A 121,896-nucleotide genomic window follows, 5' to 3' on the forward strand; every position below is an offset into this window, starting at 1 on the left:
GGGGCATCCACAGCCTCCTTAGGCAACCTGTTCCAGTGCGTCACCACCCTCTGAGTGAAAAACTTCTAATATCTAACCTAAACCTGCCCTGTGTCAGTTTAAGACCATTCCCCCTTGTCCTATCACTATCCACCTTCATAAACAGCCGTTCCCCCTCCTGTTTGTACGCTCCCTTCATGTACTGGAAGGCCTCAGTGAGGTCTCCCCAGACCCTTCTCTTCTCCAAGCTAACTTTCCTGATGTTCGCTCTTTCTCAGAAAAAAACTGCTGACTGCTGGTTTATGGTGAGGAGGGTGATCAGAATGAAGATGCAACAGAAGTGCTCAGACTGAACAGATTCACACCAGCTGGTCAGTCTGGAGATGGTCAAGTTTCATAGCCAATGAGGCATTTTGTCACTTAATGATAGTGGGATGATGTGTGCAGGGACAAAAGAAACAGAAAAAATGGGATGCATGGGAACAGCGTTTATGGCTTGGAAGATGGTAAAGGAATGGGGCAAAATGTGGAAGGAGCTGCTGAATGCCCAGAATGGATGACTATTCCTGAGGATCTATCACTTCACTCATCAGGCTGAAAACCTTATCATTACCCTAGTTTTCTAGCCTTCTCCCTTGATTGATTCTGATTCACCTGGGGAAGACGACAATGTGGAAAATTCAGCTGGTAAGTGCTGGAATTTCTGTGCTAAAAACAAATACAGATATTAGTTATGTGTAGTTATTTTTAGTGAGTTTGAGAACATAGGGCTGCTTCGGTGCTGCCAGTTCTTTCTTTTATGCTTATCCTTGTACTGTGCTCTACCAAATAGTTGGGAGGAAAAGGAACAAAGTACATTTCAAGGAAAGAGAAACTTCCTGCCACCAAAGATTGAGCTAGACAAGGCTTGTCCAGGCAGATATCTCCATCCACATCTGATGAGCAGACAGGCCGTCTCCTTTCCCAGCACGACCTCCTTTGCAGCTTCTCAGAGCACTCTCAGGAGTTATCCAATCCCCCTGTGCCGTGTGGCTGGAATTTTGCTGCCTTCACAGAGTTTAGAAACTTTAGACTTCAGACAATTTTATTGCTCACTTCTCAAGTCTTTTATATTGAGCTATCGTGTTTCAGACTTCAGCAGCCTGTGGCTAACCACATCATCTTATGATAGGCTGGAGTTTCTCTATAAATATTTTCTATTTTTACGCAGAAAACAACATACTGTTGCATAAATTTTGTGCTTGCTGCTGTGGCCTCTGAGTGCATGTTAGTGTACAAGAGATGAACAGGGCCTTTAGATCTATTTTTGTTCATTGAAGGGTAGTAGAACAACGGTGTCTTCCTGTTCTTGCTGACTGCCATATTTTTGCATTTGAGCTGGCATTGCTGTCATTGCATGGATTGCATGGAGCCATGCATAATTTCAGTATTTTAGGAAGTGTAGCCAGCATTAGCTGTTAAGGATTGAGATCATATTTAGTTTTCCATCTAATACTTCTTTCCAAAATGTCTGATTAGAACTGTCTGTACAGCTGTTACCAAACTCACGATACAACTAGCTGAAGTGAAAGGTGGCTGACTTTTTTCATCCCTAGCACTTCTAGGTGATCACACTGTTAATTTCCCTTTCTTCCTTGTAGTCACATTACCCCTTTTTTTTACCAACTACAAAATCGTAGATGTTTGTCAGATTCATGAAAACAGGAACTTTACAGATGAGAGCAAAAACCACATCAGGGCACTCATGAAATGACAGAACACTGGACCTGAGCTTGGCTGAGGTCGGTGGCAGCCCTTGATGCGCAGGAGCCAGGATAGCAGGGAGCCAGAAGGGCACAGGGTAAGATTTGATGTACTGCTGGAAGATTGTGTCGTAGAGCTATGCTGCTTGCAGGCCAGTTGGGAATTACTATTTTTTTGTTTGCTTGTTTGTTTGTTTGTTTGTCCTTAAGGAAATCAAAGCACTTAAGTTTTAAGGTTGTAATGCTTGTGTTTTGCAGTAGTAGAGCCCAAGTCTAATGAGGAGTGGCTGAGGGAACTGGGATTGTTTAGTCTGGGGAAGAGGAGGCTCAGGGAAGACCTTATTGCTCTCTCCAACTACCTGGAAAAGAGCTGTGGTGAGGGGTTGGTATCTTCTTCCGTGTAACTAATGATAGTGCTAGGGGGAATGACAAGCAAGCACACTGAAAAGTGAGATCCTAAACCATCAGACAAGATGTGCTGGCAACTCTTTTTCCCTCATGTTAAACTGTGTATCGTCTTCATTTAAGCATCTTTGGAATCAGGAAGACAAAATTTGAAAAGGTACCCGGTGCACCATGCAGATTCATGGAGTGTAAACAGACCCAACCTGCTTGCTTAGTCTCCTCACCCCTCCAAAATCCACACTGCCTCTCTGCTACACCACTGCCTGGCCCTGTGTTGTGCCACTACAGCCTCATGAATCTGTAGAAAGTTAATTCAGACTAGAAAAGCAAATTTTGAGATAGTTGCTAGCTGTCAGTTATTCAGATAGGACGGAGGAACAGAGTTAACTCCATCCACAGCACACATTGGTTTAAACTCACACCTATTGTTTCCCACGAGATGGTTTTTGTTTTGAGAAGTAAAGCAAACTACATTACATTCCAGCAGAACTAGATTGAATTAATGCGTTCTACCGTACAACTAGGGGGGACTACAAGTGTGAACGCAATTAACTGTGGCTCTGCCAGCAGATACTCATTAAGTTGCTGTAGCTGTCACTTCCAATTGTGTGTTCCCATCCTCAGGGATTTTACTTTATTTTTTTTAACAATTTGAAAGACATGGAGACAATAGAAGTAGGCATACCAAAGTCTCCTCTCAGCCATAATTTAATTTTCTAATCAGAAAGAAGCATTCAGGCTTCAGTCCCGTGGGCTTGTTTCAGAGGATGACCACTTGGGTTGCTCTGCACATGGGGACAGCTTTCTGCTGTTACCATCTTATTAATGCTCTTTCCTGACACTGCAGATTAACTGTTTGGAGGAAGAGGATCGCTCACCAAGGAGTGGGGCTCATGATTTTTAACTATTTTGTGTGTGACAGATCCATCCCTGTCACGTAATAAGGTCGTCGTGTTTAATTGAAGAAGGTGGTTAAATTTAAAAAGAATAATTGCTCCTGGCCTGTTTTTATTAGGAGTGAAAATCTGATCAAACCATTCCCAAAGCACTGAGAAATCTAAATGAAAATATTCTGGCTTAGCTTGTGACCTGATTTTTATTGGTTTTAGTGGAGTTTTGGTGGACTTCTGCTGATGCGTTACGCATTTTACAGCAAAGAGTTCTTTTACTTACCCTAAAAGCAAAGAAGAAACCATGGTGATGTTATTAATTTGAATGAAAAGCTTCCATTACTTGTCTTAAGTTTTATAAGAAATACTCATCTGCCAATAAAGTTAAGTTAAATAGCTGTCATCCATATGTAGGTTCAAAACAGGGGAGTCAGCTTCAGGATATAAAAAACCCACAGTGAAATAAATTTAAAACAGCTAATTTATTATTCCATTTGACTCTCTCCTTATGATGTTTAAAAAATAATTCAATCACAAGATTTAAGAGAAAGTGGAAATAATGATGATCTGTTTTTATTAAGGTACAAAACTCTTGGAGTATCTATGGCAAACAAAGGCAAACATTGCTGTCTGAGTCAGACGTGAAAGGAAATGTTAAATCCCCCGTTTTAATAACCAGAATATAAGCATCAGGGCCTTGTGTTTCACAAGCATTAGATTTTTGTAAGTGTCAATAAAAAAAATCAGTATTACAGTTATGGGAGTATTTTCTTTTTATATGGTTATTTTGAGCAAAACATTCAGAACTCAATTAATCTTTAAGATACCTTAATTGCTGTGGGTTATACTGTAAATTTAAATAAGCTTTCCATTCCACTTTTCTTGTATTTATTTCTCAAATGCGCATTTTCTTAAATGGGGCAGTATTTAATCACCACGGATGTGATCAAATCATAGCTGAGATAATTTTGTACATGTGCTGAAACTGGTTTAGTACTTGTGGTGCATGTCAGAGTAGAGGTGTTTGTTCTGGGTGTTTGGATCTGTGTTGCCTGTTCTAGGCAGGGAAGAGCAAATGGCATGCAACCTCTGCCCCAGGTCCCTGGAGAGGGGCAAATTTAAGGGCAGTCCAAGGTGGGTGCTGGCTTTTGGCCAGGGAGAAATGAGATTGGGTCTTTCCAAAGAAGACTCAGCAGCCGCTGTGTCTGCAGTTGCTGACTTCGTCTTTGCATGCAAATAGATGGACATATATGCCCAGATCATGCATCACCCACCCTCCCTCGTATCATACTTACGAGCGTGAGTTGGATGGGACCCATGAGGATCTTGAAGGCCAACTCCCAGCTCCACACAGGACCACCCAAATTCCAAACTCTGTGTCTCAGAGTGGTGTCCAAAAGCTCCATGAACGTTGTGCCCACAGCCTTGGGCAGCCTGTTCCATGCCCACCGCCCTCTGGTGCAGACTGTGTCCCTAACCCCCAGCTGCCCCTCCCCTGACAGCTCCTCAGGCCCTGTCGCTGTCACACAGAGCAGAGCTCAATCTCTTAGATCTTACTCTTGTAGATCAAGTAGCTTGAGATGTGATATGAGGAGATAGTTGTCACCTGTAAAGCAACTTGTCTCTTTCTAGCTGAACGTCTTCTTCAGGAGTTCCTGCCTTGGGATTCTGTTGAGCCAATCGTCTGGTTGGTGAAGTAGGAAGTTCTAATTTAATGCTTTGAAATCAGGAATTGCTTCAAAGCTAAGCATTAAAAGCCTGAAAATCATTAGGATTTGGATTTTTTTAAATACTAAATATTGGATTTGCCTTTTAATTCTTTATTCTGTAGATACTATTGCTTCATTACTTTGTCATACAGTGGGGAGTGGACTCTTCTCGCAGGTAACTAGTGATAGGACCTGAGGCAATTGCCTCAAGTTGCTCCAGGAGGAGTTTTGTTTGTGGATGTTAGGGACAATTTATTCTCTGAAAGAGCAGCAAAGCATTGGAACAGGAAGTGTTCGAGTCACCATCTCTGAAGGTGTTCAAGAAGTGTGTAGATGTGGCACTGGGGGCATAGGTTAGTGGGTGTGGTGGTGATGGGTTGGTGATTGGACTTGATGATCTTTGAGGTCTTCTCCAACCTTAATGATTCAATGATTCTCGTGTGATTTTTTAAAATAGGAGCCAGAAGTCTCATTCTTTTGATTCAATCATTGTTTATTTAAGAGGACTCTGTATCATAAGTATAAAATCAGAAGTTGTGGCAAGAGGGACTGTGAACAGGGTAAAAATAGCTCAGTAGCCATTCTGAGTGTGCTGAGTTTCTTGTAGAGGAAAACCAAAAAGGAAGTGGCTTTGTGAGGTGTACAAAGTCCACATCCTCTTCTGTAAGTCTTCAATGCTGTACAAGAATGCAACCTTTTGACAACTGCTTTCTAGCAAATTTTCAGTGATATACTGGGAGGCCCATCCTACGAGTGGGAGATATACATATGTTACTTTAACAAAGAATCACGGTTAGTTTCCTTGAGGAAAATAGCATTAAGAATTTACTTCAGCCTCTTTTTGCATTTCCTCTTGGGACTTTGTTGTGGTCTGGTATATTTGCGGTTAAATTATTGCATAATAATGGGGGAACAACTTAGAAAACACAAAAAATCCCCAAACTTAGATTTTTTTTATAACATTTGGGACCTTTCATACAGATCTAGTATCTGAACAGAGTTAAATGTTATCAGGCTTTTTTGGACATATTTTTTCCTAGGGGGTTTGTGATGCTAGTGGTGATCATTGCACATAAATGATGAATCTGCTGCAACTGCCCCTTAACAGTCTTCTCAAGGCAGTCAGTGTCTGCTAATTTTCCCTTTTCTCTGGTTCTCCTGTCATCTTCCAAGTCAACATTTTTCTCACACTCCTATGTCTTGTCCATTTTCTCAGCAATGGCAGAGAAATATGTAAGCCTTTGTATTTACTTAAGAGATTGATGCAACAGTTCAAAAAAGAGGGTTCTTCCTCAGTTGTTTTTGTCGTGGTGCCATACTTTTTGGTTTTAAGGTTTGATTCAAACTTCTTTTCCTCATAAGGCTTCATCTTGTCTTCCTTCTCTTTTTAGCGTAGTGTCCTCACAACTGGTCTTCTCTTAGGCTGTATTTTTGTAGTACTTAGCTCTGACAGAGAAACTAAATAACAGAATTCTTACTCTTCTTCCTTGCTTCTCACCATAAACATTTCTAGTGCTTTCTCATCCAGTCAGCACAGAGCCTCTGGGTTCCAACACAGCATTGCTCCTCCTTTTTTAGTCACTGCCTGTGGGTTATTGATATAGCTTGAGGAGAAAAAATACATAATTCTGTTTTTCTGTTGTGATTGCACTTACCAAAATAACATCCAAAAAACCCAACTGCTTCGATTGGAACTTCAACGTTTGCAATTTGTTTTTGCTTTATCAAATCATGGTGTCTCAGCCCTATAAACATTCATTGCTTGGCGTAGCTGTTGGTTTTCAGAATCACCTATGAAGGGTGTTGCCTCGATCCCTACAGAAGGACAGCACTGTAGATCTTGCTTAGAAATGTCATGATTGCTACCACGAAGACCTGCAACTAAGACTTGCTGGAATTTCCTTACAACTATTGAGAAGGCTGGAGAGTAGATTTTAAGAACTGGTAAGGTTCATGCTCTGCGATGAGGCAGTTTGAGTACATCAGGGTCAGTCCTGATGGGCATCTGCACAACTGGTTCTGAGTGGTCCCATGGAAGCCCAAAGTGTGTTGTTGCCTTCCTGTTAGTTTAAGTTTCAACTTGAATCTCATTTTGTGTATTTTAAACCTGTTACACCTCATCCAATACATTCAGCGGACTTTCATGCACTGCAACACAATCTCATTTTCCCCTTGGTCTTCTCCAGAATCTCTGATCAAATTCCATCTTCTTTGGAATTTTTCTTACTGAGGCATCTCTTTTCTGAAGCACAGGATCCAAAACTGGACTTGCTATGTGAGCTAAGGCGGAGCTGGACAGGAAGAACTCGCCTCCCAGGGAGGGTGGGAGGTTTATACCTACCAGTGTAGCCTCAAGCTTTTCTTCACAGCAAAACCATGCCCGAGTTGATTGGTGCTAAGCTTGTGATCTGTAATTAGCCTCTCCCACTCACCTCTTTCATGAAAAAGTTTTGCTCAGCTAATGATACCTCACCCCAATTTTGAGAAACTGATTGTTCCTATCTAAGGGCAGTACCTTGCACTTGTCTTCACAGAATTGCATCACAGATCTTGTGCTATTTTTTCCTACTCTTGTCAGGTTCTAATTTTGTCTTCCAACATACTTGCAGGCCCTTGTCAGCTTTGTAGCATTCTCAAATCTAATAAGCATCGTCTTTTCCATGTAATACACCAATAAATGACTAGTTGCTGGACAATGCCCTAATAAAATAAGTATTCATTATGTTTACTCTTATTACATAAGAAACTACATTTATTTTATTGAGTCCAGTGCATATTGGATGCAGCTCTGTGACCACAGAAATTATGGCAGAGCAGAGAACTGAGTTAGCTAGCATAAATAGCACACAAATACCCTCTTAACTTGAAATTGTAATTGGGACTGCCTCATCTGATTCTTTAGGTAGCATTTTCTTTTTTCCTGAGAAGTTCCTATCTGCAAACACACAGTGCCTTTAGATATGGCTGCACCATTGATCATTCCTCCACTGAAAAGATTATAGGTCAGGTAAAACTTGTGATGGCTCAATTCTTTTGAGGGCTGAGACATAATTCACCTCAACGGCCATATCTCATGCCAGGCAGCTGTTATCAAAATCTAATTGTTTAATCAAAAAGCCTAATGAATAATATATGTTGCCATATAATTTTATTGTGCTTACTCTTCCTAAAATGTGCATTGCTGTGACATCAAATGTGCTCCTTCATCAAAGCTACCAAATGCTTAAAAGTCAAACACCGGCTTTCCTGTAAGATTAAAAAAAAAAAAAAAAAAAAGTTTTAATTGGCTATTCTCATCCAGTTTCATCTGGGAAAGCATGAGGTAGATAACCTCAGAGAGCACATAAATATCCAGCGAGGAATTGCACAAAGCGGTGGTCCAGAAAGATGTTGTCATGCATGTAGCATGCACCAGATGGAAGCTATGCAGTAAATCAATACCAGATTGAACTGGGAAATCATACTGTGCATGGGCTACCTTGATGGGCATCTGCTGAAACACCATCTCAGTGGCTCGTGGCCTTCAGTGCTTAAGCCAGCTGTGAAGGTGGCTGGTGAACCCCCAATTCATCCACGTATTTGAAAGATGTGATCCATTATCTTTTCAGCTATGGTCTAATGTAGCAGGGAAATTGTTTCCCTGAAGTAATTTAAAAGTTGTTGGGAACAAAACCCAGAAAACAACTGTTTAGGTCTCCAAGATCCAGAAGAACAACTAGCTGCAGTTTAACGTGGGAGGAGGAGGAGCCAACATTAGCTCCAAATCAACCATGAGCAAATGACCTCCCTATCAGAGTATGATAGATCCAAAACATTGCTACTCATGCGCATCTCCACCGTGCTGAGGTATGGCTGCAGCTCATGGCAGGGCTGCTTGCTGGTTTGGGGTCTGTAGGGATGTATGTCATGAGGGGACATAGGTGCAACTCACTGCTCTGGGGTAGTTTAACAAGGAGAGGTGTGTGCACGTATGCTAGCTGTGGTTATGTGTCTCACTGCTGTGCCTGCTTTAGAAATAACTCACTCCTCACCTTACCACAGTTTTCTTTACACACAGGGAGATGGGAGCAGGAAGTTACCGGTCACTGCAGCCCTAAACATTTGTCTTAACGGTACAGATCAACCACCACGATTTGAGAGCGGCCTATTTGTGCCTGTTTGAGCAGGAAATATTATGTCTCACCTTCTAAATCAGCCTCTGTGCAGATGACAGTGATGATAGTCAAAACCTCCCCCCATCTATTTAGAAAGACGAGACAAAGCAGCACGTTTTGGTTAAATCAGACTATTTACAAATCTCTTTGCACTTTCTTTTATTTCCGTATTTCAGGTTGTGCCTGGGGAATGGACTGAGCTTGATATATAGTTATACAGTACCATTTGATTAGAAGATGAAACATCTATTTAAAAAAACATAAAGGAAATTAAGGAGCAGGAGCAATCTGAGCTGCAGTATATTCCATGGCCTTGAAAACCTTCAGCTGGAGTCTCAGCCGCTATAAATTGGCATGAACTCCAGTATCTTAAAGCTGCATTGGTCTGTGTGACCCGAGGAGGTGACCTCTGAGACTACTGTATAAATATAGAGCTTTCAACCTGCCAAGGTCAAAATAAATAATATTTTTGTCCAGTCCTGGCTACATGCGTCCGCGTCGCTCCTTGATTTAAGCAGCGCTTTACGAAGCAGCTGAGGTGAGGGCGCGGCCTACATGTTTCCGTCTCTGAGAAGACTAAATCCAGGTGCTGCACAAACCAGATCTTAGCAGAGCCATTTTCTTTCATCAGTTTTATGGTGAATTGGCTCAAGTGTGCAGGCTCTTGGAGCATGGAGCCACATCCAGCTGTGCCTTACAATTAAGCTAAAATACAAAAGAGAGACAGCTGTTTATCTCTGCAAGTATTTGTGAAGTAATACGTAGGATGCTCTGAAAGTGATGCCTCCTATTTCTTTCCATGGAAACTACAGCAGATACACAGTAACACTCTGATAGAACAAATTTTCAGCTACTTGAAAAAGCAACACTCTTTTTCAACACAGTCAGCACTATTAGCTAAGCACTCCACGCTTGTAAAAATCTGCAGAGGTGGATGTGACCCACTGTTGCTATCTGCACTGCTGAAATGCACTACCCACTGCCTCACTGTGCTGACATCCATTGGTTGGGCTCTGGAAACATTCAGCAAGCATCAATGAATGTCAATGGGTGCTCTTTTTTCTGCGTGGAGGAATTCAGTGACACTCCTTTGCTTCATACGCTCTTCCATGTCAGATGCCATTCTGTCAGACTGCCCCTCTGCTGCCATCTGTCACACAGCAACAACATGGAATGGGATATTGGTGGGAAGTCACATGGCAACCTCTACTGCCATACCACCACCATCCACCTCTGATGTCGTGGGCCAATAAAAAAAAAGGAGGCACTACTTTTGGAGCAGCTCCTGTAGTAGTAACAATAAAGGAAAGTAAAATAGAATGCTTTGTTTGTGCTATTTATAAAAGTAATGATTCAGTTGACTATGAAATGATGGTTGATTTTGGGCACTTTGAGTGACTAACATTTGATTCTGACCGAGTCATTTTCTGAGAGGAGAAGAAAGCAAGCTGTGCTCTGAGGAAAGAGCTCTGGATTTATATAGAGAGGTGCTGCTGAGTAGCACTGCTGGCATCCTTTATTTAAATAGGAATAATTGTATTGCACAGGAAACTTGGATTTGAAAGCAATTCCTGTGATAATTACTCCTACAGAGGAATTCACCACAACTTGAAGGCCGGTCTCATGTCGCAGAAGATCGTCTGCATTTGGGCTAAAATTGCTGCATAGGGAGAGGAAACAGGCAAATAAGAAAGAAGGTAGACTCCAAAAAGACAGGTCCTTTCAATAAAATGGTTCATTTCAGCAAGAAGGAGCAAAGTGTCTCTTGGAGTGATCATCTGATGCAGAAGGATGTGAGAGGCGAGTAAGCGAACAACAGTGCTGTGCTTGGATTTCTTTCTGTTCAAGTGTCCCTGCTGGGTTCTTGTTGCACAATGCCCCCTCGCTGTGCTACCACTTCGCCTTCCATTGGGTTTCCACAATACCTGATAGCTGTCATCAAAATCTGCCCCATGGGGTGCATTCACTGTGAAATACCTGCAAATTTATCTTACCCTGTAGTTGGAACACTTGTCAAAGTGGGCTTATTTACAGCGAGCCTGGAAAGAAGCCTTAGCCATCTTCTCCCTAGTCTCAAAACATTGCATGGAGCAGGCAGAACACTGTCTGCAAAAAGTCCTCTCCAGGAATGTCCTGGCCATTCTACCATCAACACAAAGTGAATCCCTAATTAAGCAGTGCTTTAAATACTCAGACCCTTGTGGCTTCCTGCTTTAGTTACGAGAATGAAGACTGTCTGGTCAGTCTAACTGGAAATAGCTCCCACACAAGCTTTTTTTTACAGCAAGGAGGTTGGACCAGATGATCTTTAAGTTCCTTTCCAACCCAAGCTATTTTGTGATTCTTATGATTCGTAAGCTTGCAGGAAATGTCTCTGTGTGGCATAAGATGCTTTAAGAACCCCACAACCTCAGACAGAAGTGAAGGAGCAGAAGTTGGCAGGCAGCATAGGGTTCCTGTGGTGCACATATGCTCAGAAGAGAAGCTGAGGTGAAAGTCAGAGCAAGGAGGGTTTGGCTGCTGGGGGTGGCTGGGGAGATGCACAGCACCGTGAGCCCCAGAACTGCCTGGCAGGGTCACCCAGGCACCTCTGCTGGCTCCAGCCTTCCATTCTCACTCCATTTACTCACACAGAAAGTCTGGGGCTGAATGCAAAAGGCCTAACTTTTGTGCAGTAAAAATATGCTTCTGTTATTACTCTAATTCATCTTCCACCTGACATTAGTGGGCCAGTACAGAGAAAAAGATGACTAGAAGAAAACTATTGCCATTGTTTAGGCAGTCCATAAAAACACTGTAGTACATCTAGAAAATAGAGCGGTTGCAAATGACAAAGTGGAGAGTTAGCTGACAATTTGATGTAACTAATTCAGTTGCATTTGCCTTATAGGCTCTCTGTATGTTGCAAATTATTTTTGGATTGTACTTCATACAGAGGAATATTTGAATTACCTTGCTGTAGAGGCTGTTCTGTGAGGGATAAGAGGAATTGATCTAGAAGACAAATGATCGCATCTGAGATGCGCATTTAAAGAGGACTGAAGCAAACTGGAAATTAAGCCTGACCTTTGAAAGCTGCAAAGGATGTGCAAGCCATCTAACTCCCAAGTAGACTAGAGAGAAAAACACCAACCAGAAGTTCCCATACATAGAACTAGATCAGACAGAGTAAAGTGGGTCCACCCAAACAATTTAGAATAAAACAATGTATTTGCATACGAGAATGGTCCTTTGTAATGGTTTTAAACTAAGACAGGGGAGGTTTAGGTTAGATATTAGGAGGAAGTTTTTCACACAGAGGGTGGTGATGCACTGGAACACCTTGCCCAAGGAGGCTGTGGATGCCCCATCCCTGGAGGCATTCAAGGCCAGACTGGATGAGGCTCTGGGCAGCCTGGTCTGGTGGTTGGTGACCCTGCACATAGCAGGGGGGTTGAAACTAAGTTATCATTGTGGTCCTTTTCAACCCAGGCCATTCTATGATTCTATGATTACAACTGCATTCACACTAAGTTATAAGGATGAAATCATACTTGCATTGATACAATCACAGTGATGGAATAAAGCCCATATGATAGTTATGCCTGATGCTACATGTCAGAGGGGTATGGTAATTCTAAATTCCTCCCTATAATCTGGTAAGGGATGCCAACATCTCAAAGTCACCAAATGTGAAATTTGTGTTGGCGATTTATATGACTTTCTCAAGAATGCTATGAGCTGCTCTTCGGCCTTACCTTCGTGAGCGTGTGGGCATTTAGGTGACATGAGAAGCATTCCTAGGCACCACCATAGGTGAATACAAGCTTACGTATGCAAAAATACTTGGTGATGCTGAGTACCTAAGGCCTCCACAGGCGCCTCCAGACTTGAGATATCCATCCAGCTCTGTGCTCCTTCAAAGCAGCTCCAGGCCAAGTGTCTGAGATGACAGAACAGCTACAGGTAAAAAGCAGAATCCTTCCTAGCAGCTTTCCAAGTGTGGGAAGCTTGCTGGCTCACAGTAGCACTGTCAGTCACTAACTTCAGCATCTCTGAATGCACTCCACTGGCATTCAGCGTGGTGGCCTTAAGCTGAAAACAAGGAAGTAAATGCATCTCCTCTGTCTAACACCCTGTGAAATGAGAGGCGCTTGCAGCAAACCTCACCGCCACCACCAGCACCTCCACCCTGAGCACAGCCGCGACACCAACAACGCGGCCAAGGAGGATGATCACCAAAACTTGTTTTCCTTTGGGGCAGTAACCAAATGCAGCTCTTTGAAGATGAGAGGAGCGGGGTGTCTTTCCTGCAGTGATTTTCCCACATCATAAAGCCACGTGCATTTTCCTCACTGGGAAAGAAGCTTTGATGGAAATGATGGGACTGCAGCACCGCACTGCTTGTATGAGCAGTTCGCACCATTATCCTACTTGTAAGGTTTTTCCCTTCTTGTAGCAGAAGGTATTTTCATAAAACAACGTGTAATTTATTTCCTGCAGTTTCTGAGGGTTCTCTAACCACTGAACTGGACGAATGAGAACTTAGCAGACATTTGTATAATTGATTCATTCACAGATAATCTAACTATATAATCTATACCTATCACAATTTGCTCAAATAGAATACATACCAGGAACAGTGACTGCTTTGATGCAGCAGCTGAGATGGTATTTCCCCCACCACCTCCCACAAAAGCAACAGAATCACTGTGGTCTCTCTGAAAAGCCTTCTGAACTGTCAATTATATGACATTAAAAAGGGAGGTTACTTGAAAAGTAGGGCTTGGTAAGGGCTTGGCTAGAGAAATGATTGCAGGCATAGGGAACATGGTATGATCAGATGCCAAGGAAGGTTTTCAGCAGTTCCAGACAAGGTGTATTTTTGGGTCTCATCAACTCACACAATGAATGCCTCCAGCAGAAGGTCCAGTACAGAGTCCACACTGCCTGACTGCCATGCCCACAAGTCCCCTCTCCTTCATCAGCCACAATTCAGAAGGTCTGGGTTGTTGCTAGACTTTCTACTGGAGAGAAACAGCTCTTTTTGAAACCAACCCCAGCTGCTGTTTTGGTAACTTGCTCAGCAGACACTCCCAGAGCACAGCACGGAGACGGCTGAACCAGTTTTGGCTTCCTCCACTGTGTACAAACATGCAAAGCTATCCCAGCAGGTACTGATCTCTCAGATGTCACATATCCTTTTGTTTCACATTATTAATTTCAGTGGGCCTGCAAAAAAACAGCCCTCAGATTGCTTCAGTCCTCTGAACTGCAAGACAAACAGAACCATGCTGCAAGTATGAATCATGCCTTACGGCCATGGATGTGCCACATGAGGCCTGAGGAGATGGAGCTGGCCGGGCTGATGTGAAGCAACGTGATGTCCCTGGGGCAAGGGATTGTTCCCCGGGGGACACAGCATTTGGCACTGAAGTGGTGAGACCAGACTGTGTGTGAGGGCACACGTGGCTGCTGAGCCACAGCCCACAGCCAGCTGCCCTGTGGGGAACACCAAAGGTTTCCAAAATCTCCTCTCTGGAAATACCTTCTTCTGGAAACCCCGAAATTATCTTCGCACACTGAGATGTACAGAAATCACTGGCTTGGTGGGCTCCCAAAAGCTCTCATCTCCCAGAAGAGCTTCTCCATTGCTATGCAGGAAACAAAGACATTTTTAGATGAGATAATGAACACGTCCTGACCCTGACAACTTGCCAGAAGGTCACTGCAGGCTGAGGTTTAACTCAAAAGGGCGTAAACAGAGAAAGTTTCACCTCCTCAATCTCTAGGTGAATTTGAATAGTTAGCTGCTCCTGCTTCACAGTGCCCTTGCAGCCCTCTAATTCTCCAGCCCTCTCTCTGCAAGGCAGCCCTGTGTCTCTCCTCCAACCCACATGCTCGTTCTCAGCAGGCTTCTGGCTCCATTTGCTTGTGGTGCATCCAAACTGACTGGTTGACCTGGTGGTTTTCCACATCACTTGTGACCTTGGACTCCTTTCAAACCAGTCCCATGCTGATGCAATGTGTACAACCTTATGACACAAATTCTTGATTCTGCATGTTCCTAAGGGAGCAGAAATTGTTACTTCCTTTAATCGTTTAAACAATGGATCGGAGGAGATGGCGTGAGGAAACCATAGAGCTGCAAACCAGTGTTTTTAATTCCTCCTCTGCCACTGAGCTCGTTGTGTGATCTCTGCGCTTGGGCAATGCTGTTCTCCCAGAGGAGCTATGAGATGATGGGGACAAGTTGATGGCATAAAGCTCTGTGAGATGTGGGCAAGGCAAGACTGGAGCATGACAAACCCTGCAGTGCTTACCTATCCGTGAGCTACCCCAGTGAGCACCTGCAGGTGGGAGGGGCACAAAATGACTTTTGGGGAGCTAAATCCATGTGGTCCAGTGTCATGGAATCATAGAATGGCCTGTGTTGAAAAGGACTACAATGATCATCTCGTTTCAACCCCCCTGCTATGTGCAGGGTCACCAACCACCAGACCAGGCTGCCCAGAGCCACATCCAGGCTGGCCTTGAATGCCTCCAGGGATGGGGCACCCACAACCTTCTTTGGCAGCCTGTTTCAGTGCGTTACCACCCTCTGGGTGAAAAACTTCCTCCATGGCACAGGAATATCACACTGCCCAAAGCTCTGCTCCGTGCAGGATGCAGGCAGCAGGCCGGGATGGTCCTTTGGCAGGCAGCAGGCGTGTGCTGTTTAGCAAGGCAAAGGCCATGTGTGTTCAGGAGCAGGGGATCACACGTAACAATTTGTTCCCTGAATATGTAATCAAGAAAAATGGTAAGCTTTTAAAAGACAACCTGTGCTTCCTTTGGTCCATATTTGCTGCCCCTGCCCCTTCTTCTCAGTCACCTCTCGATAAAAGAAGGGTCCGACTCGGCTGTCACTTTAAAATGCTTCTTTTTATTTCAGTGGTTGTACATTGGGTGAATGAGTTGAACGTCACAACAGAAATAGAATGGCTATTTAACAGACCACTAGTAGTTATACGCCGGAATCGAGCGAATGGAGGGGCTTCTCAAACTGTTACCGAGGTGTTGGTGTGAGCGCTGTCAGTTATACTGGATGAGAGAGGCAAACAAAAAGGTATTTTGGTGAGGAGCTGTATCGCTCGAAGGAAATTACGCTGAGACATCTCAAGTAGCTTGAAACTACGCCTCAGCCGCAGTATTCACTGCCTCTGTGTTGGCCCATCTCATGGTTCCTTTGGGGGGTTTTATTTGTGTGTTTTTTGTTGGTTTTTTTTTTTTTTAATTAAACAAAGCATTTAAAATTTAATCATCTTCGTTAGACTTTTTTTTTTTTTAAATATAAACAAAGTTTTGGCAAATAATATTTATACAGAAAAATAGTTTTAGATCTTCCCAAATTTTGAAATAGTCTATAAAATTACTTTATAAATAAATAAAATGCAGAATCTGTTGTACACGTATTTGCACATCTCTGTAATTGCCTCCTTACCGTTAGCATAGGTTTGTACTTTTACAGTTTTTAGGAATATTACAAAGTCGTCAAGTCGGAAAGTGGATCTCTTATTAAAAATACATTTTCTCTTTTTGTCTGTCAGTTTATCTGGATGAAAGACCTGATGTATCTGAAGCTTCGTCATCCATGGGCAAAAAATAGTCGTATTGGATTACTTGTAGAAAACATAGAATAACAGTTATTTCGAAACATAAAAAGTTCACACAAAATGATGTCTTGAAGAGTTATCTACATAAAATATTTAAACAACATGGATAATTTACCATTTAGTATTATACAATAAGCTACCCAAATGCCTAAATTAACTATTATAAAAAAATAAAAACAACTTTGACAGATATAGGCAAGTTGCAGTGTCAACTACCTAGTTATAATGACTGAGAAAGTCTACAAATATTAGTGTTTTAATAGTATATAATGGTGATACCTTAACTGCTAAAGTAACAAGTTAAGATACGTTATTTTCCCACAAATTAAAACTAACGCAACGTTACAAGCACTATGTTAATTTTACAGTCGAATTGTGATCCTTGTTTTTTTTTTTTTTTTTTTTTTTCTTTTTTCTGTCAGATGATCAAATCTCCAGCTTTATATATAAATAGATAGTAATTAGACATTGGACGAACAAGATTTAGCCCGGAAATCGTTTCCTAGACAAACAGTTCCACTCTTAGTGCCTTCAGTCGTTCCCAACGGGCAGTGCTGCCAAAGTTTAAAATAGTTTACAATCAATCTGAAGAGGTTAAGTTAAAATACTGCAATCACTAATAATGTCCACATAGAAAACTTATGCTGCAAACAATTATACATAATATCCACTTATAACAGCTGTCTTGTTTTTCAAACAATAATTTAAAAACTATGTCATTTCTGTGATACATGTGCAACATATAAAATGTGAAAATATGAAATATTTGGTACAATAGTGCTTGAAACAAATCTCAAATCAAACAAATGAAATTTTAATTATACATATATAATTACCGTGTAAATCAACAAAGTATTTAAAAAAGTAAACAACATTAAAATCTGCTTCATCCATATATATGTATGTATGTATATATAATATGTATATAATTGTATTAAAGATATCTTCATACTTTCGTGACATAAAATATGTTTTTAAAGAAAAACAATTAAAAGAACTATTTTTTCTCCATTCTAATCTGGTTACAATCGCATAACCCAATTAAAAAAAACGCAAATACAGTAATGATTTATTAAACTGAATCTCGTTCTACATTCTTAGTGTTCAGTTAATAACCTAGATTAAAGTCACTTACGAAGTCTCAGTGACTAAACTGAATTTTAATTAAATTAGAGTATTGTACACTTCTCTTCATCTACAGCTTTCTTTTTCTCCTTTCCTTTTGTCAGTTTGGTCTTTTCGTTTGATTTTACGTCGGCCGAGGTTACTCCCTAAGAGCTCGGATCTTTTGGGTAACCTGACCACGAGTCTGAGAGATATTTGCTTCTGCTAGGATTGACTGTTGGCATCAGGCTCACTTTCACCAAGTCTGATGTGACAAAATTTAGGCACTTCTGCAAAGTCTCTTTTAAAAACATTATAAATATACTCGTAAAATAATATTTTCAAGACTTTGTTCTTTTGGGGACTGAAAGGGGTATGAAGCTCATACTGTGCAAAATTTCTCGCCTTTTTTTTTTTTTTTTTTTTTTCTCCTATTCTGCTATGACTCAAATGCAACTTCTCCATACAAGTCAAACACCAACTATGTGCATCTAAAGAATTTGTGCTTTACTTTGGGTTTCTGGCTAAAAATTTCAGACTGGCAGGGTGACGTGCAGGACACCGGGCTTTGTTGCACTTCCTCCCTCTCGGAGTCAAATTGCTCGGGGAGCAAAACCAGGAGTTTTTTTAACCAAGAAGAAAACCCCCAATTATAGTTCGGGTTCAAACTAAACGTGCAACCGGGATATGTTTTTAGCCAATACAAATTAATTATTGCTGAGCTTGAAAGATTCATGAACTGCGAATCTCCCAAGGCTAACTCAATTGGACCATTTCCATTAGGTTTAGTTATGGAGAAAAGACAACGTTTGCAAGAATTAAACTATGTTTAGAAAATCTTCAAAACTAAATGTTACCCTTTATGTCTTGAAACATCACAGCTGGTATCAGGTAGTTAACTATTTTAGGTCGGAGTATAGTAAGCATACCATATTTAATATTCATATATGACATAGCAGCACTAGCTTTTTAGAGTTTGTGATTTGTCCGTAAGAACAAATTCTTTACTTAGCATGCAGTTTGTGGCAATTCTAGAGAGGAGGAGACAGGATAGTATGTACAGTAGCCGTGCTTGGCCATCCGCAGGGAGGCTTCGTGGCACTCCGTCCCGTTCCTGCTGATTACTTCAGGATTATCTGTGGAGAGAAAGGAAAGCGTGATCACGCCGCTAGGTGAGGCCGCCGAGTCCCCAAAATGGGCGGCATTGCTCTGACTACAGCCGGCCTCTATAGGACAGCCTCCCATGCTCTGAGTGCTGGGTGGGAGCCCGTGAGTCTCACAGACCTGCTCAGCGCATCCTCCGCTGAGTGAGGGCACGTGGAGAGGATGGTTTAAGTAACAAAACATGAGAGGGAATCGGGAAACCACGCTTGCCCGGCAAGATGCCCCAACTCTGGACCTTGGTAGGGGGCTGGAGAAGCCCCAGTGCCCACCTTCTTGTGACAGCCAAATGGGGAACAGCATAAGGAAGAGGCGGAGGCAGGGCTGCTCACCACTACCAAGCCAAAAAAAAAAAGGTGTACCGGGCTGGATGTTTGTGTCAAGCTAAAGTGTTGGTTTTTTTAAATGCATTTCTAGCAACTGCTAATTTCTAACACACTATCTGCAGGTCAGTGAGTTGAGAGCTCCTTCACGCTTCCTCATGCCAGCAGGTCCAGGGGGATGGTCCTAAAGGCACCCCTATGCATCCAGCCAGTCGCTAACCTGCCAGTTTGTCTCCAATGGCCTCAGCCTAAGAGTGAAGCAACCATTCTGCAGATGCAAGCTCTTGTGCCTCCAATACTGCGATGGTTTTGGGCAGGATGTGCCCAGTGAGCTTCCAAAATATGAAGGCAATCGACTCAATCAGCACGTAGTACTGGGAGATGATCTGCATTTCCACCCTCTTCCACATAAAGGGCTGTCGGTGAATGGGATATCAAAAGCACGGGGTCTGATCTTTTACTATGCTGTTGCTAATCTGTACTCCAGACCAAAGCACAAATCAAGGAACTGGAGTGCATCGCTTGCTCTTCCTGTTTGATTTGGCGCTCTGTGTATTTTTAAGCTGTGTTTGTAAGTAGTCTGCAAGACAGGCATGACAGCACTTTGACCTACTTGTGTAGTACGCAGACAGACCGCTGCTTAATGCAATATTTATTTTAAAAGGGAAAGAAAAAAGGTGTTTTGAAAATGACTTCAGCAACATACTACCTCTGACATACAGAAAAGAAACACGCTCAGCACTGTGTGGAAAGCACTTGCCCTAGGCACCCCGAGACCATGCAGAACATGCCTCGCAACCCCGCGCTGCCCTGTTCCCTGTGCACCAAGGAGGGCTTTAGGAACAGCATAGCATGCCACAAAGACTGCCAATGAGTACAGACCCTGTCTAACTTGCTGGCATGCTTGAAAGTAATCTCTTATCATCACTGATAACTTGGTGACTCCCACTCTAAAGGGCTGGACGTCTGAATACATCATAGTTACAACAAGGACATATATTTGTAAAGACTTCCACTCATTGTGAGTTTGTGGGCTTATCATCTATCTGCTGTTTCCTATTGAAATAACAGAGAAATACCTTTGCTGAAATAATAAAGCCTTGCCTGTGATAATCCTGGTCCATCTACAGCACTATGACTTGGCAGTTAGTACAAAGAACGAAGCCGTGCTGAAAATAAGACGTGGCCCAGATTATCAGCACTGGTATTTTTAGCGTGTTACGACCCAACATGTCAATGTAATTAATAAAGCAGCTTTAGCTATACTGGGTTAGCCATAGTCACGCAAATGTATTTAAGGGATCCTAAAGTCTGGTTTAATGGAACGTAACCTGAAATCTACACAGTTTAAAAATTAGGATTTCAGATACTGCAGCTGCCTATCTTCCCTGGCAACTTGTGAGGGGACAGAACTTGCATTTTGCTCTCACTTTTTTTCTCCCTGCATCACTATTACAGAAACACACAGAGAAAAGACAGAGAGATCACTGCCACTTCTAGATGTCTCGAGAGGCCAAACCAGACCGATGCTCCCAGCTCCTCCAAACTACAGGACAGCTGCGGGCAACGTGAAAGAGCCGGGTCCTCTTCCCTTCACCATTCAGGTGAGCAGCAGGGTCCAGGTGAGAATCTCCGCCATCCCATCCCCATCCTGCCATCTGTCCCCATTCTCTGCACTCAGGAAGCAGCAAAGACAATGTGGACGCTTCCCTTTTGTGTGCACATCCTGTTTACGTGGTGCTGGGTCCAGGGGAGCAGACAGCAGCTGGAGTTCTCCCCCCCATGTTTGACTCCACTGCATCTTCCTCCTCCCAGCTCATCCCCAGCACATCTTCCTTGCAAACCCAATGCTCATGCAGTCTGTAACTAGGGCATGTTGCACCTTGGCTATTCCTAGCATACGTAGGAGTCCTCTGAGGAAAAATCCTCAAGTCTCTCCTTCAGAAGCAGCTTCTCCAGTGCAGAGGCAAAGAACTGAGGAGCTACGTTTCTTTTTTAACTTAAGCCACAAAGTGTAAAATGCATCCCATAGTCTTTAATTATATCTTCACACCCTATTTCTCCCAAGATATCACAACTCCACCACAGCTTCGTACACGTGTAGCAGCTTCTGCAACTGTTTTTTTTCACTATGTCTGACAGAGGAACACAAAATGGTAAACTACTTTACATGGAAAATACGCAGTGAACCTCTCCCATGTAACCTACAAACAAAGCAATAAGCTCTGATGGAACATGGAAGCTATCTAAGTCTGCTGCTAATTGCTCCACTGCCTGCACACTGAACAAGGAGAAGTTGTACAGACAGTAGTGACCAAAGAACACCCCAGCAAACACTACAGTCTCCACTCCCCCATTACTTGTAAAGAGGTCTACCAACCAGAAATCCTGTTGGAAGGATTACATCTCCTTATGTACATGCACATGACTCATCCCACGTGCTCTGTTACTATTACATTCATTAAACTTCCCAACAACTGGATGTAATGTATTGACACCACAGAAAATGTGAGCATAACAAATGGAAACATACAACTACACAACAAGTGTGCATTTGCGTGTGTGTATGCACACACTCCCATGTGCAATGGTCAATGGCTCAAACATGGGAAAGCACTTTCTCATGCTCTATAAGGATAATAACACCTCCATATCTGCAGGACTGGGTACAGACATGCAGGGAAAGAAACTTTCTGCTACTGCAGAAACAGATCTAATACGAACACTATTTCTAGCAAAAGCACAATGGCCTGGCACTTGCAGACTGAGACACTAATGCACAGAAGATTTAATAACAGCAAATAGCATTGTTCTGAGCCACAGATGTCACTGCCTTCTTACTCAGTGCTTATATCAAGTGCTGGAGACTGCCACTCTCTAGACTAAAATCACTGACATTGTGCCAGTGTTAGTTACTGCACCTCATGAAACTGGTAATAAATGGAAGGGATCTGAATTTCTGCAGTCAAAAGTTTGATTGCCTTTTTTTTTTTTTTTTTTTTTTTTTGGTAAAAGCTGGCTTTTTCAGCTCTCAAATGCAGCAGACAACTGAGCGTTAGCCTGCAGTTCCCTCAGACTCAGCAGAAAAGTAAGTACTGTGAGTACTTACTGTCTCAAGACTTAAGAGTAAAACAGTCTATTTCTTTCCAATTAAGGTGTAAAATCCACATTTGCGAACCTTTTCTGACCTTGAGATTACTCCATGCACTGTTTTACTTAATGCCATTCATGTAATTACTTGAATTCCTTAGGATCATGACTGAGTACTACTGATTTCAGGCCTAGAACTCACGAAACTTGTGTGTGTGTGCTTTATTTTGCTCACCACTGGAACAGGTTGCCCAAGGAGGTTGTGGATGCCCCATCCCTGGAGGCATTCAGGGCTAGGCTGGATATGGCTCTGGGCATCCTGGTCTGGTGGTTGGTGACCCTGAGGTCCTTTTCAACCCAGGCCATTCTATGTGATTCTGGTTCCAGACTTACTATGCAATGATGAACACAGAAAATGTACCATGCTGCATGAATTCAGTGCACATGAACTCTTGTTCAACTCAGAGATCTGTCACAGTGGATATGCTGGAAAACATGACTTTGCGTCTGGCTCAGAGACGTTTCTCTTTAAGAAGTTCTCAAATTAATTCTCCAAATTATACTTCATGAGCGTTAATACTTTCTCAGGTGGGATTAAGATCATACTTGACCTCTGCACTGCAGAGCATTTATCCTTCCAAAAGCGAACTCACATGCAGTAAACATCCCAGCCTTTCAATTTCAGAGCAGTGTACTGATTGGAGTTCTCTGCAGACATCTCAGATGGTTTCAGACATGTGAGCCGCAGCCGGTCACCCTGTTTTACATCTTCCTATCCTACCTCAGGCAACTTATCTTACCATGAGACAAATTACAAACTCATGATGCTTTTTTCCCTCCACCCAATGTCAGAGTCTGTGGCAAGCAGTTCACACTGAGGTGCTTAACACGTAGCCATCTGCGACAGGGCCGATGATTTCTACCACAGTGACATTTTCCATTTTCATGTTTTTCACACCAGGAGCAGGATGGTCAGATGTAAGGAGGGTATACATTAGAACCCTCAGATATTTTCAGGCAGCCTGCTCATATCAGGCTGTCTCATAACTTCTCCCACTCTCTAAAAATAAAACCAACACCAAGTATTTCTTCCCTTTGACATGAAATCCAGGACTATTTATATTTCCCAGTGCCTTTGGGAAATGCCTTCATGTCTTTATTTTTCATTTTCTCTTAGAATGCTCTTCTATGACATGTGCCTTGTTCTTTGTCTTCACAGTGAATCAGTCTCTCTTTTCTCAATCAAAAATGGAAAAAGATGAGTTTCAGACAATGTCTGAAAATATTCAGACATTTACTGAGAGTGCTCACCATCATATCAGTTCTACTTGGTCAGAGGTAATTTGTACGTAGTCGTGCAGATTGATTTCTTTTACTTCTGATTTCTCCCTGGTCAATCAATGCCCCACTCCAGGACTCCCACTAATGCTGCTGCAAGACCTGGGACCTGACCCTGTCCTCAACCACCTGCATGAAAAGCAGCCTGCCTGCTCCAAACACTCTGCTGGAGGGCTGCTTGGGGACACTCTACATCTCCCTCACCTTAGCTACTGCCCTGTCCCCCACCAGCACTGCTGATTGCTTCATCACTCTTCATAAACACACCTAGCCCCACTTTGTGTCACTGGCTGCTTCCCTTTGCAGTTCCTGCTCTCATGATGGCCAGAAGCCCTGTTTTCCTTTCCAGCATGTTACTATTTAATGTCACCTCACTTTGTTTTTCTAACTGTGCACCTCTCTTTAATTCAGGACTGAACAGGACTTTAACTTATTGCTTCTCCATTTATCCAGTGCATTCCCAATGCATTTGTCTACTTTGTCCATCAATGAGGTGACCTCTGCTTTGCATATAAATGAGAGGTCTGCAGGCCACAGATGATCTCCTGAGTTGTCTTCCTGCATAGTCACTAACACAGGGTTCATCACGTTTCCTGAGGAGCTGAGGTCCTATTTGCTTGGGTTTTTGTTTTTTGGGTTTGTTTTTTTTGTTTTATTTTGATTTTTTGTAACCTCCCTCCCACAGTCCATCCCCTGACATGATAATTTTGGTGTCCTGTTCCATCTTTTTCTTCTTTAAATCTGAGTGCCCCCAGTCCCACTCTGCTTCATGGGCCATCGGCCCTTCTGGCCACTTGCCAAAGACTTCTGAGGCAAAACATCTGCCCCATTACTTTGATTATTTGCATTTTGGGGGTCTGCTAACAAGTCTATGTATTCTACCCACTGGGATGTTTACCAAAACTGCACATCATCACTGCCAGAATGAAACACATAGCCATATACCCATGCAAGCTAATTCAGTCCAGTTTCTTTGGGCAAGATATAGCAATGCTTTTTCAGTGTGATTCCAAAGGGTCAGATACAGGGACAACTCACAATTGATCAGTTGATCACAACTTCAGTTGTGCTGAAGTGTGCTGAGCCCATGATGAGGATGAGCCTGCATTCAAGATGAGCGTTCCACTACAAGACAAACACAGATTGATGCTCCACTGCCGCATCCAAAACTTCTCTTGAACACAGAAATGCACCACATTTACATTTTCCTCACCAAGGTTATTCATCAGACACCACACTTATAGTAGGACACAGCTCAGTTACTGAACTCTGCTAGTTTTATAGAACTCTCTACATTTATAACTTTTCTAAGGAAAACTTACTGATTCTCACTATGACCTACCTACCACTTCCTTGTTCTTATTCTTATCTGAATACTTTTGTACCTCCCTGCCCATGGCAGGGGTTTGGAACTAGATGAACCTTAGAGGTCCCTTCCAACTCAAACCATTCCATGGTTCTACGTCAACATATCTACATAAGGTTTGTGGCACTGCACATAATATTGTGCCAAAAGTGAAAGCTGTAAAAGTTAACAAACCTTTGCCTCAGGTTGAAAGACACGGCAGGTACAAAGAATTAATAAGTCAATCAATATTTCCACTGCAGTTTTATGGGCAGATTACTTCATACTCAGGGCATTTCTGGTGGGCAAAATGCTCATCCAGTAAATCATATACAAAGATAAAAAATATGATATTAGTTCATTTCAAGGGCAAATAGCTGAAGCATCTATAGATGTGCAGACACAATGATTTCAAAGAGCAGAATCCCAAGCAAATACATCTGGAGCTCTGCACAGTGCTGTCTTGTTAAAATTTTATGATGGAAAAAAACAGGCTGATATGAGCTGTGTGCACATGCTAAGAACAAGGAGACTAGCTCACTTTTTTTCCCCAAATGCCTACAGAATCACTGGACCTCAGGAAAATTTTCCTACATTTAAATAATAAATAGATGCCTCAAGAGACTTTTACTCAACTTGTCAAAGTATCATTTGTTGAATAATTGAAAGAAAGAGCATAAGGAAACGCTATCATATCAAACAACTCTGTTATATTAACTGTGATGCTATGAAAGTTAAAATAGTCTCTAATAGGGAAGGGAAATATGTCTAGATATTTGTTACATAAAAGAAATGTGTTTGCCTTTGCTACGAGCTCAGGTTATGTGATACTGCCATCTAGCAGGCAACCAGGGGAAGTCAGGTTTAGTTTGCAGTCCCTACAGGACTGGTGGGTGGGAGTTAAGAATTACTGGAAAAAAAAAAAACAACAATATCTGAGCTGAAGAGACCAAAAAAAAATGGTATCACAATAAAAAAGTCAGCATAAGGTTTAAAATAGACTTCCTTCAAATTCCCCAAGGTAGACTTCGGTGTTCTCTTCTTTGCTGCCTTACAATTTAAGAAAACGAAGTTTTGCCACATGTTTTGTAATGCCAATTGTTTCAAAGCAATTCAGAAGATCTTTTCATGACACTGCTTGACATTTGCTGTGGTCTTTGAGTCTGAAACCATAATTCTCAAAGTGATGGCTACTTACATGTGACTCAGTGTCTTCAGACTCTATTACTGGTTTGAGTTGAGGCTTCTGATTCTGAGGTATCTAGCAAGAAATAGGCAGCAAACAATTTCAATTTGCCTTTCACATCATGACAGACTGTTGCTATTCCAAATATCTTCCCTGGAGGGTACCCTTCACAATCAAGGATAGTTGATAAAATAAACCTCCCAGCATACTGAGAACTCCACCTTTTGCCTGCCACACAGAAAGGAAAGAAATGGAAGTTTTTAATCCTTCCCCCCAATTGTATTAGTGATGAGAAGTTGTTCCTACGCCTCTCCAGACTCTGCCAACCCAGCCAGGCTAATTGTTGGCCTTCGCCAGTATGATTTCAGCAGCTGCTCGGGGTATCATCCAGTTAAAATAGGAATGCTTGGAGCAGCACTTTGAGGCAACCACCATCAGACTTGATGACTTTTTGGGGGGACACAGTGACACAGTGCTCCATGTGCAAGAGGGAGCATGTGCAGAGGAAGAAATTCACTTGCCTGGGGCTCAGTAGGTGCCACAGGATGTTTCAGCCTAATGGCAATCTGCCTTTTGGGCAGCCCCACACCTTTCCTGGCCAAGAGAGGTGTTTTCATGCAGCATTTCCCTGCTCTCCTCACACCAGAGGGAGCTGCCAAACACGGGTTCTCACATCCCTACCAAGAATTTGGCACATTTGTATTTTATGCAATGTTAATGACTTGGTGAATTCCAAGGCAAGTATTTTGATTGTTCCCTTGTTTGTGGTACTGCAATGTAACACATCATTTTTATTTTCACTTCTTTGTATTTTTACAGATTTTCACAAAACTTAAGGCTAACAAATGATTTCATAATTAATAACTGCATAATTACCACCTCATTTAGTGTGAACACTGATACATAATTTAAAACAGCTGTGCTAGATAATCACAAGCCTTAGCATGAGAGAGACTGTTAATCTTATAATTCTTTTCAGACACAGCCTTTAAGTAGTTCATTTGTCTACTAGGTCCGCCTTCTAATTTCTCTTCCTTGGTTAAAGGTCATAACCAGCAAAATAAAGTTGTGTTAGCATCTCTAGCCAGTATTTTCTGTAATACTCCTTTGATATGGTCAGTCTTTGGCCCATCTGCATTTCTATAGAAAATAGAGGCATGTACTGTTCTGTACTGAAATGATATGAACAAGACTGTCTTCTTTAAAGCAATCTGGAATTTGTTAATCACTCTGTAGCAACCAACAATTAAGGAAGGACACACTGAGCTTGAAAACACATTTAAACACATCAGCGCTGGCGTTAAACTCCCATGGTGTGGTACAATCTCACCAGGAGGTCAGTGGAGCCTGGAGATTCCATAATGGGATTGGCTGCCACAGGCTCACCAGGCTTCATTACTGCTTGGGCTCAGGTCTCCTCCCTGCCATCCAGCTGCATATTCAGAAGCGTGCATGTTTGCCCTGCAGATCCTGTGCTGTATCTGCCAAGCCTGTCTTGGATAACCCAGCCATTCAAGATTATCTTGGGACAATCTGAAATGTCAGCCGACACACATTTAGGCAACTGAATTAACTATGCTGGCATCATTCAAAATTGTAATTCAGTGCCAGAATTCAGAGTAACACTGAATCTTTCAAGCGATGGCAGGACAGACTGTCCTCTTTGATGTCTTACAAATAGCTCTGAGTGAAGCTGAGTCAGGAACAACTGATCTGCTTGCTCAGGTACTATCTAGTGCACTGACCAGTCCACTATTTGAATATAAATAAAAATTACAAGTTTTGTTAAAGGTACCTGAAAAGGTTACACACAATGATACTCTATTAATGCTTTAAATGAATGTTGACATTTGCCTGCCCATTCGCATGCTCTAGAGGGAGCTGGTGCCAAGCCCTCCATTCATTCTCCCTGGTATTTCTCCCAGTTACTCCATGCTTCCTGGGACTTAGTTGGTTCCACCCTGCAAGACCATGTTCACAGCCCTGAAAACCTAATTTCATTAAGCCGAAAGGCAGGCTAAGCAGCTGCCACTTTCAGCACCATTCCAGTGGGCATGGCTGGAGCAGTTGTGAATGGGTCAAAGGGAAAAGGGGAAGGAGTTAGTTACAAAGGACTCCTCTCATCTCTTTAATTTATGTAATCGGGAAAAAGCAAGAGACTCCTAATCTTCCACATGTCCTAAATTGAGTCCCCCTGCATGTGTGCACTAAGGCATAGTTTTTAACCCCACACAGTCTTCCTTTGGGCCTCAACCCCATGCATGCTGAGCACAAAACACAGAGAGCTGCTGGCTGAGCATGAATGGTTATGAGTAGGTCAACACAGGCATGTTTCGCACCCTGTTATTACTTTCAGAGAAGAAATATATATAGAAGGTACATCTCACTGTCTTACAGCTAGAACATGCTAAATAATTTTCTGGACCCTACAGAATTATGAGGTTTTTTCAGCCATTAGCTGAGACTCCTTGGTTTTTGGGATGCTGATGTTCCGTCCCCCTAGTCCTTGTAGGACCCCAAAAGAAGTGGAACATCTTTCCCCCAGGCTTGAATATTAAGCCAAAAGATACTAAGCCAGACAATTAAGCATTGATATGACTTTCCTTTCATGGTTGGCATTGTGAGAAGAAGCGGTAGGAGCAGAAACAGGACAGACTCAAGGCTGCAAGTTAATTAAAAAAATGCAGTAGATACGCTTGAAAGAAGAAACTGGATTCCACAGAGAAGCAATCAGTCTGTGGTTTGGCACAGGTCAGAAAAGGAAAATATACCTAGATGGAAAAAAAGATATCCTTTTCTGAAATACACAGGAGAGTATAATTCCATACAAAAGGACATAAACAAAGGAGATGATGACCACGAGCTAAGTCTTAACAAGTGAACCCAAGTTAATGACCTACTGCTTTCGTGTTTCTTGGGCTAAAGAAATACCAAGGGCTAGGACCACAGAGTTACCATGGGGCCTTTTCCAGCACAGCTTGGTTTCCAACTCTAGGTGGTTATAAATAAGCAGCAAAGTTGGAGATTTACATCTTGTAAGGATAACTCCTTCTACTTTACCTACTTTTAAATGCAGTTCTTTTTTAAAGTAGCTTTTAAAGCTACCTAAAGAAAGAGGCAGGGCCCTCCAGGGCAAGTCATGCTGCCCCAGCACAGACTTACAGAAAAGCAGATGAACTGCATGCTGAGCCACCAAGTGGCTGAAGTTAAACAAGTGGAAACCTATCCCTGTGTTAAACCATCCTTTAATTTCAGCGTAGAATTATGTATACACACACAGAGACATGTAACCAAATAAGTACAAACAGAGACTTTTACAACTTTTACAACCGTAAATTCAAACTGCTCTAATCCTCCAATGCAAATAAAATCTGCACTGGGAACAGAAGGGCTCTGCCTGCTGTCCTCCTAGATGAGAAAATGCATTAAGACACACCTCTGTCTCCCCACTGGTTCTAGTTACTTGTGTGAAATGTTCCCTGTTAAAAAACCCCTGAATGATTCCCAGCCCTTTTCTTGGGTGCGTTCCCTGGGCACCTTTCACAGCACTGCGCGGAGAGGGTCCCAGCTGAGGCGCTCCCCAAAACAGTCCCATTTTGTCCTTTTCCATTCCCAAACCCCTCCGTCACCACTTTGGGATCCCAGAACTGCCCTGGGTACCACCAGGCTACGCTCTCTGGCAGACATTTTCTTCCGTGCTCACTACCAGGAACCTACCATCCCACAGGCCCTTCAGCCCATCCAACCAGCACCCGCCTGCTGCTACCACAACTGAAATGCCAAAAGGAAGGACAGTTAAATGCAGCACCTGCCTGGTACACCTCCCTCCCTGCACATACCTCGTGTTTCTTCATTAAAACAAGCCAGCCCTGAGGAAGGAGTGCACAAAACAACTCTCTTTTGATGAAAACACCTACAGAGGCACAAAGCACTGCAATACTGGCAAATGGACCTTTCAAAAACTGAAGAGAAAATGGACTAGGCCGTGTTTCTTTATAAAGCGGGGTGTATTTCAGAGGTAGTATTTTTTCCCTAGCAAATTCTGTTTTTCCGTGGGATACTTAAAACTGTTTTGTGACTCTGAAAAATGTAGAATATATGTCTGCTGGTACAGCATCACTAAGCAAAAGATTTTCATTGATTTCCTCACAATTCATTGGCAGGGGGAGAGGACTGTCTGACCTGCAGCCTGGCCAGCAGCAACACTGGGAGATGTGACCAGGTCCCAGCCCTTTCCTTGCTTCTGGGAAGCAAACCTGTTTCGTGCTTGCTTTGCAGTTTGACCTCTTCAGATCTGAGGGAAAACGGGGCATCCCAGTACTCTCGTGGAACTCACAGAGTAAGAAAAAAAACCAGGGCTGAGCCTCCAAAGACTGAATGGAGGAATCAATGCTGCTCACAGGGAGCCGTGATAGATATGGCTTCCCTACAGAGCAGTCCTAATGGAAGAGGGGGATACCCTAGTGGAATCAAAACTTCCATTAACATAACAAACCACAGCAGAAAGGTAGAAAGGCTCATCTTGCCTACTCTGTTCATGCCAATAATCCTGAGGAACTGCTGTAACAACGTGCTTCCTCAGGGAAACATTATTTCCAGGTTGAAGATGCTCTTTCAAACATAAAGCAGACACAGTCATAAACACCCCCAGGGCTGTTTTGATCACTCGCATTTACAGAAAACATGCCGTTTGGTTTCTCTCCATTTTATTTTCAGCTGCCTTCTCCCGCTTGTTATTTCGGACAGCTTCCATGCTTACACATTAATGACTTCCACACACCACATGGAGAAGGTTACATTAACCTGTGATGTCTTCCTTTTGAATTTAAGAGTTAATAACAGACTATCGTAAGCAGTCCAGTACTATTGTGATCGTAATTCCAGCTGGGTTAATTACACAATAATTAGGTACAAACATCGCAACACAAAACACAGCTACATCATTATTTGCAACAAATGCTAACTCTAAATAAGTGCAACCTGTCCCACAAACACTTGCTATAAACGACTTAAAAATAAAATTTGATGGGGTAAACACAGAAAAAAAAAAAAAATTCTCCGGGAGAATTTTTTTTGTTAAAAAATAAAAATAAATAAAATCTCAGCACTCATTTAGAGTTCGGGATCTTGTGAAAGAAAGCTTTAAAAGGAGCAAACCTGATTTGCTGTGGCTGTTGCGGCGAAGGGAACACTTGTTGCAGGAGTTGTTGCTGCAGAGACAGTGGCGGCCGTAGCGTTGTGCATCATGGGTACTTTCAGGAGGGGAACCATGGAAGCAATGAACAGGAGGGTGCAGCATTATGGTAAGAGAAGTGGTATTTTTGGCATGGTGAATATCAAGAGCGGCAAGCCATCGTCATGGGTTAAACCAGCAGATGGCATGCAATCACAGTGCAAAGCGAGAAAGCGTGGCGGAGAAATAAAAAACAAAAAGAGGGAAAATAGCTTATTACAAGTACAATTAAAGGAAGGTCGTCAACACGATCGGCGATTCCCAGAAAAAAGAGCAAGGACCACTGCAAATGCGGGTGTTATCTCTAAGAATAGGTCTCTATCAAAACAACCCGTTATCTGAGAACTGGTACACAATTTTTTTTTTCCCCTTCAGTATTGCTACAAAGCACTCCAAAATAAAAGTCTACTGAAAATAACCTACAGTCTTTTGAACTGGGGAAGGAAAATGGTAACTGTTTATCTTAAATTTTTAAACAGAATTAAAAACAAGTTATTATCGTGCGTCTTCATTTTGAAGTAAGCCAGATACTCGTCGTCTTCCTATATAATCCAATTTGTGTGTTTTTTTTTATACTAGCACTGCATGACTGCTAGACTTTATCAGAGTTAAACTGCCATCTGCTTCGAGGCAAAAATCAGAAGAAGGATGATAACCATTTTCCTGATTTAAATGCTACTTTGTTTGGTCTAAAAAAGCAAGATCAATTTTGTGAAAGCTGCTGCTTTTGCTCATTTTAAGAATGAATATTACTCAGCACTCTCGTGAGAGAATACTAACCTTACCTTTTGAAAGCTTATAACTGCTTATCTGAGCAGCCTCCCCTGCCACAAAAAGAAGTCACTGGGATGAAGCTACAGAATAGGAGAAATATCCCATCCTAGAGTCTTCTACACTGGACTTCAATTTGGCATGCCCAAAATGTTCATTCCAAGATGTAAACATATTTAAAGGAGGAGTGAGATTTATATCATGGGTTTCAACCAAGCTTTTGTGAATCAAAGTACACATTTCTGGGAAACGCTGATAAAACTTTCTAACACACAGCAAAAAGGAGAAATAGGCACACCACTATGAAACTTTAAAACACTGATGAAACTCGCTGGCTTTTCCAGTATTTTATGATTTTATAGTACTAGACAATATAAATATAAAGGGAAATAAAACTTTGAAAACTGAAAAGCAGACTGGAATTCATGATATTATGCTTTTGCAGTATAGTTGTTATAGCAGGTGACATCACATCTGAGCTGCAGCTTTTGTCTACAAATCTAAATACTGCGCAAAGTCAACCAGAAGGACAAGTGAGTCTTTAGTTCTAGTCATTGCCTAAATCTCACCTATGAGTTTTGAAACAAGTGAATACACATCATATACAGTATAAAAGAGATCAATAAAGAAATTTGGAACCTACCAATACTGGTAGCGGGTGTCATGCACAAAACTGACCCTGCGTGTCATGCAATGATAAGTGAAAAAAGTGGATAAAGGGAAGAAACAGGTTAGCTGTTTAGAGTTAACATTCAAAGTGAGATTCAAGCATAACCACAGATAAGTTAGTTAAATGAAAGTTTAAGGTCATTCATAGTTTTGCTTTAATGCTAAAGAAGTGATAAGGTTCATATTAAATTCCTGCACTAGTATATGACTTTTGGTGTGTTTCTGTGTACATAAATCTGCAGCAATAGGTTTTTGTTTACAGAAACATCTTAGATTAAACATCACATTGTTTTGCAATTTTAGAGCTCACTGCATGATTCGGACAGCTTAACGTTGAGCAGATGAACGTTCACCAAAAAAGCTAAAATGGAAGTATCCAAAACTAGTCTGCAGGGGCTTTGTCAAATTGATGCTTAATATTAACCTACGCACTTTTAATGCAAGGCATGAAGCAGGGAGGTGTTTCTGACCAACAGAAAGACTAGTGGCACAACCCCCAAGCTAAACATCTATAAGTGTGCAACCTCGGCAGCAAAAAGGCTGCTGGGTCTTGGTGCTGAATGGCTTTAGCCTTTCTGAGAAGACCAGGAAAAAAAAGCAACAAAACCAACAACAAACCAATGTGCTTTTGACACAGAGCATAAAGCAAGCTGGTGAAGGTGAGGAGGCAGGAAGACTGGTACCACACACACACGCACACATATTTGATACTAAGTCAAATATGCTTCCTATATTCCTGCTTACAGCTGTCCCAGCAGCAGTGTAACTATGAATGACCTTACGGAAGAACAACCCTGGAAAATACACACAGTTCCTAGGCTAGCGGCCATAAAAATGCTAACAAACAGCAATGAGAGGAGAGAAAAGATCTGTTGTTCTTGAGATCATTCACCAAACAAGAAGGAGAGGTGACGAAGCAATCAAACTGATGGAAAACACGTGAGGTGCAAAAATCTGGAAATGAGCCATGCTAAGTGAAGCCCCACACTTGTCATTATGGGAGCAAGTGGTTAAGAAAGCAGAGAGGTTATATAAAACAATTAAGTTTTATATATATTCCAGCAGCAAAACTTGTCTTAAAATTTAACTTTTATAGCACACGCACAAATACACACACACACACACACACACACACACAGGGAACACATTTGAAAATTATACCAGTTCAGAAAATATAACATCATCATTTTAAATCCCATAGATAATGTCATGCATTGCTCCTCAGGGCTGGGTGACGTGACAGGCCTCACACCTACTGGATCCAACCTTCTCTGGGACTTCCCAGGAAACGTGGGATTATCGGAGGAACCACCTTTAACAGAACTCATGTTACATCCACTCATATAGAGTGGGTTCTCCCTTTCTAGCCCTCTTCCATATCCCATTCAGCTCTGTAACATCCTCTTTAGGTGCTGATGGCATTCACAAGAGCAGGAGGTTCAGCACCTTGAGAAAGGCCTTCCACCATGGGCATTCACCTGTGTTATCCCCCTCTCTCTTCTTTTTTTTGTGCACTTGCTTTGGATTTGCCAACAATCTGGCTTTTAGGGCTGAGTTCCAAGAGCCACCCTCTCTACCATCTGAAATTTATAAGACAAAACTGCAACTATAACCACCAGTTGGAAAGAGGGATGGACAATAAATGGTACAAAGAATGAACTACTTCAAGAAACGTGATTACTCCAAAGTCTGGAAAATTCCAAGTGCTGTTTCACTGGAAAAGGTTTAAGCTGCTCTTATTTTTTAGAGTTAATTTAAAGTCTATGGCAGTAGCTTACAGCAGTGATAAGCCCCGAAAGGGACTGCTTAAGAGAAGGAATAATGCAAATCATAGTGCAAATTGTTAGAATTATGACACACAATAAATTCGTGGAGATTTCTGTACGTTGGTAAGCACAGGGTGGTCTTCCATTCACATCCATATATGCAATCTCACTATTTTTTTCAGACATTCCCATAAATGTCGGTGTGTTTTCTGCCAGATATTCTAGTGCAAGAATGCGCTAAAAATACAGCATTCTGTAACTTGCTATTATCAACATAGGGGCAGGCTCCAAGGTTGTTACTCAGGCCATATAGCAAAATCACATGAAGTCAATGCCATCTGTGTTTATTTTTATCTTTAAAGACATATGGGGATGCTGATAGATCGGGCAATTCTTGCATGTTGTGTCTCATCCCCCGCTATAACCAGCATTATTTCTACAAACAAAAATAACATAGCTGAAATGTCAAGTGTGTTTGCAAACAAGAAGTTTTAAAGGATTCTGGATGTTCACCCTTGATAATGTTCTGATACCAGAACATGCCACTTGTCAGTCACAGACCAAAACACTTCACTCCTTAGAGAAGAAGTTCACCAGCAGAAAGTTTGGAGTGAGGATGTCTGTTGTAATTTAAAGGATCCTGGTGTTACTGTCTGTGCAAATACCGTGTGCTCCTTCTTTCACTGTGTCAGAAAGGAGTCCCAACACCAGCAATGTGGCGCAGCTCGAGCTGCAGTAGCCCTCTGGATGACTGGATCTCCCAGGCTTCTGTGCAGACACACAGAGCACATCCCCTAACCTTTGGCTCACCTGGATGGCTCAGCCCCAGCTCTTAGCTGCAAATGCTAGGAAAAGCACTGGTTGTGTGCCAAAAGGAAAGACACAAAAACCAATCTGATGCCTCTAAGCCTCTTCAGCGTCAAGGTGGGGAGCGACTTGTTTTGGGGATGCTTCTGTGCAGGTATAAGCAGAAGGCTCATGTTGGTGCATTGTTGCAGAGCAGCAACAGAGAGGCCATGAAGGGACACCCCTGGCATCTCCAAAGCCGTACACCTTTCCCAAACTTTTCCTAGCGGTGTTTTGCTCTCTCATTCTCTAGGAAAGCTCCAGCGGGTGAAGTCAAAATACAGCCAATTCAATGTAGGAAAAAAGGGCAAACTGTGGGTGATAATGGAGGCTATGAAAATGACAAGCAGTCTAATGGCGTGTTGAAGTTTCAGCCTGACCCCTTGCACTTTGCAGAAGGAATTAAATCAGCATGGAAATATCTGTGCAGGCCTCATCTCAAGCAGGGCAGGGAGCGTAACCCTTTGGTAAGCACAACTGCTTGATGCAGAGGCTACTTAGAGCAAGGTGGGTTCGGTGTGGGTGTGACATACCTGTTGGGATGAACGCTGCATGTTGCTGCAACTGAGCATTGGCAAGAGCCTGTTGATAGTGCAAGACACTGGGATTGAAAACGGCACTGGCACCATTGCTTTTTTCAAGTGCTTGTCTCTTTGGTAAAGGGTGAAGAACACCGGGAGGAAAGGCCTGTGAATAAGAGAGTTAGTTAAAAGGGAGTAATTTTTAAGGTGTTGTCTGCAACATATACAAAAATACAAAAACTTATTATTTTTAAAGCGGCTAAAGATGCCTCGCCATGCATATTAACTCAAAGCACAGCAATGTAAAATGAGTGAAATTTTGTTATTGATAGCAAAAGCATGGTACTATTAACCTAAAACTGTAGCAGCACAACTACTGAAAAGAAAGGCCTTTAAAGCAACGAAAATGGCATTTCCTTTAAAGAGGTTTTCAGATATCATAGGGAGAAAAAACCACTTGTGTTTCATTGCCAAGTATGGGTTGTTTTTTTTTTTTTAATTGAAATACTGTTTCCTATTATTATACAGATTAATGGATTATGTTAAGCGTTTTCAATTACAAAAGCAGTTTTATCTCAATTCGACTTTTCATGAGAAGGTATTTAAAAATGAAACCGTGTTAGGAACCAAACTAAATTGTCTGCATTTATTACATATGAGAATGAGATGGATAAATACGGTACTGAGTTTCCAGTAAATTAAGAGTATGTGAAATCATTTCCGGTTGATGTTTAAAAAGAAAGCAATACAAATTTCATTAGTTGCTTCTCCGAAAAGCTACATGCAAAGCAAAAGGTGAAAGGTCAAAGTACCAGGTCTACAGTTGCTTCGAGAGGTCGCTTCATTGCTTTGGCAGTCGACTGAGTCTTTTAATAACAGGCAGCGAGCACATGATGGCAGTGGGCCAATGGGATTCAAGCGAATTAACATACAGGTAAACAGCAAGCAGAGGTGCATCATGGGAACGGCATTGCATTGTGGATAGGTGAGAAGGAAAAAAATATTCTGAATGCAATATACAACATACAAAACACTAGGCATGCACAACAACAAAAATGTCTTCTAAAGAAATGAATATTACATTTCGAATTAGTACTGAAGCAAAAATGCATCTACTATACCTTAGTTAAAAGCATATAAGAGAGTAAAATATAGATGTTTGAAATTCAGGAAAGTTGAGTAAAACAGCAGCTTGCAGACACTATTAAGCATTTTATCAACACTTCACAGAGATGCGGAAAGTTTTAAGGATACTCCTACAAGAATTTCTGATAAGTTAGCCAAACCAAATTCCCAAGTGCACAGTTAAATTTGGAATGCTGCATGTCCAAATAAAAAGCACTAGTGAAAGTTGTAATGCATCACAAACGTTCCCAGTATTCGTGCTTGCAAGGAGAGGGGCTTAGGCAACAGAAGTGCGTAATCCAACAGATTTGGGGTTCCAAATGAGAGAGGTTCTCCTTTCCCTTTAAGCACTGGAACAGGCTCCCCAGGGAGGTGGTTGAGACACCATCCCTGGATGTGTTTAAAAACGTTTGGATGTGGTGCTAAGAGACATGATTTAGTGGAGGGTTGTTAGAGTTAGGGTACTATGGTTGGGTTGTGGTTGGACTTGATGATCTTTAGGGTCTTTTCCAACCTGAGCAATTCCATGATTCTACGATTCTATTCCCAGTGCAGAATAAATAATACGCCTCATTAAACTAACTTATCATTAATTCCTTATAGTTTTCCCTATAGGTGGGTCATTTTTGTAATTTTTTTCCCTTGAGACTTACCACATTACATTGAGAGGAAAAAAACAACAGCCTTTTAGAATTTGAAACACGTTTTCTAAGTTTCACTACAACTTATAGTACCAGCTTTGGGAGCAGGGAGTAAAAATACTGCTCCTAGCAGTATTAAACACTGAAATATGACTTATAATACTGGTTTAGCATTATAAAAATTTTTTAAAGAAAATATGTAGGCATAGTACATAGACATAGATATTGTTGTATATTTTCACTGTAAGACTAAACCTGTGAATGATATGATGATATTCTTTAAAAAAATCACATATTTCTTTCCAATTTTGTACTGTAAATTATTCTTACAAATCTTTAGACAGCAAGGATGATTTACTCATAAATCAGAATTTTCCCCTTTTTTTCAAGGGATTTGCTGATATTTATTCAGGATATGCAGATTATGTCTCTCTTGGCATCAGTATGTGGAAATAGGGAACAAAAGTCTAAAAAAGAGGACAAGGCACAAAATGCCTACAAAGAGCTTATAGTCATGGTATTAGCTAACACCAACAGGCTATCTTGCAGGACAGCCTTTGCTGTCCTCGTTCCCAGCCCTGTTGCAGCTACGTTGCATGAGGCTTCCCAGCATCCTCCTCATCTATCCTGCAGCACGCTTCTGGACTATTTTCCCTGATGTACAGTATCTGCTCATCTGTCTGGGTCAAGACTCAGCTATAACAAGAAACACCTGGTGCATTGTGAGGATGTGGATAGCTTTCCTGCACTCACACAGAGAGCTGCAGAGCTGATGTGTGGTACTTTGGCTAAGCTAACAGAATCTCAGATCCTCTGCATCCACCACAAGTCTACATATAGGTTAAGTGTTACAACTGAATTCAGTATTATGTGGTGATGAAGCCCATAAATTCAAACCAACATCAATAAGAATAAAGCATTTTGGTTAATTACCTCTATAATCCAGTACCTGTATTATTCGTCCTCACTTGTTATCTCTGTATTGACTGCCTTTCTCCACCTCTCTCTATGGTCTTCTGACCCTTACCTCCCTACTTGGAAGTGTTTGCTGGCTTTCCTTTTGCCTTCCAGACAAAGTTTAACCTACAGGAACCAAATTGGTCTGTTTCTGAGAAGTTATGGAGTCTCCATTCTTGGAGAAATTCAAAAGCCAACCAGGCACAATCCTGAGCTGTCTGCTCAAACCGATCCAGCCAGATCAGGGAGGTAGACTAGACAATCTCAACTATCAATTCACATTTTAGTTTAGGCACCTGTACATTCTTCTGTGACTTTCTATGTTTTCTGATGCAGTACATGAATATCTGGAACTCCCTGAATACTATGACAGATGATTGTCTTCTAATGTACTTGGGACTTAAACTATACGTGGTTTGTAGCCTTTTTCAGTGTTTTTCCCCTTTCTTTTTACTTTAAAGGATGAGGTCAGTTAGGACATCTGAGTAAATGTTCCTGATCGTTAGTGTATGAAAATACAGGCAGGGCATTTTCTGGTCCCAGATGATGTTCTTCACTGACCTTCAATGGCCCTACAATGTCTATCTACAATGTCTACTACAATACAATATCTACTACAATAAAATCCACAACACTTGTCTAAAAAACCTTCTGGGCCAAAGCAATGCAGACATTTCCCTCAGGAAGGAAGACCCCTTACAATTCAACTTGGCAACAATCTCTAAGTGTAAGTGTTTGTATTTCTGCTTTACTTTTGATCTCTAGATCCAACTGCGCATTCTTGTTCACTCTTGGGTAGCTTGCAGGTGTGCATCTTTTCTACCACTATTTTGTTGTCGTCATTCTGATGATTTTTCATTCACTTTATCTTATTCTTTCAAATCTACATTAAATAAAAAATAGTTGGATTGAAAATAATCTCTTCTGTTTGACAGCCTAAGTATTAAATGAAAGTACTTTCCATATTTTTCTGTAAAACGTTACCTAGAATTATAGGTCCCAGACTTCTTCCCTTGTGACATTTGAATTTCAATTCTGTGTTCCCAAAGATTCTTCATCTTGTTTTGAGGCTAACATGGTTTATTTAAAATGACAGGATATATGCCCAATCATTACCGAAGTGCAAAAAAACGAATTAAAATTTTTCTTCTGTTAGAGGTTTATTTAGTTACATAACTTACCCTTTGTTCCTCGAAAAGTCTGCTCTTTGCTAATTTGCTAAATACAATAGCCTGGGGTAGTTATATACTGTACTGTATTGTGGTTCTGCTAGGCTCCTTACTCAAAGAATAACTATATTGTCTATAACTATTGTATGCACTGCCCACAAGTCCACAAACTGCATCTGCTTAATTATTCATCCAGTGCCAGCAATGAGGACAACGATTCTTTGATTTTCTGCCAGTAATTCTGTCTTCCAAGTCAAATCCTGCATGCTTGATTTCTTTAACTTTATCAATACCACTTATTTAAATTTAACAACTTTCCTGGTAGCAACCATAAGAGATAACCAGTATTAGTAAATGGATGGGCTGCCTTGTTCGAACAACTTTCAGATTTCTGAAAATAGAAATTCTGAGTACACTTACTCTGTTTTTTTTTGATTATTCCCATTTTAGTTTACTACTTTTAAACCCTGTTATGCTAAAAGAAAAAAATGGTAGCATAGAGATTCAGTGAACTTGCCCTGTCAGTAGGAGATGAAAGAAAGACTTATTAGCGTGAGACTCATCAGCTTTAGCCAAAGTTCAAGAAAATACAGTCAGCATTTCTTAGGCAGTGAGAAAAGCCATCTATCTCCAGAGAATAATTCTTCCTCCCCCTCAGACAGGCACCAATGTAGTGGATCAGATAAACAGTGTAGATGAACTTGCTAGGTTTTCTCCACTGCCCATAGAGTGAAACCAAGGTGCCTGGTTTGTCTCTATTTAACTGAAGGGCATCTAAAGCAGGGTGAACTGAATCTTAACATGTTTCTCTTATAATACTAAACTGAAGAAAACCCACCTCTTTGCTTTTCTTCCTTTTCTTCCATATTTCCACATGCCTAACTGTTGTCAGAGAGCTAAACCAGCATATCGACCCCTGTTTTCCAGGGGACACTGAACAGTTTTATTTCTGTTTGGAAATACTAGGGGCAAATTTAACACATAATCAAGGCAGAGAACAGAAGTGGTATAGAGTGTCATTTGCTTCACTGTCTTGGATAGAAATACAGCATTAAAATAAGAGAATAAAGAAAAAGAGTGCTTCCTCCCATCAAGCAATAGTAGTAATTTTAAAAATTCTTATTTTTTACCAAAAAAAAAGAAAAAAAAAAGCAAAAGGGAAAATAAATTATAAGCAAATAGCATTACATTGAAGCAAAATAGGCATCAAAGAGCTTCTGTCAAGAAAAGCAGCCATATATGCCAGCACTTACCATCACAGTCGCAGCTGCCGCAGCTGCCTGGGCTGCCACTGCAGCCTGGTTAGCTTGATGTTGCGCCGCTTTGATTTTGGCCTGCAAATGTGCAGGAGGGTGAAAATACTTGCATTTCTCCCTCATGCAACGACCTTTTATGTAATCCATACACACGGTTACGGTGTTGTCGTTTGTGTCAATCATTGTGCTGTCTGCCGGATGTGCAAAGCGGCAATCAGTCTCTCCACGTGCACAGTTTCCCCTCTGGAATTCCCTGCACACCTATGTGCAAAACAACACTGGTTGCAACACAAAAAGGCAGGGAAAGCCCATGCCTCCCAAGATGGATCTTCCCCCTCCCCCAATTAGCTCAGTGAATCCAACTTAATGAACTCGCTATCTTCTTCTGGGAGGGGGAAAATGCATCTGTTTTACCACTCCTTGGGTAGTTCTGTGGTATGGTGGCTAAATGGACATGAAACAGAAACATCCCAAAACGTCCCTCCCTTTTCATATCTAGAAAACAACTGGGAAGGATTCTTACTGAAGTAACTGCCCCTGCAAAACTAGTTGAGACTCACAATGCTCAATCCCTTTCAACTGAGATCTAAGTTCTTGCAACTCCATTGGTAGGGAAGGTGCTCTTCTTGTTGATGCTCAAGGAAGATACAGAGAACTGAATAGAGTCTTAAAGCAAAATGGAGAGCCTCCAAAAACAGTTTTTAAAAATGGACAGAATCAATAAGATGAATTTATTGAGGAGCAATGTGCTTTAGATATTGGGTTTTTGGGAAAGGCCGATCATTTCTGTAAGCAGCATTTGGCCTTCTTGTGTGCTTGCACCATAGATTCCACCAAGCAGTGAAATCACTCTGGGGCCATGTGGGGATCCACCAACTCCATGGAGGCTCTAAACATAACTGGGGGCTTTCCTGCCCAGTCTGCTCTGATGTGTGTGACATGCAACTCCTTTACTGGAGGCTGAAGGCCTGTAAAATTACTCTAATACTGATTAATTAAAATCAGGAGAGAATTAACACTGCAATAAAAATGAATGTGCTTGTTAGAAATTTCACCAAAGCATTCTTTTACCGAACTGTAAACCTGAGGGACATTTGAAGAGACAAGGAAAGATGAAACTTCATGCTGATTTCTACGTATTAAACTTGAGTAAACTACCTTCAAAATAAGTGTTTAATTACTATTGGCTGCAAGCATAGGAATTCTGTCTAATTATGATGCCTGTACTTTTAGCAACTATATTTTAAGCACAGTTTCTAAAATAATGGAGTTTTTCCTCCAGGAGCCTTCCTACAGTGTATCAGAGAACTGCATTTCTAGTCATGGTTGTTTCTACAATACCTCCAGTTTATCAGTCCTAAGGAGTTTCTGAGTAGCAGTAGAACCGGGGACTGAAACCGGTGGGCTTCCAGGAACAATGACGGGTGGCGTGGGCAGGATCTCAGTCGGGACTAAGCCAACTCCTGGTGTTACTGGCGTCAGGTAAGGAGCAAAGCTAATAGCCGTGTTCGTTCCTATTGTGGGACCCACTGGAAATGTGGGCTGCAAAATGAAAACACAGACCAAGATGAAAAAAATCTTAATCAAGTGCTTATTAGATGTCTTTTGCATGTTCTCCCTGATGCCAATTCGTTTTCTTAATCAAAAAATTTCAAGCAGTTGCCAAAATACAGAGCATATTCTCTTCTTTTAATCATGTGACACATTCCAGCTGCATACTAGGAACCACACACTTTGTAGCTCTGCTATTGCAAAAGAGGCTGCCAATGCAAAGGGAATCCTACTGCGAACCTGAATCTCTGTGGAGGTCCAGCTTATACTGCAGATTTATTTACACATCTAAAAGAAGAAATAACATAGACTTTATTGCTTTTTCTCAATACCTGCATTCTTTGGGAGAACAGGCTATTTTTCAAAGTACCAGATTTCATAGGTGAAGCATTATTAACTATATTAAAGCCATATTTCTAATAAGACTATAACTAATGAGCGCTTTGGCTCAACTTCCATCTGTTTGCATGCTATATTTTGCCACCTCCTGCAATTATATGTTGCTATAACTCACACATTTAAAAGCCTCACCTTTTAGAATGTTTGTGTGCCCAGCTGTCACCAGTGGCAAGCAGAATAAATATTATAATCTTCAATGGACATAATATTTAGAAAAGGATTACTCAGGCTTAGCTTGAGTTCATCTTACAAAAAAGGTCGATTGGAAGAAATGATATGGTTTTAAAAATCTGTTTCATACCTTCCTAGAAAAAGTCAGTGAAGTCATGACCAGAAGAAAGAGCACTTGTGCGATGCTAAAATCCAGCCCTACCACAGTAGAATAGTGGTTTTGTTATTACCAGCTCCAGTGGGGATGGAAGCAGAACATAGCCATGGTCTGACCACGGTCATAACTGGAACTGAAAAGTAATTTAGTTCTGCAGAGCTGATGTTTACTCCAGAGTGAAGCTATAATTATAAATAATTACGATTATAAATGAAAAATTCAGACAAAACAGGACAATTCTGAGATTTGCTCTGTCACAAATTAAGTTCTTGAATAAGACAGCAGCAAGAAACGAACCCTGCAATGACAGAACACCGTAGAAAACCTTACTGAGATTTAAAAATGGTTAATGAAAAAGGAAATTTTTTCCCATTGAGGTGACTTGCATGGCCTGTGCTGGAGAAGAGAAGCTAGCAAGAAACATTATGTGGAAAATAAATAAGAGAAGTCAAGAAGCTATGATTATTTTCAGTGGGGTTTTTGTTTGTTCCTCTCCCCCTTTTCTTTCTGTTCTTTTTTGTAGGTGTTTGGAACCAATTACTAAATTATACATAAGTTTGAGTTAGATGCTTAAGGCAGCACACTAGCCAGTTCCAACTGTACTTCCAACTGTATGGAAATGGCATCTAGGTAGGTTGCTCCAACTCTAATGCCTCCTATTTCTTTCCATGGCAACTACAGCAGATACAAAGATCATAATAACACTGTTTGATAGAGCAAATTCTCAGCCACAAAACACTCTTTTTCAACACAGTCACTACAACTAGCTGTGCATTTTCACCAGCAATGAACAAGAGCCTTCATGCCATACTTGTCAAAATCTGCACCAGTGGAGGTGACCCACTGTTGCCTCTGCTGAAATGCACCACCCACCACCTCACTGTGCTCACATCCACTGATTGATCTCTGGAAACATTCACCAAGTGCCAACAAGTAAGTCAGTGAGTGTCATTTTTTTCCACATGGAGGAATTCAGTGACACCCCTTTGCTTCACATGCACTTCCATGTCAGATGCCATTCTGTCAGACTGTCTCTCTGCTGCCATCTGTCACATGGCAACAAAATATAATGGGATATTGGTGTGAAGGTTTAAACTCTATTGCCATACCATCCCAACCACCATCTGCCTCAGACATCTTGGACCTACAGAATAAAACAGGAGGCATTACTTTTAAAGTTGCCCTCATATTTGACCTGCAGAGTTACAAGTGAATAATACTCTTTTTTTTTTTTTCAGACCAAAACTGCTCAATATCAAATACCACTGTCTATGAACTAAATTCTTTACAGCATTATAATGAAGATACATACAAAAAAACATTTCAACTATTTCGTGGACAACGTGTGTCATGTTTAATAGAAATACCATCTTTGTATCAGATACGATTTTAAGAATAAATCTTCATGTCAAATGACTTGTATGGAATTTTCTTCTACTTTTTATCCATTTGGTCAAGGCTGAGTCATCTTCATTTGGCAATTTACGTGAGACTGAAAAATAAAACTCCCCACTTTTATCACAGCCGTCAGTACAGAAGGCATTATGTCAATGAAAATATAAAGTTCAAGTGATGAAATGAGTGAGCAGAAAAAAACATGATTTTACCACTTCAATTTTCCATTATAATACCAAGAAGTGGAATCATTTTATTATTTCGTGAAAGAAAAAAAAAGAAATAGTGAAAACTTAAGCAGTATAAAATCAGGAAATAGCAAAACATATTCTGACAAAATACCCAAATATATCTTACGCTCATACTGAAAGCTGATAAACATGTACTGAGCCTCAGGGACTCCTGACCCCCAGTTTTTGCACACGTGTCCCACCTTACAGCAGATACATCAAGCATAAAATCACTTTTGGAAAATTAATCTGGAGTGAGCTATGTGGCCAAATACAGATTCTTCACCTGAGATGTTTATAGTTATCCCCTTTGACAGTCTATGGAAAGACAACAGCAATTAAAAGAAACTGAACCATACAATCTGAATACCAATATCTGAAACAAGTCAAGCAAATGGTAATTAAAAGTGCCTATTCCTTCTGATAAACTATAAATGGACCTAGGAAGCCCAGTGTGGAAGTTGATGCCAATGCTCCAGATGCCTCAAGTTAGAGGAATTAATCTCACTCCTGTGCTTTGCATAGGTGTTTCAACTGAGAAAACATCATTAGCTACCAAATGTCTCTTTCAGACTACTTGTCTAGTCATGCTTTGCAAGTCTGGTACAACAAGGAGCTGAACTGCAAAGGCAACCCAGAGCAATTGATCATTCTCACGTATATCCCAAAGACACTGCTCATGTCTGCAAGATTCTAGTTTTATGTCACCTTCTGGATTTCAAGTGTGTTAACGTAAGACAAAATGCTGAGTTTGCAAGTAGACACATCATCAACTCTCTGCCTGTGTTATTCTGAGACACTTCAGATTTCAGGAGAGAAAGAAATCACTACCCAGAATAACATCACTTCTTTTTCCACAGGACTAAATATTGTTTGAAGCCACTCAAACTCACAGACTGCTGAGAGGGGAACTTTGTAGTCCTACTCAAATAACTAACTAAGAAATTATTATACAGCTTTTTGCCTCCAGAAGTATCACGGGTAAAACCCTTGTGAATCTAGACAAAACTTAACAAGAACTGAATGAGGAAAAAAAAAAGAAAGAGGGAGAAAAAAATGCGAGTCTGGGATAAAAAAGAAATATCAAATCTCCAGCAACAGTCTTTCATCTTTTACAATGCAAATATAGAAGAAGGCATTTCTAGCACCTCAGTAGGGTTCCCTAAGTCAACACATGAGGTTTATTTTTATTAAGACTACTTTAGACACCTTTTGCAGGTCAATATAGTCTTCTATCTTAACATACTTACCGGCAACACCATCAGAGAAATATACTTACCACTGGCTGTAGCGGGGTTCCTGGAAACATGAACTGCATTTGCTGTGCAAGCATAGCTGCTGCAGTTTTTTGTTGGATTAAGTTGTTCCTGCCATTGATTTCCAGTTGAGTTTTTAAATGCGTTGGTGGGTGAAGGTACTTGCAATTCTCCCTTGTACAACGACCCTGGAAAAAGAAGTCACACTAATTGGTCTGTTGCTTTTGATGATAGCTTAACATCTTGGGGCAAAATATTACACCATAAGCTAAGCAAGAACTAATGAAATGCGGGGTGTTTCCTGGGAATGGTGTAGCGGGCTGGGAGGAGCTGACAGCCTTGAGTTCTGCTTCAGCCCACTACATCTGACTGACTGTTACAGCTATTAGCCATGAACCAAGGAGAAAGGCTTTGAAAACAGTTGATGGCACTTTCATTGTTAAGTACAAATCACTGTGATACAATTAACAGTTTGAGTATTATCCAGGCTGCCTGAATTGCCTCTCTTGGATCTTGGCTAGGGTATCACGTTATCATTAATATACCATGCTTTTATAAATTACATCACAAATAACAACATTAAATATTCCTTACGAGAAATGCAGCTTTTAAGCACATTACATATAAAAGAACCAACCATGTGACAACTTTCTGCTTGTGTTCTCCTGCACGTTCATGCTGAATTACGGTTCCCTGCTTTCATGCCTCCTGTTTTTATTACATCAAGTACAACTTTGAAATATTTCCAGCTAAGTATAAAGGAACAGAAGTTGGCACTTCTGGAGCCAGGGGCTTTAAATAGAAGATCGTACTGACCACAGACGTACAGCAGACAGCCACCTTTGAGATGGCTTGTGTTGGAGAAGATGGACATGGAACACACCTCTACTGACCACGTGTCAAAATGTAGGCGGAGCAGCAGAAGAAGCTGATACATTCTCCCCAGAAAAGGAAACGATGGGGTGCATCAGGGCGGGAGGACATGCTAAGATCAGGGGCTCCTTAATGGCACGGCTCATAAACAGTCATAAAGTTTTAAGAGCTGTGAGCAGACGACCCAAAGTATTAGTCAAACTGGATCTGACACACTCAACTTGTTGAAGACAAGTTTCCAAATGGAGATCGTTTTTTTTTAAAAAGTGCTCTTTAAACCTTCTGTTCTCTGCTATGAATGTTTTAGAATTCTTAGCCAAAAGGAATATCCTCCTATAGCCACAGGAACATTTAGATCCCTGCAAGAGAACATTACACAGTACACATGTACTCTGACACTGTGTATGCACACACACTTTCCTACCAAACCACCAATATGCTTTGGATGTCCCAGAACATCAGTATTAGGAGTTCAAGAAAGCTACGACTGCAGAATGCAGACAGCCAAGCCTCAGTGCCAAGGAACATCTCTTGGCACTGTTTTAACATGCTGGTGTAGGTGAGGCCATTTTTAGTATGGTGTGCTCCTTCTTCTGACTTCTGCTGGTCACTGATTGTTGCTTTCAATCAAACACACAAAAGGAAAGTTACTTCGTCCGCAGGCTGAAGCAGAAATGGAATAGTCACATTTTGCCTTGGACACAGAAAAAGGTGTTTCCATTCATGGAGAAATAAGGCCATCGCCTTTCTCATGTTAAACAGGAGCACGTTTAACGCGGGCAATGAGCATCTGCTTTTTTGTTGGCTGATGAGGATTTCCTGATTAAGGCATTTTTAAAGGAGACCTATTTAATTTTAATCTAATTTGTATGTAAATGGTTCATACAGCAAATCTGAAAATGAAAACAGCAAAACAAAATCAAGTAACTCTATCTGATGGAAATACCTACCTATGCAAATGAAAGTGATCCTCAATTAAGGAGCATAAGTAACTCTCAACTAGAGTGGCTTTTGAAGTACCTCAGTTCTGAAAAGAGCCTAGAGCCAGCCCTCTGCTATTGCTTCCAAAAGCACACAGCTAGCTTATGCTAGCACTTCCAGTTCAGCAAAGCAGCCCACAATGCACAAAGGACTAGTTATTGCAGAAACTTTCCAAAATAATCCAAACACATAAAAATGTGCTCTATTCTCTGAAGTTATCCGTGTTTGTGCCTCATTTACTAGTTAGTGTTTTTTTGTTGGTTTTCTTTGAGCTCCTGGTTAGCAATGAACTTACTATAAAAGTTATGTGGTCCTGTCAGGCTGCTATAGAAAGCACTGTAAACAGATCGAGCCTTGTTAAAGTGAAATGACCCAAAATAAACCACAACTGAATGAGCACTGAAAATAGTGTGCAGATGAATCCAGTCCTAGCAACCCAAACCAAATGAATTCTGAGACCACTTTCATTTGTTGGACCTTCAGTGGTTGGGGAAAAATGCCTATAAGCGACTTTTCATTTCTTTGCTGATAAATGGTCCGTGTCCCTATGAACTGCTGATGGCAATAGCAGAACTGGGCTGATTCCCAACAACTGATCAATTAAAGAATAAAAATTCAAACTTGTGGCATCATCTCAATCAGATGTGACCTTGGGTTTTTTATTTACTGAAAAGGCAAAACCGAAGTCCAACGGAAGTGATAGCAGCAAATCAACCGAACAGCAGAGAGTGCTATATTATTCAACATGTTGGGTCTACAATAAAGGCCCATTTGGATTCTTGAAGAAAAAATACTACAGTAGCAGGCTATCTCAAAACAAATACAGAGGCAAAATTGATTGCTTTGGCTTTGGGATGCATTGGTATCAAGCCTCTGGAGCAAGGCTTGATTCACCACAGCTCTTAAAATCACAGTAGCACAGGTGCTGCCCCAGACTTGCTGGTGCACAGCAGCACAACCTCTGTTCAAATAACAGGGAAGGCAGCAGGGAAAATAATTGCTTAATACAACTTCTAATTTACTCCCACATATGAGTCAGAGTCCTGACACAGGGTGCAGACAGACTGGCTTGAAACTTAATCCCGAGAAACTCCTTCCACCAATGAAATGAAGGTTATCAAAATGCACATCACAAGCTGTTCACTTTCCATGTGATTTCTTTACCAAAACTCACTCTCAATGAGCTGTCTCCTTATCTGTAATTGAGAGTAATGATGAATGGAGACGAGATGAAGTTCCCAGCACTCCTTGCCCTGGAAGCCTGGCACTCTGACCTCCCATTTCTCTTGCTTTGTTCTCTACAGCTGGTCTAGCCTAAAGCACTGGGCCATATTTCAGGCAGGTAATGGAAAATTTTAGCAGAAACACTGCTTTTTCTACAGCTGATTATCCAGATTGGGGACGTGCTGTGGCTTGCACCTGGGGCGTGCCACAGGTTTCATTCCAGTAGGAGGTGGGAGGCAGAAGGAATGCATGCAATGATCTGGGAACTCAAATGATGCCCAGTACCCAGGTGCTGCAACAAGGAGCCCTGTTTCCTTGTGGGCAATGCTCTTGTGGACTGCTGACTAGCCTGGCATCAAAACCACTCCCTCTGTAAGCTGTATCACACCACTGAATTATGGTATAAATGAATAATTTCCCTACTAAGAGCAATAGGCAGTTTGCCTAAAACCAGTGGCACAAGACAGTTCAAAGACTGGAATGTTGAGCTGCTGGAGTGGGTCTATAGGAGATCCATAAAGATGATCAGAGGGCTGGAGCACCTCCCCTACGAGGACACGCTGAGAGAGCTGGGGCTCTTCAGCCTGGAGGAGAAGGCTCAAAGGAGACTTTACAGCAGCCTGAAGGGGCCTACAGGAAAGCTGGGGACGGACTTTTTAAAATGTCGTGTAGAACAGTTCAAGGGGAAATGGTTTTAAACTGGAAGAGGGTAGGTTTAGACTAGATATTGGGAAGAAATTATTTACTGTGAGGGTGGTGAGACACTGGAACAGGTTGCCCAGAAAGGCTGTGAATGCGCCCTCCCTGGAAGCATAATAATGAGTTAGTTTTTACTTATTAAAATTGTCTTTAATTTTCATAAAAATAAGATGTTTGATTTTTTTATCAAACAAACAAATAACAATAAAATAATGTTTCTTTTATCTTTTTTAAATTGAGGATCAACTAATTCATCCACAAGAATTTTGCTCATCTATCAAAGGCTGCTTTTAAGGCAGGAGTCAGCAGTACGTATTCTTAGTATGCTTATTGTAAAGTTCCAGTGGTAATTGGACCACCTAGTCCAACCCCTCTGCAACAAGCAGGGACACCTACAGTTAGATTGGGTTGCTCAGAGCCCCATCCAGCCTAACCTTGAAGGTCTCCAGGAACGGGGCATCCACCACCTCTCCAGGCAATCTGTTCACATCTAAATGCAGTACTCCAGGTGAGGCCTCACCAGCACAGAGTAGAGGGGCAGGATCACCTCCTTTGCTCTGTTGACCGCACTTCTTTTGATGCAGCCCATGATATGGTTGACTTTCTGGGCTGCGAGAGCACATTGCTGGCTCATGTCCAGCTTGCCATTTCACCAGCACCGCCAAATCCTTTTTGGCAGGGCTGTGCTCCAATCCTATATCCCCCAGCACTAATAAAATAAAACCAAGACCTTGCATTTGGTTTTATTTTAACCTCATGAGATTCACCAGAGTTCACTGCCTGAATGATTTTGCATACAAATACAAAGTCAGTGAAGGCAATCTATTGTCAATACTGGTGGGAACGAACAAGTGAGCCTCCCTTACCTCACACCACAACGTAATGTCTGAGTGAGACATCACGTTACATCCAGAAAACAGGCCATCTGATGAAGAGCAGGAAGAAAGAAGCCTTCTTCTTTGCTAAAGTCTGTCCTTCATTTCTATCCCCTTTCCCTGAGGTAGGCCCAGTTCCCAGATTCCTCCTGTACCTCATATCCCTCCCTCTCTCTTTCTCCTTCCCAGAGCACTCTCCCACTTCTCCTAACTATAGACCAGCAAACAAGTCACATAATAAATATAACTTGCTTAAGCTGTGTGTGTCCTCAACAGCCAGCCAAAATGTGCATGTGGTTGGCAGACCACACTCAGGAGTGGCTCAGTTCAGGCTGCAGCCTTTTCCTTAACTGGGCAGTGATTTGGATCTTTCTCTTCTACTCAGCGCTGATTTTTGCATAAATAGTAAGAATTTTTTTTTTTATTATCAAGCCATATGTCTTTGAGATGTCTTCTTTCAGCAAAATTGTCTGAAATTGGCTAGAGTGTTTAAAGCTATTATGTTGCAAGGTTGGTACTGACAAAAGTATGGATAGTGTAGTTTCACAAAATCTTTTACCTTAACAAAACAAGTTATTACTAAAAGACGCAGATAAAATCATATGATCTCTCAGGATTAAATATGCAATATTAAGAAGAAAATGACATTTATGGCTTTTAAGACATGAATAGTTTTAGAAGATATTTGAGTAACTGGTTCTACAAAGGCAAAAAGATTTGCTGGTCTCCGGCCAGACACCCAGAGAGCCCAACATTCTGCAGTCAGATAAACACCTGAAAAACCCCACCAAACATCAACGACACACCTGATGCTACAATTACCTCTCCAACTGTAAATATATATATATACATATGAATATATATATATATATATATTTGTAATTCTGTGTCAGACAGCTTCAGCAAACTTTGCACATGCTTGTAAAGATCAGATCACATTCTAATAAACCATATGCATTTGCAACTGTGGGCATGCTAGTCATCCAGATATCACCTGCTACATATTGATATTAGATACCTGAAGATATTACATGCTGTTCAGAGCTTGGCTGAGTAAGAGCTATCAGCAGCTTCTGTCTGGGACAGTGGCAGCACACAGCAAGAATAGCCACAGAGACAGCAATGTCAGCAGTCGTGGAGGTACTGAAGCCATAAATACTCTGGAAGAGTTTCTGATGACAGTTTCTTCTCCTTTGGGATTCTTTCTCAGCAGCCCCTTTGCAAATTCTGGTTGGGAATGAGTGTGATCTCTCACAATTAATTTAACAATTTCACCATTGCATACATAAGGAAATTCTCAACTCCAACAAGCTTAGGCTCCATAGGACTGACAAACAGACACAATCAATAGAAAGGCAATAACTTTGAGACACTTAAGCTTGCGTTCCTCTCCTGTTCACTCCAAAACATCCAGTTCAAATGTTATTTTTCAAATGCAGAAATACCAAAAAGGAAAAGCATAAAAAAGCAAACAGTGGCTGGACATTCATTGAGGTATGCAGAGAAGGCTGATTCCCCTTGTTCTACGGGACTTGCATTTACTTATTCCTCCTATTTATTTTTGTACACGAGCTCTGAAATGCCAACAGCTAATTAAACACTCAAAATCGAGGCCAAATACTAGATTTCAGTTAGGACTGGCATATAGCATTCCAATGTTGGGATTCAATTCTCCTTTACAGGTCTATCTGCTTCCTAAGTTCTCTGAGAAAGTAAAAAAGAAGAGACCTCAATAAAGTGTTTCTTTTTTATCTGCTGTGGATACTTAGCATCTCACACCATCTGTAAAACTATACATGACTGCAGAGTTAAGCACATATGCAAGGACTTAAGGGATTTAGTTAAGCCTTGGGAGAGACTAGTCATTGATTTTTAAAAATATATCTTATTACTTTATTTCTTCCTTAATGTATATAAAGAGGCTTCAAAGGGTTTTTGAATTTTGCATAATTTCATATAAGGAGTATGTTGACTTGCAAACATGCATGCATATGAAAACAGGATTCCTGTAGCCTAAGCAGAATTGTATCTAATTTTATTAAAAAAAAAAAAAAGAAATGGAGATCAATGTAAGATCTTGTATCTTGAAAATGAGAACTGAACTATTTGAGACAAAGAAAAAAAAGATAAAAGGGCCAAACAGTAATAGAAATATTAAGCTCTTAATGCAGAGTTCAAAGATCTGAAAATTCACTTCTTGCCAACACACCTTAGGACAAGAACAAGGAACATCTCATATATTTCACTTGAAATATTTCAGCTGTTGGATCTGTTTTTCCAAAAAAAAAAGAAAAAACCCTCAAAATTTTGTAGAGAAATTAATTCCTTATTTCTGAAGCGACCTCGCAAGTCCACCCACCAAAGTTAGTGAGTGTGCATACATATTTATATGCACCTACACATTTCTGTTTTAAGAAAAAGTAGAAGCAAATTCACCTTCCTGCTTTAAAGTAGGAAAGGAAAATGAATGCAAAAAAATTCTCAGGTGACTTGAGATTGATTTGGTTTCCAGCAAGCTAAGAAAACCCATTAGCTACTCTTCTAATTATTTCAACTATTTGCTAGAAACTAGAAACTGGTAGAGTAAAAATGATTTTTATTCATAATTTTAGAAAACAGAAGCTACCAGTAACATTACTTTATGCCTGTAACTGGCATTAAAAAAAAAAAATTTGAAGAAAAATGGAAGTCTTACAAAACGATGAGATGTCTAAATGATGTGAGAGTCTTAACATTAAAGGCTAAATAGGAGATATTTATTTAAATGGAAAAAGACAAAATGTTCTATTGGAGAGCACATTTGCAATGCACAAAGAGCTCTGAGTCTCTCAAGATGCTCTTTCAACCAAATGTGGAGAAGGATTGCTACAGCGAATGGTTTAATAATTTGCCTTGCAATATCAGGGGAAGCGTACTCGATATTAAATTGCTCAGATGTGTATGAAATTGCAAGTCATTTGACAAATATCCTTGAGATTAACAAATAAGACAAAGAAAATTCAAAGAAATAATAGTTTACACTAATACCAATTTATTTTATTTCTATGTTTATCGACTCAAACATAAATTGAGAATAATCAGGAAATAAAGTTTATTTCTTCTCCAATCTCATAGCCTCTTTTTTTTTTTTTTTTTTTCTCCTTCATTTTCACACTGGCACTCAAAATCTAAACCAGTTATTTTTACCTCAGCTTCATGCTTGGCTACCAGCATTGATGAATATATCACAAACAACTGTGGACAACCCTTGAAATACATCTTCACTCCAATGCACGTAGGCAATTTCCATGAAATAAAAGGCAGCCAACATGGAGCTAAGGGAAAATTCCTATGGAACTAACATAAAGGAAGCAGAGGGAAGGGTAACTTTGTTGAGTTACATTTCCCAAACCTATTACTTCCATTATACTAGCAGTGAGGCTCTCCACTGGATGTGAAGGTGCATTGTGCAGGGCTTTTAGGCATGATGCAGGCTGCTAAGGGATTCATAGGGCTGCAGGAACACAGAGCAGTGCCTTAGGTGCTCCAGCACCACTCATTCCATCAAGTCGAAGGGTCTGCAGATTCCTGCATGAATTACAGAAAATACGCCCATGGCCTTTACAGAGGCTTGGTATCTGCTGAGCTGAGAGCACTACACACACTGAACTGATGACTGGGCAGCTCCCAGTGCTCGTTACAAAGATCAACTGTTTTTAAGACAGAACAGAACTGTGTAAATCCTGGGTGGGACCGCATGGTAACTCAGGGCAACACGGATGTTTTGCTGGTAAACAACATACTTCACTACTGAGTGTAACTTGATTGGATTGAAAAAAGAAGATAAAAGCTGAAAATCTCAGTAAGAGGAATTTTTTTTCCACTTTTCTCACTATCTTAAGAGCAGACAAAAATAGCCACTGCAGAAGTAAAGCCAGTAAAGAAAGACAACTTGTGTGACTGCAGATCAGCTGACAAAAGAAAATGCAACAGCGGCATAGAGAAGAATAGTACAAACCACGCTGTGACAAAACAAGAGAATGAGCACAGCATGGTGCCATCCCTGACAGACCTCCTTCCTCACCTCCTTTACAACTCTTTAAAAGCCTTCAAGCAAATGTATGGTTTTAATATAAGCTTGCTCATATGACCAAGAGTGAGTTTAAACACTGAGTTGTGCTTCATGTGAGTGTGGAAACACCATTTGGCAGTGAAAATGTAGGCAAAAGTAATTGCAGTACTGGCAGTCTGTGCCCTGAGACACCTTATTATTCTCTCAGTGGCTGTGGAGGAAAGCTAGAATGTCCTCAGTGTTGATACAGCACACCTTCTGCAATTATCAGGATAGAAAAGAAAGAGTGAGCAGTCAGTAGTGAAGATAGGGCTTTGCCATCAGGATGCCTCAACAACGGTTCCCTCAACGGGACGGTTGGAATCTTAACATGCTTCAGAAGAAATAGAAATCAGTTACATAGCACCATAAAGGAGCAGGAGAGGCATCCTGGCAAAGTGGAGCTATCTGTGACCAGATAACAACAAAATGGAGGGAGAGTGCTGTAAAATCAAGCACCTTATTGGTGGTCAGCTAGTCACCCATCTAAAGGAAACATGAGGAGACACTGTGGTAGTTGCAGTGAATCACAACTTTGGAAAAGGCACATCCATGTGATTTCATAAGTGCCCAATGTGCCATGGTACTCTGCTACCACAATAAAGAGAAGGATGAACAAAATGTCATTGAAGCCAGCCATAGCCTTGGCCACAAAGGTCTCATAACACCCCTTTCTCAAACCAGGCATCTCCACCGGGTCCAGCAGAGTGAAGGATGAAACTGGTGACTGCTGCATGGCCAATGATCAGAGAATCAAAGTATCACAGAATTATAGAATGGACTGGATTAGAAGATACCTAAAAGATTATCTAGTTCCAATGTCCCTGCTGTGGGCAGGGCTGTCACTCACTAGATCAGACTGCCCAGGGCCCATCCAACCTAGCCTTGAGTGCTTACTCAAGTGGGGCAGCCACGGCTTTTCCGGGCAGCCTGTGCCAGCGCCTCACCACCCTCCCAGTAAAAAAAATTTCCTTCTAATGTCTAATCTAAATCTCTCCTCTTTTAGTTTAAAATTACATCCCCTTGTCCTGCCCTTGTAAAAAGTCAGTCTCTTTCCTGATTATAAGCTTCCTTCAAGTACCGGAAGGTCACAATGAGGTCTCCCTGCAGCCTTCTCCAGGCTGAGCAAGCCCAGCTTCCTCAAATTTTCCCATAAAAGAGGTGCTTCAGCCCTTTGATCATCTTTGCAGGCCTCTTCTTGACTCACTCCAATAGTTCCACATCTTTCTTGTGCAGGAGGCCCCAGGCCTGGCCTGGATGCAGTAGTCTAGGCTGGGCCACGTGACGGCAGAGTAGAGGGGAACCATCACCTCCCTCTCCCTGCTGGCCACCCCTCTTTTGATGCAGCCCAGGATACAGTTGGCCTTCCAAGCTTCAAGCATACACTGCTGGTTTATGTCCACCAGAACCCCTAAGTTCTTATCTGCAGGGCTGCTCTCAAGTTCTTCTCCCAGTCTGTACATATATCTGGGATCACCCTGACACAAGTGCAACATCTTGCACTTGGCCTTGTTGAATCTCATTAGGTTCATCTGGGCCCACTCTTCAAGCCTGTCCATGCCCCTCAGGATGGCATCCCTTCTTTCTACTGTATCAACTGCACCACTAAGTTTGGTGTCATCAGCAAACTTGCTGAGGGGGCACTCAATTCCACAATCCAGGTCACTGATAAATATGTTGAAGATTATCAGTACCAGTGCGGACTCCTGGGGGACACCACTCATCACCAATCTTTACCTGGACATAGAGCCGTTGAGCACAACCTTTTGGCTGTGACCATCCAATCAATTCCTTATCTACTGAACAGATCATCCTTCAACTCCATATCTTTCTGATTTAGAGATAAAAATGTGACGAGGAGCATATCGAAGGCCCTGCAGAAGTCCAAGTAGATGACAACAGTTGTCCTTTCTTTGTCCACCAATGCTGACACTTCATCATGGAAGGCCATCAGACTGGTCAGGCACAGTATGCCCTTAGTGGCTATCTCTGATGACCTACTTGTCTCTCTCACATATGCCTTACCATAGCTTCTATGGAAGATCTGTTCTATGATCTTCCCACGCACAGATATGAGGCTCAACAGCCTGTAGCTCTCTGGATCTTCCTTTCTCCTTTTCTTAAAAGAGATCTCCTGATGGTGAGTCCCTCTGCTACTCCTTACACTGACCAGCATTTTCCCCAGCTTTGTCACCCCATGTCAGCAGTTTCCACAGCTTCTCAAGTGCATGTGCAACATGCAAACAAACAAACAACACACAAAGCTTCTCTTCTTTTGTGGAGTTCACACTTTCTTAGCTGATCACCCTTCAAACAAAAGGAAAAAGCAACATCCTAGTTAAATATACAAATAGCCTAGGATGCATTACATAATTGCAGAGGTGAAAAGTACACTATCTTTTCCCTCTGCAGAAGGAAGAGTGTTTACCAGCCCTTAATAACAGTGCAGGAACCACAGCTGTGTTATTAATAAATCATAGGCTTTGCTCCCGGGATGTACCAGCAAAGCTGGAACCTGACACAAGTTTCTAGTTCATTGGAAAGCTGCTGAAAACATATTGGAATGTCTTGGTGTTTTAGAAAAGCCATGGGGTTGTTTTTTTTTGTTTGTTGGTTTGGTTTTTTGCTTTTTTTTTTAATTAAAAAGCAAATATTGAAGAAAAACAATCCTAAAAAATGAGAAGAAAATATACTTACATTTCTGTAAAAGAATTACAAATAAAATCCCCCATAGTACCATCACCATATGAGAAGCATCAGATAATAAAATGAGATTAATAGATATTGTTCCACTGTAGGATCACTTACAGAGAACAATGTCCAACAAGTGTACTTGACTGTACTTGACCCAAAAAGCAGAAGATAAGCAGACACCTTTCCTAGCCACTTCCATACCAGCCCAAACTTCTTTTCTGGGAATTGGCTATCTTAATAACATCAGGGATAAATTTAAATTTCTAGCTTTTCTTGAAACTCATTTTCCTGTTTAGGGGATAGGGAAACAGAGCTACTAGCAGGAAAGGTCTTATTACCTTACTATTTCTCCAGAAGCAGTAGGATGTGAGAGTTATTAGTGTGAATTATCTAGAGAATCAACAATCCAGACCAGCTTAAGAAACTCAAGCAAGAAGCAAGAGAGAACTTCTGTCACCTCAGTAAATGAAGAGAAATCCTACCTTTTGTTGATGGTGTTGAATAATTCTTTGTTCCGTCTACTCTATATTAGGAAACTTCCAGAAGTAACAAAAAATAGCAAGAAGCAGAAAGCAGTTACATTTATCTCAAATAGTAGCTTACAGAATTAGGAGCTAAATCATGGTTATGAGAAAAGATAAGACACGTTAGGATGTCTTATTACCTTATTTGAATGCTATATTCATCTAAGTACTAGAACATGAGATTGTGGTCTTGAGAGTGCTTATACCTTCTCAATGCTCTGTTGAAGGAGCAGATAATTACTCTTTTCCTTAAAACAGAATTGGTGACAACTAAATAAAATTCTAGGTTAATCTCACGTTAAAATATTGCCTATAGGCTTTCAAAGGCATATACCCAGGGCTTTCACACACACCAGACTCCCTCGCAATTATTATACCACATCTACATTTTTAGTATACACTGAGGTCTATGGCACCTTACTTCATCAGTGTCATGAGTAGATGTATTGATCTCAACCTCTATTACATGATTATATGTACCTTTTTTACACAACTTTCTTTCCCAGGTAGTGAATAGGCAGTCAAACAGTATTTCTTGTAACCCTGACAGTCAATGGGTAGTAACACTTTAATGCATATTCATCTCTTCCATCGCGAATGCAACATATTCATTTCCTTTTGGGCCTACCCACAGGAGTCATTCCATAGGATCAGATCACCAATGGTTCCATTAAAATTATTAATGGGTTTCTCAGTCTCCTTGTGAGATTACATAGCTTTACTCCCACTCTACACAGAACAAACCAAGTCCAAATATGGTTAAAACAACAAGAAGTGCCTGCAGCTTTTGACTGCAAATCTTGGTCCTCCTTTCCCTTTGCAGTTGTGCCCACTTGGCACACACAGATGCTTCCTGTAGGACTCCTCCCAGTCTTCATTTTTGGAAGTACAGCCACTTAAGGGCTAATGGTGAGGACACCAATCTCAGGGACTTGCTCACTGTCCTCTAGAGGAGCCATGAAGATCTGACCAGAAGACCACTTCTACCCATCCTGCCCCTGCCAGTCTCATCTGGATGCAGGTCTCATTCCATCCACAGGTCAGCCCCTCTCCAGAAAGCCATCTGTGCCACGCATGCACTCAGGCAAAAGAAAATGTATGCTGTCACTACCTGAAAAACACATTGCCAGCATGTTTTCCTCAATTCTCACAGTGGCAAAGTACCACCATGCCTCAGCTCTTGCCTTCCTCTGCCTTTCCTCACCATCAGTCTCCCCAAACTTCACTTCATCCCTACTCTCTTGTACGTGTGTTTTACAACATCTGTATGAGGAGGGCAACAAAGGGCATTGCTGAGAACCATGGCAAGCTGTTACCTGCTGCCTAGTGCCTGACCCCACATGGAGCAAGTGTAGGGACAGTTGTACTTAGTCCTCGAAGCCCTGCACCGAAGCAAGCTCAGTGCACACAAAGCCTGTCTGATCTGGATGAAAACCAGTACAAAGCCTCTGCTAGGCATAAAGAGCGAGTTTTCATGCTTTACAAAATGACCAAATTTGGGTGAAATTTCACAAAAATAGCATAAGGCAAATTACTGATATCAGAGCAACCCTTCTGCTCTGGGGACCTCAAATTTCAGCTGTGAACAATGAGAAATGAAGTTTATTGTTGATGCAATTTTAAGAAACACTTAAGGAACAAAATCAAGGTATTCACCTTACCTATTTCTCAAAAATGGTTGAAGTGTTTCACCAAAACCGCAAATAAACATCCTGAGTCATCTACTCATATGTTTCAGCCCAAATGACTGCATTAAGGGGGTTACTATGTGGAAAGTGGTGGGCAAGGTTAAATCCAGGTGATGACAGCAGCACACCATTGGTAATAAATCCCTCACAAGTGCTTCACTAACAAATCCAACCAAAAGCTGATGAGGGCACACACTTCAAGCACCCACTGAAAAATAAAATTATTTAAACACAACCATAAACAAGTCATTTTAAAATTTAAACCTGCTGGACTATTTGTCCAGAAATACTTTAATACAAACAGTCATTATATGAGGGCAGCTCCAAAAGTAATGCCTCCTGCTTTATTCTGTTGGCCTATGACATGAGACGGATGTTGGCGGTATGGCAGTAGAGGTTGAACCTTCCCACCAGTACTCCATTACATGTTGCTTCTGTGTGACAGATGGCAGCAGAGGGGCAGTCTGACAGAATCGTGTCTGACATGGAAGGGCGTATGAAGCAAAGGTTTGTCAATGAATTGCTCAATTCAGGAAAAATATGGCACTCACTAACATTCACTGAGACTTGGTGAATGTTTCTGGAGACCAACCAGTGGACGTGAGCACAGTGAGGTGGTGGGTGGTATGTTCCAGCTGAAGGAAGAGAGGGTTACCTTCGCTAACACAGATTTTGACAAGCACGGCATGCAGGCTCTTGTTCCCTTCTGCAAAAAAAGCACAGCTAATGACTGTTGAAAAATAATGTTTTGTAGCTGAGAATTTCCTCTATCAAATAGTGCTATTTGTATCTGCTGTAGGTTCCATGGAAAGAAATAGGAGGCACTGCTTTCAGCTGATACGTATATCTCAGCTGACACACTCCACTGACACAATAAGGAGTTACCAAATGATGCTTTGAAGAACATAATGCCTATAAGCATGTAAGTGGCATTCCAAAGCATACTCTTTGTTATATTCCATCGAAGTGATTGCGTACTGGTGTAGAAAGTCTTTCCAGTGCCAAAACAAATGATGTATGCAAAAAGAAAGTAATGTCCATTTGACTTAAACAAGGACTTCACTGAGTTTTCTTCACACCCTAACTCTGAACAAGTAAAAGCAGTCCAATAAGTACCAAGAGGCTATTATGAGACCTACCAAGAAATGAGCAAACCCACTTGGGTCAATGAATCACCTTGGTGATCGGTTATCCCATCCCTTCCAAGTTTCTGCAGGAGACAAGCAGGTACTCCCTGTGCAGGTGGCAAGCTTATGGTTTTCAGTGCTTTTCTTCTGGAAGCCTTCACTATTTTGCAGCACTCTCATCTGTTTCTCAGGAGAAACTGCCACTGGGTCCTAGATACTGTTCTCCAAACAGGAAACATAACAGGAATCATAAACATAATTTATGACTTTCCTTTCTGATAAAGTGCTTTCACTGCCTGCACTGCATCTGAGCAGCAATCACAAGACAAAGATTCCCTTCAAACATCTCTGTGTCAAAATGCTTTCTTTTGAGTGCCAAGGAAGAAGAGAGAGGATGCAAGCACAACTAGGGTGCAGACAAGGTCTCTGTCACTGCTGTTTATGTCAAAGCTACAACAGTTAACAAATGAGAAACTCTAGGTGATGATTACACTGCCTGTGGCTGACAGACCTTCTCTGCTTTTGAGCAGGAGTGGGGAGAACCAGAGACTGGAAAGCCTTCCTCTCTGGATGAGGAGGAGGGCAGCAACAACCAAGGCTGTAAAACTGCACACAGCATGTGACAGAGATCTGTCACTACCCAGCCCGGTGGCATGGCCAAACCATGTTTTTCTCATTTGCTAGAGAATCATTCACCACAGCTACATTGCGGTCAGAAAGGACCTCCGTTTAAATACTCTTTACAAATGTCAAAAGACTGAAGAACATACTAAATTAAATCTCCACAAATCAAAACAAAGTTTTATGGAAAAAAAATACATAGTGATCTCATGCTTTTCACAAGAGTGGTTCTTTCAGAGCCAGGAAACATTCAGTACTTGTTCCTGTATTCTATTTTTATTTGTCTGATACACACATCATAAAATGATTAAAATCACTATGGCACTTCAATTTTGATCTGAAGAGCATCCAAGTTAAAATGTAGTATGGTATGAAATGTTAATCACAGTTGAAACAATCACGATTCAGAATTTTCACAGAGCCTTTGTAATTGCAAACAGTCTGCAAAAGAAGTATTTAGGTGGCCAAATCAGCACTGTTTTTTTTTTGTTTTTCCCATCCCGCTGCTTTCTGGTGAAGAAAAACTGTGATGGATGAGTACCATTCATCAGGGGAAATAGTCAAAATATGAGATCATTAACCAGAAGCTAGACAGGGTTTAACCACCTCCCTTGTTTAATCACCAGGGATTCAGTGTCTGGGTGGAGAGAAGGCGTAAAGGAGTTTGGACAATTCCATGAATTCAATGCTAACTTATTAAAAAAAAAGGTTTTAACCAGGTCTGTTGCACTCAGCAACACCCACTTTGGGTTTTCTGCACAGCACAGAGACAGCTCTCTCAACAAATAGTGACTGTAGGAAGCATGGCATATGCAGCACTACAAGCTCTCTTGCCATGTTAAGAAGACGAAGACAATAGTCAGGCTTTCTTTAACAAATGTAATGTAAAACCATGCTCAGAAGATATAGCTCTTGATACAAGCAGTCATTTACCAACTACCAGCCATTTACGAGGCAGCCTACAAAATCTTATTCCTCAGGCTATTAAACTCTCATGTTACAGTACTCAGTAATAAAACAATGAAAGCAAAAAGAAAAATCAACTTTCACACATATTTTCACATCTTCAAGCCAGCTGTGATGACACATAAGTTGATTTATAGAGCTAAGTGTCATGATATCCACAAACACAGTATAGAAACTTAAAACTCATTAGGGGCCTTCTGGAAGACCTATGAGCCAGAAGGAGCATATTCATACAGAAAGAGTAAAACTCTGTTCCCAACTGCTGACAAATAGATAGCAAGCACGGAGAGAAAAGATGTGGGTGTTTGGAAGGACTGCATTCATCTCATCTGTAGGCATGTCGCATACTAAAGGATGTGTGGATTATACATAGTTTACTCTGAAAGTAATGTCTTCTGTTTCTTTCCATGGAAACTACAGCAGATAGAGAACACAATAATACTCTTTGATAGAGCAAGGTCTCAATGACAACACACCCTTTTTCAACAGTGACACTATTAGTTGTGCATTTTTTGCCAGCAATGAACAAGAACTTGCATGCCACGCTTGTCAAAATCTGCACCAGCGGAGGTGACCCACTGTTGCTGTTGCCACAGCTGAAATGCACCACCCACTGCCTCACTGTGCTCACATCCACTCGTTGGGCTCCATAACTGTTCAGCAAGCATCGATGAATGTCAATGGGTACCATTTTTTCTGCACTGAGGAATTCAATGACATCCCTTTGCTTCATATGCACTTCCACGTCAGATGCCGCTCTGTCAGACTGCCATCTGTCACACAGCAAAAAACTGTAATGGGATATAGGTGGGAAGGTTCAACCTCTACTCCAGTACCAGCAACATCTGCCTCTGACACTGTGAGCCAACATAACAAAATAGGAGGCATTATTTTCAGAGCAGACCTCATAAGTAGCCAGAGCAGCTACACATGTAAAGAAAGACTCTTATGAGTGTCTCCACACCTTTATAGATGTGACCTTTGACAAAGAGATGCTTTGGAGATGCACCCCAGGCACCTGGTCACTAGCTTTACAATTATTGAGCTCTACTTGTTTTTGTAGCTACTTACACACCTTGTAGCAGACTCATTAGAGGTAACTTGCTTTCCTGCAGCAAGTCAAGTGGACTACAGTAACCAATCACCATTCTCCTTTAGCAGAAAGGAACAAACTGCCAGTGGGTAAAATAGCTTTTGATGAATTTTAAATTGACATTAAGAGTATACCAACACTGTTTATGTTTTTAAAGAAAATGGTCTCCTCCAATAGATGTCACTTTGTCTTTTAATGTATTTCACTTTATCATCGCACACCAAAACCCACATTTTATCAGTATTTATCTGAGTTATCCTCATCAGTGTTAGTCCCAGACTCAAAGTTTCAGAGAGCAGAGAATACCAAATTAGCTTTAAATGTCAACTCTGCCTTCAGAAGGAGAAACATTCCGAATTTTAAAGGTTCTAAGGTCTCAATAAAAGGTTCATCATATGCGCAGCCACCCACCATGCTGTAGACCACACTTTCTTAGTTTTCCCATGCTGTGATCCTGAGAACAATGAAGCAGAGACAGCAAAACATGGGGATGCGTGCCTGAAGGACCTCCTTGGCCAGCTGCATTTAACAAATAAGCGTTCAGTTTTAACTAGTTAAGGAACATTTGATTAGCATATCACAGCAAAGCCAAAGGAAAGGTAAGAATTATGAAAAAACCTTCCCAAACATCAAACAGAAATGAAACAAGTTTAAAAATAGCATTGCCTGCAAACCATTCCTGGAATGCACTGGGGAAAGCAAAGAAGAATCCCACAACAAAAGAGATTGCAAAAGCCAACCTAGTTTGACGAGTGGAATGACCAGTTTGGAGACTACAGTGAAACAATACAAAAACACCACCAAGTCTGATACAAGGGATTTTTCTCCGCATTCACCACACAAAACCCCAACATAAAGGCCAATCACCTGGTAATTAAATATGGCTCTTGAGAAATAGAAGCCTTAGGGAGTTGTTAACTCATCGTGGACTACTAGAATTAATGAGAAATTGAAGGTCTCTCAGAGTAAACCTGAACAATCTCAGATACATGTTAATATATTCAATTTGCTGCGAGCAGATATCAGTGATATCAAGTGATATCAGAACAGAATCCTATACAAACCACGCTAGATTGCAGTCGGGAAATGTTATGCTACTTGAGTACCAGACAACATGTCACATACCATCAAACAGCTGTCTGCCAATTTATCACGTACCTATGAAGACCTCTAACAACATAGCTCTAATGCTTTAATCTACCTTTTATGACTGCTATTAAAAAAAAACTCATGCAAATACTAGACCCTAGATTAATAATGAAGTGTTTTTCTGATCTCTCTGACTGCAGCTAAGAGGACAACAACAGCCTTGCTATGACAGAAATGTGATCGTTATCCATGCTTTCCAACAGCCTAAAAAGAAAGCCCCATAAGATCTTTAATGCTGGTAAAGGACTAAGGGTAATCGAGCATTTGTCTGTCTGGGAATGAGAAATTCATTTTAGGACATTTCTCTGTGCCTATGCGTGGCCCAAGTATACAGCATGGCTCATTGATCCAAGCAGTCAGTTGCCTACAAGGGACATGTGAGAGCCTAAGCTACAGCAATACCCAGTGCCTCCAGTTTCCATTTCCTCTTCTCAAAGTAGCTGCACCATTAGGGGTGAGATTGTTGATGCTGCCTAAAACTCAGCACCCATCTCCAAGATCCTAGCAAAAAAGATAGCAAAAAGCCCAACTCAACCCAATCCCCTCCACCTTAACACTGGCAGATCCCACAAAACATGGAGTGAGCCAGCCTGAGCTTGTGTGTTTAAATAATTAGCTACATATAAGGACCTATTATTTAATGCTCTTCAGATAAACATCGTCTTTCATTTGGCAAGGTAATTTATATACAAAGCAAACTGCATCCAATCTTTATTTTTGCTCACATTCACTAATAGAGTAAGGGCAAACACTAACATTCATACATCTCTTTAGCTGTTCTAGAAGTTTAAATTCTTCACTGTTTAAAGCTAAAGCAAACACACATGCTAGCATTCCGTAAGATCAAAGTCCCTCAAGGAGAGTGGAGTCAGATATATATTACTTGTTGGCTAGTTCACCATCACTGGCAAAAGGAAAACTGGTGTTCCAAGTACCACTGCTAGAAAATATTTAGGACAGATATTCAGCCAACTTTAACTCCTGAGCAACAAGTCAACAAAGCCCAGTAGCTGTAAATGTTCCGCCAACTTTAAATTTAAAAATGTGGGTCAAGGTTTTCGAACTTTCCAGCTCCTTTTAAAAATATAAATGAGAGTGCACAGTTAAACCAAGTAAAAATTCACAAAGCAGTGTGTGAAAAACACTAACTGTGGAGAAAACAATTCAATCAGATGACATTGTGCTTAATTGTATAATCAGTTCTGATAACTAAATGGTTAGAAATACAGTAAAGGTATGTTAAAAGTCTAGCTGATGTCCAGATGTAGAATTTGGTTGAAAATTCTGTGAATTCAAATCCTAATCCCAAGAAAACATATGGCCACATAAGCAGATAGAGAAGAGAATGTTCAGGAATCTCAAAAGACTTCAGCGCAAATTGAACAGTGTAAAACCATCTTCCAAAGTCCAGTGTCTAGGCTTCCTGCAACACACCACAGCACGACTTCAGGGGCATTTTAAGTAGAACAACAACAACAAAAAAGGCACTATAAGGTAAGAGATTCCATATTTCTGTGTCTACATCTTAGAAAAACAACAACAAAAGCAATACAGTAATTTTTTATTATGTTATATATTAAAAGGAATAAAATAGTATAGTCATGAATTGACATCAATTACTACAAAAATATAGAAATTTTAGGAAGAATATATGAAGAGTTATAAATGGTCTCTTAAAATTTTGCTGACTGTCTACTAAAACATTTAACATCCAGAGCTTAGGATATTTATGGATTTTGGAAACCTCCCCAGTTCTTCTGTTTGCTTTCCTGAGCAGTGGCAACAACAGCTACCAAGTCTCGGTTCCCATCTGGTACCTTTCCCTCTGCAGTATGACCTGGGACATTTCCCTCCATTCCTGCTGCTGGAGTCCTCTGGCTGTTCTCCTCAAACACGCAGGCTTTCTGCAAGTTGCATACTTCACTGCAACACACGGTGACTGACTGCAGAAGGTTACAATTAGAAACACTTGGGTAATTACCTAGATGAGCAGTTGCACACCTCTGAATCTGCCTTTTATATTCTCAAAAACAAACTGCAGACTCCAATTCTTGAGAACCCCTGCAGCTGCATAGAAGTAAATAAATAAAAATCACTTTTTCTGACAAATGATTCAGCGTTTAAGAAAATAAAAACAGCTGCACTGTGTTAGACCAAGGTCCATCCAGCCCAGTATCCTGTTTCCAAAAGCAGTCAGCAGCGGATGCCTAGGGAGTAGTATAAGAACAAGGAAACCATTTAATGATATATATTGAAAATATTTTTCACATATCCTTGATGGAAAACAGAGATGGAATTTTGACAGAAGAGGGGGAAAAAACCTAAAGAAAACAAAGTCTGACACACACACCCTCTGCTAAAGCATGAAGCATTCCTTTCAAAATAAAAAGATAATTGAACAGAATATAAATCTTATGATTTCCCTTTCCTTCCTTTTTTGCCCACAGGAGCAAGAGAAAAGCAGAATCTCACTTGATGTTCACAGAAACAGTGTATGCACATATTGGTGCACCTCACTGACCAGATACTTTTTGAGAACTTTTGACTATGAGTGTTAATGGCTTTTCTCTTGGGAAATGGTCCTTGCAGAAATGTACAGCTAGGTGTTTACATCGTGATATCACAGCTGAGAGCTCTCAAGCTATTTAAATGAATGGATTTTCTTTTTTAAAAGTGCTCCATAAAATATGTGCATCAGCTGGAGGGAAAGCCTGTTCCACTTAATTGCACAGGTAGTGGAACAACCATGGTCTAGGCAGCCTGGGCAGCCTGGTCTAGTATTAAACGAAGAGGTTGGTGCCCTGCCTGTGGCAGGGGGGTTGGAGATTCATGATCCTTGAGGTCCCTTCCAATCCAGGTCATTCTGTGATTCTGTGATTTAGTCTGTATGCTAGAAACACGTAAACTGGGCTGAATTTACAAAGGTGCAGAAAATGTGGGGACAGTGAAATGCCCCATGAAATCAACTGGAGGTTTATTACAGGCTTAGTTGGACACACAATCAGTCCCAGAAGTCATCTGTGGGGACACAGGCTAGAGGGGCTATAAAATCACAGATGCAGAAAGCAACTGCTTTGATTACACTGTTAAGCTTCATCTGTCCGGGACACCACATCTGTGTTTTTCAAAAGCTCCAGCTAAGCTAACGAAATGTGACGATGACTTTTTCTCTCATGGTGAATCTCTGCTTGCAGTGCTGTGTGTGCTTCTGGCCACCAGCATTCATAAAAAGATGGATTTGGTCTGGAGCAGGCAGAGGCAAGGGCTGCCAAGGTGACTCAAGGAAAGGGAAGACTGTCTTGCAAGCGGAGAAGTAGAGCATAGCGGTTTTTTGGCTTAGTAAAACAAGGTCTGAAGAGGGATTTGACTGTCTGCAGTGAATGTCCTCGGAGGAGCTGGGATGATGGCAGGGATAATGGGAAGGAGCAATGCAATTGCTTAAGCTACAAAATAACAGTAGCATTCAATTAAACAGAGGTTAATACAGGAGTAAATAAATCCACACCAGAAATGAGAAGGTGGCATATTGAGGAGAGAAGGTATAGGAAAATCTCGTGATGGAAGCAGAAAAATGCCCTCCAAAACCCCCATTCATTTTTAGGATGGAAGTCAGTGACTGATTACTGAAGAGGCAACATGGTTGGCAACAATAAAAAATGGCACAGGAAGGTCCTGACTTACACAGCTCCCTCAAAACCATATTTCCAACCTGTCATTAATACAGTAAGTATTTGTAGGAATGGTGTCAGGGATTCAGAAGCAGGAGCCATTGTTCAATAGAGAGTTAAGCAAAGCACTGGTCATGAAACAGTGTACCAGGATGCTTAAGGGAAAACCTTGGCTGAGAAGGTGAGGCCAGGTAAACTGAATGTTATACCACAGTAGTTGATATCTATTAAAAATATAAACAAACTATCCACATTAATGGATTTTTGGCCCTCTGATGTCACACTGAAAAGCTACATTGGAGATAAAGATTAAAAATGGCAAAGAAAGAGCCCACTCAGATGTTACTTTCTGTCTTTCAAATGACAGAATTTACAGCTATAGGAAACTTCAACAAAAGATTACACTTGTCCTCTCAGAAGCTAAGACAAGATTACATCAAGCTTCAGCAGATACCCTAATATGAAAACAAAAATATAGAATGCTTGACAGGTTTTGAGAATCTCTGGTTTGCAATGCTTTTAAAAAAGCTGGAAACAGCTCCTTACGGGAACCTCCTGCAGAGCAAGTCCGGGTAGGTGGCCATTTGTGCAGCACCAGGCTGTCAGCGTGGCTATGGGGCTGCTGGGCAATGCCCCTCGCACCAGAGGCTCTGCAGGCTGCCTGCCTCCATTTTGGAAGCCTGCATCTAAACGCCCAGGTCAACCACTCAGAAGGGAGAGACCTTAGGTACTATGTCTAGGGGATATTCTCCATCAACATCAGCATCCCAACCTCCATTTCAACTACCACATTCCTAGAGGTAGACAAAGGTCCCTTCTCTGAGCTGGAGAAGCAACCACCAAAGCTCTTAATTCCTCTTAATTCTATTGCTTCAAACTAATTTACTGTTCGAGTGTCAGGAACCCACAGGTAAACTGCTTTTGTGCTGCAGGAGTGACGTGCATTCTGGATCTACCAATTCTAATGCACAGAACATGCTAGATGCTCTGTATGTGTGTGTGTGTATCTATCTACCTAGGTGTTTGACACATCCACAGATCCCATGTGATCAGTAAGTTGCACTACAGACATAACCACTCCTAGATATTTCAAAATGTTATATTTTCACCAATGAGTACTGACAGGTGTGATCCGTATTTCCAAGACTTGTAACTATTTGTGACTTTGTACTGACAACGCCTCCTATGTGAACAAAAAAGTCTGTGGTTTTTCCAGCTATGTCCGTTATTGTTATCACTCCCTTCTAACCTTGAACTGCTTCTACTTCTAAAAGCCAAAGAGGTAGGTAAAAAAATCAACACAGCTACATCTCTTTTACAAAGGGAAAAAAAAGGCACGAAGGTATTAAACAATTTGCGTCAAACAACAGCACATAATGTCAAAAGCTGCCATTTAAAGAAACATAATTCCCAAGGTTATCTGCTATCCAGAAGAGATCTGTTATGAAGTGAGTAGTCTCTGTAAAAACTGCAGATCCAAGACTGTCCCTATCCCAGCTCAAAAAAGGCAGACAAATATTCTGGACACAGACGTTTGCTTAAATATAAAGATCCATAATTTAAAAAGATTCCGATTCCTCACTCACTAAGTTTAAGATCAGTGTAAAACATGGCCATACCAACAGCAGATCTGAAACTAAGAAAATGCTTTAAAAAATACTGTAAATTTTACACAGACATTAGCAGAGGTCTGCAATGCATCATCAGACAAATGCTGCCGTGTAAAGAAAACAAGAAGAAATCACTTTAGGAAACTATAATCAAATAAAATGTTAACGTTACTGCATTTATACTGATAAATTATGGATATCTATTTAAACCGGGGTCTTAACTGCATTCAGTATGCACATAAAAATGCAAAGTCATATCAAAGTACTTATCAAAGTAATCGGTTTTTATAGTGATCCTGCAGATACCATATCAGAAAGCTTCAGCCCTGCCTTCAAATCATTTCAGGTCTGTTTTAATTTTTCTTTGTCTAAAGAGCGAATTTTTATTCTGCATGCTGTTCTCCCAGTTGGTCTGAATTAAGCACCTGAACCAGAGAACATGCAATAACATCACAACTTACTCTTAACTTCAGCATTCCTGTGCTCCCCATGTCTGCTAGGCCTTACCTTCATAACAAAAAGCAAACCCTTTAGGGGAAAGTTCTTTCACTCCTCATGCAACAGCAGCACACAGTCCTGCATACAGCTTTCCCCTTTCTACGTACTTCTGTTATTCTTACAAATGCTGCTGAAAAATCAGTAGTGTTTTGCACAAGGTGTTGTCCCCTCTGTGTACACTCATGGTGCACACAGCGATGCAGCACACCGGGGTTAGGGCTCAGCACAGCCTAAGCTGGGGCAGAGCTGCTTTGGCCATGTCACTCTCTTCCTCTGGGCTGCTCTGCTCAGATCTCATCTCAGGTGATAAAGCTGTCTGCAATCACAAGCACAAGCTGGGATCGACAAAACATGCTAGGTATATCACTTAATTAACTTCTGTTGAACTGAGCTAAAAATCAATTTACCATCAATTCTCTATGGCCTCTAAAGAAGCAACGTATTTATTAACTTACTGCACCACCTTTCCATTTGATATTTCCAAGTCTACACCAATAAGTAAACACACTAAACAGAATCTGGCCACATATATTTTATGAATTAACTTGCTACCTGATTAGGTAATGACAGCATTTCTCATTTCACATAACAAACCTGCTGCCTATTTTCGCACCCCCCATTTTCATGTGCATCACCAAATCAAAGCACACCATGATACTATTGACTGAGATCACAGCAGACCTTTTTGCAACATCCAGGGTTGAAAGAAAAATAACTATATAGAAAGAAGACTTATATTCAAATAACTAATAATAAACTCCCTTGCTCATTAAACACATTACATATATCGTAACAGCTGGCATGCTGAAATATCCAATAAAGGAAAACCTGCTTATAGCATTGTTGGTGCTTCAGGGAAAGCTGGCTAAATGTATTTTTTATAATAGTACTTGTTTAAAAGACCATCTGTGCATGGAACAGTAAGCACTTAGCTGCACCGCAAAAATATCAAGTTTGAGGGAAGCAAAAAGACACACAAATAGTTCTTAGGCCAGTCCTAAGTAATGCCAAAGACCAGCCTATTCCTGTGCTGGGACACAGGAAAAGGTGTGGGGATCTAAAAATGAGATGTAAAATGCTCAGGACCAAATGGCACATGGTACTTCTATGAAGAACTGTTACCTCTGCTCCCAGGACATTTCAGTTTTTTTTGCATCCAGTGGTTGCCTAAAGTAAAGCTGCACAAAGAAATCGAGCAGTAGAGATGGTCACTTCAAACCCCCTCCTTCCAGAAAAGCTCTAACCATGAAGTCTATAGAGCTGCATCTTATTTTGCTTTCTCTTGCTGCCTTTTATGAATTTGTTGTTCCTGCACAGTAGCCAGCTTCAGAAAGGTGTGTTGATGCTGACCCCCACGCACCATCAGGGATCCTCCTGTTGCCTTGTACACCCATCTAAAATAAGACCTAAGTCTGTACTCGTAATGAAAATTTCTTTCTTGCTGAAGAATAAGAAGTAACGGCAAGTCCCAATGATTCAATAAGATAAATCTGATATTTGAAAAGGTCAAGAAAGGAAAATACCATGAGAAACTACACTTGAAAAGTAAGTTGAGGCTAAAGATTAGAAGCTGTTGCAGAGGACTCCGTGCAGCTGCTTCCCAGTAAAAAGACTGTATTTAAACAGACAGTTCTGTGAGCACTGGGACAAACCAAGGTGGGGATTTTACACATTTGATTGCAAATCCCCAAACCTGACTTCTCTGTGGTTAACTGAGTTTTAAGAGTCTCCCGTACTCTCTGGGAACAAGAAGTAAGCTCCAACCAACACCTATTCTTTCATTTGGGAGGGTCTGTAGTCTCTCTCTCTTTCTCCCCCCTTCTATTTGGCTCCTTATTTTCACAAAACTTGTAGGAACTTAATTATCCTTGAGACTACAATCTCTTTGTCAAACTTGGCTGAATTTGGCCAGTGGGTTCAAAAGTGAAGGGGGAGGAGGGAAAGAGAGGCAGTTTGATTGCATAAGCCTCATTTCCTCAAGAATCCAGGCTACAAACAATTATAGCCAGAAGGTTCAATTAAAGAAAGGGAACCGCAGACTTTCCCTGCACTTCTAACACAGACTGGTTCATGCATACTAATCAGCCAGTGCTGCTCTCAGTGAAGTAATGAGTGCTTTGCAGCAAATTAATGTTTGTATTGATTTATACTGTACACTGTTGCAGGCTGGAACTTCACAGTATAAACACGTTCAGTACACAGCACAAAATCACCTGCATACAAATACTGACCTTTACGGATGCACACAGATGCTGCATCTCCATATCCATATCCACATACCTCAACCTCTGCACATGCAAATCCCATGTCTTCACTTTTAGTAACACTGGCACAATCATATTGACTAGCACTATGAAGCACAAAGGTAAGATGCATTTTAGGGAGCAGTAAGCATTTTCGTGACACTATCAAATCTGCTAACTTAGGAAAATTGTCACTAACATAGTCTTGGTAAAGCAAATAGTTTCTTTTTGTTTTATATTACAAGTCAGCTATGTGTTGCTACATCTGATGGTACTTGACACATGGTCACATCTGTGATAAATGTGAAGTGATGGGGAATTATGCTCCCAGGGAGTAGAGTTTGGTTTTTCAAACTTTCTTGGTTTTTCAACTGCATAGACCATGTCCTAGTTAATTTCTAGTTTTAAAATCTTCATTAAGGAGAAGTCGATTTAAATTTGCAAAAGATTGCCCATCTTATTTTTAAATGGACTGAGTTCACTGTCATAACATCCCTGTGCCTAGAAAGATTTTCCTTCTTGTCACAGATAGCAGAAGAGACTAGTTACATGGGTTGCATTTATTTCAAGTTAATGAGTTATAACTAGCTGATAACATTAATAATGGTGAACTGTAAGTACGTGCTGAAATTTTTCCTCCCCTGCTTGCTCCACCCACCAATATTCTGCTACAGAACACATTTTTTTTTCTGGGCTTAGCCTATACCTCAATTTTCCTTTCAGCCAGGTCATCACTGAGACAAATGCACTGTGCATCACAGAATCACAGAATGGCCCAGGTTGGAAGGGACCTCAAGGATCATGAAGCTCCAACCCCCCTGCCACATGCAGGGCCACCCACCTCCCCATTTAATACTAGACCAGGCTGCCCAGGGCCCCATCCAACCTGGCCTTGAACACCTCCAAGAACGGGGCATCCACAGCCTCTCTGGGCAGCCTGTTCCAGCACCTCACCACTCTCTCTGTAAAGAACTTCCCCCTGACATCCAACCTAAATCTTCCCTCCTTCAACTTAAAACCATTTCCCAGCATTTCCCATTTACATCTTTTTACTCAAGGCAGTCAGCATCACAGTCTCAAGTTAGTAGAGCAGCTAATGCTGCCTCCTGAGAAGGGTTTCAGTCAGTTGCCATAGAGAAATCAGCAGAACCATTTGGAGCACACTGAGACATTCCAGACTTCTGCACAGTGCCAACAGATATGACACACTCTTCTGACATGTCACTGGAAAGCCATCAAGAATACTCTAGGGCATCTCAAACACCATGAGGTTCCCCTGCTGTGGCCAAAACCCAAGCCCAAAGATCTAGTCCTTCCCATTGCAAATAAGTATACATTAATTTTATAGTGATGGCCTGATCTAGAAAGGGATCTTAGAATAAAGGGCATTAAATGTCTCTAAAAATTCACATCTAGCTAGGAAAGCTGCTTATGTGAAGTCATTTACTTGGCTGAGGGTGGGTGCTGGTGGAACCGTTCAAGAGCAGCCACTGTGGCTTAGTCTAGCATCTGACATTCTGGATTTTCATTTTTGGCTCACTTTGAACAGAAGAGGTCCTAGCAGCTCCATTTGCAGCTTAGCCAAGCCAGTAAAAGCATTCTGGCTATTACTTATCTATACAGTTGCCACCAGACTGACAGTAAAACAACACATAAAATGGTACATGAACCTATTAAGAGATGCATCTTTGCAGAATGCTCAACTCAAGGCCCAAGATGAATTTCAAATAAAAGTAAATAAATTAGTATTTTACAGAGTTCAGAAACTGTCTGTCTTATGGCACATAGAAGTGAGGCAGGAGCAGCACAGCTGCATCCTACCATCCTGCCATCCATCCAGCTGCAAGGATTCCCTCTTATTTAAACCACTTGAATCTGAGAGGAAGTAAGGACTGAAAAGTTGAAATGCCTCATGAAAAAGGGTGTAACTCCAATACAGTGATGCTACAAAGCCATCTTTCAGTTAGCAGCACGGCACTGCACAGGGTACTGGTGTATAGCAATGCCTGAGCTTGTAGGTTCACAGCTGCCAGCAGGAAGCAGGATGGCCCCACTGGCATGTTAAGCCATCGGTGCTTCACTGATGCAGTTACCTCTGTCATGCATGATGCTGTTTTCCATACTTCCTTCACTGCTCAATGATTAAAAAGCACTGGGGCCTTCAGACTTAGAGAAAATTGTTCATAACACCTTGCCCTATGGCTCATGGACAAAGTAGATGAGAAGACTGTATTTTTTTCACCATTACTATTTTTTTCCTTGCTTTGGTCAAGACCTTGCAGGAATCTAATCCCAGGTGTAACATATGCTCTCAGCCACCAGAAACAACATATTGTTGTGGAAGAAAGCAGACATGCATGATTTCCTCTTGAATTTCAAGATACCTCACACCAGCCTTTCAACACTAAATTCCAACATCTCTAAAATGATAACAGCTTTCCTTTTTTTTTGCAGTGGGTTTCCAATGCTATCCACCTCCTCAGAAACAAGGTGCCAGTCTTTGTGTGAGATGTGAGTTAGGAGAGCAGGATGGCTGTCAAGTGGACTTGCAGATAAATAGTCTTGTCTGATCTTTTGCTATTAAACTTATCTTTCCAGTCTTGTGGAAGTCTTTAACAGGAACATAGGTCTGTACTCTACCAGGCTTCTACATGAGGAAGCTCCCCGCATCTGACCACCACCCTGTATGTTGTATTGATAAAGCACTCCAAGTATAACAGCTTGGGAAGAACAGCTGACTCCTGAGCTGAGAGAAAGCTACATACTGTGGACCAAGAGAAAAAGAAACAAACAAACAAACAAACAAAAACAAACAAACAACAACTACAAAAAACACAACAAAACCAAGCCTGGAAAGAAAGGACCACCTGCCAGGAAAAAAAAAAAAAAAAAAAGAAAAGAAAAAAAGAGAGTAGGTGGGAAGACCTGGAGAGAGCAAGCCTGTAGGAACAGTGACCTGAGTTAATAAGGAGCGTGGGGGAGGAGTGGGCAGCAAGCAATTGCTCTTGTGTTCAAAATCCTAGTGATGGGATGAGTCAGAGACTGATTGAATTATGCCTTCACTACACCCACAGACCAGTTATTATAAAGCTTAGTGGAGCACGGGTTGGTGCAGCAACAATAACTGCACAGAGAATTAGTGGGTATATGAAGGACCCCCAAGAGCATGAGAATCTGAAGAACATCTGCCCTTCCACACAATGTTTCCTGCAGCTCTTACCAGTCTGCCTACTTGCTCCTTGTCATGCAGACTGAGATTGAAAAGTGAGTGGCAGCTGTGCCTGAGATAAACAGGTATGGCAAACTACCTGGGAATATTCTTTGTCAGCCTTTGCTGGGGCTTCCGGAATCAGCAAGCTCCAGGAATTAACTCAAGCCAGCACGGTCAGTAACCAGGAACTATGAAGAGAGTAATGTGGGTCCCTCAGGAAAACGTGATTCACTGAACAAGAAGATATATTTGTACTACATCCTTCAGCTACTGTTCTTTAACTGCCTTTTCCTTCAACCTTTACTGTCTCTGTTGCTTATTCTCCTCCCCAGGCCATAGGACCTGCTCAGCAAGTTCTACCACAGTGAAAGCTGCCAGTAAACACTCACTAGCTTATGCGGGTGGCAAAAACAGGCCCAAGGAGGCACGAGCTGTTGCAACTGGTCTCCCAGACGTGAAAGGCTTCTGCTGTGATCAAAGCAAAGCTCAGTGATGACCAGGGAAGCTCCCACACCCTTAGAGCAAATGAGGGTCTGGGTAGTTCAGTTATCAAACAGCCCAACTGGGTTGATATCAATTGATATCAAATTAAAGTGCTGGACTTCAGCAGCTCTGCTGGTAACACAGGGTAATAGTGACAGTCTGGATAACTTCATGCTCACAGTACTGTTGCTATGAGAGACAAACAAGAAACAAAACAAGGCCCGAAGGAAACACCTGTTCATTCTACAAGACAACACTGCCTACACAGTGAACTGGTTCAGCTTCTGTGTTTTTCACAGCTCCGGTTTGAGGGCAAAACGCTCACTCCAGAAGTGCTGGTAACAGGTCAGGATTTCCTCCATCCTAGCCACCGTGCTGCTGCTGCCCCTGCACTGCAGCCCTACTCATGCAGGCTTGGGCTTCGTCCTGTCCAGGTCCTGTGTTAGCCATGGGCGGCAATAGTGCAGGGCTGTGCCTCTGGACTTTGCTCTGAAGCAAAGGAGAAATGTTCTTCTTCTTCGAGAGGCAAAATCTAGCAAAGGACAGGGCTTGTGCTGCAGTGAATGACCATCCAGCCAAGTTCATGGGTTTTTAAGTGTGTCTGCACAGTGCTTCAACTTGTTGGTTTTTGACCATATATTTAGGTAAGCCAGCACAGCTTGTATGGAGACAGCAAGGTAGGAAGGGAGGCAAACAGAAAAAAAAGAAGGTTTCAAGGAACTTGTAGGTGTTGAGAGGAGTAAAGGAATTAAAACTGGAATATAAAAACAGAGGGCTTTGCAGAAAACAAACAAGAACAATGACTGACAAGGCAGGAATAACTGCGAGTCCCTGAACACAGAGATAGAGTATCTTCAAAAAGACATCTTCCTTTCTTAAACTCCATTGAACCTTAACTTACTCCAGATTTGAATGCAGTTCTCTTCCTCTCCTTTGGATTATCTCTAACAAGTTGTGTGGATGAATTACTGATTACTTGAACAAAGACAAAAAGACAACACAGTTAGGTGTGGCAGAATATAGGGCCGGATGCAACCATCTCTTTCAGCAGCAGCTCTCAGTTACATGGGTAGGGTGCAACACGAAGCTATACCTACATTCTCAGGAAAAACAGCAACATAATCACATGCAATATCTGAACTTTATTCTGAGCCACAAAATTCCCAGGGCTCAAAAAAAAAACAAACCCAGGGTCTTTGCATTCCATAAATTGTATTTTCAGAGACAAGATTTTAAGTTACGTATTTACTCTCAAAAGACTTCCTTTGAATTAACTTTAGAGAAGCATACCCTCTCCAGAGGGTAGCTGGGGGAAAAAAATAAAATAGATTTATCCTGAGGATAATTCCTAGCAAGTTCTCTTCTGCTGCTGCAGTATAAAACCTAGGAGGTGTCAAATGAAACCAAGAGGTTTGCAATGAACAGCAGATCACTTGCTGCAGCTCTGTGTAATGAAGTTGTAGAAGCCCTTGCTGCAGCATGTTGTGTGTGCTGAAGATATATGCGGTTCAAAAAACAGCAGGACAAATCCAGGGGAAAGATGTTCAGCAAGAAGTATTAAGTACAGCCAGATCGTATGTGGCTCTCAAAGTCCCTGAGCAGCAGACCAATGGCAGCTACAAGAGCACTCCAGGAGGCCATTACATGCTTGTACGCCTCCTCTTAAACATACACTACTGGCCCTTCCACATCACTAAACAAGGCTTTGATCTGACCCAAGGTGGCCACCGCTATTCTGAGCACGGAGGGAGACCACAGAGTTACTTCTCAGTAAGCTAAAACTGGCCTTGATTTACAGTTTCTCTTCATGCCCACACTTCTCTGCAATTCAGAGACAGGAAAGTTTTTACCAGGTGCTGCCAGACTACCTGTAACTTGTTCACATGTGGTTTTACTTTTAAAAAAGCATAATAAGAAGTGACACGACTGAACCTCCTGCTTTGCTTTTTACATGGATAATGCACGAAGCCCCCTCTGGGGGAACTAGGGTTCTGAATCCTCACCTGAACAGTTTTGGGCTACAAATTCCACATGCCCAGATCCTAAACTTACCCCATCCAACTGAAATTAGGTCACTGTGCAGCAAAGCTGGCTGAATTCATGGACCCAGAAGGAACAAACGATGCTGTCACCCAGGAGAAATGAGTTTGCTCATTTCAGTCATTCTTCCCTTGTTCCCACCAGCTGTAGGCACAGCCCTTGAACTCACCTTGTCTTTGAACAGTGTCACACCACATAACTGTGAGTTTTAATTGTGCCAGTTAAAACACTATGACTACTCATTTACATGCTCTCTGGTACGGACAAAACCAGCCAGTCACTTCTGTCTATGGCACGCACCTACAATCTGTCCAGATTGCCTCAACTGCAAAGTGAGACCAGGTATCATCTACCTCACTGTGTGATAAGATCCCGATTCTTTAACATTTATAAAGCATTTAGAGATCCCTAAAGAATTGCATAAATGCAAATGGCTAGCTGGAGCATCCTAACTGTGAGATCACTCCCTTACAGACAGCCTGCTCAGTTTACAAAGACTTTTTCCCTCCTTCTTCTAAATAAAACCAAGTCCTTCTTACACAGATTCTTTTCAGTTTCAGATACTTCAACAAAGTAGATGTTCCTAAAATTTCTTTTTTTCCTGGAACCCTTTTAACTTGGTAAACAGGTCTACTGTGTACAGCATTCAATTACCTTTTATTCTGTAGTGCCAAATGAGACCAGATAGGCATGTTCTTAAAAGGCTTTCATGAAAATGCAAATGAACAGTTCACACTAGTCTGTTGGCTCAGTAAATAGAACAGTTCAATGTATTTAGACACTAGTAAATAGATTAGAAAAAAATACAAAAAAATCCAACTCCAACCATAAAAATGCTTTCATTTTCTTGTTGCCACCATAAAATTTGCAGTGACAGTATCTTTAAGATATTTCCTCTGTTGTCTATACTAGCTTAGACAGTGTATCCTTCTAGTAGTTGGCAGAAAAGGTATAAATCTGAGTCAAGAGATTTCAGACTGTAATTTAAAAGCTAGACTTGCTTGAGAACATGGGAGTCTGCTCCTGCTGAAATGCACATGAACATATTTTTACCTGCCAAGCTTCTCCCCTCTTCCTCTCCTAGGCATTACTATTCATTTTAATGTTTTATTATTATTATTTTTTAAATACAGCACAGTTCTGCATGTTCTCGTCCCTAGAGATTATATTATATATTAATATTCCTCTTAAAGGTTTTTGTTCTTTACCACTAGCAGGACAAGTGAGTCTTTAAAACAGGTTTGCTTGCTTGCAATGTTGAACTTGGAGGTCTCTGTGTGTGATATATGAAGTGTTATATATCCAGGTTCTTCACTTTTGAAGAATTAAGCTACTTGAACTGAGCAAGAATATGAAAACATAAACAGAGGAGTTCCTGAAATTGAAACTTCCCCTTAAATAGGCCTCATCACAAGACCCAAAATCACTGCAGCATCCAAAGGGAAGCAACAGTCTCAGAAAGGCTTCAGTATGGTTTAAGGCAGCAGACAAGGCTCTGACTGGCAGAGCTTCTTCAGTAGCTCACTGCTTTCCTGTTCACTGGCAAAGGCTCTGGGCTTCGTCATGTAAATACGCCTTAATCCATGTCAGCCACAGGCAACTGGATTAGCTGGGAGCCACTTTCATCCGGACGTTAAGCTAGTGGGAGCCACTTGCCTGGTTCAATTTCAGGTGCTGCACTGGCTTACAGAGCAGCGAAGGCTCCTGCTGGAAGGAGCCCAGATGCTGGAGGCAACGCTATCTGTGAAGGGTTAATGGGTGCTTATCTACTGACTGCTGCACCGGTGCCTACAGGAATAACAGGAACAATCTCCTACACAACCCCTAAAGTACTCTCTGTAGTTCAGGCCAGGCTCTGTCTTCAACAAACAAAAAATGCCAAACCCTATCTCAGAAGCCCATGTGGCAGGAGCTGGCATCAGCAAGTTTCTGGCCTGCAACTGAACCAGGCTCATTAGTCCTGAGCTATTTCTGTCTAGCCTGGAGCATTTCATAGATGAAGGATATTCAGAGCCTAGACAGTGAGCATTTTGGATCTGAAAAACCAAGGGGCGGTTGTTGCAAATTTTTCTGGGTTTAAAGCCAAGTATTACTAGGACAGGTTTTTAGAGTCAAAAATGCTTTCTGAGTTAAAAGCAAACAATGTTCTTTACATTCTATTGACCCTTTACTTGGAACTAGCAGACCTACAAATAGATCCCTTTAATATGGGAAAACTTGGATTCTGATGCAATCCCATTACTCCAGAAGCCTGGACCTAAGGCCATGGCATGATCCCTACAGAAGCAGCAGAGCTCTGCTGGTCCCCACAATCGCTCCCTTCTGACAGCAGCAACTGCAACAACAACTTTGTTTCAACCACAGTCAATTTCCCAGCCTGGTGTACTGCACAACCACAAGACAGCGGTGGGAGCACAAAGAAGGATGTGGTGCAGCCCAGAATTGAGCATCCCTTGGCTGCGATTATTTCCTCTCTTAACACCAGCTTTTACTACCTTTAACCAATCACGAGGCTACAGGCAGACAGTGAAAATGCTTCTGGTCACAAAATCACAAAACTGTTCAGGTGAGAAGGCCACCTGATCCAGCAGCACCACCCAGAGCAGGGTGCCCAGGCTCACGGCCAGGCAGCTTCTGGAGAGCTGCAGGGAGGAGATCCCACAGCCTCTGGGCAGTCTGTGCCAGTGCTCGGGCACCCTCACAGCTCCTGGTGTTCAGAGGGAGCCTCCTGGGCTGCAGTTTGTGTCCATGGCCTCTTGTCCTGGCACTGGACACCTCTGAACAGAGCCTGGCTCTGTAGTCTTTGCACCCTCACTTCAGGTACTTATAGACATGGGTAAGATCCCCTCTGAGCCTTCACTCCAGGCTGAGCTCCCCCAGGCTTCCTTGGCCTCTTGTCACTGGAGAGGCGCTCTAGCCCTCTTGTCATCTCTGTAGGCTTCTGCTGAACTGTCCAGTGGCTCCATGCAAGTTCTTCACCAGTCTTATCCAGCTGCCACATACAGACACCACACTGCTCCCTCTCCTGTCCCAGATAACCAGAAGAAAGAACACATCCAGAGGGTGCATGTTCTTTCTCTGAACATGGACCCCTTATGATTTGTTGTTCAAGGACAGCCACAGCCTGAGTGCTGTATCTTGTGTCTGACTGATTTCTTACAGAGGTGCTGTAGCTGCTAGGCACCACATAAATGTAATATATACATCAATCTTAGACTAAAAAAATCCTGTTTCTTCTCTGGGTAGGAAGATATTTATCCAAAGACACTCAACTTACTCACTATTATTTATTTTTACAGCAGATGCACCAAACCAAGACAGTAAAAATGCTAAGTCTCCAAAGTTCTGGCTATTACACAAATAAATTCTAAATAATTGCCCGCATTAAAGTATGGTTCAGTGTTCAGTAAAGAAAACAGCTTCTGTTTTTTTTTAATTAAATTCTGATTTTATCTCTAACTCCGGACTGTTTATTTACATAAAATGTTATCCCGCCTGTTGAATTCCAAAGAGTTATTCTGAAGCCATATGATTAACGCCAGCATTTCAGGAAGCCGCGCCATCAGATAGATTTATGTAGCTAACAACAGTATAAACAAATTGAGCTATCCGGACACATTCTTGCCATACGTGCATCAATTTACAAACACCCTTTGGAATAATGCAGATAACGGATTCGGGATACTCGCTGATACAGCCCCGAGCCATGCAGTCTCAGCGATTCCTGAAAGCCCTCCATGTACTGAAGGTTGGGCTCTGACTGATGCTGAGCTGCGCAGACATTATCAGTGACTGCAGACATGATCAGCCAGCTTGCAGCGGTCAGCAGAAGGAAACCTGAGCCTCTGCCTCTGTGGCTTCAGGCCGCAATTGGGCTTCTCTTTCTGATCCCATCTTTACCAGCAATTTGATCAAATGAGCTTGACAAACACAGCACAGGAGGCACGGGTGCCTGCTCCCTTCTGCCAGCTGCCTGGGGGGCAGAGCGACAGAGCAGAGGACAGGGCAGGGCAGCTCGGTTTTGGCCCCCAATGCCAGGTTTGGAAGTGCCAGCCCATCAGAGTCGGTGCCCTACTGCACAAGGACAAAACATGCTTGTTTGCTTTGACTTTGTTTTTAAAATGGTTTCGGACTTCTTCCCATTGAGCAACGATGCTGGTTGTCAGCAAGTTATCCGCAGCAATCGCTGCATTATTAAATCTGGCTGCAACACAAGTTCCATTTCTCGGGTGGTGATCATCCCAGCACAAAAGCCTCCAGCTCAAATAACTGGTGCTGGAGCCTCGGGCACCCTGCGATGTCAGGGCAGGCGAGCAGGCAGCACAAGCATGCTTTAGCTCTGAAGATGCAGCAGCAGCCTCTTGCCCTGCCAGCCCTGCTGTTATAAGATGAACAGAGAGCCCTTTGCCCCATATCAGGCCTCCTGCCCAGCAAGGGCAGTCATGGAAGAAGCAATAAAGCCCGTTGTAACCAGTGCAGCTTCATAACACCAATTCCTTCTTTCTTCCAGAAAAAGAAGGGGCACACACACTCAGAGCACTGAGTTTTAGGTCAACTGAGGTTCTTTCCAGATTTGCTTTTATCTATACAGCTACTAGGGTTGTACTTCTAAACTCTGAAATTAAGACCATTGCTTTGGCACTGATTTGCCTTGTGGCCAAGTCTTCTGTTGTTTAATAACTCCTTTGGTCAGGGAACCAGAAGAGTGTAAGAATGATTCTCCTCTCACACTAATCCCCTGCTTCCAAGTGTTTAGGGATAAAACACAAATTCATGTTTGAAGTTAGAAATGAAGAATTTAGCTATGGTCTGACCAATTTAAAATCTTGCAGCTCTATAAACAAACAAACATTCAAAAAAAAAAAAGCCTTAGTTTTAAATGAAACTTCTTTGGCAGCCTGTAAAATGTTTCCTGGGGCTTCTACAACGGGTAAAACATTGCATTTGAAACAATTCCACCAACCTGCTTATTTTCTATGAAAGTTACTTATAGCCCCTTTGCTGGCCTGTCCATTTAAGAAAAAGAAATCATCCCACTGGCAAGTGACCAACATATTAGAACATCTACAAAGACGCTGCTGCAGTTTATCGTGCAGTAATCCATGGATTAAGGTCATTAATAGCACTCAATGTGATGACTCCAAAGGTGCTGTTCTGGTTTACAGGACAGACAGAACATAAACCCCTCACAAACACTTCCATCAAGTTACCTCCTGAATCTTCAAAAGAAGAGGGAAAAAAATCAAAAAACACACATAAAAAGAGATGGGTAGTAGAGCATTTTGTATTGTAATTAAAATTTTTTCAAAAGTATAATGGAATTAAACGAATGTTTTCAAATAAAATGGAACTTTCTTCTCATTCACACTGATACTGTCATAGCAAGAGCTCTCAGTAAGTAACTGAAATTCCAATTTACAGAGTCGAATTTAAAAAGCAGCCCAATACATTCCCCATGCCCGAAAGACAAGTTGCCCCAACTTTCAAAATAAAATTTCAAATGGTTAACTTTTCCTGGTCATTATTTATACACACAAAAATGTTTTTTTTTTCCTTCTGTTTACATGAGAATACAAACACATCTTCACAGAAAACATCGTGTACTCCTCAAATCCCATGGGGTTATTCAGTCTATTCAGCAGAGCAAAATATTTTTGCAAAACTTTTAAAATAGCTTTCTGAAGCGTGCGTGATGTCATTAGGAGGTCACACAGACCTCATGGTCCACCAGTATAAGTGCTAGATTTCCTCAACAGGAGAAAATCATAGACTCATAGAAACACAAGGTTGGAAAGGACCTGCAAGATCGTCTAGTCCAACCGTCCTCCCATTACCATTGCTACCACAAGCACTAAACCACATCTCCACATCTCATCCAGACGCCTCTTGAACACTGCCAGGGACGGCACTTCCACCACCTCCCTGGGCAGGCCATTCCAGTGCCTGACCACTCACTGAGAGAAAAAGTTCTTCCTTATGTCTAACCTAAACCTCCTCTGGTGCAACTTGTGGCCATTTCCTCAGGTCCTGTTCGTTGCCTGGGAGAAGAGGCCAAACCTCTCCTCATCACAACCTTCCTTCAGGAAGTTGTAGAGCGCAGTGAGGTCTCCCCTGAGCCTCCTCTTCTCCACACTGAACAATCCCAGCTCCCTCAGCTGCTCCTCATAAGACCTGTGCTCCAGACCCCTCACCAGTTTCGTTGCCCTTCTCTGGACACGTTCCAGGGCTTCAATGTCTTTCTTGTAGTGAGGTGCCCAAAACTGCACATAATACTTGAGGTGCGGCCTCACCAGAGCTGAGTACAAGGGGATGATCACCTCTCTGCTCCTTCTGGCCACACTATTTCTAATGCAGGCGCTCTGCATCCCTTCACTCTGTTCTAAACTTAGATGGCTATCTATACTAACATTATGTACATAAAGAGCAATGCTGTTCATTTATCTTGGAGTCTACAGTACTAGGGTAAACAGTCTGCTGTGTCAAAATTGATAGACTTCTCTTACTTTTGTTGGTTTAAATGAAAATGTACTTTTTTTCAATGACATTTGACTCACTAGCCACACTACATGGTGGCTCAGTACTCTGCCACCATGTATTTTCATTTGCAGTGAAACAATGGTAATTTATAGAATGTAACTACAGTTGTCACACCAGCTGAAAGCAATCCTGTATCCCACAGTCATATGACATTTCAGTAAACAACATATTGACACTGGAAAAGAAAAAATCTTAGAAAGAAAGCTCTTTAGAGCTTCAATAAACAAAAGTTAAGACAAGTAACACTTGTATTAACATACATCTTACCAAGAACAAACCACACAATTACCTTCTGATTAGCTGTAATTCAATTTCAATTTTTGTTTTCAGTACGATATGTCAGCAACTACATTGCACATGCAATTTTCTTCCTTACCTTTAAGGAATCAAAGCAGGCAATAACTCTTCCATTTTCAACCTGGCAACTTTTAGGGGGATGTGCAAATTTGCATTCTTCATCAGAGCGTGAACAAGTTCCCCTCTGAAACTGTCTGCACACTTCTAATGTTAGCCATTTTGTATCTCTTACAGGAGCAACATTCAAAGCCATGATGAAAGGCTGATGTAGAATTTGTGTAGAATTTCGCCGTCAAGCGAATTACGCCAAAGAAATTTCCAAAGTTATTGATGAAGGAAAAAAAAAAAAAAAAACCTACCAGAAAAAAATAATTCCAATTTGAAAGAAAGTTTTTTTTTTTTAAAGTGGGGAGGGATGATTAACGATGTCCAACTCACACAACACTGAATAAACTGAGAAAGTTTATCGGCGAGCAGTCACTCATCAATCATTAAGTCCCGCTTGTAGACTTTTGGCTGAAGAAGATCATGCTCAGGAGCATTTCTGTCTGTAAAACGTGTGGGTCTGCTGATTGTATCACTGACGCACCGGTTACAAGCACACGTCCTTCACTGCAATGGCACTCTTGGATGGAATATTAGTTCGCCGCAGGTTGCTTGCTGGTACTGATTACACAAGAAAAGCAATGCATTCATTTGTTCATGTCCCAGTAATAACAATTCCTTCTTCCTGCTTTTACGGTGAGTTCAGTTTCCCATCAATTAATTGGCAAATCAAGACAGTTGAGGTATCTTCTGCCACGGGTAAGGTCAAGGCAACGTCTAGCTGGCAAAGACAGTATTTTGAAAACACAGGCGTAGCAGTCCTCTCTCATAAAAGTGACTCCACAAAGGCACTTTTTAAATCACTGACCTGACAAAACAAATATAATATCAGTTCACATTCAGCTCGTTCACATCAACTTTATGAAACCTATCGTTGCTTCTTATCAGGTACTCTAAATATCCTACTAATGGTTGCTTCTATTTCTTTTTCCAAACAAAATCAGCCTCCTTCGTGAAGCAGTGCATGACAAGGGAATAGCCAGCTGAAACACGTATTGCAATAATATTCTAGGCAGCAATCCAAAAGTTGGGAATGATTTAAATAGATGAATGTGGCAGACACAATAATTAGGCGTGCTGGTTGTGAAACAATTCAATCTAATGTGCTTAGTCTCCAAAACAATATACAAGAACCAGTTTCCATTAATTTATCATTTGGCCCTTTAGATTGTGTTATTTCATTGGAAACTGCTACTCTTTATTTGTTCTTCCTTAGAAATGAAGATGGTAGCATTCTGTTTAGATTTCTCATTTCTCTCTCCTTTTTCTCCAGGAAAAAAGAAATCCCAAAGAACCACCTTCACAGAATTACAGGAAAAGAAGTTCACATTTCCAGAAAATAGACTGGTTCCCTGGTAAGCCAAAGGTTGTTTTAAAAAGGCTTCACAAAAGATCATCTGATTAGCTCTTTCTAATACAAAGCAGCCTTTATCTGATTTTTTCTTTTATTAAATTGGCTTTCATGTACCTATACAAATACATGGCTCAACACCAAAGCCTAAGAGCTTTAAATACAGAACTTAAGCTATTTTAGGACCATAAAATACCTAAGATATTTTCTAGATAAACAGGTTTGAAAATCAAAGGGTTAGACGTTATAAACAGTTTTTAATAAATGACTATATTATATGCAGACAGTGAAATCACGGTCATGATGTTTCCTTCTGTTCAGCTTCAAAGGAACACACAAACTTCACTTTGCAGATAACAGCCAGAAACAGTTGATGGATTATTTTTATGCAAGATGAATAAAGAAAGGGGGAAGATTGGAATAAGTGATGTTTTAAAATGCAGCAATAAAAATAGCTCTGAAAACACTGTCAGCTTTCCCATGCCAAAATAATTACCATTCTGTGCTTAGATTCATTTGATTTAATCGAAGCCAGGATTGTTAGTAATGCGAGTAAGAATTACTCACACACTGTTTCAGGAACAGATCGCAGTTCTGACTTCCAAGTCTTTGCATCCAAAGGCTCTCCCATAACTTAGTAACACTACCAAAAAGGATTTTGCTATGATTAATACCTATAACAAAATTTGCCACTACTAGAACAAATACGGGTAATGAAATGCTAATTGCTTAAAAATTCAGTTTCAAATCAAACATGCAATAATGCATCCAGAAGATCCCTATCAAGTTTGAGAATTAGTACAATTTAATTTAATACATTTAGAGTGAGCATATTTTAAAATAATTCTACTCAACTGTGGCACAATACAGTATAACAGTTGAACATTTATTTAATTAAATATTCTACCAGTGTTGTCCCACAGCATCAGTGAAGAGTGGGGTGAAGTTGAAAATGTACAAAGAGGTGAGAAAACACTTGGAAATGATTAAAAGGAAAGAAGGGGAGAAAGAGAGGGAGGGCCCCTCCAAAAAGCCTGCTGAGCTGATAGTTTGTCAGGGTGATGATTTAGCTGGGTAAATGCAAAAGAGGAAATATTCTCTCTAGAGCCACGCATTCAAATTCAGAAATGCCCGTAATGGTTTTCAGTAATGCATGTAGGTGACAGACCAGAATTTTAGGAAAAGGGTAAATGTTACACTGCACACAGCTCAAAGTCACAAGTAGTAATAGTCTCCTGTGCTGCACACTACTACAAAAGACTAGGCTACTTTTCAAACAGTAGGTGTGAAGACTGAAGAAAAACAGGCGTTACACGTGATGGCAAAGCAAACACGTTATATAAATGACTGCAGCCACGGTTTTTACAAAAATATGCACAACAGAATCACATACAAGATTCATGAGACCGCAGCAAGAAGCACCCAGTGTGTGGGGTGGAAGAGTAGAGTAGAAGAGGAATGAAGCACAGCTTCATTGTACTTCTCATTTTCTTATATATCATCATCCTAGTAGAGATTTGCTGAGGAAAGGGGAGCATGAAGAACCTCAGAAATCTTCTCAAAAATATCACGATGTAACTTCTCAGTAAGTGTTGAGGGTGTAGCAGTTTCTACTGAAATTGGCTTCAGCGCTGAGACCTTCCTGAAGGAGGACATGCCTTCCCTAGGAAGCGGGCACCAACACAGTGGGACACGTGAGGACCACTTCTGTGTCCTGTGTATTCATAGCCACATCCCTGGCAGCATCCATACGTCCTCTGTCCATCACCCATCCCCGGAATGTGACAGAATAATGTTTGGAAAGATACAGTTTGAGTGGGAAGTAATACAAAAAGAAGGAAGAGGACAGAAGCTGGGGAAAAAAATACAGGAGGAATCAAGGAACACAGGAGTTCAAGACGTGAAGCAAGAGAAGGAAAATACAGGAATAGAAAGAAGGAAAGTGAAATGGCTCATTATGGAAATGGAGGAAAGGAGGAAGGATGGAAGAGGCATTATGGGGAGTAACAAAAAATTATGGATGTGAAAGAAAGTCAAAAGGAAGAAAGAGAACACCAAAGTGAAAAAGGGAGAAGGATTTTTAGAAGAAAAGCAGAAGAGAATATGGTTATAAGGTGAACAGATTGAAGTAAACAAGGGAAAGAAACATAGGATTTACGAAAGACAACACAAATAAAATGTTAATAATAAAAAAGCCTCGATAAAATGCCTGTCACAACACAGGCCGTTACTAACGCCACAGTTCACTCTGACCATTTGCTGCAGAGCACATCCATATAGAGAAGACTGGGACCCTCCAGCAAGTGTAAACTCTGTCCCTCTAACTTCAATTTCTGTTCCAAAGTATCAGACAAAGTCAAGCTGCCCTGCTAAAATCAACAGGATCTCACTAGCCTGCAGCACTTGGCACCAATCACGTTCCTTATCCAGGCAGAAAGCTTTGCTTTTCGGTTTGCTCAGGAGGTTCAATTTGTTGTTCAGTTAAATTAAATAAATTCAAGGACATTTATTTGGAAAAGATACTTAGCTCCAGATCTCTTCTTTCAGATAAGCATTACTTCCCTTTTGCAGAAAGCTAGCAAGACATGGAGGAGTGGGAGCCTTTTGCCAATTTCATATTCTCCTGAGAGAGCAGGAAAGAGCCTGTCAGACTCCAGATCTGTCTTCTGTTTTAAATCATTAGTCTTTTTCCAAGTTGGCAGATAAACCTTCCCAGTACAAATTACAACAATAATTAAAAAATCCTTTTATGTATCAACTAATGCAAACCATACAGGTGCTAGAAGCCCCACAAAATCCTGCCTTGTTATAAACCAGTGAATTGCTCAGCTGGAAAACAGGAGCTTTTGCTAAAAACAAAAAATAGTCTAGTCTGACTTTACTTATAGTATTATGTAGTACCTGTGTAATGGAGAAGCTGAGGCTTCCTGGGCATGGTATATTTATGCTTCTGTTGATAAAACACATCATAATGATCTAAGATCTCATCTTCAAGAAGTCATCTCTGCAATAAAGTTACCTTCCAATAAGGAAGCAGGATCACACCCACAGTCCACCCTACATGGTCCCAACACAGATCTCCAAAAGAAGCACTAAATTAACTCAAAATGAGTTAAAAGTTTTCCACTTAATTCTTTGAGAATTAACCATCCCATAGTATTTCAAACTCTTCAGTAGGAGAGATATCAAGAATGGGACTTAATTTATTGCTGCTATTGTCTAAGTCCATCAACATGATCCACATATTTTTCTATATATGCAATGGTAAGTACTAAAAAATTCAGGAAACCCTCAGTTACACCAAAGCAAAACTGCAAAGTACACAAACTCTACTTTCCCAGCAAGTCAGTAGAGATTTGCTAAATATACTTAGTTTTACAAGTTCAACTGTTTACAACAGTCTGCTTAAGAAAAAAAAAAAAAAAAAGAAAAAGTAAAAAGATAAAAAATAATCAGGAAAAAAATTCCTCCTTGAGGCATGAGGTAGTTGGAGATCCTTCTTCAGGTCACTAATAGGGGAGAAGTCTATTAAATTCCAGACAACGTGAACCTCCCCAAATTCAGTTAAATGCCAGAAATCAGGTGGGATAAAATTCACTTTCAGGACCTACCTACATAGTCCCCAAAAATGACTTGTTGGATACTTCATGCCAACAGAACATCTTGAGAAGTTAGTTTTCAAAATAATCACGCATAATTTGTAACTCCGCAGAGACTGCTAACTTAGCCAACCATAGAAGCATATTCAAGTTGTCCAAACTCTCTAATCCCAGAGAAATACTACCGCCAAATTTTAAACCCCTGATCCAAAGCAGATTGCTGCTATAACTTTTATATGCTTATAACAAGCACAAGATCATTTTGATGACTTCTGGAGAACCTGCAACAGACACCAGGCATAAAGAACTTCAAGCTGAAGTTTTAAGGTCTGGATGGGAGTTGTAGGAAGTTGAGAACAGCTGCCTCACAACATTAGGCATCATTAACCATAACCATCACAAGCTTCACTCTCAATGATGCAAGTTCAAGCAACCATGTCTTAACCATGTATTGGTTACTCATATTCTTGTGATATTCACCAAACTTCAGCTATTTGTCCAGGAGGTAAACTTATCTGTAAGAAATATTACCATCAGGTTAGTCACCCTTTAATCTGGATTTATTAGTTTCAAATCAGTGATTTCATCAGGGAAAGGCAATATGGGCAAAGCATAATCATACACAGAGGTGTAGGATATTCCATTAAATTCAAACACAAGAGTTAACAATGTGTCCTGTTCTGTGCATGCATCTTCAGTGGCTAGTGACAATTGCCAAGGTAAGAGTCAAAACCTTGTGGAGAGATTCCCTGTACAAATTTAATATGTAAGGATTTTTCCATATGAAGCAGAATCATGCTGAGTTACATATTTTACATACTCATAATGGAAATACAGATATTCAAAGACTGACAGCTATTGAACATGACACCTCACTCTCAAGGCCAGAAAAAAGTATGCAAATCCCATGAAGCCCCACCTCTGAGATGGAGCTGCATAGTGGACTCCACTTTTAAAGCACTCAGGACATGGCTGTACAACTAGGTTGCACATCAGTCTGATGATGGTGTGACTTTACTTCAGCTTTTCACCTACTCCTTAGTGTTACATGCCTTTAAATGTCATTTTTCCCACTATTTGTGCTTTAAATACCACACCAGGCCTCTAAAACAAATAGAAGCTGCCTATCAAATGACTGCTACAAACCCACAAGCACACTCCAGCACCATTTAACTGCCACATACCTGCTGTTTCCTTGACTCCCCAGTACTGCTTTCTGTATTTCTCCCTCAGGTCCTCTGCCAAGAGGCTCAGGAAAGTGAGGCTGCAGTTTAATCCGGAGCTAAAGGCGGGCATAAAGCTCCACATGACAGCATGCTGATCCTGTGCACTCTCTATCGGTTCACCTTTGTTAACAGCCTTTCTAAAGTTGACTTTGTTCCAGCAGATTTTCTGACAGCTCACAAACTGTTCATTCATAACATCTCACGTTACCTGCTGGATCAGCTACAGCCAGCATTCCCGGATGAGGAGTAGAGTCAAAACAGTAGTAAAAAGCAGGCACAAGGCCCGCATCAGGCATGCTGGCTACCTCAGCAGAGCCAGGCCCACACCTCCTTACTTGCTGGGCCTGACACCACAGTCTGTGTCCTGCTCCCTTCCTGGCTTTCCTGTCGCAGCCCGCCTGGCTCCCAGATGCAAGGTCCTACATTTATAATGCCGTATCAGACAGAATGGGCTCCCTATCCCTGGAAAGTAAGGCTGACCAAGCTGGTTTAAGCCTCTCCGTGCAAAATCCCCCTCTAACCAATAGAGAGAGGATGTTATTTCAAAAGAGGCTACCGTGAATGGATGAAAATTATTCTACCGACAAGCAATATGACAGTCGGCATGCTTGTTAATCATGTCTGAATAAATCATATTCTTAAAGACAGAACATGCAAGAGATTTTTGTGTGGTAGATAAGCTTCTCTCACTCCACTGGCCCAGGAGATTAGGGAACAAGACTAGAAAGTGATAAGCAACATAGGGGTATCCCTCATCAGTGAGTACAGAGTCAGTTTTATACACTTCTTGTGAACCAGTTTCTAAAGTCTCATTCATATTTTTGATACATGACCTAATAGTAGAGCATCTAGTAAGACTGTACAGTGTATCAAGGAGTTCAGTAATGTCCTAGCCTATTTCAGGAAAATTAAAGTCGTAAAAAGAATCAGGCTGCTGGTTCATTTCTCAGCTGTTGTGAAGTCACAAAAATAATATTCTCAGCATACAAGAAACAACAGAAAACAAGAAAGACTTTATGAAACATCTGTTCTTTGATGAGAAATATGACAGAAAACCTTCCTGCCATTTTTAAGGAAAACAAAACAAAACAAAACAAAACAACCCACCAACATTCTATTGTAGTAGAAAGTGATAAATCCATTTTTTCCTACAAATTTCAAATGACATTTTGAATATTTCTTTAATCATTTAGAGAGTTCTTCCCCCCAGTGCTTTTTTGAAAAGATAGTAAGCAGCTTTCATTTTGCATTGAATAAACCACTATTGCTCAAATGAGGAAGGAAACAAACTATCCTATCAGGGAGGAAGCCTGATACTTTGAGCAAGTGGCTAGGAGCCAAGAATACTAAAAATCTAATCCCAGTTCCTGTATCAATTTGACTTGAACTCTACTGAAGTCAACCGTGTTCTGACTTAAAAAAAAACCATTATTTATGTTATTTGCTTGAGTTGCAGATAACTTTTTCAACACCTCTCTGTCTGTTATACAACTACAGACGAACACTCATCACATGCAACACAAATGGAAAATTTGCCAAGAGTCAATTCTAACCATATCAATTAAGCTGACAGAAATCCAGGGACAGGTTAGAAAATGCTGGTCTGTTTTATTTGAACTGTGCATAACCTCCAAATACCAGTTTTGATGAATGAGCCACATTCTCCTTGCTAGGATCACTAATGTGCCATGTTGCTCCTTCTGGTGCTCTGAGCTTCAGGTTTTTCAGACTCCATGTCACTTACAACATAATGCTGGGCTTCTTACAAAAACCTGCTGTGTGCTTTCAAGCTGGCAATACAACATAACACCACCAATGTCCTCTGTCCCCTGGGAAAGAGGTGAGGAAAGCGTGCTGCCAGCTGTGAAACAACAGCCACAGCTCAGGACCTCTTCAGCGATCCCCTGCGCTACCTTGGTAATGGACCGTGAAGTATTTCTGCTGAGGTTCGAGTCTCCAGGTGACTGGAAGCCATAGGAGTATTTTCTAACATCAAAGTATTCAGAAGTCATGCTGATAAAACTAATACTCATTGTGCTTCCATTAAAATACAGTTGTAGAAAATAGTTATTCTTCTAACAAATACTTGGTTTTTATAATGATTTTAAACCCGCTCTACTGAACCTTCACGTTCTTTCTTGGTCCTCATCTTCTTTCGCAGTCTGTAACTTAAACACTTATTGTTTTCAAGCCCAGTGTAAACAGTTTTCATCCTCTAGCTGCACGAATTCATACATAACATTCTGCTCCACCTTGACAAGGGGGAAAAATCCTGCTTCTTAGCTTCTGGGAGCAGAGTTAATCATCTCTGGCAGCAATGACGTTATCACTCGGCCTCTGGTGGACACCGGTGTTTTGCTTTTGGCAGAGTGCACTGTGCAGCAGTTATTAATCAAACCTGGTTCCCTAGGGAAGGGTACCCCAGAACGTTAGGAGGTCCTACACACACCCAACTGCAGAAGTACATCGATGTTTTTAGGACTGTAAATATATTTATAGAAGAGTGTGTCTATATGCTCTGAAATTTTTATAGTCCTGGATTGGCGTGGAGCGAGTCCATGATCAAGTGACTGCTCCCACCTGCCAAAGGATCGACAACATGCTGTTACAAAAGAGCGCAGTTTTAAAGGGCTCAGGCTGCTGTCAGTTTTCTCTTTTCTCTTCCCCAGTTTCTCACTAAGCCCAGAAGACAGAACTCTTACAAAGGTATCTCTTTATGTCACAGGCAGTATCCCCCTCCAAGGAGAGATGGGGCAGCTATGAATGAACTGAAAACTCCATGTAAATTAAGATATGTTGAGCTTGCAAGCTAAAAATACACTTAGCCAATAGCATTATTAATAATATATTCCAACAAATTACCTAGCTCTGGAAAGCTGCATGGAACATCCAAAAAAGCTCTAGAGAAGAGCATCTAATACTATTAACCTCAACTGTCTCTTAGGCAGTAAATCCATTCTGACAAACAGATTCCCTGCACGAGCTCCAAGAAACACCACCGTCCAGAGATACCTGCACCTCCACGCCACTTTCTCCATCTTCATTTTAACTGAGGATACTAAAGAACATAAGGATGACCTTTGCAGGTGAGCTGAAACGTCCATCTAACCCAATATCCTGTCTCCGACCATGGCCAGGTACTAGATGCCTCCTGAAGAGAATGAAAACTGGGCCAGCAGAGCATGGCAACTGCAAGAATATATTCTTACCTCTTACTGATGTCTTTGTATCTAGCAGATCTTACTGGATTTTTCTTTCATGGATTTGCCTACTCCCTTATTGAATGCTACCCTGTCAGAAGCGTCTTTCAGCACCACGTACATGAAAAGTAGGATACCAAGAGGGAATCCTACTGGTTTCCAATTGTTGACAAAAGATTGGCCTCTCTGAAGAAGAGAGTTGATATGGAAGGAAATACATCAAGATTGCAGACACGTATGCGTGTTCTAAAACAAAATATGTTCCTGTGAAGTAACTAACAAAAAACCGCCACCCTTTACTACATCTGTGTTATTACTGCCTTTTTACTGCTCCCGAATGTGTTAAACCAGAAGAGAGGATGTCTCTTTTCCTTTCACTCTAAGTGGAACTTTGAGAAGTGCTTTTAAAAACTATCAGCATGGGAAGAAACACCAAGATCCCTTTTGCATCTCCAGATGCATTATCTAAGAGCAATGCTATGTTTGTAATCCAATGGGGGATCAGAGAGAACAAGGAAAACCCAAGAGCGCATCTGAAAGATCTAAAGTTTGGCATACTGATTGTGCCCTGCCAGACCCTAAGCATTTCACAATAACCTCAGGGACATTTTGGAGGCAACTCATTACAATAGGGAAGTGCCTACAACAGGAAAAATAAATAATGTGTATATTGTACTTGCTTCTGACAGGGCTGTCCAGGCAATCTTTTACCAGTGCCCATTTAAACACAAATATTCAATTTCCCTTTCTCTCCATTAGTGGTGTGCATGTAACATACAAACACAGTAAACTAAAGAAATCATCATGAAGTTGAACATATGCAAGCTTTTTACTTCTTACATATCTCATGGGACACATTGCACAGCTGGATTAAATGTATGTGTCAGAATATATCTGGTAGCAGTTAAAAAGATGGAACAGAGACCTAACTTCAGCATCACCTGTGGAGTACCAGACTGTTTCCAAGTACCTTCAAAAGCAATTCTATTACATCTTCATAAAATAATTAATGTTTTTATGCCAACATTCAGACAAACAGCAAAGGTTTTAAATAACCTAAGCTGAAACTTTTCACTAAAAGCCATTTCTCAAAGAGCCTTCCTCATCATGAAGAAATATTGGTTTCTTCAAAGAATGTTTGCTTGTTTGTTTCCACAAAGCACCAAAAAAAGGGAAAAAAGAAGGTTCACTGGGTCTCTTCCGAAGATAGTGTTCTGTTCTCAGTGTATCATGAGTTCAGAAGGAGAAGGCTTTTCCTCAAAGATTAACTTTGCAATTGAAAGTAAAGAAACAACAAAGTGCTCTTCTCAGAGTACTTGCAAGTCTGGTGCATTTCTGTTTTCCAGGAAATCCTGAAAACTTCTATTTAATCCTGAACCAAAAGCAAGCATTTACAACTGGAAGGAGTGCACATCAAATCCTTGTTTGGTTTTTTTTTCTGATCTGACGAAACTGGGGGTTCATCTGTAGTGCTGGCCTTTCTTTTTGCCTGAGCACTGATTAGGAAGTGCTGACCCAATAAAAATGGGTCACATTGATCTTGGACCAAAAAGCTCACCACCTATTGGCACTTCAAGAAAGTTACTTTTTAACCCAGTTTTGTTTTAGAAAATAATTTGTTTTTCAAGTAAGTAATGGAAGACAAAGCATTTACAACAGTGGATAGAGAGGATACACAGGAACAAGCCCAGGAAGTTTATCAGCCTATAGTAACAACACCAGGTGAATTCATACTCGTTTTTCTGCCACATGCTTAGTTTAGCTGTTTACAGCAGTGAAGAGGGACACAAACCACTTTCAGATTTGTGAAAGGAAAAAACTTGTCAGGTTGCTGTAAAACCAACTTTAATGTATGGAGCCTTCCTTTTCATTACTGCTGGTTTCGGAGCTGAGGTGAGCGTGAATGCAGGTAATAGTACTGACTGGGTATGCGGCAACAATCCAAGGTTATTTGGACAGTTCAAGGTTATAAAGAAAGACCCACACACATCCTTGCTTCGAATCAATAGGTTGTATTTTTTTCTTCCAATATGAAAACAAAAAAAATCACTATTTTAACTTAGATATTTTACATGGAAAAAGTGCAATAGGCAAATGTCCTTCCTACTCTCCTTAGGACTTGTCAAAAACTTTCCCAAATGAAACCCAGCATCTCAATGCTTCCGTCGACTGAAAGGTGAAAATATCAGAGAAAGAAGTATTTTAGCAATACTGAAGCAATTCCACCTGTATACTTCATTTTCATATGGTAGAATCATTATATTGTAACTGAAATATCATCATGGATAAGCACACAGCTCTTCAGAAATACATTATAAATTGTCCTTTGATATGGAAGTTGAGAAAGTTCTTTCATCCGAGGGAAATAAGGAACTGCAGCATTTTTTCCAAGAAAATTTCCACCAAATGCATTTCCCAGAAATGTTTTGATGGAGCACTTTTCCAGCCCTTTGTCTACTATATATCTGCTTACCCGTAGCTGCAGAGACTTCTCCGTCCTTCTGGGACTGCTAAGCACTGCTTGGTGTTTGTGAGCACTTCCAAAGCAAGGGATACGCTCATGACACCAAGTACAAGCATCCGGCTTTTGGCAAGAGAATATTTTCTGCTCAAATTGCAGCACAAGATTTGAACTGTTTAATACAAGTCTCAGCAGTCTTGTCCTTTTCAAAGGTTTAATTTGTTTGTTGTATTTCAAGCTTAGTCCCAAATGGGTATTTGAATGAACATTTGGTTTTGTGTTCTATGGTTTGTATTGCCTTGTGTAATATCTTTGTTAAACTGTAAGGCAAGAAAATTATTCCCTTAAACTTTCGTAAGTCTCACTTTGATAGACTGTACTGTTCTTAAAAGCTTTGTGGGTTTTTTTTGTTGTTTTGGTTTTTTTTTTTTTTTTGGTTTTTTTTTTAGTCTTAAAGAAATTCTTCTGTGTTACAAGGTCAACAAATAGCACAAAAATATTTTGGATTTGGCCAAATAAACAACACCAAAAACATCATTCTGAGATAAGACATCGTCTGTTTATAAAAATTAAGAAAATGGACTGCTGCGATTTTACTTCTCCTTCAGAAAACAAGTCTGCAAAAAAATGACAATAGATTTCTGTGTTGAATGTACTTAATTTTTATGCAGTATTTGCTTAGCTTGTAAAGAAGAGATTTCATCTCATCTGACCTCTCACTTGTATGCGTGCACCAGTCCATGACACTTGATATATGAGAAAAGAAGAACTCCTATCATTTCCAGGACAAAGAAAGCAGGACAACAAATACCAAGTCAGATTAGAAAAAAATAAAATAAAATAAAATAAAACGTAAGTCTACTAACTTCCTCTCAGTCAGAATTACGCCTTCAAGTAATATTGTGCAACTTCATGGGCTGCAATGTATGCATCACTAATATTTGGATTTTACAGAGAAATTCAATCTTTTACAATGCACAGACTCTGGAAATTCTGAAAAACTATCTGTAAGATCCTTCTACACTTTTATCCCTTTGTCTATCATCCAAAATAGTTGTAACCATGGTACAACTTTAATGGAACTGAATAGAATTGTCTGTTCACTACCGAAAAAGCAGTGTTATACTCTGAGAGAAATGACAGAAAGTTTTTGGCTAGAGTGGTATTCTAGTTTCATGCATTTGGGATGTGTTAGAAACATAGTTCACTCCATTTACATCTTAAAATGTTTTTACTTAAGTTTAATTATTATAGTTCTGTCATTTTAGATGGAAATCCTCAAATTAAGATCTTCGCCCTCCTCCCCCCACCCCCCTTTTTTTTTTTTTTTTTTTTTTTTTAACTTCTTTATCACCATGCTTGATGAGAAAGGAGAAAGGAAAAATCTGAAGAACAATCCTGCCACAGCATAAGGCACAGCACAATCTGAATTTCATAACTGATGCACTGGAGTCAATGCAGGCACATAAATCAAGAAATTTCAGCATTTTTAAATCACTAAAGCAGAAACTTGTCTGCTGTTTCTGTTCTGTACTTCTTTCAGATAATTATTTTTACCTTCTAGATGAAGCATTCCCAAGATGATAATCACCATACTTACCTTTTCCCTAAGTAAAAAGTTATGTTAACTTTATAGTGTCTGACGACCAAGAAGAATGAGATACAGTTGGCTATTTTTACGAAAGCAGATCATTACTACTAGGTCAGTTTTCATATCCTCTATCTCTAAGAAAATAACCTATACTGAATCCTTTCATAAGAATCCTTAAGTTCACGGATCTACTGCACAATTCTCTGGCAGTGCAGCTAACTCTCACCCATATCAATGGAAGTCTTAAAACACCAAGCACGCATCATAAAGCCTTAACATCTACAAATATGTTTACAGGAAACTATCAGTTTTTATTAAAAATTAAAAATCTGATAACCATGGTGAAGATCTAAAAAAAACCACCAATCCCAAAAAGCTCAGAATTAAGCAAAATGAAAGCAAACGATATAATCTGATGATTATTGTGGGACTTAACTCTCACGATGATAAGAATCTTACAGATGTCGAAAGGAATTTAATTAAAAGAAGTAAAAATGTAAATTACTTGCAGATGGCACAAAGGCTGAAGTCTGAGCAGAAGTTCTGGGTCAGTGAACTCTATGTGGCTCCCCACCTCAGAAAGCTCACGTGGCTCAATAGCACACTTCTCATAATGAGCTCTGATTTTCGTAATGACGGAGTTTACCAACAGAGTATCCTCCTCTCCTTTACAGTACACTCGTAATCACTGAAAGTCTGCAGTTAAATATTATGAAATCACACCTGGAGCCAACTGTGAGAGTTACAAAAGGATCTCATGACAATGAGTACAATTAATGATAGTATGACATAAGAATTTAACAAAGGCAAAATAATGCAGATGAGGGAAAAAAAAACACGCGACAAAAGCAATAAATAATACGCATAGACTATTAGGTTCAAAGAAGACTCTACTAGAGAAGAAAGATATTGTGGGTGACCCTCATCTCAGAGCAGTGACAGCAGAGCTAGAGAAGAAGAGTAGTGACAGCACCATCAGCTACCAAAAGGTTATTAAATACTAAATTTCTCACATGGAAACTCCTCAGAAACCCAGTGACCAAAAGCTGAAGTCACATGCCAGTCAATGTCCGTATTCCTGTCCTCAGCTTACCCTTTTGCTTTCTCCGCTTTGGGACTGCAACTCCTTACAAGCAGCCTAGTTCTGCAACTAGGCCTGGCAACAGATCCTCAGGGACATGCTGATCCTCAAGGCCTCCCATGAGAAAGTCAGCACTCATCTCTTATTTCAAGTAGATTTCAGAGTCTGCAGAATCACACAGTCTATGTTGAGGCACATAAATGTGACCCTGGTGACTGAAAAGTACCATCTCTTCACTCGCCCTCAATGCCAAAGAAGAGATGGGCACCTCCAAGGAACAATCCAGGGCATAAAGGCATGGATGTACATCCTGCAGGCCCTCCAGAGCTGCAGACCACTCTGCAGAAAAATCCCCATGGAGAAAGGCAGTGTGCCACTGCCCTGCTCTGCAAGGGGAGCAGCGATAAGCTTGGGAAGGCAAAAAACTGGCAGAAACAGGCACTGGGTCTTAGGCTGCAGTCCCTCACCTTTGGTTGTTGGGTCCGGCTCCTCAAGAGAACTGGAGCGAGAAGGAAGGATAGAAAGTAGGAAAGTAACAGGAAGGTAAAAGGGAACTGTATCCCTTATGTTCTATCCCTATGTTCTAAAAGAGTCCAGCCACTTCCAGCTTCATGGATGAAGTCCATGTCCATGAGATGGATGTAAATCCAGGTGTGGCCCTCCAGCTCCTCGCCATGAGATGGATGCAGTGGCTTCTTACCACTTTGGACATTTTATACCAAGGATTAAGCTGCCAGCTTGTCCCCTGCTGGCATTTCTACTTCAAAGAACTGATCCAGTGGACTGCAAAGCCTTTGAAAGTAGCCCCATCACACAATGTCCTGAGCATTAAATGAGGTCTTAAAAAAAGAAAAAAAGAAAAAAGAAAAAGGTACTGGCTAAACATTCCAGGGCAGTCACTTTGAAAGGCCTTCATGCCTTGCTTTTTAGTATTTCCCTATCCTTCAAAATTATCACAATATAGCAATCCAGAAGAGAACTGAAATACACAAGGGAAGTGAAAAAAACACTCGTGAAAAGTTTTCTAACACGTGTGGTCTGGCTTCAGAAGAGCACTGTACTGTGCTGCTGCTGCATGCCTATCATCTCAGTGAGGACTACAGCTCTGCCATCGGTGGCACCAGCAGCCCATACAGAAGTGTCCTCTGGCACAGAAACCTCCACAGATGAAAGTCTTCTCAAAAACAGTGCATGACAAGCTCCTGCATTCCTTGTGACTGCCTGCCTCCCTCCCAGGGCCTCCTATCCACTCTGTGATGGAGGTGGCCTCCAGCCCACCTCCATCAGCCTGAGGTTCTCTGCCTCATAGCACTGGGCCTTGCACTTGCAGGCTACAGTAGGAAAACCAGCACAGGTCTTCTCACAGCAATACAAGGCAGGGTCCGAGCCGTCAATGAATACAGCTGTCAGGAAAAACCCATAATTATCACCACAACTTTTCAAATAAATAAAATGCAGGGCTGTGCTAAAGCTCTGAATCATTAATGGGGCACTACCTGCACATGTGCCAGCCACCCATGTGAGAGGGAGGAATAGACAGAGGTGTCTGTTTACAAAGCAGCACAGCTGTAGGAGTGAAATATTTATATAGCTGTTAATAACAACACCAAAAAAAAAAAAAAAAACAACAAAAAAAACACCTAGAAAGGGAGGAATGAGTAAGGAAAAAAATGGACTAAGGCTAGGCTTTGATATCCTACAGCACAATCACTTCCCCACCTCAATGTCAAGAACAGTCTTGCCAAGAGCTTCCATGTGAAAATAAATAAATAAATAAAAGCAACATATAAATCCATTTATTGAAAGTTTTATTCCGAGTTCTTGAAAATAAACGGAAACCTTGCCACTTTGCAACTCAAGGCTTAGGCTAAGTTCAAAATACTGCTCAAAATAAGTTCAAAACACTGTCCCAAATAAATATTGTAGAAAATATTTTGTATAAAGTAAAAAAAATTATGACAGTTTCAGCAAATGGGTGCTGAGGAGTAGGACTTTGAGCCATCTGGTGTACATACCCAAAGCTTGAAAACCACATTTGAAAAAGCAAAAAAATTCTTAGAAAACCAGGGGAAAAAAAATTCCATCTGGATAGGAGAAAATCTTAGATGGGGGAGAAAATTATTTGCTTAGCCTATTTCTTAAAAGCAATCACACACACACATAAACACACACACACAAAAAAAAAAAAAAACATTGAAAATTTGCCTTCAGAATCCACAAAAAGAGGAAAAAAAATAAGCACTTCTGAGTTCCAACTTCATTCCATAAGTCTCTACAGGAAAAACATTTCTGTATTTTTCCTTGTGTGTATTCTCTAATTCTGCCTATTGCTCAGACTGCTGTACTCTATGCAGGAGAAAAGATTTCACGGGCATATGAGCTTCTCTACCAATTGTTGGCTTACAATTCAACAGTGTGTGATACTCAAATGATCTTGAAATGGTGTGTAACGTGCACTCAGATTTTTCTAAAAGTCACTGATCAAAAATAGAAAAAGAGTAATAGACTGATATAAACCATCTGCCCTAACTTGATCTGTTTCTTTATGTAAGAACTGCACCATTAAAACTCTCCTGTTATATCATTATGTATTTTTTTTAATTTCAAAATCACAAAAATGAAATACAATGTTTTTATTATATGTATGTGCATGTGCATACATCTTCATACAAAAACAGAAAAAGAAAGAAAAAAAAACAAAAAAAGCACTGGGCAGGTTTGTGTATCTCTTTCATTTAATCAGAACAGCCAAGGCTCTTCTAACTTGCATCGTTGCTGGTACCACAAGCCCACAAGCTCCTGGGCCAGGCTTATCACTCCTGGAATCCTACAGGTCTTCTGCTAAAGCAGCCAGCTGAACACTGGCATCTCTCAATAGCCTTGGTAAAAAGAGCAAAAAAGTCCTCCACACACTTACTATTTCTTTGCATAGTTATAAGTTATAATATATATTCTTTGTATTAGTTATATATGCCTCTAATCTGCTATTGGGTATGCTTGTGAATTTCCACTGTCCCAAACGGTCCTTTTTCAGTCCACCCAAAACACTAAACTAAGAATTTTACATCCCTTATTTAATGCATTTGTTTACTCACGTGGAGATTAAGACATCGGTAAATTCTAGGAAGGAGATGTATGATTTTTAACCTCAAGCACCCTCTACTCCAAACAAAGCTGAAATGTTTGTTTTTAAAGGAGACTTTGGACTCCGTATATCAATGACCAACAACTGCCATTGCATTTGCTAATAATGGATAAGACGATTAGTTTAATTAGTCAAGCAGTTAATGCTACTATTATTTGAACTAGTTTTCAGCTTTGACACCCTCTTAAAAAGAGTTTTATATTCCTCAGGCTGTAATTTCAGCCTGTTTACAGAACGTTATGTAGCACTGGTTCATACCAGTTGACCACAACACACCATGCTAAAGATACCGAATTAGCTTCACAATCAAAGACTGCAAAATGGTTTTAAAAAGCAAACATGCTAACAAATTCTAAAGTAGGAAATTATATTCTCATTTGGTACGCTCTTGTAAACAGCTGTGTGTTCTTACAAAAAAAAGAGGAAAAATCTTTGGGCTTTAAAAAGCATTTATTCTCTGAAAGATAAAAGAGAACCCTCATAGTCTGAGAAATTTCTAGAAACATTGGAGAATAAGGTATCATTAATAGTTATCTGAAATTTTTGTTAGACACATCACTAATGTTTATGATTTAGGAAATAAAACCACACGTGCAACTAGAAACGAGGAATTCCATTTGAACCCTAAGCCTTTTTCTCACCTCTCAATGGTATAAAAAAAGCGAACATTCAGAGCTTCTTACAAATACAGTACAGATAATTGCTGACATACTGGTGAGCTACAGAGAAGAACATTCATCCACAGCAGAGATGACTTAGCAGTCCCGAGTGTCTGAAATCCCATGCAATATTAATAGCTACTTTTCTTGCACAGGAAAAAATACTTGCAGTATATGACTACTGCAGGTTTTTGTAAAATGCATTTGTACAAACAGAGAACTTTATTTCCTTTCATAAACATTCTGTAGACACTACATTACATCATGAGTAAATATTATCTTAGGAAAATGAAGAAATGAACCCAATACTGAATAACTATACTTTGAGAGCAGGCAGACTGAGGGACGAATGCAAGTTTTCACCTTGGCATTAAAGCCAATTCTATACAATGTCACCTCAAAGATACAAAAAACAGTCATTTAAGTTATCTGAGTCTCAAAATGTGAAACTGAAAAAATTTCTCCGCAAGTTATGCATGAAAATACTTTTGTTTGCAAAAAATAAAAAAGTAGCTTGCACTCTATGTCTTGCATAAGATTATTTGACTTCTAATTATCAGTCCTTGCTTCACTTGCCTAACATACTGTGCTCACAAACATTACATTTGAACATCAATAGCAATCAACTGTGAAACGTACATATTCATATCCTATTAATAATAATGTTCTACATCCTGACGTGTTTCACTTGTTAGCAGCTGGAAATTCTCAGAAGATTCATGCAGCTGCTACTACTTACACGAGTGCAGTGTTTATATATTACTGGTTCATAAACTGTAGATGTATCGACATCCCAGCCCCAGGTCTTCAGCAAGCACTGAGACAGATAATGGGGAATTTGAATCAGCCTCTTCTTAACAAAGTCTGCTGTGAGGAGCTGGGCGATGACATCAGGAGTTTTTCGCCCATGTCCTGTACTTCCCCTTGAAGAAGTAGGGGTGAAGGAGATGGGACGGGAGAACTGTTGGTCTATCAGGGCCTATTTAACACAACACTTTTAAAATTAGCTTAAGTTTAAATATTTTTTTAGATTTTTGGAAGTTTTTCTAGGCAGTAAAGGTTTCTTATACCTAATTTCTACTTTGAGACATTGATCTTCATTCCTCCTCAGCTCACACAATTTTTCTACCCACATCTTATCTGAATAAAAATATTTATATATAACACTCATGGGTATTAGAAGAGAAGTAAGATAATAGCATTTTCTTGCTGTTTTACCATCTGCCAATCTTTTATTTATTTTTAAAGTTATGTATTGTAAATACAAACTTGATGCTGCTATAAGCACACCTGAAGACAGCACGCTACATCAGGTAGCTATCTGAGTGCAATCATGATAGGTACTGAGCTCTGCCAGCAGAAATGGCAGTCTAGGGAAGTCCAAGCACATCACATCACAGGATGAGGCAATGTTCTCAGACCCTTCCAACAATACAGCCGCAAAGTTTGCTTCCAACATCTAACAAATAATAATAATGAATAATACTAATTCCTCAATCCTTCCAAAATGGAACAGGCTTCTGCCTAAATAATCATCTTCTCTCCAGAGTGCTTAACATAAATCTTCTCCACTGCTTCCTGAGGCTCCTCCTCACCAAGAAAGTTGATGCATCTCAGCACAGTGAAATCACTGCTGCGAAAGCCAGCCTGCTCATTAAATTATTCTGCTAGCTGTGTATCCTCTCATTAAAAATGCACACAGATCAGATAATTGCAGCACATATTAGTAACCTTGTTTTCACATAAAGATCCCGTTTTGTTGCCAAGACAAAGGCCTGGAAATAGCAGGGGAAATACTCGACTGAACTACATTACCAGAAACGAACAGCTTGCCTTCAGGAGCACAAGGAACCACTGCACAGTCCAAAACGCCTGGACTTCTGTAATGGAGCGAAACGCTGTAAGCTTACCCTACTGCTCCTTCAAGCTCCAGACAGACCGTTCTGGCTTTAGTTAAAGCCTCTGATAGGGAATTATTTAGCCATTCTAATTCACAGAAATCTTCAAACATATCTTCTATAAACTTCACAGATTTCCAGGTTGACTCATTCTCTTTATTAAGGCTAGGAAGCACTGCTAGGCGACAGCCCGGCTAAAAATCCAATTAGGGTACAGCACTTCTGAAACACACTGACCTATTTCTGTTATTTGCTTGTGTTATTTTTAATATACTCACTATCTATTCCTGAAGAGAGCTGTTTATGGCGTAAACAAAGTCCCTCTGAAAGCAAGTTGGCATAACACCCGCATATTGCTCCCTAACAGCAGGTATTCACCGGGGAAATCTCGCCTGCCCAACTGCCCCAGGCAGCACAGCCGGTATGCAGCACACTGCAGCAAACTCTTTGAACACTCGACAACAGACGACAGTCCTCCTACCTTGTTCAGCTCCGTCTATTCGGCACGTTTCCAATGTGAACAGAAACATCTGACATCAACAAACAGCCGCGCCTTTCCCATCGCATCATTGTGATGAATGGATGTCAAACCAAACGATTAGCCGTCCATTTTTTTTTTTTTCTATTTGTTTTTTTTTTTTTTCTTCTTGCACTCAGATAGCCCTGAGCCTTATCGGGGGATTTTTCCTCAGATGATGAAGCAAAGACACAGCCTAAACTCTGTTGCTGGAGGACTGCAGCCCTTCCTTCTCCCAGAGCCCTCCCAGCATATGGCAGCCAATCACGCCCCGCATCGTCAGCCCTGTCGCTCTCGAACCCACTGGATGGGGGTGATTGACACGGCAGCACGGCGCTCCCAACGTGGAAAAACAACACGTCCATGCTGATGAACCAGGAATCTCCCTCGCGCAGGAGAGGGCTTCTGTTGGCGAGGTAAAGCAATACCTCCATGAAGCACCACATGCGGCAAAAGCAAACAACTCCCTTCCCCTGCATCACAACGGCAGCTCAGTGCCAGCTTGTGCGAGGATTTTAAAAGCTTCTGCTGATCATAAACGCATGCACAAACAGTATTACTGAGACTGCAGAACTGCAGCGATGCTGTTTTACTGGGAAAGGTTTGCCATCCACCATAAACCAAACAATCTGCCGTTTATTCCAACATGCAGCAAAACCGTACTCCCGTTCAGCTTGCAATGTTCTCACTTAAATACTGCATGATCCCACTGTGCAGTGCACTCGTTTAGCAGCAACACACACAGGCAGCATTTTTCAGAACATTTGAGACCAGGTGCTATGGGCTCCAGGTATGGGATTCTCCTTGATGAGGACACGACCTATTTGGTGGTGTTTTAATACCCCTGACAGACAGATCACACAAGCAGCGCCCACGCCCCAGCAGAGTGAGTGGCTCACCACTGATGCCCGTCTGTACTGAGGCTGTGAAACAATTTTTTGGCCATGCCCAGGGCAGATCAGTATGCTTGGGACACAGAGTCTAGTGTTTTCTCACAAATTTTGCTGAAGTTTTAAACCAAAAGTGCAATGCAGCAAAGGATTACTGAACATGAGTTGCAATTAAGAAAGAATACAAAAAGGAGCTTAACCGGCAAGTCAATCTTCATCCAAAAAGGGATAAAGATTGCAGTAAATACTACTTTAGACAGTAGTTTATGTAGTTCAATCCCTTACATAAAAATGTGTAAAATATATCTAAAATTCCACTGAAAGTTTAAAAATATGAATAGACAAGAGGAAAACAAAGCCCTCATTCAACTGGCAGCTCTGTCCCAAGGCTCCATTGTTTCCTATCGCCTGTTTTGCATATTATAAACGAAGCTTTCCAAAATCCATTACCCTGCCATCCCGCAAGCAAAAAACTCTCCTTCAGGCTTCATCATTTCCCCTCCAATTTGTCAAGGTCTGCCCCTTCCAGCACTGCAGGCCTCCCTGCCGCAGCCCCCTGCTGGCTGCCCCTCGTGTCCCCGCCATCTGACCATGACACACTCCTCCTCTCCCTCCCCTCCTCCATTCCAGCAAGTTCAGGCTTCTGCTGGCTCCTGCTGCTGGCTTCTGCCTAGAGACTCCTACAGGGCAGCCCTCCCTCTCTGCTGAATCACCCCCTCCATTCCACTCTAATATACAAAAACAGACAAAAATAACCCTAAAGAGTTGGTTCCAGCAGGCCTCGAGAGACCTGGAGCTGGGTCGCACTGCTGGCAAGGCTGGCGACTCCATCTATGATCGAGGTGGCCCAGTGCGTCTTGTTGGGATTTTCCACAGTCTTCTGACTTTGCCAGACTCGAGCTGCCTGTGTTAAAATTTTCCATACTGGACATCTGCTGCAGGATTTATTTATTTTTCTGCCAAAACGCAGTTTGCCTATTTCTGAGACAGGCTAGACAGAAACACGTTGCTCTGCCATTCCTATAACCATCTGACCGGAGAACTCTGCCCCCTCCCCTCAAAGGGCAGTCCTGAAAATTGGCAGTACTCTCTTTACTTTTTTTTTATTTTTATTTTTCAAGGCTACATCTTTTGCTGTTCTTATGAAAATATTTTCCTATCTGATAAAGCTATGGGACCTGACAAAATGGTGCTGATATATCATCGTATTTTTTCTTTTGAGTTCTGCAACGTAAATCCACCACCTCCTCCGAATGGCCATATGTGGCTGGAAAGGCACCAGCCCCACAGTGCGACTGAGCGTGTAACAGGCTCAAGTTACAGGAGATTAGCAGGATTTCCCCTGTAACTGCTGCTCCCATCTGCCAAAGACCAGACATTGGAAGTGACAGCAGGAAGACAACCTCGTCTGTTGCTTTCGTGACCCTTTGGCTTGTGCCCCACGGATGTGCAGGAGAGAGAGCCTTGAGACAGCACTGCAGTAGGGTGTGAGAAAGGTCGGGGGGACCAAAATATAGCATGAAGGTGGGCAGGAGAGGAGAGATGGCAATCAGAGGAAGGGGAGAAAGAGAAGCGAGACACTGAGTCTGGAAATCCCAGGTCTGGTTGAGCAAAAGACTATAACAAGAAAGCAGAAACTGCCTGAGCTGGATGAGAAGCACAAAGCAGCCAGCACCGAGCACCAACAGTTCCAGCACAGCCATGAGATGAAAGATGACACCGAGGCAGGGACAAAATAGTGATGGAGCCTGGTGACCCCAGAGCACCCCAAAGAGTCCAAAGAGGAGGATGAGCAGCACAGATACTACCACCCACAGAGGAACTAGCCCTGCACAGTGGAGATTCAGGTCGGTCATGGCGCCCAGCCCAGGCCCAAGAGGGCCGTATCTCTCTCCTCTCCAGGAGCACACACTGCCATGGTCCTCCTTTCCCTATGAACCAATATGGCAGTGTACATAAAGAATTTCCATGGGTAGTTAGTTTGCTTCTAAGAAGCTTGCAAGTTAACTGCAAAAAGGAAGTTAAATCCAGACGAGTTGGCTGCAAGCTCAGGCTTCAGGTGAAGTCAAAACGTGGTTCAGGTTCTCCAAAATCTTACACCTAGGCCGCTAGAATTATATATGCAAAACCAACAGCCAAGTGCTCACCTGGATTCATGTGTGGATTACTTTACATGATTACATTCTAGTTCTTCCCTTGTCAAGGGATCAGAAGCCTCTCAAATCACACGCTGTATGTGTCAGCCCCTCAGCCAGACTCTGTCAGAAAGCTCAAGAGAAAATTTGTAATCTTCCTTAAAAATGGTGTCTGAATAGCATACAGCAAGGCATGAGTTCAAGGGCTGAAGAAAAAAACTGTATATTTAACAATACGTCTGCTGTACATTGAGCAAAGAGTTCCAGAGTGATTGATCTGAATTTGAGATGTAGCCATCCAATCATGCATTTTTCACATCAGTTACAAAGAAAAAGGACGGGATTTCAATTTTCAGATCTACTTATGCAATTGCATTATATATTTAATTGCAATATGACAAAACTCTTAGAGAAGCAAAGAAATTCTGATGTCAAACTCAAAAAAGATGAACAAATAAAGGTACATTCTGAACAAAGAAAATACCATCTGCTCTGTTTCACAGTCTCCTGTACTTAATGATTCAATGTAAACACACTGCTAAAGGCGACTTACAACTTTCTGAAGGGTACAGATATAGCACTGCCAGAAAACTGGACTATTTTGGAAGTAATAAAGTTGTAGTAAAATGGATCAAGCAAAAACTGCACTTTTTTTCCTTTTTTGCTCTGTGATAGCTTTTAGAGCTAATACCAGAAACCAACTAAGCTTGATTTAAGCAGAGTTATGCAAAAAGAGTGGACTGTAGATATCACTAACATTTAACATGACAAGTAACATACGTGATATTGGCTACAGCACAAAGAAGATTTTGAGCTGAGCGTAGATGACCTACAGCAACGATGACATTTTGGTAAGTTCAGCAATGGCAGGAACAACTTCAAAACTTTCTTGTGTCAGTAATAGACTCTTCCCACAACAGCTAGCACCAGCAAAATTCAACCTTAGAGCTATGATTTGAATGACAACAGAAAAGAAAATTCAAGGCAGCTGCCAAGAGTTTAAATCTAGACACCTAGACCTATTCACAGGCAATGTCACTGATGCCAGTCTTTGCAAAATACCTCACTGTTTCTGAGGCACTGGGGTTGAAGTGATGGCAGGAATCATAGTAAGTTACGAAAATAAGATCTCTAGTACTGCCAAAACTGAAGTTACTGACAAGAAGCAAGCATACTTCCAAAAGAACATTGCTAAGTCAATTATTATTACTATTTTCTAAATAGTCTTATTATAAGAACTTAGAGTCCAGGATTTCAACTGGTTTAACTTTCAAGTACCCGGACTTCCCAACATCTTCCTAACCCAGAAAACCTTGAAATGGAGTGTACGCAAACACGAAAACAGACTGTTCTAGTCTCACCATCTACACTGAAACAAATATGAAACAGTAAGATATCACCTAAGTAAGCACATATTCAAGTCAGAGGTTAGGATTCGCCTTACCAAACTTGAGGTGGCTTCTGGAGGCCTTCCAAATCCTCTCTTTCTTCTCACTGCTTGTGCACAAAATTTAAGCCATGCCTAAACTGCGAGATCCAAATGCATGGATTCAGGCATACACCATGGCTGTATCCTGACTTTATTCTGGGATGACACCAATTTCCCACCAGCATGAAAACTGAGCATACGTGCACTCTTCCCTCTGGTAGAGGTTGCAGTTGGAAAGAGTAATGAACATGCCAGACAAAGAGAGCTGCAGAACACTGCAACCAGGTTTTATAGCTGAATGTTTGAAAGACATAGCCTGGGTGCACCAGAGGGCTGAGCTGCTCTGAATGCAGCCTTATGCACTTGGCTTGAAATATACATGACCAAATATAAACAACCACATCTCAATGAGTCACTCTACTCCTCCTTTCTCTTTATAGTCACTGAAGAGAAATAGGCATTTGTAGGCTGTGATTCATCATATACCAAAGTAGGTATTCTAAGAGATTCTTCCATATCCTAAAAGCGTTCTGTCTCTGTTACCTGAGATGGCCATCCTCATATTAATTCCTGTGTTAAACAAATAAAAGGTGAAATCATACCACGGAAGAACCTTTATTAAGAACCTAAGAACTTAAGACACTGAAGTTACATACTCTGGATAGCACTTTCAATTTTCAAATTAATTTCGAGTAAATAAATACATAATCATACATCTTAAGAACATGTGTATTTTAACAATGCACAGTTACAGCTTTGGAGTAAATCCTCAGCTTCCTATAAGCATGTTTCAGTTATGCTGCTATATAAGCTACACAAACTTGTTCTCTGAGCTATGCTGAACATGTTCCAGGTTTTCTTTCCCTGACTGAACATCAGTCCCTACATTCCCCCATGCTTTCTTCCTCTGAACAACTGATTGACACCAAATTAACCTAAAAGGAGTTAGACTGAGTTAGACTAAGTTCTTTATGATTTTCTTTTGGGTTCTCAAGGGAAATTTTTTGGGAGGGAAGGTTGGTAAAACAAATGATTTCTTGCTGTTTCTCACTGTATAAGAAACATATACTATTATATATTATAATATATATTATATATAAATATATATTATATTTGCTAGTGTGTATTGGAAATATACATTAGCAAAGTACTAAATTAGGCAAAATAAACTGGCAAACAACCTATATTAACTAGCTCTTGGAATGCTGACTTACACTAAAGTTTCTTTAAAACAGTGATTCTGTGTTTCTTCATGACAATTAAAAAAAGCTGAGGGTTTTGAAGTCTACTGATCTGAAATATATCAGATCAAGTCCAACTGTCAACCCATCGTCATCATGCCCTCTAAATACTAATGTTACAGACATTTGATGCCATCTTAGATTCCCAAGTGAGAGCCTGAGTGGCCACTGCTGAAAAATGGTGCCATTAGTATACCCTGGGTTGTAGCTGTCAGCCCCATGCAGTTATCTCAAACATAAAATGGTCTACTGTCATTTTAGAAGTCATATATTTGAATATCTGAACCCATCCAAAAACCTAAATGGTTTCCTCAATATGCATTAGAATCACAGAATTGTAAAGGCTGGAAGGGATCTCTAAAGATCATCAAGTCCAACTCCCCTCCCAAAGCAGGTTGCACAGGTAGGCATCCAGTCAGCTCTTGAATATCTCCAGAGAAGGAGACTTCACAATTCCCCTGGGCAGCCCGTTCCATCCGACTCTTTCAGAAAGATTTAAGAGTTGCACCTTCATCAAGAGCTTCTGAGTTCTACTCAGAAGAACAGTTCTATGAATCAGAAGGGATCACATGGTAAAAGCACTAACACTGCAAGCAAGACGTATCTTCCTCCTTGCTAATTGATTTCATGTCCTTTATTTTATACAGCATTTACCAGAACCAGGGAATTAGCTGGTGGAAGTCTTGCACTGTGCCTGCATGTCTTCAGCATCCAGTTGGAAACAACGCCCAGGTGTAAGTCACCGCTATTCAGTACTCCTTAGCAAGACCATTGTGTATTGGGAAGTTCTTCCATTGCTGATAAAAAACATGCTCCTTCCTCCTCAGATCCCTCCATGACTAACTTCCTCCACAGCTATTGTTCTGGCCTCATATTTGGAGTTGCTCCCGTTCAAACCTACAGCAAGAGGAAACCACTTGATAAATCACCTTGTCAGATAACCTAATAGCCTCATCCCCAAAGTCACACAGGAGAAGTCCCTTGAATTTCAGGCCACATCGGTGAAGACTGCATAAAAGAAACTTCTGCCCCTTATTCTGAGAAGCTAGAATTTGGTGGCTTCACGTAACAGCTAGCCTATCAGGAAGAAATAGAACTAAGATTCGTCCTCTAAAAAGTTCCTAAATTACTAGAAATAATCCTTCACATAACTACCTGAAAAAAAACTAGCTTATTCCAACTATGTTTTTTTTTATAGGTAAACCAAGTATTTTTTAAATCTTCTATGAAGATTCAATTATCAGCCTCTAACGTAATCCAGATCCTGCACGTAATTCAAGCAATGGCTGCAAATAATACAACTTTTGGCCAGTGATGTAATAAGGACTCTTTAATTATCCTTTAAATCCACAAGCTCTATTTTATTTCTCCATGTTAAACCCAAAGGGGAAAATGCGTCACTGAACAAAGCTGCATTTTGAATCTCTCCATCTTAAATTAACACGATAATAATTCAGTTTAGTCTAACTGTCTAAAATTATTCTATTGTTTTTAAACACCGCTACAAGGTAAGTGCAAAATGTCCCATTGCTATTTAGCAGGTGATGCTAGCTGCCATTTCCCTGCAAGCTGCCACTTAACAGCATGAGCCTGTAGGGGTAGATGCTCAGGGGCATGCAGCAAAATCAGCAAGCAATCTCCACCGTAAGCAGAGAAAACAGGCACCAGGAGACTTCAGAAAAAAAAATGAGAAGCAACTGAATAATTTTTGCTTTTTAAAATGAATAAGAGCAGGATTGAATCCTTCATTCTTTCACAGCAATTAATGACCTGCACATGTAAAAGTAGAGGACTCCATGTAATTAACAAAGCATTACATTGGCAAGGAGGATAGGCCTGGAGTATGTAAGTACAGGGTTTTATTTCTTTCTGTGAAGTATGGATGACAGGTAGGAGAAAGCTATGCCAAGCGAACTGCTGGCAAGCAACTAGTCTTTTGGTTAGCAGGCAGCTCTGCTTTGTGAGGTCTATCAGTTTGTGTTCACATAGGCAAGCTTTTCTTTAAACATCAGAATTACACGCATTCAAGCAGTCACGAATTTTACATCAAATTTCAATTTTCACCTCAAAAAGGTTGATTTGTTACAGCTTGCTGTATGGTTACTATGAAGCTCTTATGTGTACAATGTTTTAAAACATTGCATGTGGTTCTTCACCTAATTATTCTGCCATATAACACTATATAAATATACACGATCGTGGATCTTTATTTTTCCTGATGGCATATTACATTAACAGAAAACAAGAAAATGAATATCTGTTCACAGAGGAAGAAACAAGAATTGCTTTCACTCAGGAAAAACAGGCAAACAAGGAGTAATGAAGGGCAAGAAACAAGGTCCTTTAGCAGAAGCACTAGGTGGAGATAAAATGGCATCCGAAAACCCTGATCTCCAATGACAGTACAGCTCCAGCTGCAAATTTCAAGATTTAACCCTGCCACTTCAAGAATGAAGTAAATTACAAAAACAGTGCCTCAAAATCAAAATGCACATACTATCTCATTGACTAGAGATCCAAACATAGAATGGAGAGTTTGTTTGTACGGAAAACTGTACAAACAGCTAGCTTCCAGCTAATGCTGTGCACTTTGTTTTCTGTATTTTTCTCCAACTTACTACTCTTCCTCTCACTTAAAAAAAAAAGTAAAATAAAATATTGACATAGCCATTAATTTGTCTATTCCCCCTAGTACCAAATCTAATAACAATTAATTATTAGAACTAATACATATTAGTGAGGCAAAATAAGATTAGAAAGTATCTTGCCTGCTGCCTTTGGGTTAAAGGCACTAGGCAAAGGAGATTGCAGAAGAATAGTTCAGGGTGAAGTCCGTATAGATCCTTTGCATGTACACAGTCTACGAACCAAAAATCTTAAGGCCAATCTCACCAATCCCCCCGCCCTCTTGGTGATCATGATGGCACCTCAACCTGTGAACCTGACTTTGGCATGCCCACAAGTTATGGGTTGCCTATTTGGGCAATGCCCAACCTGAATTCCCAAAGCAAAAACTTGTTGCCACTGTTCCCTTGCTGTCATCTGGCACTACTCAGCAGAACTTGGCTTCAATATCCTTAACTAGCTGCATGGGATTTTTCCTCGGCCTCCTTTCATCTAACCTGGAACACCCAACTCCCTCAGTCCTGTCCCTTGCCCATAATGATAGCTCCACACTGGGTCCAGACATGGCAACAGCTCTTCACTGGAGCCAGACATACTGCCTGTGACAAAAGCTGTGAATGTGTGCTCAGTTCCCAGTGGATGAACTAGAGAGACTTCTGTCTTTATCCCTTTCTTCTGCTTTTGGGAGCATATACAAGAGAATATCACTCAAGTGTTTTGCATTTGCTTCTTTTGATTCTTCTTTCAACTACTGTCAGAAATGAGAGGTTAAAATCCCTGGATTCTCCACAGAAACATCCACAGAATTTTGGGCCCTATTATTTCTGTCCTCTCAGACATTTTATGTATTGAGTGCACTTGCATTTTAGAGAGATATCTACTACCAAGCCACACTTTTGTCTCATGAAAACCCTTCCAGCTACTGGATGGCACCTGAACTACAAAGGAACAAAGTAACCAGAGCTAACTTTCTGGTAAAGATCTTGATATATCCCTTCAGAAACCAAAATCTGTTGCAGTGTCTCCAATTACAGCCCTGGCCAAATATTTCTTTTTGAGACAATGTAACTTGAAGTGCATTGGCAGCTCTTAAAAAACAAACAAACAAACAAAAACCTTTAAGAACATCCCATTTATTTTACTTTTTTTTTCCCCCAGCCGGAAAATAAAAAAATAACTACAGTCCCCCTGACAAAATCCCACTGGTGTAAACAAAGTAGAACTATGGCAGTTTTAATGATTCCTCCAGTTGAGAAAACCCATTATCTCAATCCTGAAACTCTCTAAAACAGCATCTCAATGTGACATCATCCCCATTTCCAGTTTGCCTCCAGCAGCAGGCTTCCTCCACCAGTACTCAGCAGCAGTTGAGACCAGCCCTAGCAGTTTTGGCATTGCTGGCATCACTGTAAGAGAAAGTGCATCAATCATCTGAAATTTCTAAAGAAGCATGAGGTAAGCTTTCTCGAAAGTGACAACAATGCTGCAATAATCCTCCTGTCAGCCCTAGGGCCATCATCACAACTCAGACGCCCAAACCGCTCTACTGCTTCACAGGGGAGGAGTGCTGAGCTCCACCCAGCTTTAGCCTCTAGTTATTGTCACCCTGTTGATCAAGATGCCGCTTTACAGCTCAGAAAGTGTATTGATTTTTCCTCCCCTTCCTTTAATTCACAACAATAAGGACAGGTAATTTCAAGAGAATGACTGACTGAAGCCACTGACAAAAGCTTGTTCTGCTGGACTGTGTCATAATGTTACCACTACAGCTAATTATGCCTTCACCCTTCCTGTCCATACTCACCACTGCTCCCACAGGATGCATTTTCAGGTTTAACCATTCAACACTTACACCTCTGAAAAAAAATATCAGGGTATCCAAGCCCATCCCATGGCATCTAGCAATCTACATGGCACCCATCTACCACAGTGTAAACAGGAATAGTCTATTCAAGAAATTAGGAAAGGAACCAGAGAAATCAGATACCATTTAAAAGCTGCAAGTAGCACGAGAAATATACTCCAACACAAACAGGAAGCAAAGAGCATAAAGTATTATGAAATTAAGTGAATGGATTGAGTAACACAAGACCCATCTCTAACTGCCAACAGGCAATGCAGAATCCCAAGAGTGAAATACCTGATATGAGTTGCATCACCCAATGCTCTCTAGAGGAGATCTAAGGCCTATTCTTTTTTTTCCTCCCTCATGCAGTTAAGTCAAAGACTCAAGCACAAGCAGGAGGCAGGAAACTTTATATACTTTATATACCTGTTCTGCAGACATGAAATCTAAGATGCTTCTAGTAAGGCATTATTATTATATTTCACTAATCTGAAAAACTAAAGTTAACATTTATTCACTTAAAGGCTACAATAAATGAACATTTACTTTCAAGCCCTGACAGCCGCTGCTCCAGAAGAGTATCCAAAAATCACTTTGATATATCGACAATTCATTATAAATGTACAAAAAACAGAAGCTCCAGATTTGAGAACAGCAAATAAAGGTTAGGTAACTAACTCATCAAAGCCACCCATCAAGGCCATATCAATGTTCAGAACCTACAACGTCCATATAAACTGAGAGCACCACAGGGATGTGTCCTACTTCATGAAAGCCTTGTGCCAACTTGGAAACCCCTCTCAGCTAACAAATACTCCCTTCATCCAAACCCACTAACCGCTCACTTGGAACCCAAGTCGAGAGCATTTAGACATCCCTGTACTTCTTAAAAGTTTTTATTCCCAGACCTCCATATTCAACCCATACTTTTTTTTACAGTCTTAAATCACTAACAAAACACTTGTAAATTTTCCTGAGTATTTCTTTTTTTAAAAAGTAACAGTCCTAGCACCACTGAAGAAACTTGCCGTGGATCTACTGAACAACCATTCACTAAGGTCAAATCTCCCATTCCTGAGAAAGATCAGTAACAAAGCCAACTGTTGGCTCATTTAATTGAACATAAAGCTATGGACCAGGGACACCAAGCTAAGCAGAAGGCATGGACTCTCCTCAACACCACATGATTTCCAGTCAAAGGAGATGCAGTTTCATGCAAACTCAGCCTCCCGGACCTCCTTTTGATACCATTAGGCATGAAATATTTGTTTGTCAGCAGAGGGTAAGTAAGAAGGAGCTCCACCACCCCTTGTTACTTCCCAAGCAGAGACCCACAAAGCAGAATTCTTTCTGCCCTATTTACAACATTAGCATCAAACCAGCACGTGAAGGAGTCAGAAACAGCCTCTAATTCTCACAATATGAAGACAACAAAGCTATTTATCCTTCAGCACAAACAGCTGCAGCATGATCAAAACAACCTGCTGAAGAGCAGTTGATGTTAAGTTGAATTGAACTTAAAGCTGGAATTCACCAGTAAGCAGCAAAAAACAACAAACAAACAAACAAACAAAAAACCTACACTTTTTAAGAAGAGTCTGCAGCCACCTACAGACTAGCTTTGTTGCTTTAAGATACATGATCTCAACCGGTCATAGGTCAAAAGTATTTCTGGACTTTACACTGACATTATACTTTCATACTGAAACATTACTCAATGACAGTCTTGCTGTCTCAGCCCTATCTAGGCAAAGAGGTGCCTGTGTAATACACCATAGCAGGCCATGAAATTTCCCACTCAAGGAAATTTTACTGCTCCAGAGCATAATACATCTGCATACCACCACCACACCAGTTCTCCTGTCTTCCAGACTGCATTCTCGTTGTGCTCAAAACCCTATTTGCTGTCTTAAAGCACTCTGTGGCCTAAGCCCTGGATAGCAACGGGCCTATTTTGTGCTCCACAGAAAGTACCTGACAATGGCCGTCATCATCAGTCACTGAAATGTTGGTCTGCAAGGCAAGGATAAACTGTTGCATTACTGGATACTTACAGCTCTTTGAAGAAGCCTGGTCTTCCTTCATACTCGGGTCTGTCTGAGCCATACTCAATTGTCTTTTTATTCCATATTTAGTTGAGTGTTTCAGTATTGCAGTTCTCTGAAGTTTGGAAGGTGTAGAACTCAGTTATCGTACATCATTCATCCATAAATGATAAAGACTACACTAAAAGAGCAGGGGAAATACCACCAGTAGAAAAAGGAGATCGTTTTGGTTTTTAAAAGGTTTATTCGCCAGAAATGAGTGACTAGAAAACGAAAAGTATTTTTGATCAACACTTTTCCTGACTTTCACTTCAGTAACATCTTAATTAACGCTTTCTAAATTAACTGTACTTACATAAAGTTGCAAATGAACACGGGAGAATATTGAAGAAAGGGAAAAGGAAAAAAAAAAAGAAAAAAAGGGAAAAAAAAAATAAAGAAAATTACATCAAGCATTTTAATTTCTTAGATGCCTATAAGAAAATGAATAATAATGCATGTGAGGAAAAGTGATCCAGCAAAGATTTGATTAGTACAAGACATCTGGAAGGCAGTAATGAGTAGACAGAGTTTGAAATATGATAGAGGGGCATAAGATCAGGAAGCCAATTAGGTTACTTTTCAATTCTGCAAAGATGAAGGTAGCATGTTCATATCTGTCTCGAATAGTCCAGCACCATACAGCTAACAATAAACTGCCAGAAAAAATATATAAAAGAGCAGTAAATGTGATTGAAAGGCTGAATGCAGCCCTCTGAAGTGAGATTTCTACCCTGATGGTCAACAGTATTAAAATACCTTCCTCAATAACAGGTTTAATGCTGTTGGTGGTTCTCTGTTTCTGTTTTTATTGGCAGGTTAGACCAAATTCTGAAACCTTCTAGTAGTACCACAGCAATACCTATGGGGGCCTATTAAAAGGGGGAGGGAAGGTGGTATAAACAAGCAGGCTGTTCATTCACCTGGTATGGCATCAGTTTCAGTGAGAACATGCCAAACCTAAATAAATTAGGCTCTATAATTTTACTCGTCAATGTGAAGAGTAAAATAATCATTAAAAATTGCTGACATTCCAAGAGCTGCCCAGAGGACCTAACACCATCAGGCAGCACAGGGAATACCAATTTTGTGTGCTTCTTCTTCCTGCCATAAACTGTTAACAGCATTTTTTTCTGCTGTCTTGTAGTTGAGCTTTCAAGCTCAGAGAAAACAAGACCAGGAAGGTTCCCAAACTTGGAGGATTCATATGTCACTGGTGGCAGAATCCATGTGACACTTCTGCACAGCACACACACCACAGTTTGAGAATCCCTAGGTTAGTAGAAAATCTATTTGATGCTGCATCCTACAGCTCTAGAGACTGTGCAACCAGCAGAGAAACTGCAGAGCAGATGTAGTAGACAAGATGAAAATTTCGCCCACCAAGTGTTAACAGCAAGTAGACTTTATTTTTAATCTTCTTATGACAACTGTTATTCTGCAAAAGCCAAATTTAAGAAAATGATGCTCAAATGAAGATTTCAGCATCACAATCCCAAACAGATCAACTCCTAGGATTTGAGATTTTGGTAGGTCTGCCGAGCTCTAAAAATACAATATTTATTCAGAGAGGGCCATAAATGATTAAGGAGAGAAGTTTCCAAGGAAAAATGTGTTGAGGTGACATGCGTCATGGGGCCCACCCTCATATCTACACAGCACAGAGGTATCACTACACAGCCAATCTCTTTGCTACAGAAAAACATCACCATACAGCTATTGTCCTGTAGTCTACCTTGATAAGACAGGCAGACTTTTATGCTATTGCAAACCCCTGCTGGAGCCAAACACCATTCCAAATCTCACCTGCAAGAGACAAGCGGTAGCATATGGCAGCAGCCATAGAAGTGCCACAGACCCACATGCCCTACCCTGGGGCTGCAGATGGTGTAGGATGAGCAGCACCATCTCCTCCTTACAGAGAGAGGCCACCGGGCCCATCCTGGCGTCATGCACCCCTGGAGCTTACAGCTAAACAAAAGGGTCTTGTCTGCAGAGGAAGAGCAGCATGCCTTCCAGCAGCGGTACCAGCTGTAGTGCGTGTATGCAAACAGCCAAGCACGCCGCACATTACTGACTGGCATCACTCATCCTGAAGCAACTGGTTTGGGGTTTTTTTTGAACGTAGTCAAAAACCATATCAAAGGAGCTTTCCCTCAGTCCTTGATAGTAACTTCGGGGCACTTCTCAGAAGAGTTCAAATACATATTTAGCCCCAAAGCCTCCTACAGGTACACTTCTCATTTGTGTACACACACACGCTGCGGTATGCACACACAGGACAGGAGAAGGCAGGACAGATGGCTGAACCTGTGCCTATTTACCAAGGTACGAACACCACGTTAAGACGATAAGTGCTGGGCCAAGTCACGTGCTGAACATTAATTGCATTTCTGCCGCTGCCTGCCCGCGGCACTGGGAACCCAGGGTTGGGACACGGCACAGCGCGGCCATGAGGAACCGTGGGCACACAGATGCTCCACTGCTCCTGTTCGCAGCACCCAGGGAGCATCCTCGCACCCAGTAGAAGGGAAACGTGCCCGGGAGAAACAGAAAGGAAAACATCTAGAAGCAGAAGCCTGCAGGCAATGTCGTCACGGCTTGGAAAATCTATCAGCGTGCATATATCTCCCACGTGCGCACCTAGGTGCGCATTCCCCGTAGGTACACACGCACATAGGGCTCCTCGCGCAACTCGGCGCAGCACAACATCGACTTTCCGCACGGAGTTCCCCGGGGAGCTCCGGCCCTCTGCGGCGGCCACGCTCACGGCCGCGGGTGGGGGGGGGAAGAAGGGGGAGACGCGGGGCACGGGGACGCCGCCGGGAGGAGACCGCGGCTCCCCGAGGCCGCCGCTCCCCGGCAGCACGCGGAGCCCTGGGCGGCCGCGGGACAGGAGGCGCCGCCGCGCCGCAGCCGCTCCCACGGGAAACACAAGGGGAAAATGGCGGGGGGGGGGCACCCACGAGGGAGCAGAGGCCGGGGAGCGGCCGCCGCCCGTTCAGGTACCGCGGGTCGAGGGCGGCGGAGCCGAGCTCTCCGCGGGGATCGTGGCTCGGGGTTGCCCTACCTCGCGGAGAAGCCGGGCCGGGAAGCGGCCGTTCGCAGCCGGGCGGCGGCGCCTCCACGCAGCTGCTTGTCACCTCTCCCGCCGCGGCGGCGGCTGCGGGCGGAGGGGCGGGTTGGCACGGCCCGCTCCGCCCCGGCCCGCCCCGCTCCGCACCGCCCTCAGCCCGAGCGCTTCCTCCCGCGGGCAGCGCGGGGCGGGTGCGCCGTCTGCGTTGCCTGGTTGGAGCTGAGGCGGGCAGGGCCCCCTGTGCCCTGTGTTCCAGCCCCTGCTCCAGCAGCACCACTCGGAGCAGGGTGCCTAGGCCCACGGCCAGGCGGCTTCTGGAGAGCTCCAGAGAGGAGACCCTACAGCCTCCGGACAGCCTGTGCCAGTGCTCCGG

The 121,896-nt window shown here is 41.3% G+C and overlaps 1 protein-coding gene across 13 annotated transcripts; it reads right to left on the reverse strand.

Moving 5' to 3' along the window:
* Window positions 1–15,763: 15,763 nt before the first annotated feature.
* Window positions 15,764–121,670, reverse strand: MBNL2 (muscleblind like splicing regulator 2). 13 transcript variants are annotated; one of them, XM_085215619.1, is made up of 10 exons: window positions 121,518–121,670; window positions 85,444–86,277; window positions 46,197–46,361; window positions 42,356–42,556; window positions 41,012–41,275; window positions 36,679–36,732; window positions 35,879–36,032; window positions 31,218–31,312; window positions 26,073–26,135; window positions 15,764–18,753 (listed from the first exon to the last, which is right to left on the reverse strand). In XM_085215619.1, exons 2-10 carry the CDS (start codon window positions 85,615–85,617, stop codon window positions 18,739–18,741), a joined length of 1,185 nt encoding a protein of 394 aa, XP_085071745.1. In that variant the 5' UTR covers window positions 85,618–86,277; window positions 121,518–121,670; the 3' UTR covers window positions 15,764–18,738. The 13 variants fall into 13 exon arrangements, with proteins under 13 accessions (XP_085071745.1, XP_085071750.1, XP_085071747.1 ...); XM_085215614.1 differs by lacking the exon at window positions 15,764–18,753 and adding an exon at window positions 24,255–24,654; XM_085215616.1 differs by lacking the exons at window positions 15,764–18,753; window positions 121,518–121,670 and adding exons at window positions 24,255–24,654; window positions 110,667–110,980.
* Window positions 121,671–121,896: the final 226 nt, after the last annotated feature.

The sequence above is a fragment of the Meleagris gallopavo genome, chromosome 1 (assembly GCF_905368555.1).
Source record: "Meleagris gallopavo chromosome 1, MGAL_WU_HG_1.1, whole genome shotgun sequence".
Lineage (NCBI taxonomy): Eukaryota > Metazoa > Chordata > Aves > Galliformes > Phasianidae > Meleagris > Meleagris gallopavo.

What these genes read in the sequence shown, in the direction of transcription:
- MBNL2 (XM_085215614.1), bottom strand. Translation starts at nt 85,617, where the DNA reads ATGGCTTTGAATGTTGCTCCTGTAAGAGATACAAAATGGCTAACATTA. An exon ending in TTAGGACTGATAAACTGGAG is followed by an intron (nt 41,276 to 42,355) that starts GTATTGTAGAAA and finishes TTTTGCACATAG; the next exon opens with GTGTGCAGGGAATTCCAGAG. An exon ending in CAACAGCCACAGCAAATCAG is followed by an intron (nt 26,136 to 31,217) that starts GTTTGCTCCTTT and finishes ATTTCTTGCTAG; the next exon opens with ATACCTCAGAATCAGAAGCC.